The 129886-nt window shown below is 39.1% G+C and overlaps 2 protein-coding genes across 2 annotated transcripts; one reads left to right on the forward strand and one right to left on the reverse strand.

Moving 5' to 3' along the window:
• Window positions 1–695: 695 nt before the first annotated feature.
• Window positions 696–35588, reverse strand: LOC146002174 (odorant receptor coreceptor-like). Its single transcript, XM_083139892.1, has 5 exons — window positions 34549–35588; window positions 30656–30755; window positions 23475–23633; window positions 2421–2576; window positions 696–800 (listed from the first exon to the last, which is right to left on the reverse strand). Exons 1-5 carry the CDS (start codon window positions 35586–35588, stop codon window positions 696–698), a joined length of 1560 nt encoding a protein of 519 aa, XP_082996018.1.
• A 15056-nt stretch (window positions 35589–50644) lies between these two features.
• On the forward strand, window positions 50645–93418 carry LOC146001940 (uncharacterized). Its single transcript, XM_083139660.1, has 3 exons — window positions 50645–50702; window positions 54075–54137; window positions 92350–93418. The coding sequence occupies exons 2-3, from the start codon at window positions 54087–54089 to the stop codon at window positions 93391–93393; spliced, it is 1095 nt and encodes a 364-aa protein (XP_082995786.1). The 5' UTR covers window positions 50645–50702; window positions 54075–54086; the 3' UTR covers window positions 93394–93418.
• Window positions 93419–129886: the final 36468 nt, after the last annotated feature.

Below are 129886 nucleotides of genomic sequence, written 5' to 3' on the forward strand. Positions count from 1 at the left end.
ACGCCATGAAGGCGTATAGGGGGTGTGGGGGTAACGCCCCACACTTTCTTGATCCGGTCGTGAATGGGGGTGATGTGATCAGCATCACGCCCCTGACCGCCTTTACCCCCCAGGGTTTCCCCCAGGTACCCATGTTATTCGACGCTGGGTAGGCGCCGGGGCCGCTTCCACCGTTAGAAAAGTTCCCGGATTTGAACCGGCCGGGGATCGAACCCGGGACCTTGAGCATGGTAGTCAGACGCGTTACCGACTGAGCCACCGCGGCCACGAGACTAACTACAATTTATCAAATTTACAGTATAGAGGAAACAATGTATTTTTAGGAATAAGTCTGACTTTTAAAAAGAGTCAATAAATTCTCGGTAGGTGTCTCCACCTTACTGAAAAGGTTAGAAGTGGAGATATGACGATTTAACTCCCAGCAGAGCTATTCATAGGAGCTTATTTATACAGCATTTTTTGGAGTTATGTTACTCTGTTCTCATACGACAATACGACGGGTAACTTAACTTTGCTATACATATAAATGAGGTCTAACAATGCACATTATTTATAAACAATCCTTTAGTAAAGATACTTCATGTTTCTCAATACATATTGGGCATTATTAGAAAGCACACATTTCCGATAATACGCCATTATATTTTAAAATTGTTCATTGTGTATGTACGTATTTATCCGTTTCACATAATATTTCAATCATCGTGCTGTGTTGTATTATTTTGCGTTGGGCAATTACCTATTGCACTATAATTCAGCTGCACGAGAACTGCGAAGTATGTTAATATAACTCCTATTATCTGTAATAAGAAGATAATTTGTTCATTAAAACACTTAGTGTATAAACAAAACACTAAAACTAATAAGAATTTATTGTGATTGCGAGTAATTGTGTTCAAAACATAGTCTAATATAGAGTGGAAAGAATATTATACAGAATGTCGAATTTGTTACGATAGCATGGATCTGCGATTTGATGTTGAATACGTACAGGATAAAAATGGCCGTTTTCGAGGGCTCGCCATGTCGAAATGAGACCTCAACAATAAAAATATTACTGAGAATAGTTGTGATTGATGACCTGTACACTTTGTAATAGTTTGTCGACGTTGTACTACGCCACCCTGTATATATAGCAAGCTTGAGCTACAAAAGGTAAGAAAGAGCGTGAAGTGTTGACAAAATTTTTCTACAGGAAAAGGAAATTCAAGGACAAAATGCGAGGATGAAATAGAAAAGTTTAGAAATGAAGGTACAATGTAAAGCGAATAATATATAGACCAAAGGAGCTTTCAGACTGAAGGCACAAAGGATAAGCCACATGATCTATAGCCAGTGTGAAAAAGCCCTTACGCGACTACCAGACCGAGCCAACACGAGGCACGCTATTGACAAGACGACCCATTCAGAGTGGCATGCAAGCAACAAGCGGCATGTGTAGCTTGTGTCACTCCAGTACGAACGTTGCATGCCGCTTGCCGCGTGCCGCTTGTAGCTCTGGTCTGAGCGACACATGTCACTTGGAAACAAAACTTAACAAGTAAATTCAATCCTTCGTGCCAGAGTGACATGACAAGCTGGACACGTCGTTTATCACTTGCGTGCAATCCGAATGTGTCGCTTTGTGAATAGCGTGCAAAGTATCGCCTCGGTCTGGTAGTCGCATATGTCAGTGAATGTTTTTAAACATCCCTGTCGCTTATCACTTACCGCCTTTCGTTTGTAAGCTGCCTTACAAGAAAATAATGTGAAATTAGTGAATATGATAAATTCAGGATAGGATTGATTGATTGAATTGATATATTTTACTTCGCTTTTGTGCCCCTTTTGGCTAATTTGCGAAGATGGAGATGAGTGAGGATATAATGAAATTGATGAATGGAAACTCACAAACATCCATGCATAGGCCAGGATTTGAACCCGAACCCCTACCGCGATGTGCTAATCACTCCGCCACGGGGACCGTCCAGTGTAAAGAGATTAAATGGCAAAGAATGTGAAGAAGAAGAAAGAATGTTAGAGAGAGTGAGAGTGAGAGAGAGGAAATGGGGACTGTTCGAGAAGGAAAAATGGTCCGTTAAGAAGGAAGAATACAATTAAACAAATCAGGAAACGAGGACATGTTGAATATAGAAGAGGAAGTGTAAAGAAAGTCACCTATGGTTTCGGGTTCAACTCCTGGCATGAATATTATTGTTTCTTTCTGAATGTCCCGTCATCAATATCATCTAATCATCATGGGCGCGATTTGCATGAAGATGCAGAAAAAGTGACGTAAAATGCGAAAAACACAAATACAGATCAGGAAATTTTGGAATTAGAAGCAAGTGGACAAAATTAGGAGTAAATAGGAGAATAAGAACACACAGAAAAACAAAGAACGAGAGAAAGGTTACAATAACAAAGGACAGAAGACCTACCTTTCCGAAGAGACCCATGGATACAGTAAAAAATCTCCCGCCCGTGATTGACAATGGAACCCTTGTCCTCTGATAAATCGTATTTAGATAGAAACGAATGTTTCCCGTTGTTTCATACCAGGGGGAGTTATATCCTGTGAGGAATATCTCACAACTCTGAAATATACAACAAAATATATTATATGAACATTAAGGTATTATTATATCTGATTTCCTGTATGTTTACCATCCTGATTTTGTAGAATTTTGAGGTACTGAAGAGCTACTTGAAATAGTCACTTTAAAGATTGTTCATGCACTGTTCTACCATGAAGAGAAAACCCCATTGGTACTTTAATCCTGCTCCTCTGTTGCCAAGACGTGAAATCTTTAACATATCAGTTAGTGAAAGCACAAAAAAAGTATTAAAAATTGTTTTTTTTTTGGGAACTTCGGCCACAAGCGAAGGGGAAGCGAGAGGACAAAACAAATGACTGTCCACTTTAATTGGCGAGTTGGTCCTAGTTGTTCTTTTCTTAGTACTACTGCATCATATTCAAAATTATTTTATGTACCAGTTGTTGTTCTCTTGGTACTACTGCAGCATCTTCAAAATTATTATATGTACCAGTTCTTCTTCACTTGGTTCTACTGCATCATCTTCAAAATTATTATATGTACCAGTTCTTCTTCACTTGGTTCTACTGCATCATCTTCAAAATTATTATATGTACCAGTTCTTCTTCACTTGGTTCTACTGCATCATCTTCAAAATTATTATATGTACCAGTTCTTCTTCTCTTCGTTCTACTGCATCATCTTCAAAATTATTATATGTACCAGTTGTTCTTCTTTTGATACTACTGCTTCATCTTCAAAATTATTATATGTACCAGTTGTTCTTCACTTGGTTCTACTGCATCATGTTCAAAATTATTATATGTACCAGTTGTTGTTCACTTGGTACTACTGCAGCATCTTCAAAATTATTATATGTACCAGTTGTTCTTCTCTTGATACTACTGCTTCATCTTCAAAATTATTATATGTATAAGTTGTTCTTCTCTTGATACTACTGCTTCATCTTCAAAATTATTATATGTACCAGTTGTTCTTCACTTGGTTCTACTGCATCATCTTTAAAATTATTATATGTACCAGTTGTTCTTCTCTTGGTTCTACTGCATCATCTTCAAAATTATTATATGTACCAGTTGTTCTTCTCTTGGTACACTCATCGGCGAAAGAAACAGGAGGCGAATTGTCCACCACCATTTTCATTCGGTCCGAATTACACAATGTAATGACAATTAATTCAAATAATGATGTGAATAAGCAGAGAACAATGCCTGCTTAGAACCAACATAGTTTCATTCCTTTAAAACAACACAGTATGTAGAAATAAAAAGGTATGAAAATAGCGGCGGACAATTTCGTGGCGTTTCCTTGTTCGGGTGACGTGTTGGCCTGGGTTTGTCGAATGCGCCTAGCATGAGCGCGTCTGCTGGTGTCCGATGGGACACGTCGATCTTTCTTGATGGTCAGAAACAAGGAACAACTCCTGTAGCTGGCAAAATGCTGTTGTCCGCAATTTGGACAGGTGGATGATATGGGCTGGTCCTTGTTGGGATAGTCGGAGATGCGATGGTTCCCAGTACGCATCGGGGTGTTGCATAGCAGTGGCGTTGCCCATGGCCTATTCGCTGACAGGCATGGCACTGTAGGATCTGTTGAGAATAGTATTTCTCAATCTGTACAGTATACGGCCCAAGTTTCGAAGTTGGAATGGGTCGTCTGGTTGGAGCTGGATCGGGCGGTGTCTGACATCTGCGGTGTTTTGCTGTGGTCGATGTTTTGTAGTGAGGCGGCCGACGGCGTTGATCGGGCAGCGAAGTTGGTCAAGCAGGAGCTGGGGAATCTTATCCAGTGTCTACTTATAGTTGTTGTACGATGATTTTCAAGTTCTCTGCAGCAGCGGAGCCGTATGCGTAGTCGATGCGCTGGTCGTCCAAGTAATCGCGAACGGTGGTGTATCCGACAGCAGTTTCTGCTGAACGTAAAGGTGGCCTTCCCTGATAGGATGGCAGAAATGCGGTCCGCAATAACAGAGCCGGTGTGGTTGAATAGTGATAATTATGCAAGGTGGCTTGCGTGTCGAGCTCGTCTTGGTTTGGGTAATAAACCTTTTCGAGCAAGGCCTCATATCAAGGAAAGTATCAACTCGGGGCAAGCTCCGGCACCTATTAACCTATTGGGTGAGGTGAGTCAAGGCAAATGTATAATAAACCTTTTCCTGCTCCCACAAAAATAGGCAATAGTTAGGCTGGAGTTTTCAATGAACACACCGATCTCTAACTACGCACTGGTAAATTCACCATTACTTCATTTCGAGGTAGGCACAAAACCTATTAACTAAATTATTTTACTGTGGTGTAAATCATTTAAAAAAAACAATCTGGCCATACCTGTGAGTCGAAAACTATTTCACTAGCAGGGAACGATGAGGTGAAATACCTACCAAATACTAATTCATCAAAATATTTATCAAAGTCATTTGTCTTGGGTGGTAGCTTCTTTTGCTAAACTTTTAAAACCACGCCCTCTACCGGTATTCTAAGACATTAATTCTTCTTCATGTCAAATATCGTGAATTAGTGATGAAGAACATAGTTTTCGATTGTTTAAAGTTTTATTAGCTTTGATTAGTTCTTTGATACTCTTAACGTCTTATTATTGAAACGTATTAACGTATTACTGAAAGTTGAAATTCTTGCTTACTGGCAACACTGTAAGAGTGTGGCGTGACCTTGACTGGACTACTTTCCTGGTGTTAGCCGTTAGTTAGTGCAAGGCGTGCCTAGTAAGCAATGTTGTCACATGAATGGAAATAGTCCTAAAGCAGAGCAAAATTCAAACAGAATTTTAGGTTAAAGGGGAAAACAAAGTTTCTATTAAAGTACATAAAAATGCATTGGAGATTTCAAGACATCCAACCCAAGTATTAGTTTCAAGTTCTTATGATGTGAAAGACCTTTTCTATTCCTTTGTCGTGGAATATATCATCTCAAAATGAAGTATAGTTAAATTTCTATTTTAACTTTGGAACAATCACTATTTTTCCTATATCTTCTATCACAATTTTTATAAATATTGTAATAACATAGCTAATGTTTACCAAATAATAACATAACTGTTGTGATAATTTTTGTATTTCTTATATTTATGTGTATACCTACAAGTTGAAACCATCAATTTATTTTTTGTTATTCCTTTAAACATTCCATTAATTGATTCTGGCTTATCTGCAAATTGATGTTTTCTGTGGGATTGTTTTATATAATAATATTAATGTATAAAGTTATATGATCGTAGTTTCAATCTTTTGGAGATGAAGAGAAAATGTTCATCAAGTAAGGATTTTTAAAATCTAGATATGCAAATTGTGACCACTGGATGTGCAACACTGTAGTCATGGGTCTACAGCCAGAATTTCACGAACGAAAAAGAATAATTGAAAATTCATTATAATTTATGGTTATACTACCTGATTGCCCGGTGTTGCTCGGGTATTTATTTATCCCTATCTCCTATTAGACAGAAATGTAATGAATTATAAGTATAGTGTAAAATGAACTTGGAGTTGAACGGCTTTGGTTATGCCGGAACAAACACACACACACATACATCCATTTTTATATCAATAGATTCAAGACCCTACATATCCAAACTTGAAAAGTTTACCAATCTTTCTAATGCATGATACAGGAATTGCTGGTTCGGTGTAATGAGTGAGTTTGAGAGACGAAGACTAATTTTAAAGACTAATTCAATGTTCGTAACAACTGTATTTTACTTGAAGCACGGTTGAAGATTTTATGTTATCATTTATATTACGAGTAATCACATATTATACGTAACGAATGAATAAATTTCTGTTATACTTTCTATCGATATACTGACTTTATTTTCCTTTTTTACTGTTGTGGTTCGTTTGTTATACACTATGTGAAATGTAGTACAGTCCTACATTAAGACATATTTATTGTATTCTTCATTTTTACATCAACTAATATTGGAATAACCTATTTACACTGTATAGAGGTGCAGTGTTAAAAGCCTGACATCTATAGTCACGAGTCTGAGTTAAATATGCTCTAAGTTGTCACCATAGGCATGAGGGGGTGGGGGCAAAGGAGAAAGCAGTTACTTCTCAAAATGCTTTCACTTAGAGTGTAGATAAATCTTATTTCCGTTATTAAACAATATTATTCTCTTAAAAAAATAAAGTATTTTCAAGTCGAGGAAAGTACCCAGCAACTACAGTGGGTTTATTTCCTATATAGGATTGGACTATCTCACTTCGTTCTCCAGCAAATTACTTTTTAGTATGACTCGTGCCTTTTATTAACTATTCACACATTGGAAATGAATAAACTATGTGTAGTTGTTTTGAATCTGCTGTACGAAATCATGTTTATACGTATGTTAATCGGTCTCAACCACACAAAAGGAACATAAAGGGGGAAGGAAGCAGAGAACTTGCACCCCGGAAGCTGGAATTATTCTAATAGAGTGATTTTCGGTAGGTCCGGACACACACTATATACGCAGGGCCGGATTTACCTCCTTGCCGTCCCTAGGCCAAACAAGCTCTGCCGCCCAAATATCGTTTGTCAAGAATTAAAAAATCATTTTTTTCTGTATTACTATTTTTACTATTAACGGAATGCAGTATTAATTAAATGATAATTACATACAACAAATGTAACAAAGGGATATGACATAAATTATATAAATTACATTTTAACATTTACCTTGTTTTTCTGATAAGAGTTTTATTTTTACTTTATTTAAGTGATAGGTACATACCATCATACAAAAAATGTAACAATGCGATATGCCATGGACAGCTACGTAGTCACGAATTCGTTCATCAATTTTCCACAATGCTGGGTCTGTACCTGCTTTTCGTCTTTCTCCGCTTTTCTCTTTTTGTTTTGTGACCCACTGAGTCTTACTCTTTGATCAATCATAATGAGCTTAATGACGTTTTAAACTTACCCCAACAAACGCACGTCGGACACTGACACACGCGAGACGCGACACACCACCTACTTCTTGAATAATATTCTCGTAGAATAGTACAATGCGAAACCCCTTTAATAATGCTTGCGCCGACAGTTTAATTCTCAACAATTCACCGCGAATCACATGCTTTTGATATGCAGCCAATGATGGCAGTAACAAGGAACAGCGTTCTTGGAACGCAGCCAAGCTGGTGTTTTCTTTCAAAAGCAAGTGGCAGGCTCCACGTTCTTGCCGCAATCGCCGACCCTGCTCAGCACAATATTGTACATTCAAAACAACTACTTCGGTAATTAAAACAACAAATTAGTAAAATATTTACAATACAACTATATTAAGTAATTCTATTGGTGTGTCCGGAGAAAAAAGAGGCAATCCGAGAATTAGGTATTCCTTATAAATTTAAAACAAACAATCATGTCGCCCCCACCAAAGTGCCGCTCTAGGCCCGGGCCTATGAGGCTTATTGCGAAATCCGGGCCTGTATATACGCCCCTGTTTATTACCCATCAATAAAATAATAATAATGAGGTTTTTCTATCTCCGACTGAACTTTCATCAAGGATTTTGCCCCTTTTAGTCAGAGGGTCTGCGCACGCCTGTATGGTTGTCAAAGTAAAATTTTTTGTTGATCGCTGTATTTGATTGTAATTATCAATATTTCTATATACCTATTCACGTATCAGTACTCTGTGAATTTTATAGGTGTTTATTTTCTACCATAGGTACAGGGTACACTCTAATAGCGCCCTGTGATTGGTTTTTGTCTTCCGTAGAAACTAAAAGCAGAATTTTAGAAGCGCTCAGCAATTTGAAAGGTTGTCAATGTAATAAAAATAGAGTGTGGTAGCCTTGCTTCTTTCGGTATCACAAAATAATATTCATCTAAGAATTCTGAGAGTAAGGGAAGGGAAACGTTCAGGAAATATTTTCTGACAGCGCAATTTCAGGAGGAGTGGGGAATTTAATCTTATTTTGTACCCTCTTGTATTTTCTTTATTACATTCCTTGTGTTGCATTCTTCGTTTTTAATTGTTTTCTACTGCATTATTGGCAAGGAATCTTTTGTAGGAGCTCTCCGTGAAGCTTAAATACACCCAACACAAAAACATGTTACGGGTCCACATAAATTACAAAATTCAATGTTGTTATAAAAATTAACACTTATGTCATAGTCCCGGTGGAGGCACATAGTGGTTCGGATCCCACATTAAACTGTAGGTCCAGTCCCGATTAGCCTATATGTGCATAAATTAGACTTAAAACAACAAATCAATCAACTTATGTCACAGTATGAAGTCATAATTTGTTTGATGCAAATATGTAGTCTGTTTCAATCGTTATTGACTAACCTTAATATTTCAGTTTTGGATGCTAGGTGATGGCAGATTTCAGTGAATGCGAGAACAACGGATAAAACCTGTTGTATGTTACTGGACTACAGTAGAAACAAATAAAACGTTATGCAAACACAGTAGCAATCTTTGGGCAGCATCCGACCTTATGGCCAGCTTGTAGCCTGTAGAAGCAGGGTCGCAGCATGTTTCCACTGGTAACTCAGCACATTCCCAAAAGTGCCATACAGCGTTATTCGATGGAATGCTTCAATTATTGATTTTGATGTCTAATTTTATATCATAAGAACAGAATGGACAACAGCTTTCAATAAAGCTACAGTGTTTCGAAGAAAATGAAAGATGTTCATCTAAAGTTTGGAACATATGTACCTGAACTCGGTACCCTTGGCTAAAAATAGCACAAATACGCGTTGTGAGCCAATAAAATAAAGAAGAAGTCCAATGTAAGTTAATTTAAAATGAAAGATTGAGTTACTGTACTCAAGCAATATCTTAAAAATTAATAATTCACTTTTATCTCGATAAGATTTTTATTTGTGAGTGCAGTTGTGTCAAATTAAGATCAGTAGAAGTTTTATGGAATCCTGACTGTGTAAAATTAAGATATTGTTTATTTTTTTTTAAAGAAAAACTTAAGTGCTTCCCATGTCTGAGGTGTCCTCATAGTAGGCTGCAAAGTCTCGTGCTCTCCGAGAAGGAGTACGAGTCAGTTTATTTAGTGATAAAGACGGGAAATGCGACAAACAGCAATGCACAGGGTATCTTTGAAAGATGCCATTCTTATGGTCATAATTGTCTCAATCAATTACCCAGTGTGGATTTTAAAATAGCGTAATTTATTTTGTTTATTTACCGTATAAGTAAAAAGAATGCGAGAGCCGCCAGAAACTATTTTCTTGCTGTTGTAGTTGGTTTTGGAAACCTTCTGAATGATTTCTTTGTTTCAAATTTGTGCACAACCCAATCAAGAGTTAGCCTCGCTTAAGACGCTATTATAATGCATGTAAGTTGCTAGTTCTTAACCACAGACTCATCAACGCACAGTCCTAACATATGGACCTGGATACCTCACATTATAGAGATGTGTTCATAGTACGACGAAAGAAGCAACTAAGAAGGGATTTTCCAAAGTCAAATCTCTGAGGGAGGAGAAAGAGATTTTTAACGTTTTTTATTTATTTTGATACGTTTGTAGCCAAAAACCTGGACAGGAACAATTACAATACTTATTTTGCAAAGAAAAGATCCCAATAGATGGCACTGTACCTATTGTATATGGTTTTCTTGTGCTGAGATGTACACATTACCGAACTATTGAATAAGCGTACCATATAAATGTAAAATAATAACTTTCTTACACATAGAGAGCCACTTCCCATCTCGTGTAATGTGTAGCTTACATATACTAGAACATTTAGAACATTCCATTTCTTCCTTCACGATTCCATGTTCCATTAAAGAATCTCGTGGGTCTTCAATATCCGGGAACATTTTCACAACGCAACCTTGACACGTCATCTTGTCAAACTACCGCGTGGTTGCTACACTGACAGAGGGTTACATAACCGAACGCACGGAACATTTGATTCACGTAGTCGACGGCAATGGTGGCACGAGCTATCGTGCAACGGAGATGCATGAATGACGAAAAATACCTTACTGACAGGCCAAATAAGTTGCACGATTCTAAAACAAAACAATTTCCCCGGCTTCAGAAAGTCCACAAGAACTCAATTCCGTAAGTACTTTCTCGTCTTTTCTCCTGTAAATTTCAAGAAATGTGTCTCCGGCTTATCTAATCGTTACCGCATAAATATCATACAACGCAGCCAAGGTCCCGGGAGAGTTACGATTTTATATCAAATATATATTATGTTAAAGTGCCTGTTTTTTTTGTAATAATCTGGTTTTATTTTGCAATACAATAATGATGTATTTGAATTATTCAAGATTTATTGCACTGTAGAGTGGCAATTGTAAAGACCAGTCTCCAACATTAAGTTGCATTAAGTAAAATCCTTATTGTGCCTTATTGAACTTATCTATTTGAACTTATTGAACCTTGTGTGGATTAGAGAGATAATAAACCTTAGAAATGTATGAAATGAGTTATCATATTCATAAACTATGAAATAAAAAACGCTAGATGACTTACTTGCTAACTTACGGCTGTTAGAACGTGCGAAACGACAAGCAGTGGGCGGATGCTCAGAGAAACAGGGACATGTAACAGGCCGAAATGGACAGCAAACGCGTTACGTTCACACCATGGATCAGTCTAGTTCCGGTAATGGTTCACTAAATGGCTCTATCCCCAAAACTAGTTTTTTCCGCGGAAACACAAATAACAGAAGAATTCATCTTACAGACGCTGTCAAGACAGCAACGGGAACAATGAGAAACTTTACTACACTTGTTGATCTCTTTATCATTTTGCTAGAGCATCTTACAAGGATCTTATTCCATTATAACCGACCCAGCAGTACAAGGATGGAGTTATTTTAGAGCCACTAAAACACATATAAGGACTTTATTCTTAAAAGACACAGGTATTAATGAGATTTGCAATCGCATTCAATACTTTCCAGCTAAAATTTGGGCCACTATTGAGAATGCACCCCTAAACGACGTACCCAAGTTATTTCATGTTCTCACCTCCTCTTGTCAAAGTAAAATTCCACATCCCGCACTAATTTCGTTTTAATTTATTGCGAGATCACTTAAAGGTTGTAATCCGAAGAACAAGTAACTATAATTATACTCTAGCTATTCCTGTGAGTAAATTAGGACAATATTATAACATTCCCATGGTAGAGTGTGCTATAAGTTCCACAACTGCTTTAGTAGCTGTTAAAGTACCACTTGTACACAAGTCTGAAAATTATATTGCATATAAATTTAGACCGCTACCTTTCCAACACTGCGACAAGACTTGTATTACACCTCTATCCACTTCTGACGTTATATATGTGACACCAAAGGTAAAACATTATACAAACCTCTTTGTTACTTTTCTCAAGACACCCTCTGTTTCATAACTTCCTTTGGTGATGGGTACACCCCAGAGAATCGATGGATACTTTCAAATATTCAAACCGACGGCCTAATCAAGTACATGGGTCATTCAATATGTAAGTTTCCGTTTGCTGTAAAAGATTTTATTTTTAAGATACATTAGAAAACTATACATACATGTGTAGGAGGATCCTTCCTCACTTCTCCACATAATCCCCATAGAGATTCAGGCATTTTTCCCACCGTTGCACCAATTTGTCCATACCCTTTGCAAGAAATTCAGGGCTCTGGCTATTGAGCACTATTCTCACATTCCGCTTCACTTATTCATCTGTTTCGAAACGGTTACCTTGCAATTCAGACTTTAACACCGGGAAAAGATGGAAATCACTTTGCCCTAAATCGGGGCTGTATGGAGGGTGGGGCAGCCGTTCCCACCCCAATTCTTCAATTTTGTGTAGTGTTTGCACTGCTGAGTGGGGGCGAGCGTTATCGTCAAGAATAATGACACCAGCTGACAGGAGACCTGGTCGCTTATGTCGAATTTGTTTTTCAGTTTATCCAATGTTTTACAATAACGGTCAGCATTAATTGTTCTTCCTCGCTCCAAAAAAGTCCATCAGCAGAACACCCTTAGCATCCATGCTTCTGAACTCCTTATGAGTCAACCATGTGCTTCTTTTTAATGGCATTGCTTTATACAATATTTTATAGCGCAGGGAAACTTATATATTGAACGTCCTTAGTACAAAACTGCACTTTGAAATGCATTCAAACTCCCTGGATTATTTCCCCAATTCTGTTTAATGTTTCCACTTATATTTCATTAATCCCTTCTAATGTTGAAATTAATGTAAAATGTGAGAGTATTCTTTTCAGTTTTCAACGAGAATCTCACTGAAAAAACTTACCAGAAAAACACTGGTGATCCAATTTGGATGTCAGTGAAATCATTGCATCTTGACTCATGTTATGAAGCTCAATTTCCGTGCATACTTCCAAATCCTAAGAAAGTACAAATCTATTTATTGGATAGACCACTCCCAGACTAATGGAATGAACTATGAATGTACCTTAGATATACAAGACACTCTATCTGTAGAATCTCGACTGCCATAGAACTTCCGGAGAGTAACAAATCAGATTCCACATTGTCTATATAATTTGGCTCTCCTTCATAACTTGTGTCTTGTTAAGTCTTATTTTCTGGATTACATATCGCATAAATGTTAGGAAACATAGAACTGTTAATGTTCCAGTTGCCATGAGAGCGGTCCCAGGTTCGAATCCTGCTCGGGCCTGGTTGTTTGTGAATGTCCATTCATCAATTTCATCACTAATCCCCATCTTCGCAAATTAGCCAAGAGGCACAAAACACGAAGTAAAATAAACGAAATCAATCAGTCAATCAAACCATGAGAGCAACTACTATGAGGCCCCGAAAGGCCCACCTATCTACAATTATATTTTGGAATAACTAAGGAAAACCAACTTGCTTGTAGATTCTTCTCAGTTACAGATTCCATCCGCATTCCATTGTTTTGAGTTGGTGATGCTGCCATATTCCGGAGTCGGCCAATCAATGACGCCGTATAGAAAGAATCTACTCTACCAAGTAACACCGACTTCAGTACTAACTTCGGGGACGTGAAATTTTCCATCCAATGCCCCCAGTTGTATCCAGACAACCTCAGATTGACCCAGGCATACTTAAATCCCCCAGAGGCAACCTTCAATTCCGCTGAAATGCACTCCCCAGTTGGAACTTTCCATACAACGATACGCAGAATACAATTTAATGATTTACAAGAATGAGAAAGAATGGACGTTTTCAAGAAATGAGTAAAACAAAGCTCTTTCGTAATCAATGTAATGAATGAAATGAACACTTTTTAACCCTTGTGTGCAATGAAGAAGGAGTAAACACACTTAGATAAAAATTATTACTGTCATGTAAACATACTCAATATTTGTAACAAAAGAAGAAACACTTATGTACAATGTTTAATATGTATTCAATTGGTGTACTGTAATTCTACACAGGCACTGAAGTATTATTCTTAACTATCTAGGTTAAATAATTATAATCTCAGGAACCTGATAGATTAAATTAAACACATTTTCATTACCTAAGTAATAATGATTTTAGAATTTAGTTAGGTTCAATGAGAATCTTCTCATTTTAATTACACAATTAGTTAGGACTTTAGAATTATGGTTAGGAATATGTTTGATTTTTTTTATTTGATTTTAGTTTATTTTACTTCGCGTTTTGTGCCTCTTAGCTAATTTGCGAAGATGGGGATGAGTGATGAAATGATGAAATTGAGGAATGGACATTCACAAACAACCAAGCCCGACCGGGATTCGAACCCGGGACCCTTGGCGTCTCAGCGCGATGTGCTAACCACTCGGCCACAGGGTCGGGCAGGAATATGTAGCCATTTAAGTGATATGCCTTCAATATGATTCATTAGGTTTAATCTTCATGTTCTTTTGCCAGTTAGTTTCTTGACAAATTACTCTTGTCTTTTCCTTTCCTCCTCTCTCTCAACTTTCAGCCTTTACTTGCGTTCTCTCTATTTCTGTGAACGCAAGGGAGGTCACCAGAGCATTTACCCAATCAGGAGTCACTAGAGCTGGGGACGGAACACTAGCAGTCGGTGCTATCTGAATTCTCACCTAGAAGCATTTCTGGCATCGCATTTCACTGTCAAATTCATCCACAACAGTCCGCCATTACACAATACTACTGGTAGTAAAGCAGTCAAGCCCTTAAGCCGAAAGGCTATGGTGCGGAACTTTATTAACCATTAGTTTTTAGCAATGGGCAATACAGTCATGCTACTACCGAAAAACCCGTAATATTATTTGATGTTACGACGAAAGTATGAAATGTGGATTAATAATACGCCAGTCTAAATGTCTTGAGGATCTCTGGATTAGGTGATTCCACGAAAATTCATGGAACGATGTTCTGTCAGCCGGGCATATCGACTTTCAAACTCCAGCCATAAACCGAGACCAAATAGCTGAGCGCCCACTAACATGGCAAGCATTATTCTAATACACTACGAATAGTACAGTCACGAACACATCTGGGTTGTAACGATACCATTAGCTTTCAATGAGATTATTACAACCCAGCTGTGTTCGTGACTGTACAAGATCAAAGTTGCAACACAAGTTAACCCCTCCTTAACATCCACGAGCAAAGTGAATCGTGCATAACTAGATAGCGCGCACTCCAACCTCAATCCCACAAGTTCAACCTTTGCATGGCTACATAGCCCCGAATCACCTCCCACCCATAAGGTCATTTTACAAGACACATGCAGATTTTAAATTTTCGTCCCACACAGAACATATTTTTTACAATTTCACATAATCATTTACCACGTTCGACGCGGTTGAAATAACAGGTACCGGGGTATGTTAAATAACTAATTGTGACTAGCTACATTACCTCTACAAGACTATCTTTCATGGCCAACCAGAGCCGAACGCTACACCCCCACTCACAAAGAATCATTCAAGTCTTTAGCTACATTGCCCAGATCTATCCTGCAAGTTTATTCCAGCCCCGGCCCAACACAAGCTCAACTATAGTGGCTAATTACCATTACAAGATCTACCTTATGCAATTAGCCCCGGCCAATACCTCCAAACTTCGTTCGGCTACTCTGTCCCTGGAAGATCTACGGCTTGAATAGAACCAGGGGTGCTCACAGACGGTTTACGTACACAGGTTGCGTCTACTTTATTTTTTTTTTGGGTGGGGGCGGGGCGATTTTTTATTTGCTTTTGTGATGGGAATTTGACTGAATAAACATTTAATTACTGGACAGATGTTGAACTTCGTTAACTTGCAGTAATCACTTCGTATACTGCTAATATACGTACTTCTAACAAACGGGTAATATATTATTACAGTATTTCTGAGGGGAGAGGAGAGGAGAGTACCCAATTATTACGGTAATATCAACGCTTAATCTTAGATTATCACGGGAGTTCTTCTAGGGGGGTTGAGCATTATATTGGGGGTTTCTTGAGGATGGAATATCCACATGTGAATATCAAAGTTAGGTCTCAGATTCAGATTGGCACAGAATCTCCATAGTAAGGGGGGATGAACTTTTAAATTTTGGGGTGAGGCAATATTTAGCGCTTTGGTATAAAATTCGTATGATTATCATTATTTCGACTATCATATTTCTATACCATTTGGAAGTCGTATGGTATCAAGTAGATCTTACTTTGAATTATTCGCTAAGCGAGGAGGGGGATCCGCTATAGTACACCGTGAGCTGAATTTCGAGCGAAGCGAGAAAGAAAATTTTTCGTATCTAACCATCACTCATCATCATTATCCTAAAGTGACGTAATAAAAATAGTTGCCCGTGGACTTCTTGTTTAGTAGTCGATGCTAATATTTTACATCATTAACTTTTCATGTTACAGTACTCCCGATATGTGCAGAATTTTTGCTCAATTGTTCATTTTTGTGATAGTAGCATGAAGCCTCAAATGTAGTTTAATATCCGTCTTAACATCATTTTAAAGTTTGGATGCATTTAAAATATCCTGTTAGCAATGGGGGAAGTTTTCAAAATGGCTGCCGATTTATTAGTATTCTATATCTTTTGACATAAGCGGTGTAAATGAACTTTTATTGGTCCTGTTTTAAGATTTATCTCTGTTATTGGTCAAGGAAAAGCGAAACTTTCCAGTAAGACCTACGAAATCATTCTAAATGCATTAATAACGAAAAATACCTTGATTGCCTAATTTTAAGGGACGCGTGTTTTCAAAATTGTTTATAAGAGAATGTTGCTGTTCAAACCGATTTAGCTTTGAAGTCTGGAGTGTAATCGTTAACTGTACCGTTCCATAATGCCGTGTTTTGGAGGTGGAGCCCAGCCCCATACATTTTCACTGTGGAACCCGGAAAATGTGATCAATATCTCACCTGACCTCTTTACACTTGAATGCTTGCTCAAGGTAACTCCGGATATGAACACAGGTCTCCTACCTGCAAATTTGTCTCTCAATTTGACTATATTATCCTCGCTATTGAACTGGTTTTCTCTCATTACGATTCATTATTTCCGATTACACGACATAACATTTAGTATTTAAAAAAAAAAACAAAAAAAAAAAATCTTCAAACTACATTTTAAGTTAAGTTCCTCCTCATCCGTTGCAGTTTCCTTTATGAGTCGGCATAGAATTCAAGCCTCTCCATTTTTTTCTGGTCTTTCACCACTCCTCTCTTTCCATGGTGTTCTAATCTTGTCCTCTTTTCCTAACACTCTCTGCTATCTGCTCTTTCCACCGACATCTTGGTATTCCCCTTGGCCTTATTCCCACTCCTTGTGCGTTGTTAGCTCTTACTGGTAGTCTTTCTGCATCCATTCTCTCCATGTGTCCGAACCATCTCATCTGTGCCTGATCTATCCTGTCCTGAAGCTTCACCACACCCACTGTCTGCCGGATCTCCTCATTTCTTACTCTATCCCTTTTAGTCTTCCCCAATATACTCCTTAAAAATGTCATCTCCACTGCCTGCAACTTTCTTTTGTCTCTCTGTCATTGTCCAACTCTGCTCCATACATAATTATTGGTGCATAGCATGTGTTATATATTACCTTCTTGCATTTCATAGGTACATCCTGTTCCATATTAATCTTCGAACACTTTGATATAGTCCACCACCCATTTATCCTCTTCTGTTTACCTCCTCATCTATTCTTCCACCTCTCTCAATTATGCTTCGTAGATATTTGAAGCTCAAAATCCTTACCTTAAAATTAATAAAGGAGCATGGAAAATCCATATTTCTCTCTAATGTTCTTAATCACCATCCAGAATTTATTGTTATCTTGTTTGAAATTTTCCTCTACCTCATTTCCTAACTCTGCCCAAGATGCTTATTTTGCTTCTTTCACAATCTGTTTGGCTTCGTTCTTCTTATTTTTGTAATCTTCATATTTCAGTGGTGTAGATGTTTCTGTGAGGATTTTTTTTATTCCTTCGTAATCTTGTGTAGTAGTAGTTGTGCGTTTGTGTTTCTTCTTGTGTAGTGGTTGTCATGTGTTTGTGTGTCTTGCGCAGTAGTTGTGCTGTGTAGTGTGTTTTGGTTTGTCTTGTGTAGTAGTTGTGGTGTCTAGTGTGTTTGTGTTTGTCTTGTGTAGTAGTGGTGGTGTGCTTGTATGTAGGTATGTCTTGTGTAGTAGTTGTGCTGTCTAATGTGTTTGTGTTTGTCTTGTGTAGTAGTTCCTCCATTCATATTGGGGGTTAGGCGTAGAGCTGACAACTCTGCACTGTAAAAAGACATGTCAAGAAACAGCAATATAAGGCCATGGATGTTCCCAAGGTAAAATATTCCGAAGGTAAAATAGTCCCCCATTCGGATCTCCGGGTGGGGACTACTTTGGGAGGTCCCTGGACTAAGGATAAGATCTACATTAGGAATAAGGATATTAAATTAGGCACCTGGAATGTTCTGAGCCTTTACCGGCCTGGGGCATTTCAGTGTACAGTTAATAAAATAGTTAAGTATAAATTAGATGTAGGAGCTGTCCTGGAAGATAGATGGCCAGGATAAAGGAATTGTAAAACTAAAAATTATACTTTTTTCTGTGGTGGTACTGAAAATCATAATTTTGCAACAGGCTTTTTCATAAATAATAGAATTATCTCGGCTCTTAAAACAGTAGAATTTATTAATGAGAGGATATCATATGCAGTTTTACAGGGTAGGTGGTGTAAAATTATTTTAATAAACATACATGCACCAACGGAAGATAAAGATGATAATACTAAAGATGATTTTTATACAGAGTTAGAACAGGTCTTCGATAAATTTTCTCAGTATGATATAAAAATTCTGTTAGGTGACTGTAATGCACAGATTGGCAAGGAAGAGACATTTAAACCCACGATTGGTAAAGAAAGCCTTCATGAATTAAGTAATGATAATGGTATAAGATTGATTACTTTTGCAACCTCAAAGAATTTTATTGTGAAAAGTACCACTTTCAAACATAAAGATATCCATAAATATAACTGGTCTTCTCCAGATGGTAAAACTCATAATCAGATAGATCATATTCTCATTGATAAGAGAAGGCATACTAGTATAATTGACGTTCGTACACATAGAGGTGCTGACTGTGCAAGTGACCATTATTTAGTAATTGCTAAATTAAGAGAAAGACTCTCAGTGATAAATCATAAGCAACAAAATATAAAAGTTCTAAAATTTGATACAGGAAAGTTTACTGATGAAAGAATTAACAAAGATTACCAAATTAAACTGTCAAATAGATTTGATGTTTTGCAGGATTTAAATGATGATGAAAATATAAATGAAACAGACGTAAATAAGAATTGGGAGCACATACGTAATGCAATAGAATCAGCAGCTGAAGAAAGTATAGGATACCATAAACCGAGAAAAAGTAAGCCATGGTTTGATAATGAATCTCATAATCTAATAGAAATAAGAAATCAGGCTAGACTTAGGTGGTTAAATAACTCTGATGATATAAATCTAAACAATTATAATAGAATAAAGCGAGAAGTTAACCGCACGTTTAGAAGTAAAAAAAGAGATTACTTGAAAAGTAAAATTAACGAAATTGAAACAAACAGCAAAAATAAAAATATCAGAGATTTATATAAAGGTGTAAATGAATTTAGAAAGGGGTGGCAACCTCAAGTAAACTTGATCAAAGATAAAGATGGTGATTTTCTAGCTGACCCAAGCGATATTCTAAATAGATGGAAGAACTACTTTAATGACCTTTTAAATGTCCATGTAGGAGATAAATCAGAAGTAAATGAAGTACACACAGCAGAACCTTTAGTTCCAGAACCTAACTTGACTGAAGTTAAAGATGCTATTAAAAGGCTAAAGAATAACAAAGCACCTGGCATTGATTTAATACCATCTGAGTTAATTAAATATGGTGGAAATTCATTAATATGTCAAATTCATAAATTAATTTCTTTAATATGGAATAAAGAAGAAATCCCTCAACAGTGGAAAGAATCCATAATTGTTCCTGTGTTTTAAAAAGGTGATAAAATGAACTGCAATAATTACCGTGGAATTTCTCTACTCTCAACAACATACAAAATATTGTCTAACATTCTTTTAACAAGACTAACACCATATGCTAATGAAATTATAGGTGATTATTAATGTGGATTTAAACGTAACAGATCAACTACAGATCAATTTTTTCACATCAGACAGACACTTGAAAAAAAGTGGGAATATAATCAAAATGTCCATCAGCTATTCATTGATTTCAAAAAAGCATATGATTCGGTCAAAAGAGATAAATTATATAATATATTAGTAGAGTTTGGAATACCTAAGAAGCTTGTTAGTATGATAAAAATATGCACCAGTGAAACAGAAAGTAAAATTCGTGTGGGTATTAATATGTCTGACAAATTTACAATTCATGATGGGATAAAACAAGGAGATGCATTATCTTCATTGCTCTTTAAATTTGTCTTAGAATATGCTGTTAGGAAGATAAAATAAATTAAAGAAGGACTAAAATTAAATGGTGTGACTCAGTTGTTAGCATATGCAGATGATGTAGACTTACTGGGGGATGATGTGAATACAATTAAGAATAATGCTATAATATTTTTCAAAACTGCTAAAGAGATAGGTTTGGAAGTTAACAAAGAGAAAACTAAATATATGCTTACAGGCCGAAACCAATTGTTATGTAATAATCAAAATCTAATTATTGATAACAACTCGTTTTAACCATTTTCCAAATTCAAATACTTAGGAGTAATATTAACAAATGAAAATTATATTAAAGAGGAAATAAAAAGTAGGCTTAATTCAGGAAATGCATGTTACTTCTCTCTTCATAAACTTTTGTCTTCTCGTTTAATATCTAAGAAACTAAATGTTAAAATATACAAAACCGTAATTTTGCCTGTAGTATTATATGGATGTGAAACTTGGTCCCTTACATTGAAAGAGGAACATAAATTGAGAGTATTTGAAAATAAGATCCTTAGGAAAATCTTTGGACCTAAAAGGGATGAGGAAACAGGCGAGTGGAGAAGGTTACATAATTTAGAACTACATTATTTGTATTCATGTCCAGATATTATTAGAATAATTAAATCAAGAAGACTTAGGTGGGCAGGCCATGTGGCACGAATGGGAGAGGAAAGAGGAGTTTACAGGATTCTTGTTGGGAAACCTGATGGTAAGAGACCTGTAGGAAGGCCAAGACGAAGATGGAGGGACAACGTTGAGATAGACCTAAGGGAAATCGGTAGGGATGGAAAGGAGTATATAGATCTTGCTCAAGATAGGGAAAGATGGAAGGCCTGTGTTGCTGCAGCCATGAACCTTCGGGTTTAAGAAGGCTAGAGAGTTAGTTAGTTAGTTAGGTTTAATCTTCATTTTGTTATTATTTCAGGTATTTTATGTATTACTCATTGAACTATGTTCTACATTATCATTTTTTTTTGTTTTGTTATTTGAGTTTCATTATTATTTTTTAAAATTTTTATTTATTTTATTTTTTGCCATATACGAGGGCAGTTGAATTTTAGGACGTAGCTGACAATAGTTGGAGACTATTTAAGATAAGGTGGGGAGTTATTTAACGGGTAAAAATCTTTATTGTATTGGCAATAGTAGACACCAGTCTCCTACATTAAGTAAACTCCATATTGTGCAGGCTTTCTGCCATACAAGCCACAGAGATAGCGTATCCGATACTGCCTCTAGGAAAAGTTAAAAGGAATGATACGATCTTTTCCTCTTCTTGGTAAACATCACAGTTTTGAACAACAGGATGTGGCCTAGCAAACACAAGTGTAAGTTAATCTGTCATCAAGCGAGAGTAGTGTCCTCAGAGACCCAAGGTCTCCACATGCACATGTGTATACTCATCCCCTCCACGTGCATAAGATAGTGATCGCCCTGGTAGCTTGTCCTCTGAAGGACAAGACAGTAGGAAATGGACCTAGGCGAAAATGGTCACTGGAATAGAGAAGGTTGCTTGAAGGTTACGGCAAGTATCGAAAGACGCTAACTGAAATAGTATAAAAACACTCCCTTTTAGGAAACAGCATCCTGTACTAGAGGAATTACTGCCCAAGGCTCACGGTGTCGCTTCTGCCAATCTAAGGTAAAAAGGACTGTACTATTCTTCTATAGTATGATACCTTAGATCTCCAGTTAGTTACCTTTATGTTTAGTACTTAGAAATTAGAATGTAGAATCATAGAATTTGGTTATTATGATATATGTACCTTATTGAACTTCTGAAGTTATTGAACCTTGTGAGAAAATAGAGATATAATAAACATTAGCAATGTATTAAATGAGTTATCAAGGAAGTTTTTAATTTTTTTAGTACTTCTTAAGTGAATAATTTTCGAAGTATCCATAATTTTATTATATCACAACAGTGTCTTTTTGGAGTTTCACATAAATTACTATTCCATTGAATTGGTGTTTTAAGTCCACTTTATGCACAGTAAGGCTAATCGGGACTGGGCCTACAGTTTAAAGTGGGATCCGAACCACTATGTGGCTCCACCGGGTATCGAACCCGGAGCCCCTTGATTACATGGCGACGACGCTTACTATTCGAGTATAGTTTTATGGTATGGTGTGTGCTGTCAAAAGTGCAGGGCCTAAGAAAAGCCTGCACACAGAACCCAGAACGTCTCACTTGACACATACATGTCAACGCCAATAACACATTAACATGCATAAACTGCAAATGATGCACTTTTTGGTGTGTCATAATACACACAGAAATGCATAAAAGTGTAGGGCTACTTTCATCAACTTATGTACCGTGTGATGCACAAAAATGCATCTATTGGGAAAATCAGACAATATCATTCCAAATATAACAAATTACACATTTATCTGTGTAAATTGATGCATTTAAAGTGAAATGTTGTTATTTTTGAAATTATCTTATCTGATCTTCAAAATTGATGCATTGATGCAAAAATGCCATTTTATGCATTTCTGTGTGTATTTTCATACGTCAAAAAGTGCATCGTTTGTAGTTTATGATGGTTAATTTGTTATTTGAATAAACATATATGTGTCAATTGACACGTTTTGGGTTATGTGTTTCTTGTATTGTGTTGTTGTATGTAACAAGGTAACAATAGTGACGTTAAATAACTCTGAGTATTCTTTAATGATAGAACGCAATAAACTTTAGTAAAAGTAAGGAAATCATATTTTAATTCTTCAGATATCATGTACTGAGAGGGCTCCTTGAAGCCGCAACATAAAGGAGAGTCTCATAACCCTCCGAACATGATGATTGGGCAACTACCGTGACGTGCTAATCAAATGGCTCTAACCAAAAGAAACGTCACGATGGTCGAACCTGTCTCAGTAACAATATGCAAAGCAGTGAGAAGAAGGATCTGAGGTAAATTTGGTATGGCCGGGGAAAATCTCACGACACACGGCAAGATGTTATGAATCTACGACCTTAAGATCAAGCCAACTTTATTATAAAAATCCTCATAATAAATATAGGTACATAACAACGTTAAACAAAGAACAGAAATATTGTTTATACATTACCTCCTCTATCAGCTCAGTTCCATACTTGCAAGCGAGATATGTCCTGTGGAAAGTGACGACGAATGATACAATAAGTGCAAGTATTAGGAACGGGTAAGCTTTGGCACACTTAAGAAGTTGAAATGTCATAACCTCGAGGTGGTTTTCTGGCTTCACAACCTACAAATGAATACAAATAATCAGTAAGTTATTGATATTGTTATCGAATATGACACTACTAAACTACAGAGCGTTTCAAATGTCGCGCAACACTGATTTTGATCGCTTATAACATGAAAATTGGAATATATATTTACACCTTTTTCATTGAGATAAAGCCTCTTGTTTATAGTTTATTTCAAACAGGAAATATTAGACACTATTTAATAACTCAAGACTATTTTTTTTTCAGAATACTAATGGTAACAAATTATCGTATGTTCATAATTTCGTGACTGGAACTATACCATGATCTTGGTTAGCAACACTGGCAGATCAGAATTTTCTTATCAGACACAGGTAACATGTACTCAAATACTGACCGTAACAACCACATTAAAAAATAATAATTCATAAGTTGCCTAATTTTTAGGATTTTCTGTGTGGAGTAAACTGGAAAGAGAAGATATTTAAAAATAACCAAGTGAAGTCTCTCTTTTCATGTTTTAAGTGATTAAGAAACAGTAACTCGACTTTTGAAACACTCTGTAGAAGCACAGAAGATACCATATATATAGGGTGAGGCAGTCAAAGGGGAAGATTTAAAACATTCACAAAAAATATATAGAGCAAATATTAGTTAATTTTTGAACATGAATGTACTGTACATGAGTTGAAATTACACGTGTACATGAAAAATGTTCTTTTTTGAATATGGTGTCAGTAAGATTGAGTCCTTCGTTTTGCACACATTGTCGGAGTCTCAGAGTAAATCCTCCCATCCGAAATTAATCCACACACTCTCCATGAAACGCCCCTCCATTCAGAAAAAGTAACACTGTGGTGTGCATTATCATCTCGTGGAATCATCGGCTCCTACTTTTTCGATAATGACGGTGACGGTAAGCGCTGGACGTTATGCTGACATGTTGGTAACCTTTTTCCTGATGGCTATGACCCAGATGAAGGAACACTCTTCCAGCAAGATGGTGCAACTAGCTATACTGCCAGAGTGTCTATGGATGTGCTTAGACTCGCATTTCATGGTCGTCTCATCAGCACATTCGCGATATTCCGTGGCCTGCCCGTTCACCCGGGACTCCTGACTTTTTCCTTTGGGGTTACCTCAAATCCAAAGTATTCAAGGACAACCCTCCCAAGAACCAGGGATAATTTGAAGGAGCGATTTCGGCAAAAGATATCCACAACATTCCGTTGGAGATGCTACGAAGCGTCATGGGCGGATTTACTCTGAGGCTCCGAGAATGTGTGCAAAACCAAGGACGCCATCTTGCTGGCACCATATTCAAACAATGAACATTTTTTAGGTACACTAGTAATTTCAACTCATGTACAGTACATTCATGTTCAAAAATTAACTAATATTTGCTTTCTCTATTTTTTGTAATTTTTTTTAGATCTTCCCGTTTGACTGCCTGACCCTATACTATAGTTTTTTTTTTAGGATCGACACTTGAACATAGCTTAAGTTACTCACAGCATTAAATTGCTTGCAGCTTATCCTTTTCCTATTGTTCGACGAGGGATACCGAGACGTGACTGTGCTCACTGAATGGGAAATCCAAAATCGTTCTAGTCTCAACATGCAGAACAGTGGACCCATAATGTCGCCATCGAAACAACTGTGTTCCAGTTCTGGTAGGGGCATGGGTGTTTCTTGTGAGTGCCTTTTCATCTATTTCATGTAATAAAATGTATTGTTCTCGTCCTGGCCGTAGAGGAAAGTCTTCTTGAAGACAAGTCTCAATCTTGAAGGGAAAGGTGCAACCCTTTACTTGAAGCGAGCATCCTCCGACAATGGTCTCGCAGTTCGGTCTTGAAGTCGTGGACTGGAAGTGAAAGTCTTTCGAATTGCATTTCGACTGCAGCGCCAAATACGATCAGTAGATAAAACTGAGGACACGTTGTTTTCCCCTTTTTTTAAACACTTGTTTTTCACCACAGAAATAACATAACATTTCAAAATGTTCTCATACATACATTTCCACACATTAGAAGAACATCAACAACCAACTTGCTGGTCTGGGCCTTGAAAGTAAATATTGAACCTGAAGAAAATGTTGATCTTGAAGGAAAGTCTTGATTTCGAAGGGAATATCTCTGTTTCCAAGGTAAATATTGATATTGAATTGACGTATTAGTCTTGAAGAGAAGTCTATGTGTTGAAGGGAAGTCTCTGTCTTAAAGGGAAATCTCTGTGATATTGAATTGATGTATTAGTCTTGATAAGAAGTCTTGTCTTGAAGGGAAATCTCTGTCTTGAAGGTACGTCTTTGTGATATTGAATTGATGTATTAGTCTTGAAAAGAAGCCTCTATCTTGAAGGGGAATCTCCGTTTTGTAGGCAAGTATTGGTCCTGAAAGAAAGTATTGATCTTGAAGGGAAGTCTTCGTTCTAATGAAAGGTTTTGCTCTCTTGTTTGGTTTATTTATTTTGATTGGTTTATTTTTTACTTCGCTTTTTCTGCCACTTTGGCTAATCGTGAGGATGAAGATGACTTATGATACTGATGAATGGATAATCACAAAGAACATCCATGCCCAGGCCGGGATTAAAACCCGGAACCTCTGGTGTCGTAGCGCGCTGTGTTAACTACTACGCCACTGAGGTCGGTTTGCTCTATTGTTGAGTGTCGAAATAAAAGAAACAAAAGTTGATACAAACACGTTACTAAAATGAACTGAAAAAAATTCTTGTAAATTAAAAAAAAATCTGTAATTGTAGGCAGCGTCTCTTGAGTGGGCGTCTGAACTGACTTGTTTCTGCCGCTTAACGAACGACCCTATATTATTAAAGGCAGGAGTTTGTTTCGTAGCAATCAAGACCACGTAAAAACAGTTTTCATGCACGTGAGTTCGCGCCGTACGAATATTAATTCAATCCTATTACATTCGCGGTGCTGTATGCTGTGCCACAAAACACAGAAACGCTTTGACTTTAATGTCTAGCATCTCCCACCAGGTGGTGCTTGATTCAAGTAGAGTTTGCGAGTATCGATTTTGGCTGAAAGGGGCCTGTCTACGCGGACAATACAATATTGTTTGGTGGGCATTATTACCTGATATACTTGGCTGAAGTTGAGGTTATTGCGTCAGTTAATCAGTTAATTTTGTACCTTCGGCATACGTTTAACCTTAGTTCATATATGTTATTTTACCTTTAGAAGTTGGTTGATTCACTAGATCGGTGTCGTCTTTTAGGCACGATAGCAATTGAAGGACGATAAAGAGGATGGGTCTGGGCACTTGTAGTTACTAACAGTCACTACAACTAATTGCTTATATGCTCTAAACCTGGCGCTCCTAACCGAGAGGCGGGTTTAGAGCTCTTAGCAATTAGTTTTAGTGACTGTTAGCAGCTGGATGTGACCCTTGCGGAGATAGGGCTCCACGCATTCTAGTTCTTCTCAGTAGTGGCGATGCTGTGATCAGTACTATGCTCCAGCCTCCTTAAACACAAGCTGCGAATTGATGCTAGACTGGAACAGTCCCGTAGACTTTGTCGGAGAAATTCCTGCCTGAGATAGCTCGCCCAGGAATCGAACCACGGTAAGGTACCCAAGCAGTGGACAATCGCAACTCATAGTCTTTAATACAGCCTTCACTGAGATTTTGTTTGAAGTCCCCTTTATGCACAGAAAGGCTAATCGACACTGGACCTACAGTTTCAAGTGGGATCAATATATCCTTCATAAATGTAATGCAGAGTATTTCCTTTCTGTTCTCTCCCAGGCAGCGGCGTATTTAAGTGCAGTCAATCTAACTTGATTGATTGATTGGGTTTAAAATGTTGGGTGCGTCAGCACTTAGGCTCCTTTGCACCCGTCATATGATATGGGGTCCAGCCCCTTACCTTATCTATAATACAGTATAACTAATCACAACAATAATCGGAGGCTAACATATTCTGACTTGAGTGAAACGTTGAGGCTGTAAAGGGGCACTCAGCACAAACAAGGACAACACAGACACAGTTCTACGAAGATTATACTCGCCGTAGGGGGAGGGGGACTGCCACATATCGCCGTCACTGGAACTGAAATAGCGAAATGTTAACTTAAACTGTTAAAGTGCGCACAATAATTCCTAGCATACACCTACTTTACTTTCATGATGTGGCAAAAGTGCACCCTAAAATGACGTAGTAACTACGCCACTGTATATTCTCCACGCTACTGCCAATTAAAGAGTACAATTCAAGGCTCACTACTTACCCCCTGCATACCATTTTTAAAGTTTCACGTTTCTCAGGACTTACGGATGTAAGGTAAGTACACCACACAAAACTACACTGACGGAGCTATTTAAAACCACCGAGAACAGCAAATAGGTAAAATTAGACATATGAGGTTTTATCCCCTGTATTCTTCAATTGAATCAGCAGTTTGAAGAAGGGAACAAGCGCCAAAAAATCGAAATTCGTTTTTTTTTTGCTCCAAACGTGTCTTAACATATACCCGCATCTAGGACGTTAGAAAAAGGGACCGAAAACCACACGCTTGATGGTGTAATTGCCCTTGCAAATATTCGTACGTTTGAAGAAGGGAATGAATCCAGGTTTTGTTCCCTTCTTCAAACTGATTCATCCGTTTCCTACTAGTGGCACTGAGATCGCACTTGCTAACAGCTGTAACAAGTTGCGATGGTATGCAAGACCTTTATGTGTATATTATTGTACATTTCTGTTGTGTTTACCAAGGTTAACCTGCAATTAGTATCTGAGTTACAATCTGTGATGGTCTAAACGAGTAATCAAAACGATTGTGAAGTGTTTGCAACTTATTGGAATGTCTGCTAGTTCATCGGACAGCGAAGTTGTTCTTACGCCTAAAAAGAAGAGGAAAGGTGTTCAGCGCCCAGAAACGTATAGTTATGTAGTGCAGAAAAACAAAAGACTTCGAGGTGAAGAGTATGTAAGTATTAGAACTGGAAAGACAGTGCCTGCAAAGTCAAATAGAGATGAGGATTGCTCTTGTAAGAAGAAATGTAGTAAGAAATTCAGTGTAAATGACAAGGAACACTGTTTGAATACTTTGCGAGGGTTTCAAACGAAAAATGAGAAAGACACATTTTTAATGGGACTCATTGACCGTAAATCACCAGCACGTAGGCGTTCGAAAAGTGCAGTTCCACTTAAACGTGATAGCATTTTTGTTTACCACGTAATGAAAGGCACTGAACGTGTACCTGTGTGTAAAAAGGAATTTTCAATTGTGTACGGTATCACAAATAAAGCACTGTTTAGGTTAACTTCATTGATTACGTCAGGTAAACTGGCCGTTGATAATAGAGGGAAGCATGGTCACCGAGGAAATGCCATCCCTGATGATGTTCGTGCAATGATCGATGAACATATTAAAGAATTACCTTTACATGAAACACACTACAGTAACAGAACAATAAAATATTTGAGTGCTGACCTAAATATTACAACCTTGTATGAGCTCTTCTGTAAAAAAAACACCCAACTCTGGCCAAGCTAGTAAAATACGATTTTTACAGAAAATATTATAATGAAAATCATGCTTACAGATTTGGACGTCCCCAAATAGATGTGTGTAGCACTTGCGAAGAGCTAACTGCAAAAATTAAAAGTCCGCATCTCAATGATAATGCAAAAACGTGCTGCTGTCGCCGAAGAGATTATTCATCTTCGCAGAGGCAACAAGTTTTATAAGAAACAGCAAGAAGTCAATAATCTATGAGCTAATGACCCTGAGGTTAGAGCGATTGTTTTTGACTTGATTCAAAATCTTCCGTTACCGAAAATACCGGTACAAGAAATGTTTTACCTCCGGAAACTTTGGTTACACGTGTTTTACATTCATGACCTGAAAACTAATGCTGCCGAATTCTATGTGTACCCTGAAGGTGAAGCTAAACGCGGTCCCGATGAAGTTTGTAGTATGTTATGGTTAAAAATACAAAATATGAGCCCTGTAGTCAAAGAACTTCACGTTTGCAGTGATGCCTCGGAGGCCAAAACCGTAATAATACGTTAGTACGGTTTTTCCTGGCATTGGTTGCCACAGGAAGATTTCGTAAGATCTACCAGTACTTCCCTGTGCGGGGTCATTCATTCTTGCAATGTGACCGTAACTTCGGGACTGCCAAGAGAAAAATCAGAAAAAATGGACAGAATTTATGCACCAGAACAGTACATTTAGTTGATTAAAACACCTAAGAAGTCAGGTTTTAACGTTACTCAGATATCTGCCGAAAGTGTAATTGACTTTAAGAACTGGTGCCCGCAGTTCTACAAAAAAACAGCAAAGTCTCTTGACAGGACCACATCATTTATGATATCTAAATACAGGCAAGTGGAATACTCCTTACCGAGAGGTTATTTGACCACATCTGAGTATATCGATGGCCTAGTGAAACACACTTTCCTGCTGCAAAAGCCAAACTCAGCAGTAGCCCAGATTCCAACTGATCTAGCGTATGATGCACACATCCCCATTAATCACAAGAAGATACAGGATGTAGCCAAGATAGTCACGTACATTCCCGATGAATACAAACCATTTTATGAAGAGGTGTTGACAAGGCCAACGACTACGACAATGGAGGATGATGGTCTGAGTGAAGGGGAGCAATAGTTTTCTGTGTACGTTTGGACACTGTATTCAATAGTTCAAGATTCCTCTATGTTGAAATCACAACATAATGTATGCTACTTAACATTTCTATGATATTTTGTGACAAATAAATATTTTTTTTCAATCCAGCATTTATATGAATAATACCTAATGCGCATCTCATCAGTTTGAAGAAGGGACCGAATCCTTACTTTTATAATCCTCATATTCCTTTTTATTAAAGTCCAATACCAAAAATACTACGCACTAGGATAGTAGGTATATGTAACGGATTTCTTATACGATTTTAATTCAGTCATAATGAACAGTAACGAAAATAGGCAGTTTTTTTTAATTTCCCAACAATCAGATTTTTGGATTTGTTCCCTTCTTCAAACTGCTGATTCAATTGGAAACTTGCCTGAGAATGTGTATACTCACCGCAACAGCCATGTAGAACAGCATGCATAGTATGCAGCCTGATGTGAGGATGACTGTAACCATTATATTAGCGAGTCTATCTTCAACGGCATGTGTCAATCTGTAATCCAGAAGAAATAATAAATAGCTTTTTACTCTTTGAGGTCTTCAATCTGATATGATCCATATTTTTATGTGACGTCATCAGTAGAAAATATGTCACTAACATATTTATTTTGTGTAAGAAAGCGTAATTTCCTTTTTATTATATGTAATAATGAACCTTGTTTGTAATGTATATCTTTTGTTTAATGTTTATTGTATTTTATGCTATATTATGAGTAGTTTAATGTATCTTCATGTTTGCGAGAATTTGTATTTCTAAACATGTATAGATGTCAGTTTTGTTGGTAGCATCTCTTTGTAAATAGTGAGTGATTCATCTGTACTTGAATCTGTGTTCTCGAAATAGTATAAAAGCGAGGATGTCGGTTAAGAAATATCACACTTTCGCCACGGATCGACGAAGCTTCTAAACCTAACAAGAACTCCTCGGTGTTGTGCATATATCTTGGTATGGTAGTTCGGGACGCAAGCTAGGCCTTTGCGATCATACGTAGGTATGCCGATGGTCATGTGTTGATTCTATGCACAATACTGCAACCATTATTCGTTAAGAAATAAAGCTAGCCTAACGATTAATTTGGACTAAAAGGCTAAAGAGCAAATATTGGCTCGGTTATTATTGCATATCTCTTGTTGTGGTAGTTCGGGGCGCAAGCTAGTTCTATGTGATCATAGGCTTGCCGATAGCCACGCATTGAGTTTATGCGTTTTAGTTGAGTCAATTAATCGACAAAGCGAAATCCTTGCCTTCGTCTCAAGTATATTCGCATTATAATTGCCATAAATAAAGAATAAAACCTTTTAGTTTATCTACTGCAGCAATGTGGTTTCATTTCTTTGTGCTGTGAATATTTTCTTCGCCTAACATTATCCCTGTACCTGAGAGGAGTCTGTGTACTTCACCGAGTCTCATCGTTCACCGCTGAGTATTATTAAGACATTATTAATAAATATAATAATACGTTTAATAGTATAATAAGTACAGGCTTGTACGTATGAAATCTGTAAATCAGAACAAATAATAAATAGCTCTTTACTCTTTGCCGTCTTCTTTAGACGCTACAATCACTTCAAAAACTGCCTTTTCCTGCATGTATGAAATCATTCAACGTTGCAGCCGATATTAATGTCGGACCACGTACTAAGAATGATAGCTGCTATCATACAATGATACATACCCGGATCGGTGACGAGCGAGTTAGGTCGTCCACTTTCGATTTCGCCTCCAAACTTTCCTGAACAGATCCTGGGTCTGGATATAAGTTTTCCTTGCATCCATTCATCAATTTCATCATCATCAGTCATAACTTTAACTGTGTGCATGCTATTTCCTTCATCAGTTTGTCTTAATGTTAATACAAGACTCTCTTAATTTATGTAGATAACGCAAAGCATTATCTTCACATTGTTTATTTTATCTCGCTTTTCTGGCCACTTTCGGCTAATTGCGAATATGAGGATGAGTGATGATATGATGAAATTGACGAAGGTAGTACAGTCACAAAGAACATCCATGCCTAGGCCAGGATTTGAACCCATGACCTCGGGCGTCGTAGCGGGCTGTGCTAACCAGTCAGGCCAGCGATAGCATGCTTTTTTATGACATAATTTTATTTTTGACTTGTTCATTTCATATCTTCATTGAATATATTTTCACCGTATTATTATAGTTATTCTTTTTATGTATTTGTTGGGAGAGCCAAGAGGCTGATCAATAGATACATTTCTAATCTAATTTATTACAATGCTATTTCATAGTGAATATAGTTTTCAGTATGATGTCTGATAGAAGAAGTAACTGTCCGTGGCAACCATGGATCTGTGCGGAGTGGTTGCATGCATTCAGGATAAAAGGCAGATTTTCTAAAAGCTCTGAGCCGAAACTAGGATTCACTGGGTGATCCGTTTGAGATGTCAGAAAAGTAAACCTTTATGCACAAGAGGTTAATGTACGTATCTGTGAGAAGTTTGTTGTAATATAAGCAGAAAGGAATGTAAGTTTCGAATCAGTGGAGGTTTACTGACTTCAGCTGCGTGGCGGCAGTAGCATGCATGTAATACTCGACATACTGTGTGCGCTGTTGTGACGTGATCACCACCTTTGTTACCATGTACATTAGCGCCGCCATGTGGCTGAAGTCTGTAAACCTCCACTCATTCAAAAATTACATCCTTTCTGCTTATATTACAACAAGCTGCTCACAGATACGTACATTAACCTCTTGTGTATAAAGGTTTACTTTTCTGACATCTCAAACGGATCACCCGGTATATTATTTGGATGTTGATTTCGATTTCATAATTATTATTTAACGTCGCTTTTCTGCTACATTGTCTAATCGCGCTGATGAGGATGAGTGATGGTATGCTAAATTTGATGGAGGGACACTCACAAAGAACAGCAATGCATGGGATTCGAACCCGGCACCCTTGGCATCGTAGCGCACTTTGCTAACCACTCCGCCACGGGGTCGGCTTTTTAAAAATGCACCTCTTTTTGTGTTGTGTGCACACTGGCACAGAACCAACTACAATACAAACAACGACTCCAATTGTGTAATACCTTATGAAAATATGAAAAACGACAAAAATATATGATAGTTTCCTTTTATACAATAAATTTTTGTGTAATTTATGGATTTTTATAATCATGTAAATGCATGCAATTCCACCTGATAAATTATTCAGGGCTTCTGCATTTGCTATGAACAGGCATACTGTGTTCAGTCTTTGCTGCCATAGACTTCACGTAAGGAATAAAAGTAATTAAAGAAAATGCTACCCCAATTCGCCAAATAACAGACACAGAATATGGTCCTAGACTGGTTTAATATTTACTTGAATTTCTGAAGGGACTTTCGTCTCTTATCTCTTGCGATGTTCTCCTACCTCCCCGCTAAACCCACGTCCTTTCACCCTCTAACTCAACATCTTTATCACATCTTAACCCACCACTCTTCTGACGTTATCACTTCCTTCTTTTGCTACTCTTTTCTAGCTGACGGCAATATTAATGTGCCTATATATATTTTGTAATCAAAATTAGCACGCCAAATCGTTTGTGGAATGCATTGCACTTCAACATGGCCAATGAAATTCAAATACAAGAAACCATGAAGAAGTTTGTCGGTACACTACTGCGACTACCTGTTTACGAAGTTAAGGTTGTGAGATAATGGCATCAAGAAACAAATTTGACTATAACAAGATAATAATGAGATTTTAGATATTTAGTCACAGAATACAGGATTGCAAATTAACGAAAACACCGTGACGCCCTACAAAATGTGGAATACACTTCTTAAAATATGAAATTTGAAGTATCAAAAATAATCTTCCAAATCCATTCTCCACCACAATTTCCTTACATACTTGTACTTCAGAACAGACTTAAATAAACCCGTACCTTATCTTCTTCACAATCTTGGCAAGGCGTTAACAGGCGTGCGCCCACCATATTTCCTTTCGATTGTTGCCAATTCTTGCACTTGGACATATGGTGACCATAAATCTCTTCAAGCACAGTCAAAGTTATGGGGATGATATGGTCCGAGTTTATTTAAGTTCGTCCAGAACTATATTTTGCAGTGAGATATTTTCTCTCTTTCACTAATATCGTAAGAGTTTAAGGAACACTGTCCAATTCCAAATATTCGTTGAGTTTTGTACATTACCAAACCTTCAATTATACAGGTTCTAGTTATCAGCAAGCATATTTTAGGATATGGAGTGGAGTGTTTATGTGGAGAACACATCAAATAGCAAGAAAGAGCAAAAATTTGTCTTACCTAATAACTTTCTGATGCTGAATAATCCACTTCTTAAGCGCTCCTTCCAGCCGTGTTGGGGAGGACTCAATCAGAAACAGAGCATCATTTGCAATCTCCGGAGACAAATCTTCATCATGCACTCTGCTCTGAGCAACATTCCATTCTTCTAGGTTCTTGTAGTCTTTATGGACCTCAACAGGTGTCTCTGACAGCACCTCTAGTTCCATTTTGTCATCTTCCAGTACTGTCAGCTCCTGTTCAGCTATTCTGCGCACTTTATCATCACAATCCTTGCTCTTCCTTCCTTCATAGTTCTGATGACCGAGTTCCAGGAGAGCTCTGAAGATCTTTCTCATATGCCGTACTTCTTCCAGAGGATACAGCACCAAAGTACCACATAAGTTGTCAGAAGCCAGAATCAACCAGAAGGAGATATACAGGGACAGGATCTCGAAGGTAAGCATCATTTCGTACAGCGGAGAGGAGATGTTTTCGAACGGATACCAGTAGCTAAGATTGAGAGCCCAGGAGAAGCTGTACTGAGAAGAGTTGAGTCTGGTGTCGCTGGAGCCTCGTGTAGCCAGAGGCTTGTATGTCAACAAGGGATAGGCCCATAGGCTGGCGCATGTCGTCACCAAGATGGACGATACTATCAGTGTCCTTCTGGATCTCTTCACGACCCTCTCCCGAACCATCGCTCTGGACTTCCAGAAGAAGACGCTGTCCTCAAAGTCTTTGCACAGGTCCAGAAGGTCAAACAGGGACTTCCTGTGGACGAGAGTAGATACGAGGTACACGAATCCTTGGACGTAGAACGATACGATCAAACAGTTCACAACGAGTCCCCGGATATCGTGAAACGTGCTGAGGAAGTCGACAATGTTTCCAACTACCTGCGTGCACATCACCACTGTTACCAAAGAGGAATGGAAAACCTTGAAGATGTTCAGCGAATCTCGACAACTCGTAGGCCAACTGAACAACCAGTGGCCAGAGAAGTGTAGAAGGAGTTTTATAGGCCTAATGGCAGTCTCTAGGCTGTGGTCTACATTGAACATAATTTCAATAACGTCACTGCAAAACAAACACGTTACGAAATAAGTGCCTTGAAAATGCAAGGCCTAGACAGGTGACTGACTCTACGTAACTTTAAACCATTAAATACAGATTGTTATCAACAGTCTGTTCAAGAATACTGCAAATAGCATTACTTCCATATTTTGAAGAGATATTTACTAGCAAATACACGCCTCAGAGAAAGAAGCAAGACTCTAAAATATTTAGAATTACAGCAAAACCCCAGTCACATATATTGTAATCTCATAAAATCGAATGTTTCAAAGATAAACGTTGATATATTACATTTAAAGACTTTCGATTTCGATAAATGCGTGTTGACCACAGTGAAATCTAAAACGTCAGAAACTCGAAGCAATTTTTTCCACAGTTCTATCTGTCGAAATTAACTTCTAGTTTTTCCTCTAAACGGAATTTAGGTTAGTGTCACGTATCAAACAAATGCACAGGGAGACATGAATAAATTCTTCTGCGCCCTCTGGTGATAAAAATATAATTATTATTTTATAACATTTCTCAAGCTGGAAATCACATGTCTTCTTGCAAAATTTTAATTAATGCTTTAAAATTATCTTTCAGATGGCAAGGCGTTAGCAAACATGTATTATTCTTTCATATACAGCGTCCACAATGAAGTATTGTTGTAATAATATTGCGTCTCAGGACTTTCGGAATTTAACGTACTGTGTTAAGGAAAATTTCCTGATGTAATGTGACTTACTACCAGAAATGTTGGAAACTATTAATTTTTGCTAATGCTTTAGAAGAAACAATAATGAAGTGGCATAACCCTCACACTAATATAAATAATAATTTTATATCAGCTAACTGTTCTTCACTTCTTGCACACTTGCAGAAAAAACTTTTCACTAAAGCTCAACAGTTAGTAACTTCCTCCATTTTCGACGGAAAAGACACTTGTGCCAGTTTTCTGAAGAAAAGGCATCTTGGAAAACAGATGGAGCACTATCACACAATTTCATGATAATAACGTATCGATATTCATCCTCTTGTGGTTGACCTGCACGAGACTTGAAGGAAGTGTAGAAAGATTTTAAATTTTTCTCCAGGCTTCTGTCTTCTTGTCTCACATCTTGCAGAGTACTGATACAAGTGTAGACGACTTCAATCCCCAATAAATCTATACACACTGTGCAGCAAAACTTTAGTTAGAAACAACAGCACGTGATGTGCAGCAGAGCTTCTCTGATTGGTCAAACCATGCTTGTCCCCCTACCCGACCCATCTGCGCTGGGAGGAGAAGGTTCCAGACAATCAAGTGTTGCCAAATACATGAATTTTTAACTAGATTAGCCAAAGTAAAGGCAACTTTTCTCCAAGATAAAGGTTTTTATATTCTTTCACTTGTCTAATTAGCAACAGTGTATTTTTTTAAGACGCAGAACTTCTTGAAACTTCTCCCATGATAACAACGTAATGCACAAGATTCCCAGTTCATTTCCGAAACGTTTTTCTATTCTCGACCAAAATTTTGTGTTATTTATTACAAGCGCCTTTACTGTGGCAACACATTTGGATATCGTTTACCCAAATTTATAACGGATAATTTCAAAGATAATACAAAACGTTGTTTATTACAACGTTTAAGTTATTAAAGGATGTCACCGCTAAGAGGGTGAGGGTGGGCTAAGTCTGCAGTGAAATAACCCTGGCCCACCTTTTCGCCTTCCCTAATAGCCTACGTAAGTAATTGTTCACAATTATTTACAGTAGAGCCTGGATCGCACACAGAGATATGAAATGAGATAGAAAGAGTGAGAGACAAAATTAAAGAAAAGTGATAGAGATAGGAATGGAGAGAATGAAGATATAGGGAGAAAGAAAGAGAAAACAAGAATGGAGAGCATATAACAAGAAAAGTAGAAAGAGATAGGTGAATAGTGAAGCATAGGAAGAGAAAAGTAGAGAGGCGAATGGAGAGGACAAAGAGATGGATAGAAGATGGATGGAGAAAACAAGAATAGAAAGAGATAGGTCGATAGAGAAAGAAAGAAAATGGAATAAGTATAGACGAAAATCTAGAGAGGGGAGCAGAGAGGATAATGAGTTGCAAAGACAGAAATAATATAAACAAGGGTAAAAAGAGATAAGTAGAAAAAAGGAAGAGAAAGAGATAAGTAGAGAAGGTAAAAGAGAGGATAAAAAAACACAAAGATATGTAGATCAAGCAAGAAGGAACGAGAAAGAGAAACAAGAGCGGAAAGATATAACGTAGATGAAGAAACGAAAGAAGAGAGAGATAAGTAGAAATGAAAGTGCAGAGAAAGGATATAGAGATTCAAAGAATGATATACAAAACAAGAAGGAAAAAGAGAGAGAGAAGAAGATAGATATGTCTACAAATAAATATGTATTTGTTTCAATAAACAATTGTGTACATTAGAAAGAGTAATCAGGAGTGAGACTACAATTTAAAGTACGATTCAAACCTCTATGTGCTTCCATCTAGTATCGAAACAGGGACCCCTTGATTACAAGAACACGACGTTCCCACTTTGCCAGGAGACCCTGCATTAATCGGAGATATAAACCATAAACTATAACTCCATTTTTATTTGTTATTTTTAGTTTGGGCAAGTTTCAAGTAATATGTCCCATTTCGGTTGGTCAACATTCTGCACGTGTAAGTGGGGATATTACTAAAAAGCAGTTGGCAACACTGAGCTACCCCGAAGTGAAAATCCACACCTTGAAACACCTCTCACACATGTTATCTTCTCGAGTATCAGTTAATATACAAACATTGGGACGTATATATGGGATGTATAGCACATATTAAACATGACAGCAAGGTTAAAATCGACCGTCAGCTGCTTCTTTGTTTAACGGTCTCATGTATCTTCTCTCGCCCTGAGCAAAGAGGCGTGTACAATGGAGGGAAACGGAGGCATATGCTCTGAAAGCTATTCATGCTTTGTTGCATGGTACTCTGTTGCGATGGAAAGTGTGTTATACAAACATCTGCAACTTTTCCTTTTTCTTTCTCACAATTTGACGTCAAGAAAACGGTTGCCGTTTCATCAATTCCAAGGAATCATATCCAGAATGTATGCAACCACGCAGAACAGGCTCACATAAGTATTGACTCTGCAACTACTATTAACAAAATATGTAACTTAACTATAAATAACTAGACAGATATCAAGTTGGTATGTGAGATAGTAAAGTTAAACAGATTTAATTATGTGTTTCAAATATCATACCACATTCTGGAAAGTGACAGGGAGTCTCAGACACTACATTCTCCTCTAAGTTAGAGCATCCCCTTGCTGGTGATTTTTTCCTCTACGTGATCACTTCTTTCTGTACACTGTTTTCTCATGTTCTACATTGTTTTTCTTCTTTCCATTGATTTTTTTTATATTTGAAGAATAAACTTGGTAAACGCTGCAAGTGCCACAATGATTCAAACACCGTTTTACACGTTAAACTGTGAAATGTGCCATGCTTTATAATGTGGTAAACGTGAAATGTGGCTGGTAGCCCTCTAAGTAGTTCAAAGGCCGTGTAAAGAGGCACTAGTGTGAACGTTCTTACCGGATGATGTGCTGAACGATGCGATTTCCTAACACTTTCGCTTTTGGCACTTACAACGTTTACCACTTTTCGTCCTCATTTCTTCTCAGCCGATACCAGTTTGAACCGATACTAATATCGATGCCGATATTTTCACCGATTCCTACCGATTCTTCAAATTGTAAAAATTAAAAGTTCCAATTATCGATTAATATTAGTTCAAAATGTTGATTAATATTATTTCAAAATATTCATTAATATTATTTCAGTATGATGGTTAATATTAGTTCAAAATATTGATTAATCTTAGTTCAAAATATTGATTAATATTAGTTCAAAATACTGATTAGTATTTTTTCAAGCTATTGATTAATATTATTTCAATATATTGATTAATATTAGTTCAAAATATTGATAAATATTATTTGAAACTATTGATTAATATTATTTCAATATTGATTAATATTATTTCAATATATTGATTAATATTTTTCAATATATTGATTAATATTAGTTCAAAATATTGATTAATCTTAGTTCAAAATATTGATTAATCTTAGGTCAAAATATTGATTAATATTAGTTTAAGAAATTGATTAATATTACTTCAAAATATTGATTCGTGTTATTTCAAAACTATTGATTAAGATTATTTCAATATATTGATTAATATTAGTTCAAAATATTTTTCATTCAACTTTTTTCACACAAAAAATAGCGCAAAATAAAAAGAGACTTTGAATTTTGCATAATTTCGAAGATAATGAGACTATGCGAAAGACCAAAGTACCGGGATAATATCTGCAGGTATAATACTATGTGTGTGTGTGTGTGTGTGTGTGTGTGTGTGTATAAACACACTTGACACACACACACACACACATTACATATATTTAATTTGATTTAATTTTTGTTAATTAGTTCGGTTTTTATACCACTTTTGGCTAATTGAGATGATGAGGATCAGTGAAGATATGATGAGATTATTGAAGGGATAATAACCATAAACACACATGTTCAGGCAGGATTCGAACCCTGGCGTCGTAGCACGCTGTTCTAACCACTCCGCCACGGACACATAAACACATGCACATATTTTCCTCTTTCTGTCGCTTTTTGATAAAATGAAGTTTTTTGCGTCATTTCTTTGTTTTAATTGAGTAATATAGACTTATTGATGAAACAAAAATTCAAACCACGATTTCTCTAAGAGTTCTGTGATTTTTTTCTATTTGTGAGATCTTACTTGACTTCACATAATGTTGCTTTGAACAATGAAAATCGCAAAAATCAATGATCATTTGGTACTTGGTCGCAAAGAATCTCCGCTGATTCTTTTCCCAGGCTAGCAAGTCTCTGGTGTCTGGATCTATGAAATGTTTAATCCTTTATGAATCTCTTGTTGTGTGCTGACTACATATTGTCTGAGTTGGTGTTTTAAGTCCACTTTATCCACACTATGGCTAGTCGGGACTGGACGTACAGTTTAAAGTGGTATCCGAAGCACAATGTGCCTCCAGCGGGTATCGAACCCCTAGACCCCTTGATTGCATGGCAACGACGCTGCCACTGCGTCAGTCAGGAGAGGCAGTCTTTACTTGGTGTTTTAAGTCCACTTTAAGTAAGGCTAATTGGGACTGGACGTACAGTTTAAAGTGGGATCCGAGCCACCACGTGGCTCCACAGGGAAGTTAGGGAGTCAATTTTGTGTTGTATGCAGTGATGTGCGTCTACGCGTAAACAACGATAGACTACATTCTACACGTAGACTATTTTAAACACGTAGATGACGTAATACATGTAAACAACAACATGGTGAAAAGTGATGACTAAGCAAAGAGCGCTGTAGAAGTAAAACAAAATTACACTACGTACCAGTTGCTAATGTGTGAGAGAAAACTTTCATACTCTTCCTTGCAATTTTAAACAATTTCTCACCTAGGAAAAACTTAACGTAGGGAATAATCTACTGTTTTATGGGGAAAATACTTCTTTTGCCTCACGACTGCCATCTGTTGTTTTTCTTGCATACGATTTTAATTCTTCCATAGTTGAGAGAAGAGAAGAGAAATATTGTAAATAGGATTCTTGTCAGTTCGTTAGGAACAAATATACAAGTAGTTTAAAATGTTACTTTCTTTTCATAAAAGCCTTTAAAATTAATTTGTAGATTACGTGTAGACAACGCATGTAGACGTAAACTTATAGTGTACGGCACATCACTGGTTGTGTGCTGCCCATACATATGTTTTGATTATCCCTTAATCTACTTCATCATCACCATTCATCATCATCGTTGCGATTAGCTAAGAGTGGCAGAAAAGCGACGTAGAATAACACAATTCAATCGATCAATACGCTGATTGCGTGGTTAGCGTCTGTAGGTCATCGCCTCATTCTGTACCACTTCTTTCGTATAGTTAATTTCTTTCCCACAAGAACAATGACGTATTTAGGGGTGTTCCAGGAGGTCCTGACCTACCTGAAAGAACTACCAAGTATTAAAATAAAATAATGACAATGTACTTTTTAGTATACTTTTAGTACTTTTTTCTATATACGTACTTGAAAGACAAGGATTATTACATTGGGATCATACTGTATTGAAGGACACTGCCAAATAAGATTTACACACACCACTACCTATGAAAATATGTGCATAAAATATTAATAAGGAACAGCCTTTTCTTTATTCAATTAATATTCAATTCTTTGTCTACTTGACATTAATATCCTTGTTTTTATATAAATTTGACGATCCTAAGTACACGCGAACTAGATAATAAATATATGTTGTTATATTCATATTCTCATACCATCATTTTAAGTACTCAATTAATAATAGATATGCCATATTAATAAATTTACATATCATAATTAATATTTCATTATAATTTAATTGTTTAAATTTAAACATTATTATATTTATTATTATTTCTGGGACACTTGGTTCGGATCCCCCTCATTATATTTCTAGATACGTGCTTGCATAAGAACACTACTTCTTGAGATTTACCCACCTGGAAAAAAAATCTGCTGGGGAGTTTGCCCCCCAAGACGTTTTTACAATGGCTAACAATAAATCTTCTTCATAGAATCACATGGGAATCATTGTCTTCCATTAATGAAATTAAAGTCATTCAGTCACCTCATCTCGGTTATTTTCTCCAGTGTTTCTTTCGGACGAACCCATGATTGGCATTGAAGTGAAATACAATTACGACAGAAAGCCTTCTTTTCTGAGAAAGAAGTTCACGGGGTCAGCAACAGGTGACGCGCGAGGCGCAATAAAAGCTGATAAGGTACAAACTGGACAGATAAAAGGATTACTTCCTTTCAGGAGACAAACAAGCTAAAATCAATTCAGAGAGTTATAGTACAAGATTACCTCTCAGCCTAATTGACTCTGGGTCAATTTATTTTCCGAGGGTCGGAAGCGCCCAGGGTGGAAAACATCACCTGGCGCCATCACCTCCACAGTTACCTTGTTTGTACACACGCATAATTGTGTAACTTGATTAGAATATCTTCGCCATGTTGCGGAACGAATAACCTGAATTCCCAAGTGTTTCGACTTGTATTTTGCCACGCTGAATGCTGTTCGTAGTACTGGGTGTTACACTCGCTCTCGGCACCTGCTTTTCCTTATAAAAATCAAACTATTGGTCATAATGTAATGAAATTTTCTACGTACATACGTTGGTGTATAAGAAGCATGGTGACGTCACAGCGAGTGTTTCCAGCGACAGTCTACGCAACGACTTCTTTGCCGAGACCAGCAATCTGTTTCTCACTTCCTGCAGTTTTGGACGTCCTCCTTCATGCACACCCAACAATATTCCCAGTTTCTTCACCGAATACTGAATGGAATACTTTGCAGGCAGTTTCCGGACCCCGAAATGTGCAATGAATTGTCTCTGGCCCATGTGCGCCCGCAGGGAGAGGGGGTTAGGGAGGAACTTGCCCCCCTGACATTTCCGGAATGAGTTAATGTAATTCGAATGGTGAAATTGTACAGCTATTTTATAACAAAAAGTATTGTTTCCTGTGACTTACAGGCGTACGTTACAGCAACAATTACCAACTATTATTACTATTATTTGAAATAGGGTTTCATTTAAGCTTGCAGTCTATTTTACACTAAAAAACAGCTTCTTGTCCTAAATGAATTAATGTTAAGTATACAGTTATGCAAATTATACATAGATATACAGAATATGGAATTTACTAATGTATGTAATTAAAAAATCATGCGTAGCAGTAGTATTAATGTAATAATAGTAATAATAATAATAACAACAACAACAATAAAAACAATAGCAATAATAATAGCAATATTAGTAGTAGTAGTGGTAGTAATATAGTTTATGTGACTTCCCCTTCCTTAAAAAAAATCTTCCGGGCGCGCTTGTTTCTGGCCCGCCAATTATGGACTCCGTTTGGACATTTAACGGCAGAAACTCCCAGACGCACGCGCATGCCCACGCAAGGACCAGATGTAAAATATCAGCAATATGTGGGAAACAGGTTGCTGTTGTCTTGGTTCGGTGAGGTTGGTCATTTGCATAAGGTTGCATCTTTAATCCATAAGGCTGAATACGTTCCGGCAGGGAAATCTTGGATGACTGGACACCAATGATTTCTCCATAGTGTATATTACATAGTGAAGAAATGTTATACTATGCTTTCAAATCCATTTTTCTTGAGGGTGAAAAAAATCTTTGTAGGGGGAAGGAATCCAGCTCCCCGTTAATTCGCACACTGCGTTTAACTGCTAAAAATAGCATCTTGCGTCTGTCGTGTTATTTGAAGCGGTTTCAAAGGGTACAATGCTGATTAAAGGATTTAGAGGGGGTACTTTACCCCCTCCCAAATATTTGGCTGGTAATGTGCCCTTCTGCGCTTCACTCTCGTGCCTGTACGACCCTATACCCCATTAATGTCACATACGTTGTATTTAAGTGACAATAGTTTTAAGCAAGGGGCCTCTTGAAGCGTATTTAACTAGCACGTCTCTTTACCTTGTAAGACCCGTGGTGCATAGACAACTCAAGCTACCATGCTATAACACACACGTTACATCAAGACTGGCCCCGTGGACAAAATTTTGCAGATGGCTAGTGATGCTGTTATTGTTACAATTAATACGAACAATTTAAAAACCGTGGATCAAATCAATATATGTACAATAACGCATTTTATATTTATTTTTGCCTTTAAATTTCACTTAAATCTGACAGGTAAACGAAAATACATTTCCAACATGAACTGTTTTCACGTTTTTCTGAATGTACGTTTCGCCTTGAAGTTTTCCTGGCCAGCTCCTCTAACGATAGCGATGCAATAGTATATGGAAGAGTCACGTTACAAATAATTAATGACTCTGTGCTCAGAAAGAAACAATACCATTGTTGAGAAAAAAAACAATAACAATTCCCAGAAAAACAATAACAATACTCAGAAAAAATAACAATGCTTGAAAGAACAATAACAATACTCAGGAAAAACAATAACAATACTAAGAAAATAATAACAATACTCAGAGAAACAACAACAATGCTTGAAAGAACAATAACAATACTCGGAAAAACAATAACAATACTCAGAAAAACAATAACAATGCTTGAGAGAACAATAACAATACTCGGAAAAAACAATGACAATACTCAGAAAAAAACAATACTCAGAAAAAACAATAAATGTGCAGTGAGCCAAAAATAACTCACGTGATGTGCAGCGTAATAATTGATTCTAGCACCGCGTAATTTGCATATGACTGATTCACATAAAATTATTAAAAATAACAATTTTTGATCTAATCCTCAAGAAACATATTGCTTTCAACGTTTATATTATAATGTCGTAATAAACCATCGTGGTCCCAAGGCATTTTTCTTTCAACAGTCACAGCCGATGTGCCAATACAATGGGTATCTGGAGGCAACCTTAGGGGTAAAGACGACCGGAGCGTGCTACTGAACACATCATCTCTACAAATGGCCGTGATTGCGAATGTGTGGATCCCTACATCCCAAACCCCTATGGAATCCATGGCTTGTGAAAGGAAATGTTTTACTGTCAATTGTGTCTCTGGTTAACCAAAGCAACAGAACAAAGGAATGATTACGCTATTAATTATTGTACTATTTCCATGTACAGTAATTTACAGGAAATTACACTAACTTGAAACTAGGTTAATAGAATATCACGTAGTATCAGATATTTTCCACATGGCAGTGGCATGATTCATTCCTAATGACTAAATTAAACATAGGTTGGATTTATAATTGAAAACCAATTTCACGATCAAGGAAAGCTATCGATATTTCAAAACGCACTTAACGTTGGAACTGATTAATTAAAACGCCCAAACCACAATAATTACAGACTACAGCGTCCTTCGTTCAGAACATCTGATATTAGCCTCTTGTATGATGTCCTCATACCTAATTAGTATATCTTTGCGACAAAGCCTAGCCTAGACATGGTGGCGGTGGCAGAACCAATTCTAAGATGCACCCAGGCCCGGATTTCCCAATAGGCCTCATAGGCCCGGGCCTAGAGCGGAACTTTGGTAGGGGCGGCACGATTGTTTGTTTTAAATTGATAAGTAATACCTAATTCTAGGATTGTCTCTTTTCTTCTCCGGACACACGAACGGAACGACTTAATGTAGTTGTATTGTAAATATAAGTTAACGAAGAATATTTCTTAAGAGAGAGAGGCTAGCAGGGCTCGCAACGAGTTTACTAATTTCTTGTTTTAATTATCGACATTGTTGTTTCGAACGTACAGTATTGTGCTGAGCCGGGTCTGCGATTGCGGAAGAACGTGGAGCCTGCCGCTTGCTTTTGAAAGAAAACACCAGCTTGGCTGCGTTCCAGGAACGGCGTTCCTTGTTACTGCCGGAATTGGCCGCATATCAAAAGCATGTGATTCACGTTGAATTGTTGAGAATTAAAATGTCGGCGCAAGCATTATTAAAGGAGTTTCGCATTGTTCTATTCTACTGTTAGTTGCTCGAGAATATTATTCAAGAAGTAGGTGGTGTGTCGCGTCTCTCGTGTGTCAATGTCCGACGTGCGTTTGTTTGGGTAAGTTTAAAACGTCATTACGCTCATTATGAGTGATGTCATATCGCTTTGTTACATTTCATGTATGATGGTATGTACCTATCACTTAAATAAAGTAGGAATAAAAGTCTTCTCTGAAAAACAAGGTAAATGTTAAAATGTAATTTATATAATTGAGGACTAAAAGTGGTAAACGTTGTAAGTGCCGAAAGCGAAAGTGTGGGAAATCGCATCGTTCCGCACATCAGCCCTTAAGAACGTGCACACTAGTGACCTCTTTACACGCCCTTTGAACTACTTACAGGGCTACCAGCTACATTTCACGTTTACCACATTTTAAAGCATAGCCTAGCACATTTCACAGTATAACTTGGAAAACGGTGTTTGAATTATTGTTGCACTTACAGCGTTTTACCAATTTTAGTCTTCAATTTATGTCACATCGCTTTGTTACATTTTTTGTATGTCACTATCATTTAATTAATACAGCATGCCGTTAATAGTAAAAATAGTAATACAGAAAATAATGTGTTTTTCATTCTTGATAAACGGTATGGAGGGTGGCAGAGCTTTTTTGGCCTAGGGGCGGCAAAGAGGTAAATCCGGCCCTGGATGCACCACCAGGTTCCGTTCTTCAAGTGGTCCCTGCATCAAGTATAAATATATTGAGCATCAGTACTTTAACGTGGGAAACTTTGGTAGGTTGTTCCAAACATCTTGAATTAATGCGAACAACTTGTATTATCGACCCAATGCATCAGCCCAGTAACTATACTCTGTCAAGCTTATCTCTGGAGTAGGCGAACGAAAACAAGTCTCTGCGCAAGTAGTAACGCGAGACGGTTCCGCCAATGAACACGTGAGAGGGAATGAGATTGCGTTGAGGGGCGAAGCGACTGCAATTACCAGCCTTGCCAGGAGCGTGTAGTGCTTCGCTCTGCCCATGCGCGGCCTTGCTAGATATAGTTTGAACAGAGTATAGATTGTGAATTGTGGTTTTGCGCTCCCCCTCTCCACACACAAACACTACCAATTATCAATATTTTATCGATATTTTCTTCCTGTGCCATGGTATGTGATACATTTTACAAATTTAGAAATGAGGAAGCAAAGAAAAACACATTAAAAATAACATAGGCTATGTCCTACATAAAGATTTTTGCATTTTTTGATTGTAAAAAGTTTAGCATATTTAAGAATATTTCAGTTTTGTCTTAGCGTCTGAAAAACTCTTTTAAAATATACTATTGCTATTACATTGGAAAATAGGATTCCAGCAGTGTAAAGAAGATGAAAAAAGGCTAATAATAATAATTAATAAAAATAATACAGTGTGCAGTGTGTTCTGAGAAGAAATATTTGAAATTTAAAATTATTCTGCTTGAAAAAAAATAGCATCGTTATAAACCATATGCTACACATTATTATTAGTAAAATTTACAAAATAAATTATAGACAAGTCGACAGATATCTCAGAAAGAAAATAATTATAATTTAAATTTTCTTGCTTTCAATTAGCAAAATCGTCAATTATCCTATCAAAATTAACTATTTTTGCAATTTATTTTTCAAATTGTGGATTATAAGTGTTTTTCCCTCCTACCCTTATACCTGCCAAGCATACATTTCTCTGTCGAATATTCTGACTTTGTTGGTTTAAAACAAGAAATTGAATGCCGTCCTAGGCTTTAGCCCCCTAACCTACCCCTCGCTACGGGCCTGTAAGTCATATTATATGCGCCAGGTTCGTTGGCAATAGAGTCAGTGGCGGCGATTGAGCTCCATAAATGGGAGTACAAGAACAGTTTACTTTCCCTTGATACATAAGGTTTAGCATAGTGCGAAGCGAATGTCGCAAATAGTGGGAGGCAACTGCCCACTCGCCCCGCATAATCGCCGCCACTGAATACAGTAAACATAAAAGTCTAAAACATCAAGCCACAAACACCTTTAAAAATGGTGGATTCAATATGTTAGCTGCTTTTAATGTAAATTCCCATAATTCTTGAAATCATTTCAACAGCTTCGTTGTCACAAGACCCTACTTCACCTTCGAATTGAATAATACGTATTAGCACTTCTACACTATTGTTTGTTTCAAGTGTAGTTTGTTTCACAACAATTTTCAGTTTATTTCAAAACTCACCATTAATTACAACTAAGGTACTTGAATCCAATACGGCCTACCCAAGGTTTGCGATTATTTCTAATAGTGTACAAAGTCAGAAAGGTAAAATTAATCGCAAGATTCAAAAGAGAGAACATTTCTGGACGTTTGCTGAAAATTGGAGCCAGTTCGAAATATTAATATGGCTGCAGGGAAGATTAAAAAGTTACGTTTAGGCCATATTGGGTACATATGTAGATGACATTGTCATATATTTTGTTTTTCGCATCAAAATATGCAACAGAAATTTTAAAGATAGTACAACTATGTTGTTTTAAAAGTTAGATAACTATAATGATACACTTACATTTTATTTACATAATGACTTGTGTGATTTGCACAAAAAATTACTTTCTTTACAAAATGAACAAGAGAGTGACGTGTCATAATTTGTTACAGGAAGACCATGGATTACACATTCACAATCTGGGCAAATGAAAGGTCCTTCATCATCCTTAGTGAGTTCCATACACTCTACGTGAACATAAGAGTAACAAATGTCACGTTTGCGCATGTATTTCACGATATATTCCTACGTAGGCCATATTGAGTGCACCTTACACAGTGTTCTTTTTTCCCTCGTACAAACAGGACTTTAGATTTAAGCCTAAGCTAAATACATTGTTGTAAAGTACAAATTATGAGCTATCAAAATATGGACTTGATATGTAATAAGTAATAACTTGGTTGTGCAATATTAGATCACGTAGAACACATTCACGAATTTCAGCTATTTTGCATCTTTGTCCTCAAGTTACTGCACTACAAGTACAGCCAACAGGTTCAATAACGTCATTCGGACAGTCTAAATGACATACTAACGCCAACTGTTGAATTAACCTTGTAACTACGTGGAAAAAGCAAATAGGCCCTATTGGGTACTAGGCTATTTTGGATTCAGGTACCGTATGTTCGTTGACCATAGAGTCAACATAAAAGTTTAAAACATCTAGCCATAAATACCTTTAAAAATGTTGGATTCAATATGGTGAAAGTCACATGATTCTTGTAATTTCAACAGCTTCGTTGTCCCTTCTAATTGGATAATATTAGCACTTCTACACTGTTATTTGTTTCAAATGTAATTTGTTGTACCACAATTTTCAGTTCAGTTACTATTATAGTATGGGGGCGACACCTATAAATCATATATTTCGCACTTTTTTACATTGCTAACGTACTACGCGTATTTTGGAATGCGGAACATTTCCTAAGGTGAAATAATGCATTTCTAACTAAGATAATGTCTATTTCTTACATTTACGAGTACTTACTGTTACTTGCTATTTCGATTCTACGACACACATTATGGCGACAGTGTACTGGTTCATCGCGCGTTGTGCGAGTGTTTTGTCGATTTATGCAGTATTGTAACCTCGTTCACCGGAAATTACCTACTTTCGTGCCCGGATTTGAAATTATGCTAATACCTCGCAAACCATTGACGTTAGTCCCCCAAACCATTCATGTTAGCCACAAAAACCATTAACGTTAGCCCCAAAAACCATTCACGTAAGGTTAGGTTAAGTTAGGTTAGGCAAGTATAGTTAAAAAAATAAAAATAAATAAAAATACTCGACACGTCATGTTCTAGTGAAAACACGGCGAGTTTGAAACACTGACTACGGGATTACGTCATCTAACACACGGAACATTGTGCTCTCGTGCAGAAAGCAAATGGCGGCAGCAGAGACAGCGTGTCGGACAGAGATTTTTGCAGAAAACAAACTGTATTTTCATTAAAATGGATCAAAACTACATTCACGAACTTCCACAACGCTACAGAAAATTATTTCCGTAAGTACTTTTTCCTGTAAATTTGAAGAAATCCGTCACCCGTATACTATAATGTTACTTCAGTTTATTTCAAAACTCACCATTAATGACAACTAGTGAATATAATTGTAATTTATTCCGTAATATAATTATGAGAGAATCACATTTTTATGCTTTCAAAGTCAAACAGTGCAACAAAAGCACACGTGCTTCCCTCTAGTTACCTACATGTCGTAAAACCACACACGCTTGAATGCTACTCTTTCAGCCTTATATCCCAAACCGGATTTCACAGATCACAAAACTCTTTCATGTGAATGTGTCTGTCCTAGCACACATGAGCAAGTACGTTCAGTCGTAAAACATTATTGATTACGCTGGCTTCCTGAAGATGGCACTAGTGGACACATTCAACTGCGTAATGGCCGGAGGTGGCAGAAATTAGAGGTTTTCGGGAAATTGGACAGAGGTTATAAAAGAGCATTTCAGGTTCTTTGTCAAGAGTCTCTCCTAAGCTGCCAGTTAGTGGGGATTCTTATACCGTAAGTATATACAACACGTTTACATAAAATTATATATTTATGGAATATTTTATTCGCGTTAAGTTAGTGATTTGGAAACAAAGATTATCTCGAATCTAATGCCGTGAAGTATGACGAAAGCTAATACGTATATTCTGGTTATTTATGGAGACAGAATCATAGAAAGACACGAATGATTTGAACAAAAAGAATTGAGAAAATATTTAACATTTCTAATGGAGACAATTTGAATATAAGCCGCCCCCACAAATTCCTTTCTTCTTTTTTAAAATATGGTAGATTCAGCATACTTTCAGATGTTACATTTGATGTGGTAGGTGTAGAAAATTCTCTCAGTGTTCACGGTTTGTGGATTCTGAATATAATATCCACTGAAAGTTTTTTAAGTTTCACCCTGAGTAGTGAAGTTTCAGCTGAAAATCTATCTTCAGTGAGAAACTGTTTTGGTACAGTAAGTGAAGTTTGTGTTTTTTCATAAATAATACATGCAGAGGTGAAATACTAAAAAAAATATATTGCATTATGTACCAGACAGTAATAACAAACTATTGTCAATGTGTGAAACTCCATTTATAGAATAAACGTGATTCATTTCATTTTTGTGTTAAATTTGTTCAATCGTGTCAGTTAAGTGAAGCTGTCCGAGTGAACCATCCCAAGCAAGTGATCTTCTGGCCGTAGTTGAAAAGGAGACTTTCTTCATATTTCTCCTTATCTGTGAAAAGATTTTCAGTTTTACTGAACAGCTGTCAAAGTATTTAGAGACCTCAACACAATTTCGCCTCTGCTCTTTCTTACCCAAGAGACGTCACAGAACTGCTTCAGAGACTTCAAGAGATTTCAAATGAAGAGGTCAGCTAAATATTTCCAACTGCTTCTGAGAAGTGTCGACATTCAATTATGAAATTACCATTCTTAGAATAACAACAACAAAAAAGATAACTATCCTCGTACTATTATAGAGGGGTGACACGCCATTGGCCTTGGGGGATGGGCACCCCTGGCTGAACCCCCAATTTACTTTCTGGATACGCCGCTGAATATAAGATACACCAAGCCATCAAAATGTCTTACAGTGGTTGCGTAGGCACTTTGTTATTGACAACGTAGGCAGACAGAGATGTGGGTGGATGGCGAAAAAGAATTAAGGGATAGAGAAGAACAATTAGAATTGAAGGCTCATTGCGGTCAAGGCGTAGCATCGAAAATATTGAGATAGATTTGACATACTATTGGGCCCTTTATTCCTTATGAGGGAAGAATACAAGTTTTGCAGTGAGTGTACGTGACTATAATTCCCCATCATGTTCTAATTTTATAGATGATCTGTCACCTGTCTCGTATTAACTGGAATATCCTCTTAGTGTATTATCATTACTCTTTGCTTCCAGTTCAAATTTTAAAGTAACTTTGGTAATATTGGTATATGTTACGTAGCTAAAAAATATTGAATAATGCAGCGTGTATCACAATAGAGGAAACAATTTATCAGGTTTATTATTAAAAAAATATCTGAAACACAACAATGAGGTTTGTTGTATAACAATGAGAAAATCTTCAAGTTTTTATTTTCATGCTCAAGACTTTTGTAACCACGGTCACTGTAGCGCTGGTGTAGTGTTAACAAAAATGGCGATTTTCACAGGTGCAGAAAGAGCAGGCTGGGTCTTAAAGTTCCCAGACCTTAGACCCCATGACTTCTGCATTTGGGGCTTTGTGAAAGACAAAGTCTATGCCGCAAAATGTTCAACAGCTAAAGGAGAGATTAAGAAACGGCCTTGCTTTGGTGGACGAGGAGTTCTTGGGCGAAGTGTGGCAAGAACTCGAATTTAGATTGCATGTGTGTCGCATGAATGGTGGAAGCCACATTGAACATTTGTAGCCATTCATAGAAACTTGAACTGTTTCTGATTGATACACAACTAATATGATTGTATTTTAGTCTAAATAAATTCTTAAAGTTGGATACTCTATTATGAAACACCCTGTATAACTTCAAGTGCACTATTGTGACCATGGCGACTAGAGCAACTTTGGAGGCTGTAAGCCAAGCTTGGACAGCTCATTTCGTATTGCATTTGAGTATTATCGGTCAAAGCGTTCCGAGATGAAAAGCTAAAATCGATGTTCCTACTTTTGGAGCATTTGGAGCGCCGTGGCTAGAGCAACAGGTTTGTACAGGGTGGACCAAAAAAAGGTAACCAAAATGTAGAACCGTTGTACATGTGTTCGGTTACCTTTTTGTTTTGCCACCCTGTAGTTAGAATGACAGGTCTGTCGTAGGTTCGATTCCCACCAGCGGCAAAATAAATTTGACCTGAGGACGAGAGAAGACTTCCTCCCTTCAAACGTAGTATTAGAATAAATATGATTTCATGCACCAGACAATGGATAATGTCCAATCAACATTGCATGCGAAATGATACTGCATCGAAGCTTTAGAAAATACACGTGTCGCGGTTTACGCATTGGAGATATACGTTTAAGTTTGAAAAAAGGTTAACTTTGATAGAACAATTAATATTTTTAATTTGAAGTAACAAAAAGATTTGTCTGGTTCTTCTCCTAGGATGCTTCACATACAAAAAAATATTTAAAAACTTTATTTCGAATACTGTTGAAAATGAAACTTGTACAATAATAACTTCAAAATTCTCCATCGAACAGTGCTCAGAAACACGTTGCAGTTCAATCCACTAATGATCACTTCATTTCACTTAAGAAAAATATAGACCAAAAAACTACTTAGTTATTTATTGTTGTTGTAATTCTACAGTCAAGGACAATTCTGGGATGTAACAGCCACATTGAATTGAATCATGGATAACCCAGAAGTGTCAGTGGCGGCGATTTGGTTCCAAATCTGGGGGGTATAGTGCGGGGATAAGTGGAAATGCCCCCTAATGCTGACACTGCTCTAAAGTTAAGGTGCCTCGCCGATGGTTGAGGTAACGTCGTATTCGTGTAAGTAAGGAGTCCCTGGTTCGATAACCGATGCAGGCACATAATTGTTCGGATCCCACTTTAAACTGTAGGTGCAGTCCCGATTAGCCTTACTGTGCATAAAGTGTACCTAAAACAACAATATAAATAAACAAATTCCAAAAAACAGTCTTGAGTTAATCTGACATTTAAGATGAAAGATAAATTAATGAAAAAAAGGCGACATCTATGATTTACCAGGGATTCGAAAGCCGGCCTCTTGATGGCTTAGCAATTTTTAAGGTTAAGGTCATGAAATTCGAAAATTATTGTTATGACATATTAATTGAATTATCACCAATATGTATCTCTCGCACTGTTGCTATCTTACGACCAAATAAATTTAATCTGTACTCAAAATTTGTTACAAATATTGTTTTTCTATTACAGCGATTGGAGAAAATGATCAAGGACTGGCTTCTAATATGCTATTGTGCCCTTCTACTCGATGGAGTAAGTTATATGAATACATTACTCGAGTAAAGTTCCGGACAATGTTAAAGAAACTCAGATCTTAGAGTGCCACACACGTAAATTTGCCGTTGCGTAGAAACGAATTTTCGTTTCGTCTCCCTCTCTCTTAGCATCATGTGTTCTACCCTGCTCGAAAACCTTCGCTATTGTTGCCACATTGTCATTCCATTCCTGGACACACTCGCGCAAACATCATTGAAAACAATTGAATAGCTCTCCAGCTCGCGGTTCCCACCGTTCGGTAGGGACGCTAATGTGGCAATATAGCACGGCGTAGTGCTTGCTTCTTTTATGCAGTGCATGTTCATTGGCTAGCTAGTAACTAGTGTTGCCAACTGTAATAATGAAGCACTATTTCTGTCACGGAAGGGGAAAAGGCAGGTAAAGTGGCGGTGAGTTTTGTTGGATTGGAAGCACCATATTTTTATTTTATACTAAGTATTTGACCGGTTTGACGTTGTGTGCGTGTATTGCGTGTGTGTATGTAAAAGTGTGTGTTTGCTAATGAACGTTAAATTCCATAATGCCTCCAGTTCTGTCGAAGTTGAAATCAAAAACCTTGCATAGCCAAGCTCGGAAAATTCTAAGCAACGTGCACGAGTTCTTGAAGGAGGAAGCCAGTCATGGTGTTAGCATCCCAATAAAGCATTTTGGCAAGAGAGCAGCGAACAGTAGCAACAAATTGTTCATATTTCATAATTTTGGAATTATTCAAAATAAATAAATTATGTGGTTCCAACATCATTTCAACTCTGGCTCCGGCACGTGTTCTTGTAGAAATTGCATAGAGGAGGCTGTCATTTTTGCTGCTTAATGCGATACATATTGTTTTCTGTGTTAAAATTGCCATGCTTTGATGGGTGACCAAGTTCATAGCAGGGCCGGCGGAAGGGGAGGGCGAACCGAGCGGCAAAATTTGAAGAGAAGAAAAAAATAAGCCTATTGAAAACTGTGATCGAGCGAGATATTCTTTTGCGCTGAATAGTATTGAAATAGCATAAGAAGTCTCATTATTTATTTTATATTTTGATGTTTTAGTTAGGAATATATTGATTTTCAATTTTCCGTTGCTGCGTAATGACCGGGGGGTAGGGGGGTCGAAATAGAGCGGCATCTGCCGCCACCTCCCAGGGAGGCAAAATGACTAGCGCCGGCCCTGGTTCATAACAAAAGAAAAAGCCGCGCAGCTTATCGTCTAGTGGCAGTATATGTACTTGTTATTGTTGTCGAAGCCGGCATCCTTTGTAAATGTACGACAAAGGCAACCGACTGTCGCAGATCTCAGAGAGGAAATAATAATACTGTTTGAGGAGGAGTGTTATGGTGCAATTGTAGCGGTTTAACACGTTGGCATGTTATTATCTGCCGTTGCAGTTCCATACCAGTGTATACGGGTTTTGGGAGTGAAAAGTTAGAACGCCACCAGTGCATTAATGCAATGAAAAATAATATATATATTTTTTTATTTTGTTTGAAATCACTCAAATAAGGAATCGTATGAAGAAGTCTTCTTTGCAGCATTTTTGGTAATTTTACTTATGTGTTAGTTCATATTTTGCGAATTTTTAGTCCATATGTATGTAGCTACATACATAGTCACTTGTTAGTACATATTAATCCTAGTCCTGGTATAATGCATGACGTTTAAAACTCAACGTTAGATAGACCTGAATTCTCTAATTTTATTGTTGTACGTAACAGCTGTGCATCGGCGCACCGCAGCGATTTTTCTATCTGCTCCATTAGCAACACTGCTTCTTTAGTTCTGTCGCGCATTGCACGGCAGAATTATCTGCGCTGGACTCTACCTTCTTTACAATCCATAGCCGTGCGCACGAGGGGGCAAGAGGGGACAGTTGACCCCCAAATACTCTAATTTAGAAATTTAGATGAATCTTATGACCGTTATTAAACAATATTATGCTACTGACAAATTTAGTATTTTCAAGCTGACGAAAGTTCCAAGCAACTACGGAGAGGGGGGGATTAGTTCCTATATAATTAAATATCCTACTTCGTTCTCTAGCAAATTTCTTGTTATTAACTCTCCCAATACTTTATTCGTTAGTTGTGTAATCTCTGTGTGCTGGTAGAATAAATTTTTCACACATTGAAAATCAGTAGCAGCGATTGGGTGCAAAACTAAGGGGGGAGGGAGAGGGGGCAAGGACAGTTTTCTTTTTATTGGCAGACAAGGCTTAGCATTAAGAGGAAAAAAAAGTGGCAAGAGATGTTGGGGGCAAGTCATCGCTGACACTGCTGGAAATGAATATATTATAAGCAGTTGTTTTGAATGTGGTGTACGACACCATACTTACATGTAAAATAGTATCTGAACTACAGAAGAGGGGAAATAAAGGATGGGAGGAAAGAACATTCGTGCCACGGAAGTTTTGAATTTTTCTAATACAGTGATTTTCGGCTTTCGAACACACTCTATATACGCCCCTGTTCCATTCTCATCAATACAATAAAACAGTGAGATGAAATGTGGGTTTTCTTTCTCCGATTGAATTTCTTGCCAATGCTCTTGCCACCCCCACCCCCCGCCGCCATAATCAGTCTGCGCATCCCTTTGACACAATCTTCACAAAGCATGCCGCCACCACGTGACCACGTCGGTGCCCTTACAAGAACTGGCAACACTGAAGCTTCTTCACATCTCGTTCCAGTTTATTTAAATTTGTCCGGCAGTTCAGTGGTTCGCAAACTTTTTCGCTTCAAGGCGCCCGTAGTGTTTCAATGTTTTTCCGCGGCGCACAAGTCAGAATATGGGCCTTCAGTTAGTGGTTAGGTTACTTGCCTTAAGTTAAAAAGTAAACACATATTTCAAATTCGAAAACATTTTACATGTACAAATTACTAAATGATCACATATTTGGAACACACTTTGAGAACCACTGCGCTAGTTTATATTTTTAACCTCACATTTCTCATGGTGTGAGAAACGTTTGTGTAGTACAAAGTAAATACGTAATGTAGTATTTTTAAGCTATGGATGACTGCTACCTGTCACCACCCAAGTACAGCCCACCGCTCAGGAGAAGATCCCTGCCGGAAGTCGAGTGACGTAGCGGCAGGCGACTCCACTATTAGGGTTGGGGGAGTGCACCCTGGGTCAGAAACAAGCGCTGTCGTCTCGCTGTAAGCTGTAAGGCTTGAATCTCATCTACTCTCAAGCAACGCTCAAATCACTGTCCACGCTCGGTCAGGGAGTATCCTCATTAGCGGTCAAGGTATAATCATCGTCAATCTGGTGTTGATTTCTTGACAGAGTACTCTGATTTTCTATTATTTTTTTTTTATAAAGAGCCTGCCGATTGTACTAACTACAATGTTTAAGATATTTTCAACGACGGAATTGGCTATTACAGCACTTGCGTTCGAAGAAAATGGTAAAGAAAAAAAAGAATTGCGAAAGCGAGAATGTTTATTTGCACTTACAATGTGCAAAGCTACAAATGCAACAATGGCTGTGTCCGAAAGCTGCAAGACCATACTTGAAGCGAGCATACTTCGAGATCATACTCGCAGTGCGGTCTTGAAGCCTGGAAGCAGAAAGCTTTCGAACTGCACTTTGACTGCAGCGCCAGCACAAGTGAGGATTGCAACAAAAGTTGCTTCGAAACTAAAATTATCAAACATCGACTGTATGTGCCACTCTTGTTTTCCGTGAACAACACACACATGACTCGGCGTGCAGTTTATATAACATAGCACGTTATTAATTATAGAAATATGAAAGAAATTTGCTCTTTCAAATTAATTTTCACACATTCCGCAACATGGTTTACGATCACGGGAAAAGAAATTGTTTTCTCACTTTTAAACACCTTCTCACTATAGAAGAAAGAAACCACGCATATATGAATAAAACCAATAAATAAAATTACATAGTATTTTAAAAACTTGTTTACTTACATTTCCACACAATGGAAGAACTGCAACTACCAGCTGATTGACTTCAGACGTCCATTTTTTTAACAAATGAAAAGCAAGCACAGATCGCAAGTGTGCACCGCTCGTGTGCTGCGTCCTCTGGTCTTGTACACTAGTTTGCTTGGCGCTTTCGAACTGCACTAGCTGACGTCACTTCCGTCAAGACTGTACTTCAAGTATGTACTTTGTACCTTTTGGACACAGCCAATGGTAAACATTACTTTGTCGGTCTAGGTTGGCTATGAAAATTTTCGGGCTGATTGTTTCATATGGACATTGTTGATCATTTCTTTTATTCGAACGTTTCCGACACTACACGGCTGAATAATGTACAGGATAAGCAGTAAAAAAATATGCTGTACACTGAAGATAGAAAAAAAAACAACCAATGAGAAATAAACAAATTCATTAACTCAAAACTTAATAAAGAAAATCAAAATTGGCCAAACTTACTGCATTTATGAAAGAGGTTGTGCCAGATCATCATCCTCCCCATCATCCTCTTCATTGCAGCTTGTGGTGCTTTCTGAAGAACTGTCGCTGTCGCTGTCCTCTGCTCCTCCAAAAGAAATAATTATTCGTTCGACCTCGTCTTCCATCAGTCCGTCCTTTTCCCAGTACTCTTTCTCAAGTTTTTCCACGTGCGCGCAGTACCCCTTCCAGTCCTCTTGGTTGCAAGATGCAATTCCCTGTATATTGAGATCATGTAGTTGAGATACCGACAGCGATCCCGATATATTATGATCCCGCACATATTTTTTAACTTTCGCCCAAGCTAATTCGATGGCGTTCAAATCGCATGCATATGGTGGTAAACGGAGTACTGTATGACCATACTGCTGCAGAGTCTTGTCCACACGGAAGGTTTTCTCTTGTGGCTTATTAGCCTGTATTACTTCGTGCAATTCTACTTTCGTCATGCTTGCGTCGAACGGGATGTTATGATTTGTCAGCCACGTTACCATGTCTGACTTAAGGCTGTAGCTCGAGGGAACCTCCTTATCCACTTGCACAGTATGATAAGGAGCATTATCTATGATGACAACGGACCGATGGGGTATATTCGGGACCAGCTTCTCTGTCAGCCACTTCTCAAAATTTGAGCTGTTCATTTGCCCATGGTAGTCTCCTGTGGAGCAGCCTGCTTTATAGATCAGGCTTGCATTGGGAATGAACCCATTACTTCAACCTGCGTGGACAACAATGAATCGATGTGCAGAACTTGCGTTAGATATCACACCTGAAATATCATTTGACTGCCAACATTTGTTTGATATTAGATTGGTGTCCACAGCCGTTTCGTCAACATACACAAGCGTGCGATTCTCTTCCCGAAATCGTTTTATGGCACGTAAATATCTGCTCCGCCATGTCACAATGTCCGGTCTCTCCATTAAAATTGTCCCTTTGTTCCTGCAGGTCTTCCATTCAAAAACCGGATCTTCTCATCAAACGACGCAAAGAATCCTCCTTCCACGGGAAATTAATTTTTTGTCGTATGACAGACAAAAGTTTACCACAGGTCGGCACACTTTTTTCACTTATGTACATGTCACGAACTGAATTCCTGATTACATTCATATCAAAATCATCGAGAGTCACATTACGGTGAGGTGGCCTTTTCCTAATCTTTCCAGGGGAGACTAGTTTTCTCGTGACCGCTCATTTCGTTCACGCGATTCTTTCCGAATCCTCTTGATTGTCTGCTCCGACAAACCTGTTGCTGCAGACGCACGCTTGGTGCTCTGTGTAATTGGCAGCAAATATTGCTTTTCTTCAGATTCACGATCGCAAAAGTCAATTACTTTGCTGACAATATTACGCGCTTCACTATGCACAGTAGCACCTTTCCTCCTTACACCTGCCATAACTCTTACAACACAACGAACACCACGAAAAATCACAATGAAACACCCACGCAAAAGCACTTCCACAACAACAATGACCGCAGCGGAAGACTTCCTGCTACCCCTAGAATCTGCAAATAGACCGGTCTTCCCCTGACCCTCCGCTCGTCCTCTCCCCTCATTTAGGGATCTTATCGTGAGCGGTGAGCTGTATTTTCCCATATAATTGAGATTTGGACTATACCACTAGTCCCCTACAGTTATATATACTATGGGTTGACGATTTGACTACCTTTACTTATTAAAATATTTAGCAGAATCTGAGGCCTTTGTGGGAAGTACGAAAAGTAAATAGTATATTTAGTAGTTTATTGAGGAAACAACGACTAGAAATTTTAGTCATATATAACATTAGTAACTTTAACAATAGACATTTTCCATCAACAAATTTAGCGTAACATATTATATATATATATGTTTGATTGACATTAATCATTCAACTTACAAATATAACCACATTTCATATAAGCCGAAACAAATGTACCGGAATCAGATTGTGTTTACAATTAGGTATTAGGGTTGGTTCAATGCTCTGTATTATTCTTAAGTGGAAAATATCTTATTAATCAGAAATTTTGAATAGGGAAGTTATACATCTAATTGAATACAAATGAACATGATTAGTGTATATCGGTCAACTCTGAAAGGACCATTTGCGTAATGGTAGAATTAAGCATAACATAAAAAAATAGTGCTCAAATGAAACTAATTAACTAAATCAAGTAATATGGATCTTAGATTATACGTAAATATATTAATTATACTACCAGTACACAGATGATGACTTCAACAGAACGATTCAACTAGTTTAAGATAGAACTGCCAAATGTGAACCCAACCGCTGCCAGAGTAAGAGAGAGAGAGAGAGCTCCGCACTCCACGCGAGAGCCTTCCCTTTCCATCGTCACATGACCTGGTGACGTATTACTTCCCCCCCAAAAGGAAACAAACGAATAACGAATAGCACACAATCTGACTCGTATTCCTTTGCGAGCGAGGAATAGCGTTACAAAATTTCCTCTCCCCATTTAAATACACATAAGAAGCATTTCATCGCTTGCAGAGAAACATATGGTACTTACAAAACATCACACATTCAAATCCACAACTCATTTGTGTCCTGGTACTTTCGGTCTTCAGGTTCATTTATTAATTAATAGTTGACATTTTATCGATCATTTTCATTCCAAAAGAAACCTGTAATATACAAAAATTCCAAGAAACAGTACCTTCATACGTACGTACATAACATTTAAAATTCCAATTTCAACAATATTGGAATAAACTGTTTGATAACACAGGGTACCCATTCTATCAGACATGAAAAGAAAAAAAACAAAAAAATATCAAGTTGACCTTTCTAAGTCTCTTACTCTGGTAATGAATTGCTATTGCTATTTTTACTGGATGGAAGAGTAACAGGCATTTCATAAAACCTCTTTATCTTAGAGACATGCACTCTCTTAAACTTATTTTGATCTGAGCAATGTTTTACTAAAACTGAAACATTAATTAAAAATTTCACAATTGTATATGGCCCTGTATTATCAGTATTATAAGATAATTTACGTGTTACATTCTCAACCTTTTTTGATATAACTTGATTTTGCACCATTACCTTGTCACCTACAGCAAAATTTACAGGACTAAATTTCCTCTTATAAAGTTCCTCTCTCTTTTTCCAAGCTTTCTTTAAGTTTTGAAATGCCTGGTACAACTTCTCTTTCTGCTCATCATCAGAAATAACTTCATTTTAATTTTCTAATTGCCATATCATATCGCTAAAATCTCTACCAAGAAAAAGCTGGGCAGGTGTAAATTTTGAAGCATAACTGATACATGAATTATGTGAATATTGTATTTCTTTTAATTCATTTACCATTTCGTTTGCTCTTTAGCAAACAATGCTCTCAAGCTATATATTTTTCAGCCATATGTGCTTAACTATTGCAAGGACTTATTGTTGTTTGTTTAATGCCAAAATTAAAGAAGAATGGTTCAAAAATTTGCGAAACAAAATATAGAGCATTATCAGAAGTGACCTCACTCACAAATCCATATGTTAAGAATATATTATAAAGTTTCTGTACAATGACCCTTGATGACAACATCTTTAAAGATTCATAAATAACAAATTTTGAAAATTCACAGACTACAACTAATACCAATTTAAATCCTTTTGATGGCACCAGTGGACCGACACAATCAATATGATATTTTTGGCATGGAGCTGAAATAATTTCAGATGACAATGTATTTAGCACTGCAACATTTCTACTTCTACTTTGCTGACAAATATCACGGGCTTGTACCATATCTTTAACATCTCTAGCCATCCTTACCCAAGTTAGATGTTTTGGTATTTTGTTTAGCATCTTCAACCAACCCATGTGAGCACCTTGTATAACATTACTATGAAAATAAGTAATTACAGATTTACGCAAATGTTCAGGAACAACAATTCTATATGGCATAGTATCAGATTTAGTTTTATAGAACAAGACATTTTTTACTAATTTGTAATGTTGTACTACTTCATTAGCTTTCAATCTATCAATGATTTATTTTAGATTTTTATGTTCTAGTTGTTCATCAGATATGGATACTGACAATAAGGGATGAGCCCACATGCTCAAGTTAATACCATCTAATTCACTTACATCTAGTTCTTTAGTATTAAACTCCTTACCATCAAACATTCTAGATGAAGTATCTGCTAACTTATTACTTGTGGTAGGTATATGCTCTATTTGAAACTTGTACATAGATAGCTTTTCTAAATATCTGGCATATTTTGCGTATTTGAACGCTCTTTTTATCATCCATGCAACACCCATATTATGTAGTTGCAATAGAAATGGTTGACATCTCAAATAAGGATCAAATCTCTCTAAAGCTAACATTAAACACTCCAATTCTACCTGATATATGGTTTTATTTTTATCAGCTTCTTTCATTCGCTTTCAATAAAAGAAGACAGGTCTTAAATTCCTATTCTCATCTTCCTGCAATAAAATGGAACCATAGCCTGATAAAGACCCATCTGCTTGAACTATAAATGGTTGATTGATTGATTGATTGATTTGGTGTTTTAAGTCCACTTTATGCACAGTAAGGCTTTTCGGGACTGGACCTACGGTTTAAAGCGGGATCCGAACCACTTGTGCCTCCACCTGGTATCGAACCCGGGACCCCTTGAACTATAAATGGCTTTTCCATATCTGTCAATTTCAATATTACATTTTCTTCAAATGCTAACTTAAATTTATGGTGGGCATTTTGCTGTAAAGGACCCCTATAAAATTTTTGTTTCACAGATTTTATTTAATGGTGAGATAATTTCCTGAAATTCAGAAATAAATCGTGAAAAATAATTTATGAACCCTAGCAATTTAATTTAATCCTCTCAAGGATTTGAGAACTGACAAATTTCTAATTGCTTCGATCCGTGAAGGATCCATACATAGATTTCCATTACTCACTTCAAACCCTAAGAATTTTATTTTGTCTGGCCCATGCATTGTTTGATAGGATATTGTTATTCCACAGTCTCTGAATCTTTCAAACAATATCGTCAGATGATTTATATGAGATTCTTCATCTGATACAATTAAAATATCATCACAAAAGTAAGAAAGAAATGTGCCCCTTAAGAGCCAGTATCAGTGTCACTCGAAGAACGCACCGGACAGATGTCAAATTTTCTTCCTAGTCTTGCCAATATTGATTCCATTTCCCCCTTCGAACGCAAATCCATTGCATGGTAGACCGTTTGAGACTTTACTGGTGGGAGGGTTGCTGTGTCGAAAGAAACAGAAGACAAGGTTCCCTGTCCGCTACTCCCCCCCCCCCGCGGGGAAGGTTAGGCTCTGACCATAATAGACCTTTCTTTTGAGCCCGAACGTTTATAACTCCGAGCCGAGAGGGTTTCTGTGACAGGACAACACATGTTCCGAGTGTCTGAAAGAAGAAAAACACACATTGACGAACTTCGCAATACAACTTACATGTAATAGAGCCAAGGACTATTTAGGGGAGGCGGGGTGGGGTGTCCAGGGAGTCCGAATCTTCCGCGAGAGACTTACTAAAATTAAATTATGTAAATATGCTTGTTTTGTTTAGCATCTGTCGTATAATCGAGATAGGTGTATTTCCGTCAAACTTATTGTAAGGGAAGGATTACATTGGGGTCATACAACTTTGGATGACTGTATCAAAGAAGATTTATACACACCACTACCTAAGTAATATGCTTAAATATTAAATTAAGAGCTTTACTTTTCGTCAAATGGATCTAACATCCTTTTTCGTTATTCAATAAATATTCAATTCCTTATCTGTTTCACAATCACCTTTCCAGGTCAGTTGTTTTTATACAAATTGAAGCGATCTTAACTATTCATGAGCTAGATAATGAATACGTGCTGTTATATTCCTATTCTTATGCCATCTTTTCCCATTCATGTGATAACAATATTAATTAATATTTTAATATTATTAATTTAATATTACTGTTATTTTAACTTGTTTTTATTATTAGAAGAAGGTACCAACATCATAGGCGTGCGCAGACCCTCTGATAAGGGGGGGAGCAAAAACCTTGAAAATTAAGTCAGATCGGCAAAGAAAAACCTCATTTTATCTCACTGTTTTAGTTTTTTGCATTGATGTGATATATACAGGGTGATTCTAAAGGTGTAGTACAAACGAAAACTACAGATACCTCCCATGAAATAGAGACGAAAGTTCCCCTTCCACTTTGTCGAGAGATGCCTCCGTGAGGAGCTAGACAACGCCGAAAACGTGTGAAAATGAACTTCACACCTCTGTACAGCCAGTACCAGTGAAGATAGAAAGGCGGATCAAACGAAGTCAAAAGGAACACCAAAGTCGCCCATCCGAAAAACACTAGGCGGCAGCTGCGCAACGCATGCGCATGGCGTTCCACAAAGGAAATAGGAGTGTCCAGCAAGACAAGTGATGGGAAAGGGTAGCGATCGACAACGGTAGGGAGAAAAGAAGCAATGAAGCATGAAGTAACAATTGCACAGCGGGAAACAAACACCATGACTGAAGCAGTGCAGTCGAGAAAAGTAGTGCGGGGTTGCAGAACCACGGGAGGACGACGTAGGATGTAAAAACACACCGATAATGCAAGCAAAGTGGTCCATGACACTCGACAGGCAACAGACGCATACATGGTTCGGGGCAGAAATGGCGGCGCTGGCGGTGCAGCGCAAGGGGGAGTCCCCAAAACACAGTGGGGAGACACCGCAGCAAGAACAAAGCACGGTGCAACAAAAGAGAAAGAGGACCGGACGGGGAATGGTACCTGCCAAGGAGACAACAAATGCGGGACGAGGGATTCCCCGTATCAGCACCGAGGGGATGTCACACAGAGGTCGTGCGCCAGCAGGACAAACACAGCAACTACGGGCACAGGAGGTTATTGCTAATGAAAGGTGCACGTACAGATAGGACCACGTACCCCTTACTGACGTTGTAACAAACGTCGTGATGGGGCCCAATCAGCCTCTTAGAAATGAAGCCGAAGGCACATCGCTGGGTGGGAGCGGGCGAAAGGTTGCTGGAGTGTCGTACGGACCCCACCACTCCGTACGGTGGACGACACTAATGGTCGAAGTCGGAATGTTTCCATCCCGATCACCAGGTCCACCGTTCCCAGACCTGACGCGGCTGCTTGCTTCCGAGCGCAACCCCAGCCGAACAACTGGAGTCCCTCCTCGGCCGCAGCCTTCCGCTCCGAAACCAAGCGTGGCCTCACACCACCGCAGCCGCACACTGCCGCGTGAGTGTGCGACCGGGCCGAGCAAGGCTGGACAGATAAACTGCGTGGGACATTCGTGTAATGAAGCCACGTGGGGGTATGCACGTCTGTTCAACTGCTGGGTTACCCCACATTGGTGTACACAAACACCACACGATCGTACGTAGTGCTCCCCGTCGGCTCGAGCAAGACGGACGAAGTACGTGTTGTGGGTGAATGGGGCAAGAATGAAGGACGCTACATGTGTTCCACGATGACAAGGCCCCAGAGTACATGGCCCCACCTGACGGCAGTGGTCAGGTAGTGAAGAGCACAGGCACGGGTGGCCCAGGAACGTCAGCTGATTGTACCACAGCTCCGTGCGGACGTGTGGGCTGATTGGAAGTGCAGCGTCAGGGAGCGTGTCAGTGAAAGAGCCGGTGCGGTGGTGGTGTGCTTGACGTACGACAATTGAGTACGTTGTTTCGAAGCCGTTGTGACCAGTGTGTGTGTGTGTGCCACCTGTGCACTGCAGTACAGTATTCCATAATTGGCACTATCCTCACCGTACCATGGAACGCTACACATTTGTAGAACTGAGGGACATGCATTTTGTCTACGGCCTTGCAGATGGCAATGGCCGAGCAGCTGCACGCCTTTATCGCGGACGGTATCCGGAGAGGCGACAACCCGACAGCAGGTTGTTTTCGAACGTGCATCGTACCCTTGGTGAATCGGGTGTGTTACGTGCAGGTCATCATGTCGGTCACCCAAGACATGTGCGCACCGCGGCGGTCGAGGAGGACGTACTTGCTCGCGTGGACGGCACACCATCCACTAGCACCCGTAGCATTGCACGTGCAGTGGGAGTATCACAGTCGACAGTGTGGCGTGTCCTTCATGATGATCTGCTGTATCCCTATCATCCACAGCGAGTCCACGCGTTGCAGGCTGGGGATTACCCACGAGTGTGGAATTCTGTCAACGACTGTTGCAGTTTTGTACCGACGATCCCCGTTTTTTGCGCCATGTGCTTTTCACGGACGAGGCAACATTCACCCGTGAGGACATCTTCAATTGCCGAAACAGCCATGTGTGGGATTATGAAAATCCACATGCAGCAGTCGAGGGGCACCATCAGACCCAGTTTGCAGTGAATATCTGGGCAGGTATCATCGATGAACAGATTATCGGTCCATACCTGCTGCCACCACGCTTAAATGGCCGCCTCTATCGCACCTTTCTTGCATCAGTCCTTCCAGAGCTGCTAGAAGATGTACCCCTCAACGTGCGACATCGTATGTGGTTTCAATTGGATGGAGCGACTGCACATTTTGATGGCACAGTGCGAACCCTTTTGCACCATACCTACCCACAGCGCTGGATCGGCAGAGAGGGCACCGTCCCCTGGCCCGCCCGTTCGCCTGACCTCACACCAATGGATTTCTTCTTGTGGGGCCATGTGAAAACACTCGTCTACGAGACCCCGGTGCCTGACAAGGAAACATTGGTAGCGCGGATACTTGCAGCATCGGCCGAGGTGTGTACCATGCCAGGGATTTTTGATAAGGTTCGCCAGAATTTTCTGCGACGCTGCAATGCCTGCATTGAATGTGGTGGTCGTCAATTTGAGCAACTTTTGTAACAACGTCAGTCCGGGGTACGACTACGTACTACGTACTATTCCTATCTGTAAGTGCACCTTTGCGTGGCAATAAACCTCTTGTGCCCGTAGTTGCTGTGTTTGTCCTGCTGGCGCACGACCTCTGTGTGACATCCCCTCGGTGCTGATACGGGGAATCCCTCGTCCCGCATTTGTTGTCTCCTTGACAGGTACTATTCCCCGTCCGGTCCTCTTTCTCTTTTGTTGAACCGTGCTTTGTTCTTGCTGCGGTGTCTCCCCACTGTGTTTGGGGACTCCCCACGCGCTGCATGTGTTTGTTTCCCGCTGTGCAATTGTTACTTCATGCTTCATTGCTTCTTTTCTCCCTACCGTTGTCGATCGCTACCCTTTCCCTTCACTTGTCTTGCGGGACACTCCTATTTCCTTTGTGGAACGCCATGCGCATGCGTTGCGCAGCTGCCGCCTAGTGTTTTTCGGATGGGCGACTTTGGTGTTCCTTTTGACTTCGTTTGATCCGCCTTTCTATCTTCACTGGTACTGGCTGTACAGAGGTGTGAAGTTCATTTTCACACGTTTTCGGCGTTGTCTAGCTCCTCACGGAGGCATCTCTCGACAAAGTGGAAGGGGAACTTTCGTCTCTATTTCATGGGAGGTATCTGTGGTTTTCGTTTGTACTACACCTTTAGAATCACCCTGTATATGTGTGTGTGTTTGCGCGCGCGAGTGTGTATATTATATATATATATATATATATATATATATACCTAGGTATTAACATATTATTTAAATACATTACGTAATCTATTCATCCGCCCCTTAACAAACCAACAGCAAAATTTATATAGATTGTCTCTGAAATGTGAGTGCTCGTTTTCCTCCAAACCAAACTGTTATAGCAGCAACTGTATGAATTACTTATTCGTTCTTACTTTCTTTCTGGTAATTTACAATGTATTGGAGAAAAGGAACTGCGAGCGAAGCGAGAAGGAAAATTTTTCGATCCAAATTTTTGAAAGTTGAAAACAGTATTGATTTAATAGGGCGCAAAAAAATTCATGGGACGGCATGGCATTCTTTTTTACAATTTTTCTCAATCAGATTGTTCTGCGCCCAGTGCCAACTCCCGCTACTTCCTAGCTACGGCTCGGAAGTTGACAAGACTGCAAGTAAAGCAGGTACCCCGAGCGAAGCGAGAAAGAAAATTTTAAGAAATGTATTTTTATTTGTATAAAATTTAAAGTCGAGGGGACAATTGTCCCTCTGTAACCCTCTGCAAGTGATCCTGACCGTCTGGAAGAAATAATGAAGATGGACGTGAAAACTAATTCCGTCTTGAGTATCGTTTTGTCCTGCTACAAGTAGATTCTGCTAGTCTTGCTTTCTTTTAATTCAATGATTTCCGTCCAAGGTTGGAAAAAGGCATAAGCAATGCCCCCTGTCCCCACACCCCCTATACGCCTTCATGGCGTGGTGCTATGCACAGGGGAACACTTTACCTTTTTTTACCCATTGTGGTTGCGCCATTTCCTTTTAGAGTATAATATTGTTTAATAACATCGACAATATTGCTCTCCACTAAATTTCTAGGTGAAAGTATAATAATATAGGGGCATGGAACGTCTGGAAGGGGGGCAAGGATGACCACACCTTGAAAACGAAGGTCAACCTAAAAGTATATATTTCACAAGTATAATTGGATTTCAGTCATAGTAATTTACATTAATTATTATGTAATGGGGACGCAGGAATGCGATAATTTCAAATTCAAGTGGTGTTTTTTGAGAGGACAGTACTAGTATCGGGGTAATATGCCCAATGAAAAAATACCTTTCTTGTCCCTTTGTGGAAAAATCTGCGAACGTCCGTGATTAGGGGGCAATCAACCCCCCCCCCCCCGCCCGTGCGCACGCCTCTGACCAACATATATGGAATAGTTTATAACATCGAGTAGCAGGATATCTCTCCTGTATGGTGCTGTAAACTAGGGAAATAATGACGATGTTTTGTAGTAGTGCATAGCTATTCACCCTGTTGCGACACATGTGCAGAACAAGCGGAAGACATTCTATTGTGTTTTCTGCAGTTGGTGAATTATCCTAAGTGAGATGATTTTGATGTTCTTTCTTTTCTTAACGTAATAAAAACGTGTCTTACAACCTAAGGCGTCATGCTTTGTGCTCCGCCTGAGGATGAATTGTATGATGAAACTGATGAACGGACACTCACAAAGAGCATCCATGCCGGGATTCGAACTCCCGGATGTGCTAACCACTTCACCACGGAGGCCAGTGCTAATGCACATGAATATCAATCCAAGTTAGCCATTTGGGATCATTGGGAAAGTCGTGTAGTTAGTAAAATGTGTACTTTTAGCATTTTTGATACAATTAAAACTATTTACAGCCAATGCATATTACTCATATTGAACCGGAACGACGAATTTGTGAATTTACTACAGGACTTTTCAAACATCCGCAGATAAGGCTAATACAGTTTCTTGTTCATATCTATCATAGTTATCCTGAAATACACGTATGTCAGTTTTCACGCAGCTTACTAGTTTCCAGATATGCTTGATTCTGTTAACTGTACACTCCTCTTAGTCATAGTTGCGAACTATCTCTCCGGATCCGAGCATGCATGTGAAAAAGAACTGAATCACTCCGCCACGGGGGGCAGCTTTTCTGATTGTAGTTTGTCATTCGAGTATTTGCAATGAACATAATTGTCAGCGATGTTTTCTCAATCCTTTCATCGTTACATCGTTATTGAAAACATCCGAGAGGCAAAAATACGACATTAAGGAATTAAAAGACTAAAGAAACTAACTAACTCTTAAATGTTAATAATTAGAAAGATTATAAGTGAACCTTCCCGCCTCGGTTAGAGGTAATAATGATGCTTTGTAATCGACGGGTCACGAGTTCGATCCACGGTTAGGGACATTTAATTAAGTGGCTCGGATTCCACTATAGGCTGTAGGTTTTGTCCCGATTAGCCTCTGTGCAACTAAACATTGCAATTTAGTGCAAAAATCAGCAAGCTTGGGCAGTTTTATTCCTTGTAAGCCTAGGTCTTCATGTTAATAAATTATTATTTATGACGTTGGAAAATAATTTATGCCGAGTGGCCAATTTCTATTCCATGGAGAAGAATCAGATGTGAAACATATATAAAACTATTGGTAGTTATTTTCACTACTAATCACATCTGCCCAGTGCGAGAGCTGCAACTGTATCCATTGATTTATGTCAATGATATTGATAGTCAATGCTTTTGTCTCCTAGTGTAGGTGAATTTGCACTGAAAATATGTTTGTTCTCTCAGTGTTACCTTCACAATACAATTGGTAACATCCTCCAACTTATAAAAATTAATTTTTAACACTCGCTCCAAAAATAGTGACATGATTTACATAGGATAATAATTGTTATCATTTAACTTCGTAGGCATCGTATTATCATCGTTTGACCCTCCAACAACCAAACAGCAATCCCACAGCCTCTGAACACATCCACCTACCAGATAGGCAGCAGAGCATCTGTAAACTTTTTTGGCAAGTTTGGAGACTTGTGATTTAACAATTACTTAGTACGTATTAAATAATCAATGTCCGTTGTTGATCCATGCAGATCTGCAGCTGCCACCTCCAACCACGATTTTACGTACAACACGTTGCAATAATCTTGCGATCTTATAAAAGCAGGAAATGTACTTGAACATAGCAATGGCCTTGCCCTAAGGGAAGTTTTATAATGGAAAATATTACTTAAGATAGCTTCTACTTCTTTAATTTTCGATCGAAAGGCGTCTACCGTACTATAAAAATCTGGGGGCTACAGGGAGCTTAGATATGTTGTTGGGGTTTCATCCCTCCTGACCTCCTTGTAGCTCCGTCCCTGGCTGTATGTATTTCGTCCAATGAGTACAAGCTAGCAAAACAGTGAATTTCAACAAGTTTGTAGGTAATTCTGCAGCTGTTCATAAAAACAGACGTATATTATTAGTTTCTTGCTGTGGTTCACTTTCCCATTTTCAGCAAAAAAGTATTCACACTCTTTGCATACGGTGAGTAAATGGGGGGGAAGGGAGAAGTTGCCCCTTAATAGCCTCACTTAGAAATTTAGTGCAGAAGAATCTAATAACAGTTCTTAAACAACATTATGCTTTTATAGAAATAAAAGTAAATACTATTTTCAAACCTACGAAAGTTCCAAGTAACTACGTAAGGAAAGGGTAGTGTATTACTTCCTATGTAATTGGACTCTCCCACTAGCAAATTTCTTATTAACACCTCCACATATTTTATTCTTTAGTTGTATTATCTGTATGTGTCTGCAGAATAAATTGCCCATATATTGCACATGAATAAATTAGTAGTCCAATCAGCCCGGTTGAACGACCTCTTGTGGTGAGCTGAAGTGGTGAGCAGTGTTGCCAACTCCTCACTCGAAAAAATCACCAAGGTTTTTGTTTTTGGGTCTAACCTAACCTAAAGCAAGGAGCTGGCAACCTTGCTTGAGGTATTTTCTCGCAGTGTTGCCAACTCCTCACTCGAAAAAATCACCAAGGTTTTTTTTTTTGGGTCTAACCTAGCCTAAAAGCAAGGAGCTGTCAACCTTGCTTGAGGCTTGCCTTACAGTGCAGAAAGCAAGGTTGCCAACCCACTGGTATTTTTGCCATAGCCTTTTACAAGAAAAAAAAAAGAGAAAGGGAAGAGTTAAACAACCGACAGCTTACCCACAGCCTTTTTTGCTCTAACCTAACCTAAAGCAAGGAGCTGGCAACTTTGCTTGTGCAATCAACCCGGTTGACCGCCCTCAAGTGGAGATCAGTGTTGCCAACTCCTCACTCGAAAAAAAATCACCAAGGTTTTTTTGCTCTAACCTAACCTAAAGCAAGGAGCTGACAATTTTGCTTGTGCAATCAACCCGGTTGACTGCCCTCAAGTAAAAATCAGCGTTGCCAACTCCTTACTCGAAAAAAAAATCACCATGGTTTTTTTGGTCTAACCTAGCCTAAAGCAAGGAGCTGACAACTTTGCTTGAGGCTTGCCTTACAGCGCATAAAGCAATTTTTGCCAACCTGCACACACTAAACAAGGAGAGCCGGCAACAAATATGTACTGCCGTAAAAGAAAGAGAGATGGGTGGATGGTAATATAGTATGTGTGTGCGTGTGCGCGTATAATATGTAGCATTATTAACTAGAGTGTGTTGGCAATTTACTTACAACTAAAAAAAAAATAGAGATGCCAACTTTGCTGTAAGATGAAAAAAGAGAGAGAGATTTATGGCTGGCAAGAGTAATGAGCGAATGCGCCATATCGTAATTTTCCAACTCCGTATATCGTGACCTTTGTAAACCTCTCTCGGGGGGAATATTGTAACACAAACAAACAAACAAACAAATAATAATTGTTGTTTTTTAGAATGCCTGGCCCCTATAACCTCGCCAGGGTGCGTGGTGCCCAACCAAAAATGTAAAAGTTTTCTAACGGCTGCGGTTATAGATTACCGCACCTCTGTAGAGTTTCACGTGTTTTTTTTTTCCCCCAAACTTCCATGAAACCCTACAGAGGACCTCCGTAATGCATGCAACGTGTACTAACGACTCTAGTGTTATTTGATGTTGTGATATTTTTGGATATAGAGTTTTATTGTGAGATATAGATAAAAATAATTATGTTTATTATAATATTTTCTTGATGAAGATGGAGAATATGTGTGTGTTACAAATAAAGTTGCATGCTTTTTTCTAGTGTGTGTATGTGTTTTTGATGTTTCGACAGCATCTGAAACGATAAAAAAAAAATTTATTGTTAATTTTCACGTGTAAAAAACAACAACAAATTTTTTTGTGCAAATTTTCTGATTGTCTCGTGCTATAGTGCAAAAAAGATATTGTAGCTGATAGCTAATGAAATTGATATTTGTAACTGATCTGAACTAGTGAAATTCGTATTGTGCCATTGCAACTGATTGTGCTAGTGCAGAAAATTTCTTATTTTGCAAGAAAATAGATGATAAAAAACTTGTTAAAACTGCTCTGTGACCCTCTCGTTCTTCACGTCGTAGGCGAAGGACTTCTCTGCAATCAGGATGACACTGCATAGGGTATCCTCGGGCAAGGCATCGTGGAACTCGCAGACGACCTTGATGTTGGTTCGATCGTTGACCACAACCTTCTTTCTCTTAGATGTGTTGATGACGGTCATGGGTCTCCGTGCTTTGAACTCGCTGGGCGTGTAGTACATGTCCACGTTTCCCTCGGTCACGCGTTTGTAAGCCGAAAATGCTTCGTAAAGTTTGAGGTAATCGTTTTTGGTCACGTCGAGGTTGTAATTCTCGCGCGGGAACACTTCGTTGAGTCCATTCTTCAGATAAACGTTCTTGATCTTGCAGTCGTCGAACTTGCTGGAATCTTTTTCCTGATTCTTGTCCCTCCCGGTCTGAAAGAGCACTACGACGAAATCTGGCATATCGAACTGTATGTTGTTGAACTGCGTCGTCACGTCGAATTCCATGTGACTTCCCGACGCCATCTTCTGCACGCACTGGTAAGCGTGAAAGTGAATGAACACCTGCGGACTTTTCAAGATCTCCGCTTTGTACTTGAGGGCGTAGTTCGTTTCGTATTCCACCACCGGCATTCTCAATTCCATGCTCCGGATGACGCATTTCGCTGCTTCGGGTAAAGTGTTGGGCAGCGACGTGGTGCCGTCCGGACCTAAAGTAGCGTATCGCATCAGTGCGTCGTTGTCGTTGGCCGCTCTTCGAAACGTGATCCTCAGTCCTCCCTTCCACATGATCTCCTTGTAGTCCGAGAAGAAACCAGGCAGCAGACGCATGGGAAAGAGCACCGTGTGACTTTTTGTCGATATTTTGGTTCCTGCTTCGAATCCTCCCGCCTGGTAGTACGCTGCGTCCGTTTTGGATAATTTCAACGTTCCCACTGCCGTCGACGTGATGCCTGGATAGTCTATTCTGTCGATGACGGTGTTGTGTTTCCTCACCTCCACCTGCGAGAACAGGTGAGGCACGAAGTTGTCCACGAGTATCAAGTTTGCTGCTGCGGGAAACGCATCTCCGCTTTCCTTCTTTACCACGTCAAATTGAAGGTAGAGGTCCGCTCTGTGAGGATGAACGAACCCATCCCCTACGTCCACATCGTATTCGATCTCCCTGTTCGCCTCGTTAAGATTGGCGAACGTGCGACGGTTGGGAGGGAAAGATTGCAATTCGTAACTTTCGATTTGCTCCATTTTACATGTATGGTTATTTATTATACGTTGATCTCCACGATGGCAGTAGTTGTTGCACCTGCGAAATCCACCACGTCTCCTTTCTCGTTCGTCACCACCAACTCTATGTCGTCTATGCGGTTGCGACATACTGGAAAATAGATCGGCGAAGAGGGCGTGTAGATGATCGGTTCCATGAACTCGGAACTGGGTTTGAACGTGGCGATGATTCCCGTCTGCTTGTGACTTCCCAGTAATCCGTCCGAGGATTTCGTGATCATGCCTTCCGCCACGTTACAGTGTACGTTCAGAGTCTCTATGGCCAAGAATTTAGGAATGTTGGTTGCTACGTGCTTGATGCCAGCTTCGAGTTTGGTGTCGTTCTCGAAACCTAAAAGTTCTCCCATGGTGCCCAGGTCCACGGTCTCCGTCGCGGATAGGATTTCCACTCTGTGCGTGACCGAATTTTGAGAAAGGTACGTGCCTTTGGGTAATTGAGCTTGCAAAGTGGAAAGATTGTATTGTCCTGGCGTGACGACGATGTGTTCGCTTCCGACGCTAATTTTGTTGTTGTGCTGCGTGACGTTAGGTATGAGGTACATGCTGTAGAATGCACGCAGAGCCACGGATTTAGGATAGACGATGTCATCGTGCAGCGTGAGTTTCAAGATTGAAGATTCGCTCGTGAGATGGAACACACCCATCCTAGTGATGCTGTTTGAGGTTCCACAATGCTTTCTGGAAATCCTCGATCGTAGGGTTATTTATTTTAGAGAGAAACGCGAGCAGGGATAGGCAGAGATGGCCGCAGTTCACGTCTCCGAAATTTTGAATGCGTTCGTCGTTGTAGTATATAGAGGTTTTGTTCGTTTTCAGATAATGAATTAAATTTGTAGGTGGAACACCTCCGAAAGAATCGAAAACGAATGCTTTATCATCATTTTTGTGGTAACATATCCAATGCGTGCCTGGATTTTCTTGACCGTCCAAGTTGACTACTCCGCATTCTCTTCTTTTCACGCTTGAAGGTAACGAGTCGGACATAAAAACTCCTCTGAAGTGTTTGATTTGTAACGGTCCGATCAGAGATTCAATATCTCGGTTGGTGAGTGCTTCTGTTTCTTTTTTTTTAAACTTTCTCATCACGCCCTTCCCCCCTTTCTTCTCCATGGCCAGGTTGTGACGTTTCTGTTCTTCCAATTCCGCTTTGTTCTTCTTCGAGTCGATGACGGTTTTCGCGATGGCGGCACTTCCGCCGGCCAAACTTCCAACGGCCCCCAATGCTGCCAGGATGGCGGGGATGCTGAATATGAAACCTCCGATCTTTTGCTGTTTCCGCGAACGCTGCAATCTTTTCAATTGAGGTGTGCTGAGCAGCAATTTCATTCCGTGTCCTTTCGACAAGCAAGAACGTTTCTTCTCGCGTTGTTTCTTGGTGAGTAACCCATCGAGGGCACCTAGATTTTTTAGATTGGAGTATGGTATCTGGTACACGACACCCTTGGGCTTCATGTTGATGCTCTACGTGTTATTTTCACGGTATGTTATTTATATATATATTCTGAGATTTTTCTTGTGTAGTTTTTTTTACGGTATGTTATTTATATATAAATGTTCCGAGATTTTTTTTCACGGCCTCGCAGTTGTTACACAAATTCTATTACGTGCTTCGTTTTCTTGCCAAGAAGTTCCTTTGTCCCCTTGTACACGATTCGAGTTTTGTTCTCGATTAAAATAGATAGCTTCTCGTCGGATAACATGTTAGCGTATCGATCTGGTAAAAATAGACTGTATTGTGCGTTGAGCAACAGGCGTACCTTGGGACCATACTGGGTAGAAACGATTGAACCGGAAGTTATCGTGTAAGGTTTGTCGACTTCCAATTCCTGAATTTTTACATACTCGACTGACAAATTTAGCATTTGTTTTAATGCTTGGAGATCACTTATTTTTTCGGTCGTCATATCAAAAAAAATTTCAGAGTGTTAGAGAGAAATTTAATTGCTTTTTTTTTTTTTCACGATGTGTGTTATTTATATATACCGAAGATTATTTTTTTTTCACGATGTGTGTTATTTATATATCAAGTTTTTTTTTGACACGTATATATATTATTATTTTTTAACAGAGGAAGAAAGTTCGTGCTTCGGAAAACGCGAGGATGTGCGTAGTGATATCTTTCCTCTCCTGCATAGACTTGTACCAATCATCAGTATACTGTCTTCTTCCCTGCATCGCCTCGTACAGTTCGTCCGACCTATCGTCCAATTTTTGCCCTGCAGCCGAAAGCAGAATGTTGAGATCACCGCACCTCAGGCCGCTGATCTCCCGAAGAAGGTCCTTGAGAACCATTTCACAAGGGATGCGAAATTCCGGCATTGTTTTTGCCATGCTTACAAGTTTATTAACATCTCCGTTAACTACTTTCTTGAATATTTTAGATAGTAGCTCGTGCGGCAAATCAGTTATGCAAGCCATGTTGTTTTTTTTTTTACTGTATGTTATTTATATACCCCACCCCAATTTTTGTTTTGTGTTCATGGCGATGGTGGTGCCTAGTGCGGCGACCCGTTCACCCAGCGATGCGTCTCTGCTCACGAACCTTTCGAAAGCTGCATGCTCTAACTTTCTGTCTGCTTCGTGACGTGCGTCCAGATCCGTCTGCGTGGTGTTGTAGGCGATGTCGTGATCTTTGCATGCCGCGTCCAACGGATTCACACCCTTGTCTCCTCTCTCCAATCTTTTCTCGAGTTTGGTGCCCGGTCCGCAGTACTGGTAGCCAGGTAGATGCATCTCGAAAGGTAACTTGTTGATGATGTCGTTCACGAGTCCCTTTCCTTCGGCCACGTTCCAAAATTTCGGAGGCAGCGTGTTGATGATTTTGATCAGGTAACCTATGCCCTTGTCGTCGTTCAAGATGAAGTTGGAAAGTTTCGTGCTGATCATGTCCACGATGCCAACCTTCTCGTTGTAGAAATTACGATTGCCTGCATTCTCTTCGCCGGCTATCACCAACAATCGGTCCACGAGTTTCCTAACGTCGTCCACCCAAACGAATTCTTTGGGTAACGTGTTGTAGCGTTTGACGCCGCTGCCTGTTTTGACCTGGTTCCAAATCGGTTTGATGAGATTCCTGTACTTCTCGCCGCTGCTCGATTTCACCCTATTCTGCGAGGCGTCGTTGTTCTGGTACAAGGCATCCGTCATGATCAGAATTTCCTTGTAACTTTGGTAATCTTCGTCGGTGTTATCTTTCGGCTGCTTTTTGGCAACGAGTTCCCACAGTCCCACCGTACCCGGATACCTGTTCCAACTATCCTTGTCGCCTAAATTGACTTTAATGTCGTTGCCTTCGAAGGTCACCTTCGATTTCCCAATCTTCCACACCACACCGCCGCCTTCGCTGGTTTCCATGCTGGGATACAATCCGAACACTTCATCCTTGTCGAATTTCCCCGTGCTCAGGTAGTCTCGTGCCAAAGGCCCCAACTCGATTTTATCCGAAGACGACGACGTGCTGCCTATGGCTCGACGTCGTGCCGGTGCATCCTTCAGTTCGAACGGCGTCGAAGGAATGCTCGAAATAGGCGTGGGTACGGCGTAACTTTTAGCTGCGAGCGGTACGAGTTCATTAATCAAATTTTTATTTTGTTCCGTGACACTTTTAATTTCTTTACCTAGACTGCTGATGGCATCGATCACAGGTTGATCCTGACGTTTCTTCTCTTCGTAGAATCCGCGATTCTCGGATTTCCAACCTTTGAAGCGTTTCGCGAGGTAATCGCGAAGCTTGAGATTTTCGTCTTCGATTTTTCGTTTCGTCATGACGTTATTTATATACGTCGTTTCTCACAACGTTGCAACGTTTAGAAAGTCGTTGATTTTGTTTCTGTATTTTCCATCGTTGGGTTTTCTCGTCATGTCGATCGTCACAAATCCGAAATCGTCACCGTTCCAGCAAGTAGAGCAGCCTTCCGAAAATTGATTGTAGTTCATGTCTCCGCCTACGTAGTCATCGTACGCGTGCTTGAGGTTGGTGTGATCTTGACGAAACAAACATATGAAATTGGCGTTGTCGCGCACTAACTGTTTTGGAATTTTGGAAAACGTTTGAGCTAGGTAAAAACAATCCATTCCTTTGTGACGACCTTGCGTGAAAAAGTTGCGAATTTCATTTTGATTTTCCAGGATGGCGTCGTCGAACACAACGACTGAATTTTCACGACAATCGTCGAGCGGTTTTATTTCCGAGGCGAATGTTGCAATGTCCAGACCATCGTACAGTTTTATCAGTTGCTGGTATTTGGATTGCTCCAAACTTTTCGAGAACACGTACAGGTGCCTGTTCTTCCAATTTAACCAATTCGGTGCGAGGAGAAAATTGTCCACGAGCAGTGTCGTTTTCCCACACCCCGAAGGACCTACGATCAGACAGCGGATGCTGTCGGGAAGCAACTCGCCGTTCTTTTTCCTCGTTTGACTTTCCGGATCCGGTAGACGCTTCACCACGTTCCACGTACTCACAAGATCACTTCGTCCGCGTCGATCCAACTTTTTTCTGGAAGTCCCAGCCATTTGACAAACAGTTTGTCACCTTTCCTACGCAATACTTTCTCGATGAGGTACGTGTCGGGGTGTTTTGTTTTAGAGAGTTCCTTTTCGTAAAATCTACCTTTCAAAATCTCGCCGCTACTATCTTTTATTATATACGTGTGTTGGTTTCCGGGTAGAACTCGAACCACCGTAAAAAGTTCCGTGCTCCAATTTTTTGTGAATCCCTTCTCGAAGGTGCGTTTGAATTTGCTGATCCTCACCTGGTCTCCAATTTTGTATTTAGCTTTTTTTGTCGTGGGAGTGTACTTTGGACAGTAAACGGTAGAAATTAAACGCTGCTCGTCAGATTTGGTAACGTCAACTGGCTTCATGCCTATTGTTCTGTGTACTGTATCATTATAGGTGTCGACGAGTTCCGGCAGGATGTCGACCCATTTGTAATTTCCCCGAAGCGTGAATCGTTTCCACATGTGTGTTTTCAAGGTTCGATTAAATCTTTCCACGATGCTGGCTTTGATGTGACTGAAGCTCGAATAATGTCGAATGCCATGTTTTTGAATAAATTTTTGGAATACGGCGTTGTAAAATTCTTTACCGTTGTCCGTTTGCAGAAACCGTGGTCGTCTGCCACCGCTTTCGCGAAAAATTAATTTGAATGCTTCCGTGACGCAGGTTCCTGTTTTCGCCTTCAAAGGTAGAGCCCATGCGAATTTCGAAAACGTGTCTATGACGGTGAGGAGGTACTTGTTGCCCTTGTTCAATTTATGCACGTTTTTCAAATTGCCGCTACTCATCTCCACGAGGTCACTTTGCCAGAGGTCGTCGATGCCCTTGGTTACCACAGCCAAACGTTCGTAGTTGCGGCGTGCAGGTTTATGCAATTCTTCGACGATGGCCTGCCTAGACATTTTTTTGTTTAGAGATTACGTTTCAAGAGAAGCACCAGCGTGATGGGATTCAAAGAGGGTGGTACTTCACTCGTGTTTTGAATGATCAGCTTATCGCCGGCACTCACGTCGAAAACGGTGAGATCTTCGTCTTCGTGTATTTCATATATGTTGCGCGTTTCGTTCCAACGTGCCAGAGGAATGTTTCCTGCTTTCTGGACACCACGATTCGATATCAAGGTCATGGTGGGAACGCTAGCTTTTCTACCGTGAGACCAGTACGAAAATTCGTTTATCTGAATCGTACCGTCGAGGAGAAACTTGTAGTACGGATGATAAGGATGCAACATGTACAGTTTGTTACCTTCGACGAACGTGGAGATTCTCTGTTGATTGGGTATGCTGTTGATTTCGATGGCTTGCAGAAAATGCAGTTTAGCGAATTTAGTGTCGACGCCGAGCAGATTACTGTGAACTTGTCCGAGTTTATTTTCGATGGGCAGCAAATGCTCGACTATGGTATCCGTTACGGTAGAAAACGACGGTTTGATTTTCACTTCCACGTTCAACTGCTTGTAGTTTTCGTTGAGTTCTTGCAACTTGGCACCGAAAGAGGCCAGCGTCGATTCCTGCGTGGATTCCAGCACTCCAACTTGATCTCTGATGTTGACGACGATGTTCTGAAGGTTCTCGACTTGATTCAATTTCGAGCTCTTCTCGGTAAGATCGTTCACGATGCTTCGCATCTCTGTAAACTGCGTGTGAAGGTCGGCGACGCTCTGCGAAGTGGGCAGCGTCGACACCAGCGAACTAATTTCGTCTCGAATCTGTTCCACGTTCGCCGTTTCCGTTTCTAGTCGTTTCAGCATTCGAGATATGTTTCTTTTCAAAGCGTGCAATTCTTTGGAGGTGGGGAGATTGGCCACCCTACTCTCGAGATCGCTCAATGAACTTTTGATGTCGCTCGAATCGGATAGTGCCGTCACCGCCGTTTTCAATTTTTCCAAATCTTCGCTCGAAGGCACGCTCGTCCGTAACGATTCCAAGTCACCCTGTATGTTGTCGAGTACGTGATGAAAATGAGCGAGATTCGTTTCGACGTTCAAATTTTCTAAATATTCGATTTTATGCTGAACCGTGCTCAACGTGTCTTGAATGCTCGTCAACGCTCTCGCTTCAGCGTGAATATTTTTAATTTCTTCGTTGATCAATTCCAAGGACGCCTGAAGCGTAGCGATGGTGGTTTGAATGTGTTCGAAATCTTGATAGGCCTCCAATTGAATTTTTATGTTCGCGACGCTTTTACCGATGACCTGCAGTTCGTCCGACGATGGTAGGTTCGTCATTGTATCTTCCAAAGTCTGCAACTTGGATTTAATTTCTTCCAACGTGCTGGTGAATTCTTCTTGTAATTTGGAAACAACAACATGCAAGCGTTCTGCGTCTATATCGTTCACCACGGTTTGAAGTTCGGAGAAATTTTTTTCTATTGCGGAAGTTCGTTCTTCGATTTCGAGTTTCAATTTTTCCAAATCTTCATTTTTCGATTGAAATTGCTGTAATTTGGCCAAATCATTTTGAAGCGAATCCACGCTCAACTGTATATTTTGAACGCTGTCGTAAGAAGGTACGTCGACATAATTTTTTATGAGCGTTTTCAGTTCGGAATCGATTTTCAGAATGGGGTCGAGACATTGCGTTTGCAGCGTAGCGATTTCCGACTCTAAACTTTTGTTTAAGGTTTCCTGCAAAGCGATCAAATCGGTCCTCAACTTCTTAACTCGAATGTCCAACATGAGAATCTCTTCTGCGTGGTCTACACGCTTGGTGTTGCCGAAAATGTCGTTAGGCATTTTTGGTTAACGGTTATTTATAATAGGATAGACGATTCGTAATTCTACGAAGAGAGGAATGAGTTTGTCGTAATCTCCGAGGAGTTCCATGTAAAAATAATCTCCTGCAGACACATCGTACGTAATGTTAGAAAGCATCTTGTCGTGCTTGATTCGAAAAATGTTCTTGCCGGTAGAAATTTTGATTTCGCCTGCGTTTTCCGGATTCACGGTGATTTGAAGTTTCCCGTCGATCGGAATTTCGTAGAAATGTAAATTGTTATTAAAAACATAAAACATCTTGCCCACATCGTCATTCAGTTTCGTCCAAATGCTGTTGAGGTGAATGATCAACAGACCGTTGAGTTTAGGTAACACGGAAGGTAAGAGGTTATTGGAATTTGGTGGTGCAGTCTCCATGTTGATCTGTTTGCGGAAGCCAAAAAGATTCATTGTTTTTGTTAGTTATTTAAGAATACGGTCAAAGTGTTTTTTGTAATGACACGCAAAGTTTTTTTTTTTGTAATAACTAACAACATGATTTTTTTTTTGTTTTGTTTTGTTTTTATGAATCTTCTGTTGAAGATGGACATATGTTGCAGGTTTTGCTTTCTGCTAAGCGATAGTGCCCCCACGGCAATGTGTGAATACCACACTCGAGAACGCACCTCTTGTCGTCGTTGGGATCCAGGGCAATTTTTCTAACTTTGTTTGTGGTGATGATATGGTCGACGCTCTGGATGCGCTGCTCTTCTCTTAGAACCGACGACCTGGTCTTGAGGCAATCAACAAAGTCCTCGAATGCGAGATGCTCCCGAACCACCTGTCTGCCGACACCCTTGGCCTTCTTGGTAACGCTGCCCTCGGCTTTGATGGCATAGGCCTTGGCGCGAAGACCTGCAAACTCGAGAATTACATCACCGTCCTTCTCGTCTTTGAGTTTGCCAGGCACTTTTTTGTTTCGGGGCAGGATGCCGTACTGGTTCGGCTGGGTATAGCCCGAGGTGTCGAAGAGGTTAACCAAAGATGGAGCTGTGGCTATATCCCCGTACGCATCGTCCGTGCGAACGTGGAACACCAAGCTGTCCGTGTCCGTGTAGAGTAGGCTAATATTGTCGTTATAGTGCTGGCGTAGTATCCCATAATATGTTTGAAACATGTGCAGCTTGCTCAGGTCTAATACTGAGGCACCAACATAAATTGGCTTGTCGAGCCTCACCTCACTCTTCCTCATATGCACCAGAGCAAGCTGTTCGTTATAAATGGTCCTCGATTTGAATAACGGGTTTGCTACGAGCCTGCGACATTGTGCTTTCCTCGTTACCAATTTTATGTCCATGCGATTCCGTACATTCTCCATAGTTTTGCCAAACACCGCATTGTTCATAAGCTTGAAGAAATCCTTATCAAGCTCGGACGTGGCTGCAGTGCGGTGTTTGGTGTTGACTTCAATATATGGCTTCAACCATGGAGAATGCTCGAACTTGAGGATGTGGTGAACTGCGCAGACCGTGACCCCTCGCTGCATCAACCACCGGAGATTCTGGTAGTGCAGGACATAACGCTCTTTGGGCTCGAAGTCCATGACGAGCTTCTTCTGGTTGGAATCGGGTGGACACTTGAACTCGGGTGCAGGGGGAAGATCGCAGAACAAATCCTGCAGCTTCTCGGAGAACTCAAGGTCCACCTCGGCGAAGAACCCATGTTCCGAATCGTCGAAGCTTTCGACGTCGAAGTTGGAAGGGTCAGCCCACTCGAAGCCTCTAAAAGGGAGTGGCTGCATCATGGAGTGTCCGTAGAGGTTATTGACGTCCGTGTACATGATGTAGCTGGACGGTTGTGAGGGGTCGTAGCCGGTGGCCATGTGGTGATTGTTGGCGCGCGAGTGTCGCTGCGACACCTGGACCATTCCACCCCGCACGGCGCGTTCCACAAACAGCATCATGTCCACGTTCGAAAGAAGCTCCAGCTTGATCTTCGTCACCAGAAACATGGCTGACCACGCCAGTCCGGGGAGACTGTAGAAGTAGGCAGGGTCCAGCTGGTAGATCTTCATGGCGGTCGCACGGAACGTCTGGAACACGTCGGCGAGGAGCGTCACATCAAGTCTGAGGTAGGCGTCGTGGTAGTCCCCGAGAGTTCGACAGCCCAGCTCGTGCCACATGTACTGGGCATGGTGATATTCTTCGTCGGTGATGTTCGAGCCGCGTAGCTGACTGTAGAACTTCGCCTGGGGAGGTAGCGACGTCTCCGCGAACTTGGAAGGGTCTGTGATGTATTCGTAGGGATAGACCCCCTTACGCTTGAAGAGGCCGGCGTCCAAGTTCGGAAAGTTTCCGGAGGTAATGAACATTTGCTCGTCGCTAAGCTTCCCTGCAAGAGCATCGAGGCTGGCCGGGAGGAACCTCAGGGAGTCGAGGAAGCGAAGCTCGACGGTAGAGTGTGATCCTGAAATTCGCACCCACTTGCTCAAGCTAATGTAACGCTCCTCGTTCTGCGCCAGGACGTTGATTCGCATGTCGTCGTACCCAAGATGCTTGACGAGGTGGTGGAAGTCGTATCCCGAGCCATTGTGAAAAAACACAGGGATAAATCGCGGGTCCCGGGCCATGAGGTTGCATCCGTTGCACCATGGACCAACATACCTACCGTTAAAGTGATCATGGTGTTGGACTTTACGGTTGTTGGCGGTGTACTCCTTGGCGCAGACAGGGCAAGCGATGGCCTCGTCGTGTCTACGCTGATCGTCGGGAGACAGTGGGAGCATAGACTTGGGGGCCAACAGTACCTTCCCTATCTCGTTGGCCTCGACAACCATCCTCTCGAGGAAGTGTTTGGCTGCGTCGGGACCACGGTACACGTAGGGCTCGGAGGCGATGTGCTGGTCACGTCGCACCACAACGTAGGCATAACTCGAGGCCTCGTGGAGTTGGTAAGAGGTGGTGGAAGAAACTTCAGGGTCAGGATCGCAAGTGGACAGGGGTTTGAGGAAGGCCTCGAAATCCGCGATGATGATAGCGGGGTGCTCCACCATAGCACCGTGCATGTGGAAACACTCCACGGTGCCAGGTTTGGGCAAGACTGCCACACCTGGCTCGTTGTCATTGCAGTAGATCTTGTGGCTGGCAAGCTTCTCTGCAGCGATGTTGGAGCCTCGAACATGTTGGTAATTGTGTTGATCCCGTCCGTCGAACATTGACAAGCACCTGCGACACACCTCGACGTGGTGACTATCACTGCTCCGCTGGCTCGAAACAAGTCTAGAGAGGGAGCGAATAAGGGTGTAGTGGTGATGGGTCTCGTCCTTGATAAGTAGGAGATGGATTTCTCGAGCATCATTGTTGTTTACGTCACTCACCCGGATGGGGTACACCGCATTTTCGTCAGTGAGACCGTAAACATTGATGGCCAACCGAGGGTTGTGTGTACGGGCCTCAAACTTTCGAATATCCGGGACCTCTACCGGGTAGTCGATCCCAGCCATCGCAACTTCCAGCTCTGCCTCATAGGGTAGGTAGTGGCCAACACGTTTTGGACTATTTTTTGGCTCAACTGGGTGCAACGCTGCCAGAACACACCATACGAAGCACTTGGCGTCACTGTTCTGAATGTTCAGGACAGCCCTTTTTGCCGCAATAGTAGGTGGTAAGGGGACATAGCTGGAGGCGGAGAGAGGTATGAACTTGCAAAGTTTGACGCACAGTTCGTGAGGCTCGCCACACAGCGAACCCCCCGAGCCTTTATCTTGATGTTCCTCCTGTTTCGCCACCAGCTCATCGGCAAACTGGTTGTAGATGACCTCGAGGTTGTCGACATCCGCCAGATGCAGCGTCTTCGCCTTGGTGTTGTGGCAGAAGCTGTAAATTTCGTCAGACGGCTTCTTGTACTGGCAACGTAGCGATGCGTAGAATTTAGTAGAGTGCGTTGCAAGCGCATCGCCGAGGATGGAAATGATTTTGGCTTGCACGTTCTCCAAAAAGCTACGCACGTCGCATGAGCCCTCCGAAGTGATGACAAAGTCCTCTAACAACCGCTCGAAAGCAGTCTGGTTCGCTTTCGCCACAGGCTTGACGCGTTTGGCAGGTGGTGCATTGATGGAGGCTGCTTCTGCCTTCCTCTTGGTCGAGCTGGTCGACGGTTGGGGGACAGGTGCTTCGACGACAACTTTGCATGATGTTATATGCCTCTTCAAATTATTAATGGTAATAGGTATACCGCACCTGGGACATGGTTTTTTAGCGGTTACACGCTTACCAGGTGTGCAGGTACGACAATGTCTTGCAAAATGTGCGCTTGATATGGTTATCTTGCACACAGGACAACTTTTCTCAGATTGCATTTTTTTGGGGGGTATGTTTATTTATATGTGATCTGTTGGTGGTAGAGTGTTTACAAAAAAATATCTTACGAGAAAAATTTTGTAGGTTAATTCTAATTAGTGTTAGTTTGAGGGGTTTATTTATATATGGGTGGCGTTGTTTTCCTCAAATATGTATTTTAATAAACCCTGTAAAAAAATTTAAAAAAATATATAAGAAGTTTGAGAAAAAAAACACGTGAAACTCTACAGAGGTGCGGTAATCTATAACCGCAGCCGTTAGAAAACTTTTACATTTTTGGTTGGGCACCACGCACCCTGGCGAGGTTATAGGGGCCAGGCATTCTAAAAAACAACAATTATTATTTGTTTGTTTGTTTGTTTGTGTTACAATATTCCCCCCGAGAGAGGTTTACAAAGGTCACGATATACGGAGTTGGAAAATTACGATATGGCGCATTCGCTCATTACTCTTGCCAGCCATAAATCTCTCTCTCTTTTTTCATCTTACAGCAAAGTTGGCATCTCTATTTTTTTTTTAGTTGTAAGTAAATTGCCAACACACTCTAGTTAATAATGCTACATATTATACGCGCACACGCACACACATACTATATTACCATCCACCCATCTCTCTTTCTTTTACGGCAGTACATATTTGTTGCCGGCTCTCCTTGTTTAGTGTGTGCAGGTTGGCAAAAATTGCTTTATGCGCTGTAAGGCAAGCCTCAAGCAAAGTTGTCAGCTCCTTGCTTTAGGCTAGGTTAGACCAAAAAAACCATGGTGATTTTTTTTTTCGAGTAAGGAGTTGGCAACGCTGATTTTTACTTGAGGGCAGTCAACCGGGTTGATTGCACAAGCAAAATTGTCAGCTCCTTGCTTTAGGTTAGGTTAGAGCAAAAAAACCTTGGTGATTTTTTTTCGAGTGAGGAGTTGGCAACACTGATCTCCACTTGAGGGCGGTCAACCGGGTTGATTGCACAAGCAAAGTTGCCAGCTCCTTGCTTTAGGTTAGGTTAGAGCAAAAAAGGCTGTGGGTAAGTTGTCGGTTGTTTAACTCTTCCCTTTCTCTTTTTTTTTTCTTGTAAAAGGCTATGGCAAAAATACCAGTGGGTTGGCAACCTTGCTTTCTGCACTGTAAGGCAAGCCTCAAGCAAGGTTGACAGCTCCTTGCTTTTAGGCTAGGTTAGACCCAAAAAAAAAAACCTTGGTGATTTTTTCGAGTGAGGAGTTGGCAACACTGCGAGAAAATACCTCAAGCAAGGTTGCCAGCTCCTTGCTTTAGGTTAGGTTAGACCCAAAAACAAAAACCTTGGTGATTTTTTCGAGTGAGGAGTTGGCAACACTGCTCACCACTTCAGCTCACCACAAGAGGTCGTTCAACCGGGCTGATTGGACTACTTAAATTATGTGTAGTTCTTTTGAATTTGCGGTACTAAACCACGTTTGTACGTACAATAGTCTTTGAACGGCAGAGATGGAAAATAAAGCGCCAGCAGAGAACAATGGTGCCACTGAAGTTGAAATTCATCTAATAAAGTGATTTTAGGTGCGTCGGGACACACACGACCCTGTTTTGTTCCCATCAATGTAATAAAAACAGTGAGATGGAATGAAGGCTTTATTTCGTCAGCTGAACTCTTATCAAGGCCCTTGCTCCCCATAATCGGAGGATCTGAGCACGCCTAAAATTCCTTATACAGAAATAGTGTTATTTGTCGTATATCCAGAAAGTTGATTGATTTGCTTTATTTTACTTCGCTTTTTGTGCCACTTTTAGCCAATTTGCGAAGAAGGGAATAAGTGATGATATGATGAAATTGATGAATGGACACTCACAAACATCCGCGGCCAAGCCGGAATTCGAACCCGGGACCCCTGGCGTCGTAGCGCGATGTGCTAACCACTCCCCCACGGTGGCCGGCCGCAGAAAGTTGAAAGTGAATGAAATTTCTATGGTGTGTTTTGTATGGTCATTATCAATAGTAAGTCTGTCATATTATTCAACTAAATAATGTCTTTGGAAAAGAAAAAAACAACATATAATTAATGTATTTTATTTTACATAAGACCTATGCCTAAAAGTATTTTTGTATATGATGACACAGAACTATCTTATGTTGTGACTTCTTTGGGTCTGACTGTAATATATATATATATATATATATATATATATATATATATATATATATATATATATATATTGTTGCCCTGACACGGGGGCAGGGTAACAGATTAACAATATATATATGTAATTGGTGATAAAATAACGCAGTAAAGTATTAAATAAATATATTTTATCCCCCTACTTACAAATCATGAAAGGAGCCAAATTCGAAATTAAGTTGAACGGACGTTCAAAATGTTTAAAAATAGCACTATTTCCATCAAGTATTTTTTACCATTGACCCTCAGAAATATCTCAAACTGACAATGAACGTTCATTGAACTTATTTATGATCGACAGCTAAAAAGTCATTCATTTGCGTGACTGGTTGATAATCCACCACCAGATAGAATTTACACAATATTTACCTAAAAACTTTGAGTAAAGTCACCTTTCCCTAAAAAAATCCCTTGGTAATGGACTTTCGTGTTCTCACAAAAAAAAAGTTATAATTTGGCACAATTTTTCTTTTGCAGGCAAACCTTTTGTAAAGGTGTACTTGAGTCTGTGCAACCAGCCCTTCCCATTTGTGAACAATATACTGGAGAAATCCCCCGTTCTTCACTGTTGTCATTGCACTACAACCCCATCGTGATTTAGTATTAGGATATAGCGTAGTGAAGAACTGTTTACAAGCATCGCCCAAACCATTGATTCTTCCCCAAAACCTTTCCCTGAATTCTTTTTTTCTTTTCCTAGCTTTCAGCATGCGGTTTTCTTGGAAGACCGGCCGATTGTGAAAGAAAAAAGGGCCGTGGAGGGGGGGGGGGGGGGGGGCGGAGTTGAGCGCGAGCGGTACAGAGGGGGAAACGGCTAGCGCGACCAGCTTAGAAACGTCAAAGTTAAAACTTACATACATTGCTCTGTACGTCGACGAACTACAGACATTCTAAAGAAAATTATGTAAGATCAGTTTCATTTCTTTTCTGTAGAAGAACAGTTGAAGCTTTCTTGCGCTTTAAAATGTTGATTTAAGTTATTACATACAATTAGCGAGCAAGTGAATTTTACGAAATTGAGATAAGGAAAACTACGTAATAAATAATATATTTAAAAAAAGGCTGCGCGACATAACTAACTTCATATTTGATCTTTAACTCAGTAAAATTTAAATGCCACACACTTGACTGTTCGAGCACAGAACGTCGACGCAAGAACCTATTTTTTAGGTATCGTCACCAGCGTTGATACGGGCTCTTAAATCTCCTAAGACCATGTTAAGATAGGACTGCCAAATGTGAACCCAACCGCTGCCAGAGTAAGAGAGAGAGAGAGAACTCCGCACGCCACGCGAGAGCCTTCCCTTTCCATGGTCACATGACCTGGTGACAAACGAATAACGAATAGCACACAATCTGACTCGTATTCCTTTGCGAGCGAGGAATAACGTTACATACCTGCTCGGCTTAGGACATTAGCACAGCATGAGAGGGTTCTTTATAATGCACATATATAGAAAGGAAACAACGTGAATAACTTATAATGGAGATAAAGACAATACCAAAGACAAAAGACCAGAATCAAAATCGGATCTCAACCTCCTTTGATTTTTTATACATATCGTCAGTGTACTTCTCACCTAACTTTCACATTTTCTCTTTTCTTATAATTCACTGTTACACAATCAACTTATTCAATCACTCATTGTAATTATCTAGCTTTTCATCTTTGATTTAATCATTCTTTACACCTTTCTACTTTATTAAAATTAGTTTTATCCTTTCTTACTGGTGATGCCATCTGTTATTGTCTAAGTCAAACATTTTCCTTTTATCGCTCCTATGGACACGTAACATAACATTATGATAAACGTGTAAATTAAACCGCATTGATAATATCTAAATAAAATTTGCCCATAAAAAGATTCGGGAGTGTTGTTTTATATATCTCTAAGCTAGATAATTATGTAAGTAAGTGGTAAATTGTGTGTACAGGAATTTACGTGTAAGAATAGATCCTTAGTGAAGCACCTAATAACTAATTCATTAGATGAAATCAAATCAAAAGGATTTTATAAATATTAATAATATCTACCATCAATAGTACATCATGGCAGGCCTCCCCGATGGCGCAGTGGTAGCGTCGTCGCCTTGTAACCAAGGGGTCCCGGGTTCGATTCCTGGTGGAGGCACATAGTGGTTCGGATCCCACTTTAAACTGTAGGTCCAGTCCCAATTAGCCTTACTGTGCATAAAGTGGACTTAAAACAACAATTCAACCAATACATCATGGCAAAAAAATGAAATTATGTTATAAAATTAAATTTCGTTATTATTTTATATATTATGTAAGGTTTAACAGAATTTTCTAGTAATATTATTGGACTTATACAGTAGAGTCGATTGGGTGCCAAAACTGGGCAAGGACAGCTTACTTTCTCTTGGCAGACAAGGCTTAGAATCAAGACGCTATAATGCAGGGGCAAAAAGTGGTAAAAAAAATAGGCCCCTCCTAATCGCCACTACTGTTTTAATAAGCTGAAACGAGATGTTACCAAGTGACATTCGTAAGAAAATGACATTAGTTTATGCAGTATTTATTTTACTTGCCAGACTTGCTGGAGAGGACTAGTCTTATAGATCAACCCTAATATTATGTATGCAAGATATTAAATATTTATGCAAATAAACTAATTAAATTTGTTATTATCTTCACACGTATATTTGTTTATTAAAAAGAGCATTCTCCAAAAATAAAATGACTGCTAAAAAATGGGAGTATTGCAATCCGCAGCCAAAAGTAAAATAGTGTTGATATCCGAGAGGCAGCGCCATCTCTGATCGTAATAAAGAGTTAGCAGTGAGTGGAATATGCCCTGCTTGCCCCACATGATTACACAAAATACGAGTACAAAATAATTAATTATTTTAGCATGTAAGAGAGGCATATCCCACTCTTACCCGAACTGGTCTTACGCGTGTTTTGATAGGTATTTATTTGTTTCGTGTCTCCACAAATAGGAGGAATCCTACCGGCAGGTGACGTAGTACAGGCATCATGGCTGACGTTGTTGTGGGAAGTAATCCTGTGGTGAAACTGAAGAAAATGGAAAGGAAAGGCCAAGAAACATAAAGGAATGGAATGACAATAAACGGAAATATGAGAAAGCAGTACATATCACACAAAGGAGTAACAGTGTAATGTAAAGTGGATGAACAATAAAATTTCTACGTGCACATATGAAAAAAATGTTCGAAAATACTGGTGTTGCAGAATACCACATAGTAAATTTATACCTCTATTTTAATCAAATCATCACTATGCAAGAACCAAGAAAAAAGATTGATCTTGAGAACTCAAGGGCACATAGCTTGAGAGCAGTAAGGAACTGGTTATAGAATGTCTTTATTTTCATATATGTGGGGCCTGTGGAAGAAAAACAAATAGCTGTCAAGGAGAAATGTTTATTATAGCTTGTCAAATTTGGCTTATTTGCTCCGTGCTTGTCATGGAAAGCACAAACAGATGTCAGTGATCTATCAATATTCATTTTCAACGTTAATTTAACATGTTTAAATACAATCAATCAATTTTTTTATTTTGGATCTGACATTTGCCCCGCTTTCGCTTTGCTTATCCCACATGTGGAACCAGCGCAATTCTGCCCAGTCGCCTATTTTCATGGCCTTGCCTTTAGGTAAGACTATTTGGAACAAAAAATGAAACATTTTCCCTTTACAATTGCATGTTACATTTTCTTAAAGAATGTTAACAAATTGCATCCCATTCGAACATCTGGATTGGCCACCAAACTTATCAAGTGTATCACCAATAGGAGGATATAACAATGATCATACGTTTCCATGGTATGGAGTTACTTTTGTTGCTTAACAGTAGAGCCAAGTCACCCAGGCAACCTCATGTAACATTTGCTACTTGTGGCACATGCCTTTTTTTTCAGTAGTTTCTCAAATGATAAAAATGTTAATTCTAAATTATTTTCTTGTTTCTAGACAAACCATGTTGAAGGTATAAGAGTTCCAAGGGCGGATGAGTGCCCACAGGAAGTTGAGTCATCTCCCGAAGATCTGATTCTCTCAGATGCCGTCACTGTGATTGGCTACACCTACTACTGGACGCTTCATGCTGCAGCCAATAGCTCGAGGACTTCCAAAGGTTCCAGCGTCGAGATTGGAGATGTTGAGATCAATCTCCAAGCATTTTTGGGTGGGTTTTTCTCCGGAATATCAACATCGGCAGCTACAAAGAACGTTACGATCGACGACTTGGAAATAGTTGTCGGTGAGAGCGTGAAAGTCAGTCGTAAGCTCCAGGTGGTGCTGGAAGCGGCTTTTATGTCAGATGAGCTGACGGGAGGGCTTGTCCATGAGCTCTTTGAGTCTCTGGACGACCTGATCCTTGAGCTCATGGGCCACAAAGGGCTCGCAGATGGGCTCATTGAGCTCTTTCTGGGCAAACGCCTTGAGGATGTTCAATCCGATGCTCCCAGCAACGCTAGAGGTCTTTTAGGGGATCTTTTACAGTACATTATGGACCTTATGGTCATCGAGCGAAACCACGTGACGGACAAGACTGTATACACCGAAGATGTCCTTGAGGCGTTTCTGTGCGGGTTCACAGAGGGTCTGATTGGTGGCGTCACCGGCTACGTCAGAGACAAGGGAATTGTGGGACAGCTCGTTGAAGGGTTCCTCAACCTCCTACACATCAATGGCGACAAGCTGAAGACTCTTCTCCACAATGTTGAGTCTTTTCTGAGGGACCTAGCGAACCAGATCAACTACTTTGCCAAGCTGGTGGGTGTCAGGTTACATCTGAATGATTACCTCGCCTGTCCTCCATCAGCAGAGAGCTTCTCCGTCCTGTCTCAGGTGGAAAGCGTAGTAGACGCTCTCATTCTTGATGTACCTCTGACCAGATCTCTCAAGACTCAAGTAAAGTTCCTTCTAGCTGGCACCAGAAACAACGAGAGCCCGATCTACAAACTGCTTTCTGGGATACCAGCGTTGCCAGAATATCAGCAAAACCAATATTGATGCAGTGTTGGCAGATATATAGTAATTATCATCTTACTGGTTAAAAATATAACAAAAACTAAAAAATATACCAAATGTTAGATTATTTCTTAGTTTTCCTAACATATCGGAAATGTAGCATTCGAAAATAACAAAGATATAATATCTATCATCTATCTTTCGTTTTATTTTAAGACGACAATAATTTCATATCTAAGGACCTATCTTTATGTAAAGTAAATAATGATAAAAATTATGTACATCTTTTCCTAGGGTTCGATTCCCTGCCTGGGCATGGATGTTCTTTGTGAGATACCTTCATCAACTTCATCATATCATCACTCATCCTCATCTTCACGATAAACCAAAGCAGGCAGAAATGCGAAGTAAAGTAAACCAAATCAATCAATCAACCAATCAATTCTCTTTCTAGGCGTTCTCTCCTTTGACGACTTACGTTAATCGCATCGAGGGCTGACGCCCCTGCTCGACAATTCTACCCTATTACCGCTACCCCATCAACAAACTAAAGTACACTAATAAAAGCTCTTTGGGTCCAAATTAACATTTCAATGGAATTTGACGATATATTAAATGCGATTTTGCTAGAAAATATTTACATATTTCTCAGGTAGTGTCGCCCATCTGCCAATTTTGCTAATAGAGACGATCCCGATAAAAGATGATTAAGTGAAATTGATAAAGGAACAAGCCCCGATAGCTTAATGGTAACGTCGTTCCCTTGTAATCAAAGGGTCCAGAGTTCGATATACGGTGGAGACACAAGTGATTTCAGATTATGACATTCCCACGTAGTTTGCCTCTATATAGGAAGCAAAATATGTGCAAATTGGGCCCCCATTTTCCTAGAGCCATACAAGTACGTACCTAGCAGTGAGAGCATTAGACCATATCAAATACTTATAAATTACAAGCAAATGTATCTTTTCAATTTCATGTTCATCACAATTAAAGCATTAGCAATAAATACTAATAACTAGAATTCTAACACCATTAACGTTTATATAAATAACCAGTAAATAACCTTCACTTCTTGGCGCCTAAATTGAGTATGCAGGAAATCTATTATTAGTTCTAGTAGGCTGTGATCTATTCCTGAACGTTTGTGCACTATTCTGAAAATGATTAATTTGGAGTTCATTCATTTTAATTTCCAAATCTTTTAATTGATCTTGTGTTACAAAGTTTTTTCTGTTTGCAGTTGACTGTTTATTTCCTGTTGATTATTTGAGCTAGTTTGAGGGTCTTTTATGGGAGGTTGGGTTACTATGTTTTGCAATCCTATCTGATTTGTTGATGCAACTAGACCTTGAGTATATTTAAGCGCCGCTAATTCCCTAGCTTCTCTGTACGCTTGCTCTTCCAAAAGGGTTTGCTTTCTTTGCAAGTTGTTGATGAACCGTAGAAGTTCATCCACCGAATTAAAATTCTTGTCGGAAGCTACTTGAAGGTACTGGGTACGTAGTCCCCTCACAATGTAATAAATTACATGATCCACGGATGCTTGGGGAAGATATTTCTGAATCAAGGCATGCTTACGCAAGATGTAAGCTTGCGGGGTTTCCTGAATTTGTTGGACTTGTTCCTTTAAGAAATCTTCAACCAGGAGAGGTTGACCAATTTCCCTAAAAGTGTTGGTAATTTCTGTTTTGAGCGTTTGATACTCCTTATTTGCATAATCTGGTTGAGATTTTATTCCCGTTATTAAATCTAAAGCGATTCCAGTGAGGAATAAAGACAAGAAATCTTTCCTTTTTGCAGGGGTCCAAGTTAATGCTTCCGCCATATTTTCAAGAGTTGTGAAAAATTGATCAACTTCTAAGGGTTTTGCCCCTGAAAACTTTTCAGGTTGAATAAAATTTGGTATGCTCAATGCCATGACTTCAGTATTCTTGACAACGGTGGAAGGAATAATGGCAACACAGTCCGTGGAATGTGCAGTGTTGGTGGGAAACTGCTGTATGTATCGCGACCTTGCCCTGGTGACTGGACGAGACGGTGAAACCGGAACCATTTGTTCCGCCAGCTGTTGAATCCTCGTTAAAGATAACTCTAATTCGTGTTCATTTTTCCTTAGCATTCCTAACCCGCGTTTTGAAGCACATATTTCCTATAAGGAACTCGCACCTACAACTAAATGTTACAAAAAAGGCCCGTACCTCCAACCATGTTCGCTCCTTCCCTTATTTCATTATTTTATTACCGGGGTGTAAGTAAGAAAAGATACTAGCGAGAGGTTCAGTAACAAGGCTCAGACCATTCTATGTTCGGAGTGACGCTTCCGTCCTCCAGGTACATACCTGCGCTGTCTTCCTCGATGTTCACACACCAAAACCAAATCCAATCCTGATCCCGAAATTCCCTTCCGATCTTCTCAGATCGGTTCGGTTCCTTCGCTATACAAATTCCAATACCTGTCGATTCATATCCGTCTGTCAGGCTGGTACCTTTCCACGGACGAGGCAAGTAATGGAATTTGTAAGGTCTGCATTCCAAACCGAAGAGAACATCCTGTCTCCGTAATGTTTCGTTTTCAAGTGCACCTTCTAATATTTTACCTACAAGTCAACAGTATATGTCAAAATAGGACGATATTAATTGTTTACATTAAGACACGTAATATTATAAAAATAAGCTATGGAAATTTACTAATTTTTTTTAAAAAATAAAAAATAACCCCCCATTTTAAGTATGTTAATTTTAGCCCTAATGGCCGATAAGTATACTAACTCGGATTAAGTTATTGATTAATTCATAGTTGAATTGAAACACTTAACTGCAGTAGAAATTTCCCCAGTGTCTGCAGGTCCAGATCAGATTAGCTTCCCGTTGATTAAGTGCACTTAAAACTCAATCAAAAGGAACCCAAAATGTAATGAAGGAAGAAGCATGGCCAGGCCGGGACTCGAAACAAGAACCCATAAACCAAGCATGAAACAACATTTAAAATACGCAATATGGTGTACAAAATTACATATATATCTAAAGAAGCATATTACTACGAGACATTACAAACACGTAATTATTTTGCTAACGATAATTTCATTTAATATTTCTGTTTCTTTCAAATGTCTCATTCCAAATTTCACTAAAGTTCCACTCAGTTATATGAACCAATCAAATTATTACCGTATTTATAAATAGAAATGTACAAAATAATGCGAATAAATAAATGCAGTGATGCGTTATTGACATTTAAAATGAATTGCAAGGCGCCCAATTTTCTCAAGTGACTGCAAACACAGCACCATTTCCAGAAACTGACACACTAATTGAATGACTTCTGAAATGAAGATGGGTTATTATCGGGAATTGCTACTCGCTTTCAAGTTCCTCTATAAGTTTCGTTAAAATAGATGAAATGGTTCGTCCAAGTTTCCTGCGAAAGCGTCTTCAGGAACTTTATTTCCTCTTGAAGGCTTCCCATCAATTTCTCTCGCTCTGTTGGTTTCATGACGCTCTCCAGTCTTGCGAGCAAGAAGCATATCGATCAGAGTTTGAGAGTGGTAGCGATGTTGACGTCCGAGATGGATTTATAGCAAGTCATAGTCCTGCTTTCCTGTAGTATGTAAAGCCTATTGATCAGGTGAAAAATATACGGAGGCGAAGTGTGAACATGTCAGATAAGTTGTAACGTTACGTTTCTTGTTTATTCACTAAATCCTTCGAAAATTCAACGTTTCATTCCACAACTCCACTTTCTTAGTTCATGAATAATTTATTGTAACACTGGGCTAGTCTTTTTGCAGAAAAGTTAATAATTCAGATCAAATCTGACTTAAGATAGAAAATACACTTGATTTATTACATTTTGCCTTAAAATTACAATCCATAACTCACATTTAGACATATGAATAGCAAGCATATAGTGTAGTATAATATGTCTGGCAATAGATGGAACTACTCGACTTAAGTTTCTAAATGCGCTTCAAAACTACGTAACTTTCCTCAGAAACCAATTTATTTTTAGAGACTAATGAAGAACATTTCGATGATAATTCTCAGTATATTAAATAATTATTACGCCGAATATAGAAGCAACAAAGATATTGTCAGAACCAAGCCCTTATTGAGGAGTGCATCAGAACTTATTAACATTAAGCGAATGTAGACAGATTAAATTGTCAATAGCTATTGAGGATTATATAGTACTTAATTGTAATTGGCAAAGAGAAGACTTAATTTGCGAAAAGCAAACTAGTAGAAGAGGAAGACAAAAATGAACGAGTCAAAAATAATAACCCAGAATGCATTTCGATCAGTGATATTTACATGCATAATTGTTGGTTCATGGTTATCAAGAAGCGCAACGCTGAAGAAATTCAAGCTGAGGACAATTGCAGTTACACTCTTTAAATTGTCGTACTATGTCCTTGTGAACATATTCTCTATTACTGTCCTAGTCTCAGCATTTGTAGACTTGTCCACAAAATTGAACCATTTCCAAGAGGCTGTGTATAACTGTATTTCGACCCTGTACTTGCTGCAAGCAAATGCAAGAGTTTTTATCCTTTTTCTGAAAAGAAGGCAGCTGAGGAAAGTGCTGACATCTTGCCATGCTGTTGGAAACTCCAGAATACTCCTTGAGTATCAGAAGGACAAGTGGAGTGGGTTTTCTTCACGGTATCGCACAATGACGGTTGTTTATGTTACAATAACGGTACTGTCCCTTTCCACATGGCAAGTTGTACCGTTTGTAACACAGTCCATTAATGTCAAAGAGGAAAGTGGCCGAAACGTGTCACATATCAAAATAATGGGACTGTCCACGTGGTATCCGTTTGACACCAGAACCTCGCCAGCTTATGAACTTTCCCTATTCTTCCAGTTCCTCGCCTCTATTCATATGAACATTACAACGATATCTTGTGATCTGCTGTGGTTCGGCCTCTTGATACTTCTCACGGAAGAGTTAAAGGTGCTCGTGAAATATATACAGAAGCTAATGAAGGCACACTTGAAAACTGATGCTGAGTGCTGGTCTATTTCGCATCCACACTGCCATTGGTCAACTGGTTTCAGTGGTAGAATTGGCCACAGTAGCGACAGGGTGGTCCATGGTCGCCTGTTCGAGGTGGTGCATGAGTGGATAAATGTTCATCAAAGAATTAGAAGGTAAGTGTTTCGAATATACTTATTGTAATTACAATTCTTGATCCTCTCTCTCATTGTAAACCTCTTAATTTTTGCAAGAATATCTGAGCACACTCACTTTCAACACTGACTGAAACGTGACTTCTATCTAGACTTTGTATCATTGTTTTGTACTTCGTAAATAATCCAGTCACCGAATTTCGTGATAGGTAAAGTGATTCAGTGTTACCAACGTGGAATCCGCGAAGTCTCTAAATTCACCACAGCTGTAGCAGCTGGTATAGCCAAGGTTTTTTTTTTCGGGAGGGGCTGCAATTGTAAAAGTTGTTAGTCCTTTGCTTCTTGGGGAGGGGGCAGGATACACAATAAAATATTTTGCATTTTCAGTTTTTTCTTTAAGTTCACTTCATGCACGAATAGGCAAATCGTGCCTATTCAGTTTAAAGTGGGATCCAAACGACAATGTGCCTTAGAGCATTTTCACTGTATTAAAATTGTTCTCGAAGGCAAAAATGGTAATGTGGGGTCATTTTACGGTAGATTGCGGTTAATATATTCCCCAAGTTTTGAGTTCGTACCTTATTTCGGTTTTCAAATTTTGATTTTCTCAAAATTTCGGGAAGGGCTGCAGTTCCGTCAGCTCCTATCTGCGCACCCCAGTGGCTACAACACTGATGAATTACTTTCCATCAACCAGCATCTAAACCCTCATTATATTTAAAGTATTTTTTACTAAAGTTTAATCTAAAAATTGCCGTGAGCTTAGATTGCTCAACTTTATAAATCGACTCTATGCTTGCAGACAAGTTAACATTGCAACAGTACTTTATGTATTAATCCGCTAGAGAAGGTCAAAGGTCAGTCGTACCTGAACCACCAAACCATGAGTACCACAGTGGGATGAAATTGGCAGTGTTTCCAACCAGACAACACTCATAGCCGTATATGCATGCTAAGTGGAAAGTATTATTTTTTCCTTTAGTGTTTCATGGAGCCCATATTTTTAGAGTTTCATTGCATAAAATAATGATAGTTTCATTTAAGCGCAAGAAATCTTCGAAACGTAGGTGTGTTTCTGTATCAGATCCAAACCGAAAAAATAGGGCATCGAAAGAGAGAAAGAAAATAAATTGCAAAAGGGTAAAGAACGCAGCATCCCGTGAAAGTATTGCCGCCCTATATACTTCATACGCAAATGTGTGCAGGGACGTTGTGGAAATCTGACAGGATCAAATTATAAAATAATGATTGATTGATTGGTTGGTTGATTGGTGGTTGGTTGGTTGGTTGGTTGGTTAGTTGGTTGTTTGAATAATTGGTTGGTTGATTGATTGATTGGTTGGTTGATTTTGATTGATTGGTTGATTGATTGATTTTACTTCGCTTTTTGTGCCACTCTTGGCTAATTTGCGAAGATGGGGATGAGAGAGGTATGATGAAATTGATGAATGGACACTCACAAATATCCATGCCCAGGCCGGGATTCGAACCCGGGACTCTAGGCGTCGTAGCGTAATATGGTAACCACTCAGCCACGGGGAGGATGCTTGATGGCTAGATGAAGTTGCTGAAGTGACATTCACAGAAGTACATTCATGCCCGTGGAGGCAACGTTCTCGACCGACGAGGTGGCTTGAAAGATTTGCGATTGTGAATATACTACATTTGTTTTCAGAATTAATGTCAATAATAAAATATGATACTTCATTCTGGATTACACACACAAACATACGTATATGCGTACATGAATCCCACTTTAAACTGTAGGTCCAGTTCCGATTAGCCTAATGTGGACTTAAAACACAAAATCAATCAATTAACATATACGTATTTATTAGTGATGGAGAAATCCGGATATATTTTACTATCCAGATTCAAGATAGTGAAACCGGAGAATTCAGATTGCGGATACAATCCGGATTTCCTTTTGTCTGCACAAGCACTGACCCCACGGGTCAAAATCAAATTAGAAAAAGAATGGGACTATTCGTGCTCCCAACAAATACAGGGTGATTATAAAGTCTCTATACATTTTAGTGATAACGTGAATAAATAAATTTATTTTGCTTCTTTATGTGAAGCAATGCGAACCGTAGAAGAAAGAACAGCCGTTGTTTGTGATCATCTGCGTGGAATGAGGTGTGAACAGGTGCGGACAGACTTTGTACGGAAATTCAGAAACCCAGGCCCTACAGGCTGGCTCTCAAGAATGTGGTCAACAAATTCAAGCGAACTGGTGGTGTTGTGAATGAAGGATGTCCAGCCATCACACCTCAAATTGCGCACAGTGTACAGGATGCGATAACATGTAGCACCATTGCATCGACCAGGAGGCTATGTATCCATAAATCCATCATTTACCAACTGTGGCTTGCACGGTGGATTGGGGAACACCAAGCTCGCTACTGTGTACCGACAGGATGAGGCACCACCTCATTTGCCATAAACGTTCGTGATCACCTAAACGAACTTTTCCCCACTAGATAAAGTAAATTGGTCTGTCTCGGAACGATGAGTTGCCTCGCTCGCCCTCGACCTGACCTCCTTACACATTTTCATCTGTGGGTTTACTGTATTAAGTCTAAGGAGAGTTGAAGATCCACAGCGCTGCCCAATTTGAAACAACGCATTACACCAGCTATGTTAGAGAAGGTGTTTTGGGCTGTGGTGGATCGCTGACATCTCTGTCTAGACTTGACGGTGGTCTCATTGACTTACACTGATCTTGTGTCCTATTGTTAGACATGTTTCAGTGCATACTGTATATTGTGCAATAAATCCTGTTTACGCAGAAATGTATAGTGACTTTATAATCACCCTGTACAAAATAACATGCACAAATCAGAAAAAAACATTCTTAATTTCAAAACTTGAATCTACCCCGAGCTATTCTAGTGTTTACTCTTCGAATACGTACCAGTCACATAATAATGCAGTTCATATTCAGTGCCTACAACTACCTGTCAGTGTGGAGAACCTACACAATCAATCTCACATTTGTTTCTACAATACCCACTTCGGCAACAACATCGCATTACTCTCTAAAATCAATTACAACCAATGGCGTAACCACAAGGGGGGGGGCAGGGAGGCATTGCGCCCCACAACCTTAGGCGGAAACTATTTCTTACTTGGGAGGGCGGATTCTATTCTCGTGTTGACCGTAGACATTTGTAGTTATCGCTTTGGTGTGAGAATTTGTGTATTTTGAGTTACATATCCATATTCGTGATGGAGGCAAATCGGAAAAGTAGGCCAACTGTATCAAACCAATCAACAATGTTTAAATTCCAAAGTATGTACTCAATTTTATGTTTTCTCTGTCGGTTGTTAAAATTTACGTTTCTGTGTAGCAGTCGGTATTATATCACTGCTTGCAAGTACACCGTGTCCCAAAAGTCCGGTAACACTTTTATTAATTCATTATAAAAAAACTACAAGTGATATAGCTTTCGTGTATATGTCATATGAAAGAGTATCTCAAATGTTTGTTTTTTTAATGTATGAGTTTACAATGCCTCGATATGGGAACCATGTGTAACACGACATATGTCTACACGTTAATAAAATTCTTGCCATACTGTTTGGAGCATATCCTCAGAGACAGTAAACGTTTTCTGCGCAGTGTCAGCACGGAAACTTTACGGACCATTTTTCTTCGCAGAAAACACTGTAACTGGCCATACGTACCTGGATATGTTAAAGCAGTGGTTGTTCCCACAAATGTAAGAAGATTCTGACAAATTCCTGTTCCAGCAGGACGGGGCCAAACCCCATTATCATCACGACGTTCGTAAATTCCTGAACAATGAGTTACCTCAACGCTGGATAGGGCGAGCAGGGCAAAATGATCAGTGTTTCGACACGTGGCCTCCAAGATCTCCGGATCTAACTACCTGTGACTTCTTCTTATGGGGATACATAAAAGATAGTGTGTATGTGCCACCTTTACCACAAAATGTAGAAGAACTCAAGCACAGGATTGAAGAAGTTGTGAACTCATACATTAAAAAAACAAAAAAACATTTGAGATACTCTTTCATATGACATATACACGAAAGCTATATCACTTATAGATTTTGTATAATGAATTAATAAAAGTGTTACCGGACTTTTGGGACACGGTGTATTTGTACCACTTTTAATTCTTTGTGGTTCCACTATTGATATATACTTTGAAGTGAGCGACACTTTACAGATCTGAGCTTCTCCATTTTAATAACGAATTTTAGACCTATGAACTTCATTTTCTAGGATATTCGATGTAGCTTTCTTGTATTATAGGTCTTTTCAGTTCTTAGGGCGAGCGCTCTACAAGCTGGCAAGGGAAATGAGGAGCGGTGAATTCTACGCAGACCAACCAGACAACAGCGGTGGCGCCGACAGATACGACGTGGTCGAAATAAGTACATCGTGAATCTCGTTCTGCAGGCTGCTGCGTTTCTTATCGTGCTGGATTGGCCGCTTCCCCGCTACCCACTTCCCTTGCCAGCTTCTAGAGTGCCCGCCGTAAAAACTGAAAAGACCTATAACAATTAATAAAGTAAATACCTACCCACATGACTGTATTATTTACAATGTTTCAATTAAGTAAAAAAAAGGAAAGTTGCTTCCCTGTGCTATCCACCACGCCATGAAGGCGTATAGGGTGTGTGGGGTTAGGGCCCCACACTTTATTGATCACAGCCGATGGTGGGGGTGATGTGATCAGCACCACGCTCCTGGCCTCCTTTACCCACCAGAGTTTCCTCCAGGTACCCACTTTATACGACGCTGGGTGGGTGTCAAAGCTGCTTGAACAGGTGGAAAAAATCCCGGTTCACCCCCGCCGGGGATCGAACCCGGATCTCTCGCATGGTAGTCAGACGCCTAACGACTTTTTTTCCTTAATATAAAGGAAAGTCCCTAAGCGAAGCTTCCCCCATCACACCTCATTCATTCATATCATTTTCACTCAAATTTCTACTTCAGGACTTTTCAAGACAGACAATCACAAACATCCACGTCCGAGCCGGGAGTCGAACCTGGAACCTCTGGCATTGTAGCGCAGTGTGCTAACCGCTCTGCCACGGAGCCCAACAAGGACTGAGCTACCGCCGCTACATTTCAATTAAGTTCATGAAGAAATATGAACATAATGAGAAATAATAAGAAATAATTATGTTCTTATTATACAGGGTGGCTCATAAGTCACTTAACACCCCCAGTGCTACGCCACTGCGGCATGGAACGTGAAAATGGCGATGACCAATCGTTATCAGGCCAAGAGGGAACCACATTGACGTCACCCGCATGGTAGGTAGCCATCTTGATGTCCGCCATCTTGAATTCAACTTCAGAAATTCAAATGGGAAGGGGGTTGTGCGACATATCAAAATGGGCTAGAATTTCACCAGAAAAACAACTGTGACATTTGTTTTCACCTAACTTTAATTGTTGCAGAGTTAACAATACCACAAAGTTATGGCTCAATAAGTCATTTAACACCCCCAGTACAAGGCCACTGCGGCATGGAACGTGAAAATGGCGATGACCAATCGTTGTCTGGCCAAGGGGGAACCACATTGACGTCACCCGCATGGTCGGCAGCCATCTTGATGTCCGCCATCTTGAATTCAACTTCAGAAATTTAAATGGGAAGGTGGTCGTGCGACATATTAAAATGGTCTAGAATTTCAGCAGGAAAACAACTATGACATTTGTTTTCACCTAACTTTAATTGTTGCAGAGTTAACAATACCAAAAGGTATGGCTCAATAAGTCACTTAACACCCCCAGTACAAGGCCACTGCGGCATGGAACGTGAAAATGGCGATGACCAATCGTTGCCTGGCCAAGGGGGACCCACACTGACGTCACCCGCATGGTCGGCAGCCATCTTGATGCCCGCCGCCATCTTGAATTCAACTTAAGAAATTTAAATGGGAAGGGTGTCGTGCGACATATCAAAATGGGCTAGAATTTCACCAGGAAAACAACTGTGACATTTGTTTTCACCTAACTTTAAATTTAAGGGCGATTTCCGCATGGGAGAGTGACACGTCCTTTCCTTTTTGCTTAAATGTTTATTGTTCAAATAATCGTTAGTATGTGATTATGTGGTATTTATTGTTAGACCAATCACTGAAAATGTCCGGATATTGACTTACCGGTATGTACATATCTTGTAGTATTGGTTGGCATGGGAATTACGATTGTGTTTTGTCTTTACATAAAAGTTTAAAAGAGTGATGATGTGAATTGATCGTGTCAAGAGTAGCATATTTCCTTTTTCACTGTTCTGAACGAAAATGCCACTAACACGAGAGGAACGGATTGCCATCATATTGACGTCAGGGGAGAGAAGCACGCGTGACATTGCCGCAGACTTCAATAACCGCAATCCTGCAAGACAACCGGTGTCACATGTGGCCGTCAGCCAGTTGCTTACAAAGTTCCAAGATACTGGATCTGTGGATGACAAGCCGCGACAGGGACGTCCGAAAACAGCCACGGATGAGGGTACTGCTGTAGCGGTGTTGGCATCATTTGCAAAGTCCCCAACCCGGAACTCACGGAGACTGGCGCTGGAAAGCGGTGTCAGCAGGGGTTCAATTCAAAGGATTGTACGTGACCAGCACTGGCATCCGTATAAGACACAGCTGCAGCAGCACCTTAGTGAGGACGATCCAGACAGGCGTTTGCAGTTTTGTGAGTGGGCTATAGCACAACTGCAACGTGACCCTGCCGTCGGTAGCAAGATTCTGTTCAGTGATGAGGCTAATTTTTATGTGTCGGGAGAGGTGAATAAGCAAAATCTGCGGTACTGGTCACCCGAAAATCCACATTGGACAGATCCCAGCAAGGTGACGGGAGGCGGGAAGCTAATGGTGTGGTGTGGTACTTGGGGTTCCCGACTTGTTGGTCCATTTTTCATTGAGGACAACTTAAATGCAGAGGGCTACTTGCTTCTGCTACGGGAGCAGATCTTACCATCCTTACTGTCCGAGGATGGGAGCTATCCTGAATGGTTCCAGCAAGATGGTGCTCCACCGCACTATGGGATGATAGTCCGTCAGTACCTGGATCAACAATTCCCTCACCACTGGATTGGTCGCCGAGGGACTGTGGAATGGCCTGCACGCTCACCTGACCTGACACCATTGGACTTTTACCTCTGGGGACACCTGAAAGCCATGGTGTATGCTACGAAAATCAGGGATCTGGCCCACTTGCGCACACGCATTGTGGATGCCTGTACTGCAATAACTCCTGAGGTTCTCCAGAATGTGGTAAGGTCATGTGAGAGACGATTACACGTGTGTGTTGCGCAAGAGGGACGTCATATTGAGCATGTGTTATAACTCTGTGGTATTGTTAACTCTGCAACAATTAAAGTTACGTGAAAACAAATGTCACAGTTGTTTTCCTGGTGAAATTCTAGCCCATTTTGATATGTCGCACGACCCCCTTCCCATTTAAATTTCTGAAGTTGAATTCAAGATGGCGGACATCAAGATGGCTGCCGACCATGCGGGTGACGTCAGTGTGGTTCCCCTTGGCCAGGCAACGATTGGTCATCGCCATTTTCACGTTCCATGCCGCAGTGGCCTTGTACTGGGGGTGTTAAGTGACTTATTGAGCCACCCTGTAGCTATAATAAATAATATAATCATTTATATGAAATATAATAACAAATAAGCAGAAAATATGTCCATACATAGTTCGTGATGCGTAAATGAATGAGCCTACAAAAAACTGCTTGCACTAACACTGAAAATAAACAAATATGTGGGTGCCATTGTGCAAATTATATGAGGATTCCACAATACTGTTTGCTTGGCATATGGAAAAAGATGATTACTCAATAAATATTTGAAGAAACAAGACCAATAATGGTCAAGAATTTTCAGAGGTAATTTCTCGAAGTGGCTTTTAACGTGGGTAACAAGCATGCAATTTCTATTGGAAATGGAAGAGAAGGGGCGACATAAGCACATGAATCGAACAGTAGATGGGGTTGTATCGAACACATTACTTGATAATACGAACATTATGTGAAGTGTTATTTTCTCCTGCTATAATTTGAGAAAAGAAATACGTATGCCTCACGTGCAGGCAGTGTACCCTTGTTCGTTCTAATCCTGGGACATATGTAAAATCGTGTGTGCTACTCTGCGCAAATCCTAAAGGAAAATGAATTAAATTTGCTCAAATTCAAGTTAACATTGCAATGAATAGTCTAAAGAACTATGTAAATGGGAAATATCTAGGAAATCATCATCGGGTTCTATATCGAGTCTAGAGTAAATGCTTCATAACCTATCTATATCGTGTTTTTCTTCAAGACTACGCACGATATTGAAACCATCTGATTAGGTTGCCTTTGTTCTCGAATACGAGGGAAGCACACAAATATGGAAACCACGTGAAGAAGTTATGCCTTGACTTATCTCCGGATATAATGCAATTTACGCTTGAAATTCTAATTTAATTATAGTGTAGGCTATACTTGCCGTGTGCACAAAAAGTGATAAAAAAATTACTAAAAGAGACCAATGAAATATTGTGTATCAGTGTTCCTTGAACGTATATAAAGGTAGATTCTTTTCGTAACAAATCTGACCTCACGAGTCTAATCAGCGAGCCTACTACCAGTGGACAGCGTGAGCTAGAAGGTTGGCGATAGGTGCTGAGTTGAGATGACGTCATCGGTTCAGGTATTGATTGGATAATTCTGAAGTTACGACGAGTTGCTAATCCGTGTATGGTACGAAAAAATACTCCGTACATATTTATAAGCTTATTTAGATAAGAGTAAGAATACTTGTTAAAGAGATGAGGAAAATGAATGTTCATGTTAAAATATACAATTTATAGACTAGTTCATATATTAGCGTAGATTTTGAGAAAATGCTTGATTAAAATTTCTATATGACATTGGGAACTTAAGTCTATTACTCTTCACAAGAGAATATCGTTTGTAGAAAGTGTCAATTTAGGAGCGAGCGCTATCTGGTAGACAGAAATTCAATCCGAAGAGCGTTAAGAAAGTTAGACAAGATACGAACTTCAGCCCGTTAAGAATCTTACTCTAAGGATACTATTATGCGCTATACAATTATAGATTCAACACAATTAATAAGCAATAGAATGGATGTTAGTAGGCTGAAAACAAAGAGAGCTTTTCGACCCATAATTTGGATGTCTGTCATTTCTGGATTCTGGTTTCCAAGAAATTTGACGCTAAAGAAAATGTGCTCGAGGAAAATGGCATCAAACTTCATCAAATTGTCCTACTACCTTCTGGTCAATCTATTCTCTATTACAGTCCTATTGTCAGCCTTTGTTGATCTCTACAAGAATATTCACAAGTTTCAGCAGGCAATTTACAACTGCATTTCGACTCTCTATTTACTCCAATCCAATGTTAGAGTTTTATTGTTTATGTTCAAGATAAAACAATTGAGGAAGCTATTGTTGACTTGCCATGCTGTTGGTCAGTCAACAATGTTAGTTGGGTATGAAGGAGATAAGTGGCGTGCATTTTCATCAAAGTTCAAAAAGTTGACTGCTGTGTATCTTACGATAAGTTGCCTTTCTGTAACAACGTGGCAGTTGGTACCGTTTCTGACTTCTAATATTAACGTCTTACAAGAAAACCATCTCAACATTTCCAATATTAAAATAATGGGGGTGCCAACATGGTACCCGTTCGACACTGAAAACTCACCACTCTATGAACTGGCAATACTGTTTCAGTTCTTCGCCGCACTGCACATGAATATTAGAATCATATCATGTGATCTTCTGTCTTTCGGGCTCTTCATCCTTGTCATCGAAGAACTTCGTGTTCTTTCCCGACAAATGGAGAAAATTGTGAGTGATAATGTTGGCCATCTTAAACCGACTAGAGTGTGGACACCTGTGTCGACAGGTCAAGGTTTATTGTCGACTACCACCAGTGTTGCCAAGCCCAATTCAGAAATGACGCCAACGTTCCATCTTGGTCGCCTGTTGACTCATGTACATGAATGGATACGCGTCCATCAAAATCTCAGAAGGTAGGTACTTCTAATCGAGTTATATTGGATATTAATTGTGTTAGTAATGTTTTACATGGTATAGTTTTAGAGTGCGCGTCAAATCTCCTGCATATGGCAATAGCCAATAGCAGCGCACTGCAGCGGTGCCATGTCGAAATCTCACACGGAAAAGAGAGAGCGTGGTTGAGCGAAACGCCTTGTCACGGAACTAGGCAACGCCGCACGTCTGTGATTCGCTGGTGCTGTTCAGCCGTTCAAGGCCAAATGCAAGAGATTTGACGCGCTCTCTAGAAATAATTATTGTAGATTTTAATGTTTTTCCTATACTAATCGACTAAAATCCAAAACGTTCCACATGTTTGTTAATGAAACAGTTTTGTTCTAAGTTAAATTTATTAGAGTTAACATAGTGTATCTTTGCGGGTGACCTTGCATATTACACGAAAAGAGAGAGAGAGAGAGAGAGAGAGAGAGAGAGAGAAAGAGAGAGATGGAAAAAGAGAGAGGGAAAGAGAGAGATGAAGGCAGAGATGGGGAGATAGAGAGGGGAGCGAGGGAGAGAGGGGAGAGAAAGAGGGGGAAAGTGGAAGAGGGCGAGAGAGAAAGAGAGTGATGGAGGGAGGGAGGGAGGGAGGGAGAAAGGTAGAGAGAGAAAAGAGAGAGAAAAGAGAGAGAAAGAGAGAGAGAGAGAAAGAGAGAGAGAAAGAGAGAGATGGAGGGAGAGAGGGGAGAGAAAGAGGGTGAGAGAGAGAAAGAGAGAGATGGAGGGAGAGAGGGGATACAGAAAGGAGAGGGAGGGAAAGAGGGGAGGGAGAGATGGGAGAGAAAGAGGGAGAAAAAGAAAGAGAAAGATATAGAGAAAGGGAGAGTTGGAGGGAGAGAGGGGGATACAGAGAGGGGGAGAGGGGAGAAAGAGAGGGAGAGAGAGACTCGGGGAAGAGTCATTTCCGTATTTGTCACCTACTCACCGTTCAGGTGGTCGACAACGAGAATGACTCGCATTGGCTCAAGGCAGACTGTAACTCCTTTCCCTGCTACTGTACAGGCAGACTAGATTATGGTTCACAATTACAAGATACAGCTCGTCAACTCTAGGAGATACATTTATCAAAACGTCACCAACAGTTTAAAGTGGTTCCCAAACCACTCCAAGTACTTCCCTCGTGCAATCGCTTCTGGACTGATTACACCACAACGAAAGGGGAGGTCAAGAACTTCAGTCCTTGTTAGCAATCTGCTCCTCTTAGCATCCCTTCAAAGCAAACAAGTATATCCTCCCCAAGTGTATGCGTGTATTAAATATGACTGCCTTTAGAAAATATTCCCGCCGTATTTCTCCATCCAATCAGTGGCGGTTGGTGGTCTGGGTCTAAGGGTGTGCACCTCAGCCTCGCGCCCAGAAGAAGTGTTGTCACCCCCATCCAATTATTCACACCCGTTTTTGTTAATTGTATTGGCAATCCAAGTTATGGCGTATCTTTCAATGATAATGAGACAATAGCACAGTTATATTTCATGAAAATTTATAAAAATAATGTTTATTACAAATTGAAAATACCCCAGTGATTTCTTCAATCGATAAGGAGATATGTGTTGTTTGGTATATCATATAGAAACGCTGAACTAAGGAAGTATATATGGCCCGGGAATGGCTAGAAGAAATGGTGTTCAATGAATAAATGTAATAACAATTCATTGCATTACACATTTATTTGGGCGTGCACGTGCAAGTGTGCGCATAGGCAGCAGTCGCTACTGCCTCCAACTTTTTCTGAGGTCATCACTGATCAGGCTAACCTTGAATAGAAGGAAATTGCTTTAATAAATACATTACCATAGGCTCATGGTTGAAATTCGCCCGGAACATTTTAGTCATATTGTTAATTCTTCACAGCTTTCTTCATCTCGTGCCATGACAACGGTGCTGCCATCTATTATCGAAACCTTACCACAAAATTGCTTTTTGTGCAGTCTAAAGCATGTTCATTGCCGCTGTCTGATTTTTTGAAATAAGAAATTGCACATCTAAAATTATGGCCTAAAATGTCCAAATATCAAAAGAATAAACATGTAATTTTAGATATCAGCATGTAATCGTGCATACATTTAGTGTTTCCTTTAAATTGGGAAACGTAATGGTAAGCATACATTATGCATATTGCTTCAGAGAATGTGTCAATCAGATGTCACTTTTCCCAAGTAAATATAATCAACTTTATGTTCCTCTGGCTTGAGGTGTGTTTGGAAAGGAATCAATTCAAATGAATACAGTTTTGACAAGATTTTTATTAAAATTTGTAAAGTACCTACGAGAAATCTTTGTTAAGAAAAACTTTCAAAAATATTAAACTATTTCATCACAAGATCTTTACTACACTATGATAATTTAATGGTGGAAGTATTTATTTGGATTTGAATTGTAACTTCGACTCAGAGCAGTCACATTATTGACAGTAGCTATACATTGTGTTCTGTATTAATCTAGTAGCCTGTGTCTTACACGAGCCAATATTACAAATGAAGCAATTTCTGGATCAAATATTGTGATACTTTGAAGAAACTTACCATAGCTAGGCTTGTCAAGAAATTTTGTTTAGGTCAATCAATCATCTAGAAAAGTTAGATGCAGTTGTAATGTGGAAATGTTTCTAATTGAACATTGTGTTCTGTATTAATCTAGTAGCCTGTGTCTTACACGAGCCAATATTGCAATTGAAGCAATTTCTGGATCAAATATTGTGATACTTTGAAGAAACTTACCATAGCTAGGCTTGTCAAGAAATTTTGTTTAGGTCAATCAATCATCTAGAAAAATTAGATGCAGTTGTAATGTGGAAATGTTTCTAATTGAACATTTATTTATTGTTTATTGTATGTCTACACTATAATTTGTCGCACCTTTAATAACAAATATATTACATAAGTAGTGTAATACATGGTTATGTGAAAGGATAAAAGATTAGTAAAGGCAATAATGCATATTTTAAAAAAAGATAAATGATACTTACTTAATAACTGATGATGCACTACAAAGATGGCTTGTGCTGTAGAAGAAATAGAAACGTGAGAATAAAGTGATTTACATTGAACAATACAAGAAGAAGCTGTAAACATTTTGTGTCTATGTGCATAATGTGTTAACAGAACAATGTGCATTGCAATTTACCTTGAAAAAAGTGACGTAAACATCAATAATAAATGGAGAAATAGTGTTAAAGGTAAGAAAAAGTTTCAGCAAGAATATCTTGTATAAAATTGGCAGAAAGACGCAACAATCAATGTGAGTGCGAATGCGCTGGTTGAGTAGACGAGTCTAATCACAAAATAGGGGTGGCGCGGATAAGGGAATCAGATTCCGTGAAAATAGTTAGCTGCTGAAACAAAAATGAGGTTTCTCACATTGTCTCTGAACACTAAAGTGTTGTTTGGTGCATATTTCTACCTACTTTCGAGGTAGTCTCATCTTTGGAAAATAAAACTTACACATTGTTTGAGTTGAATTTATGAGGAACATATAAGTTAAGGAATGTGTGCAGTATCTTAACGACAAATTGGATTCACGTAACTTGAATAATAAGAAGTAAATGCAGTAGTAATGAGAGAACGTTACTTAATGAAAAGGTAAAGAACTCTGAAAATAAGGAATTGGAATGAAAGGTTGAGATGGAAACCTGCAAAAGCAAGGATTAAAGAAATTGCAAACAGCGAAGACACAAATATTAGGATCAGGATGAATAAAACTAAGAGGGAAGTAGAGAAAACATTCAATCCGTTAGTCACAATACTTGTTGGAAGTGGAACGTGGAGTCCGACGAATGACGTAGCGAGAAAACAGCCAATCAGAACACTCCTGAATGCTTTCAGATGGTCCTACTATCTCTTTGTCAACTGTTTCTTTGCGATGCTGTTGTTGTCCGACATAACTGATCTGTTCATGAAGATGGATCGTTTTCACGATGCCATGTTCAATTGTTTAACAACTTTATACACACTTACGAATAATCTAAGGGCTCTCGTATTCTTTGTGAACAGGAAAAAGATCATAAAGATACTGACGTCGTGTTACACGATAGGAATCTCTCAATTACTTGACATGGAAGGTAATAATAGAAGAGGCTATCTTATAAGGTATAAGAAGACGGCAGCACTGTACGTTACGATCTTCATATCGAGCCTTTCTCTATGGATAATTGTACCGCATGTGGCACCACTGTATAAGGTTGGGGATCAATATAATGGGAACAGTTCTCTCGTCACTACAATGTTTATGCCGATGTGGTATCCATTCGACCCGTCGGTGTCGCCTGGTTATGAATGTTCCCTTGTGATATACGTACTTGGATGTATCTATACGAATTGCAGGAATTGTTCTTGTGACCTCTTCTGTTTAAGCATCTTTCTCTTGATCTCCGAGAAGCTGCAGATACTCTCGATGGCTTTGAGGCAGATTATAGAGGAATTGTCTCCGAGAGTTGTGATGTACAGCCAAAAATTGTGTTCTTCTTGCTATGACAACAGATTTAGAAGATCATCTTTCTTACGAGGCTCTGTCGATTCTAAAATCTCATCTAACGAAATGTTTCGGGAGTGGATTCTCGTGCACCAGACCCTACGAAGGTGAGTACATTGTTTCATTTACAATTTTAAATCAGGTTTAGAACATGTTATTAATGTCTGATCCACTTACCCTCATCAGCCAATAAGAGTTCGAAAACTATTAACAGAGTTACTCGTATAAACAGGGCCAGGAATTTGATGAGCTATAAATATCTGAGACACGACTATCAATAAAATAACTTTAAAATTTTGTCTTTTTTTCTGGGTTATTATTTTCAGTTATTATGGCACATTTCTTACTTCTCAAATTACAATTGTATGTGAATCTTAGGTATAAAAATATTACCTTATTCAGTCATACAGTCAGAATGCGAATATGACGAGCTGTCATAAGGCATTCTGGTTATTTGAGTTTCGTGCGTGTTTGCTGGGGTAAAGTAGCCCAACTCACGTCCAAAGACGATGCACTCTTCTAGTGTGGAGAATTCACGACAGGTGGAATGTCAATGCAGTATTAAAACTTTGTTGCTTCCGTGGTTACGCGAAGAGTCGCTAGATGGCTCTGACCGATGTACATATTTAACTTGTAAATGCTCGATTTACGCCTCAACTAATTGTCAGTTGCCTAACAAAGTAAATTCTATTGTTGATTAAACTACATGGCACTTAATTTGGTTTTGGAATTATTATACTTGTCATTCCTTTGTTTGATATCCGATTTGCTTGCGGTTTGCTTATGCACAGGGACATTTTGAAGTGCCGGCCACTGCACGCATGTACAATTTGCAGTTATGGCGGAAAATTATAAAATTTACAGCGTTTTGATCTAAGTGCCATCGTATAGTTAAATGCAAAAAGTTTATTTCAATATGTATTACAATAGGATTCTTAACACATACGCATGCATGTTAACGTGTGGTTTCTTAAACAAGTAAATTGTTGATTTGGCAAAGACAATCGTGCTGTGCACAAAGGGACAGTGAAACGAGTACTGGAAGAAAAGAAAGAAAAGGAAAGAGAGCGAGGACTCCCGTGTAATGGACGCTGAAAAAACGGCATTGCAATGATGATATGGTGACAAAAATCTGCGGATTTCAGCGTGCAGGCTTTCGCTGCACGATGATGTTACATTGCCTTAGGGCTAGGAACGTTCAATGAGTGATTCAACAAGCACGGATCGTTGGTGATGACAGCTGGATTTTGATTGCTGATGAAAAATTAAGGTAGGATGAGGAACTGATATTTGCCTCGTCACAGCACAATGGAGGTAAGCTGCATTTCTACTATTTACGTTGCATGAGCTCATGTAAAGACATTCGTTGGTAGATCTACCCGTTTGTCATCGCATTTCATAGCATGCTAGCGTGTGATCCGCGTGATACTTAAGAAAAGGAATAAATCATTGTTTGTACCGCATGGTCGAGCGCGATGGTGGTGGACGCCATTGGTGTTTGAAAATTGAATTTTTAATATCTCGAGCGTAACACGAGTGAGATTCGATTATAAAGTTGTAATGTGGATGCAATAAATATCAGACGGTAATATCACCACAAATTTGTACTGCATGATGTACATTTTATGTTCATAAATTCTCGAAGGTCACATGACCATATTTGGTATTGCTCATGAGCAGCCGATTCACAGCTGTGTTAACAAAATCGTCGAGATACAGTTAACCTCAAGTCTAAGCATTGCTCTCGGCTCACAGAGAATTATGTAACGTTGTCTTTGTGAATTACACGTAATTAAGTTGCCAAAAGAAGGAATAAGAGAAAAATAAGATTTAATATTCATCTAGTTTATAGTGTGAATATTGACTATGTAAAAGTTGGTTTGCATACAGTATACTATGCGTGTGGAAGTATGGTGATTTTTGCATAAATATATCTTCTAGCTCAATAATGAGATACAATTCTCGGAACTAAAATATTATATGTGCAACGATCCTGTGAGATCGCCACAAGTTACGCATTTGTTCTTTTGTCATTGTTGAATAGCATTGTATAATCTTATCTATTGGGTTATCGCTTCTGCATAGGATTTCACTGCTATGCTTTGTAGATAACGTAGTTCTACCATATCTCACTAGGGAGCGTTATTGTTATAATAGTTAATTGTTAACCTATATAGATGGCACCTCATGTTAAGCAGCGCTCTCGTAGTTCACGAGAATCCACTAGAGCCGCTGGCGCGGCGGTCGGAATTGTATATAAGCAGCGACGGTGCCCCGGCCAGTTAGTCCACAGATTAATAAGATCGCTTACTTCCTATCTCTCCTTTGTAATCTGTGCGTATACCAAACCGGGCATGTGGAGCCACCCTACGGCTGTTTCGAAACGTAAAGCGTTGTCATAGCAACCTCTCCGCCAATCATATCTTACTCTTGGCAGTGACAGCTGAATGCGTCTCAGCGCAATGATCCGCTCACCCCACCCTTCCATTCCTGCTTTTATTTTATGCTAATAATTCGGGACATATCTCGTAAGGTCGAATTAATTATTTTATTTAAGTGCATAAAAATGTTCTACAAGGATAAATACCATTGTTCAGTTAATGCATATTATGTATGAATGATTTCTACATCTACGGTAAGTTACGAGATATACAGAATTAGTAGCCCAGAAGCACAACATAGGAAAATAATTTCAAGTTCCTGAAATTCCAACACGTAAATCATTCCGTTGTGCATGAAAAATGGTCCGTGTATTATCTGTGGTAATAAGTATTTTTATTTCGTATTCTCCCTATTATGCGTTACTTTTCTGACATTTTGATCAAATCGCGATTTTATCTACGGCGATTACTTTGTTCGTAGATCAATGCGTTTTACCCCTCCCTCGTCGTTGTTTATTTAGCGTCGCATTTTTCCAATTTTAGGCTAATCACGACGATGCTATGAAAAATTGATGACACAAAGAAAGCTCTAACAGGGATTCGAACCCAGGACCCCTGCATTAACTGAACAATGGTATTTATCCTTGTAGAACATTTATATGCACTTAAATAAAATAATTAATTCGACCTTACGAGATATGTCCCTAATTATTAGCAGAAAATAAAAGCAGGAATGGAAGGGTGGGGTGAGTGGATCATTGCGCTACCAAAAGTGTTCTAAAGGGTGCTCAAGCCATGTTGCAACATTTCCCAAATTGTCTCTTTCTCTTCATAACAATTGCTGCACAGTTTAACGTGGGTGACAATCTGCAGGATACAGCACACTTAATATCAGCAATTGTTTCTGGTGCCGTCACTGTAATTTTCTCTCTTGTGTAGGCCTACCATATTCAATCGCAAGATGTAGACACATCTGATTTACCAACGTATGAAATTCAATTTATCTGTCTATGGCCTCATAAAACGAAAGACAAATGCATCCACTTTCTCCGCAATTGATATCAGTGGAGTACCCTGAGAGGGGGGAGATTTGATGCTGAAAATGCCAGGGATACAAAAGACAGGATTCGAAGGTTTTTGTCTCAGGAAATACGAATAAATCATAAAACGTATATTAAAAACTACTGATGGAACATTAGCGCTATTCATCTAACGAAACCATTACAAATCGGCTGGCGGCTTGTAGGTATGAAATACTGGAATAAAAGATATATACATATAGTCAGTCAGTACTTGTTTTCCAAACTTAACCACCATCCTAAGAAAATTGGGGATCTACAAGTGAGTAGCGTAACCCAGTCTGGGAAATCTCCTATAACATCTGAGGGTTCGATGTGCTGACCCCACGTCACCCCATTACTGGTTGAAGATCTCCACACCTCTAGGTAGGGTTGTGGGAGGCAGACTGGCAGTCAGTTGATAGGCCAAGGCCCTTCCAGGGCTGTAGAGCAGTGGATCTCAACCTTTTTCAGTCGGGGACCCACCTTGAAGGATATTACACTTCATGGGAACATAAGATGGGAACCAGCGGAATTACTTTGTAGGGGTGTGCACCTAGTCTATAATCATATATTTGCTCTTTTACAACAACACGGCCTGAATTTCAATTGTTAGAACAATATATCTAAGTAATTTAAGGTAATAGGTTTTTAAGACCCAGTTAACAAAGTTTCGAGCCCAACTTCCCGACCCACCAAATGTCCCCTCAGGACCCAGGAGTGGGTCGCACCCTATTTGTTGAGAAACTATTCTGTAGAACCATGGGTTATGTTATGCTGTAGATGAAAGTAAATATTTTACACTACAGTTAATTTCTATCACAACGTACATTCAGTGTTCTGTAGATGAAATAATATTTTGGAAAATACAACATAGAAAGTAATTCAGTGCCATCTACCATGAGAGAATAGAATAAAATAATAGCTATGAGTGACACAGCTCATTGGGGAAGTTATCAAACAGAATAATTTCTGGAATAAAATTGTAATTGTTTTAATTCTATCAGTCTATTTCTCTGTAAAAACTACAGGGTGGCTCAATAAGTCACTTAACACCCTCAGTACAAGGCCACTGCGGCATGGAATGTGAAAATGGCGATGACCAATCATTGCCTGGCCAAGGGGGAACCACATTGACGCCACCCACACGGTCGGCGGCCATCTTGATGTCCGCCATCTTGAATTCAACTTCAGAATTTTAAATAGGAAGGGGGTCGTGCGACATATCAAAATGGGCTAGAATTTTACGAGAAATGCAATGGTGAAGGTTTTGTCGACGTATCTTTAACCAGTAAAAAGGTATGACTGAATTCTTGTACCAATTTGCTCCTTTTTTTTAGTGTTAGAAAAATGCCTTAAAATTTGTTTAGCGCATCGGTAATGCATCGAGATCAAAGTGACGTCTAGGGAGAGACGTTCGCATGCCATTTTCACATTCCATGCCGCAGTGGCCTTGTACTGAGGGTGTTAAGTGACTTATTGAGCCACCCTGTACTATGATGATGATAATGAATAGTTATGGGAAAATAGAGTAAGAACAGGTCACACCTTACACAAGTTAACCTAGAATGCCTATATAGCAACCACCTCATCTCGAAGTTGTACCTATATGGAGACGCATAGTTGTTCGGATCCCACTTTAAACTGTAGGTCCAGTCCCAATTGGCCTTACTGTGAATAAAGTTGACATAAAACACCAAATCAATCAATCAATCGAAGTTGTATGAAATTTAACTTTTCCGGTTTGCATGAGAGTAATATCAACCCATTTCTAAAAACGTGTGGATGTTTGTAAGATATATTATTAACTAATCACTGCATGCTTATTCATTTTAGTATTTGTCAAACATCCCTAATTTTTAATCTAGAATGGGAGTAGGAGTATGTCATGCAAGCGAGTTTTGTTCGAAGTTACTTACTGGAACCACTCTACATATTGACTACAATTTCATCATATGGCATTACATATTTCATAGTTATACAAAAAACTGGACTCGAAATATGAATGTCTTAGAATACAAAACAAATCAGTCATGGAGTATGTACGATCAAACTAGATAAGCACACTCCCAGCCCCCCACTCCTAAACACACACACAATGGAATTATAAATACACAAATGAAAGATCTTATCCTGCACAGATATGTATTTTATATATTCATATACTGAAGATGATACAATCCATGCAGAATAAATATTCCACATGAATTTTAAAGTTAATTAAAAAACAAAGAAATGTGCAAATTTCCAGCTGATGACAAAGAAACCAACAGTATTTTTTTGCAATTTAGAGAGATTTCACACCAAAGTGACATGTGACATATGTCACTTGGAAATGAACGAATGAACAGCAACGTTTCACCCATAGTGGATGCCATATTGACAAAATCCCTGCTACTCATTATCAGCTTCTAAATAATGTCACACATGTTTCTAGTCAGTCTAAAAGAAAGTGAACATAAAGAATTAATAAATAATCATTCTTTCAAGCTTCACACTATCAGTTTGATCATTGGTGCATTTCTCATACCATCCCTTCCATCAAGAAGTAAATTTAACTTGGCTTCATATCGAACATAGGTGTCTCACTCATGATGATTTGCTGTAAGGGCTAGACCATCCAAAGTGTCATGTCTAAATGTTAAGTGATTGGCTTATTCCTACCTAATGTATAGATTATACTTTCCTTAAACTTTTGATTTTACCAATTATTGACCAGGTTGGGAGATAATGACAGCATTTAATAAATGTCATTACCTTTTTGAGAAGAGCGGGGCTCTTATACTGTCTCTGAGGAAGTTCGTAGTTTTGTGTATATCCTTTGCAAATCTTTATAACATTTCACTTTCAACCTTTCTCAAGGGGCTCTTCACACCCATTTTTTAACTCAGGTATGGGTTCGATACCTGGTGGAGACCCATAGTGTTTCGGATCCCACTTTAAACTGTAGGCTCAACCTAATTAGCCTTTCTGTGCATAAAGTAGACCTAAAAGAACACAGTTCAAACTCAAGTAAGGATATTAGATATGAGGATTCTTCCTCACACCACGTAACGAACCTTAAAGTTCGTGGGATCTTAAAAGTATCTAGCAGGTTAACCAGTTAGCTGATGGGGTGATGTAAACTACTCATCATTCATCCTCTTGATGAGACCACTCGTCATTGACATGACGAGTTATTGCTTGGCATGCGAAAGGTACAAATAAACACAAAGGAATTAAACTACTGAAAAGACAATGGCAAATCGTTGGATTTTGTGAACCGTTGAACCTGTATCATGGCTGGGTGTAGGATAATTACCTGTCTAACTGAAATCTCTGAGCTGAATCGAAAATAGCGAAGTCCTCTGTGAGCTTCTCTCTAAGTGTTGACCAAAGCGTGCTTCCACTATCGACCTCCTGTCTTGCTGACCTCCTCTCTCTACCAACTCAATTCCCAAAGTCCAGTCTTTCTGCCTGGTAATAGACTGCCTGCGGATGTCCGTCATGAAAAATGCCCATGGATGGTGTAGGCATTGCTTGTCCATGGTGCTCCGTATAGACAGGTTAGGTTAAAAGGAAAAATTATGACAAAGAAAGGAAATTGCAATAGGATGGGTATATATAATTCAAGTATGCATGTACACAAAACCAACTAATTTCCACTGCCTTTTCTTTACAATTAAATTAAATTGTCTCATCAAAATAAAATAAATTAAATAAATAAATAAAATAATTGCCATAACTCTTTGAAAATAAATAAGGAAAATTTAAATAAAATATCCAACCGTAATTAAAATATTAATGTCCATGATTAATGTGTTGCCTTAACCTATTAATTATTACTGCGCTGCTCTGAATTAATCTGTTTCGCAAGCTGATGATGCTTATAAAAATAATATCCTAGGGTTGCGGTTAATAACACATTCCAAATAACAAAAACTAATATAAACATGGGCAATGGGTTTAAAACTAATTCTTTAAATGAAATGTTCTTACTAATTGATTGATTAAGTTGCTTTAAAGCAAGTTGAAGCGAAGTCCATTGGGGAATAGTGAAATCAGATAAATTCTTGGGAATATTAGGTAATAACTCAATTTCCTGCATTTTGACTTGTTCGAAAGCTAAAATTCTTGTGTGTAAAATTTGTTGATCCACAATAATTTGCGAAAATTCCTGATAATTAAAAAATAAAGATTCCCCTTCGTTAAGCTGAACTGATCTGTGCGTGTTCAAATTATTATTCAAATTCTGAATCACAATAAATTGACCTGAACCTGATATTAAAATACCATTACGTGTCCTAATAAACTGGAATAATTTATTGTCAGTAATAGACTTCACTTCAAAACTACAAAATGTAAAATTAATAAACAAAAATAAGTGTTGCAAGCATGTTCTAAATTCTGTTTCTGAGTTTCGTTGAAACTCCAGGTGGTAACAAATATAGCATCAGGGAATTAAAAAAAGTGATATTCAAATTTGAAACACAATAAAAATAATGAAAAACTTTCTCAATTTCAAATTTCCTTTAAACAAAAGAAATGTATCCACTCAAAACTTCTTGAGTCCGCCGTATACCTCAAATCACATAAGGATAGTCAAAGGACTTGTTCAACAGATAAATAAAATTAGAAGCTTTTACGTGTGGAAGTAATCCGTTTAAAATAACTAAAATCGCAATGATTTTCATGTTGCTTAGGCAATCAAAACAAACAGTTCTTCAAAGCTAACACGTACTTTAAGCCTGCCTAGTTTAATTAGTAGATAGTTTAACTCAACTTTTAATTTTTTCTAACTCTAGGCTCAATTTATCTGCATAATGTATTTATTTATTTATTCTCTAAATTTATTAGCACTGTTTAACTTATGTTATTTTAAATTTTACTGCAAACTTCTCTTATCTACTTTCAGGTGTTAACGTTATGTTTAAATACTTAAAATTAATTGAACCGTACTAAGGTACAAGGTAAGAAAAAATTGAGACTGATTTACTACTGACTACCTGAAAAAATAATAATTATTATTTATGCGATCTTTAAATGCATTAAAATACTAACATCACTAAAACTTGAAGAATCTTTAATTCTCTCTACTCATTCTAAAATATGCTTAGCATATTATTGTGGCAAAGCTTTAAACTTAAACCGTTGTGGTTTAATCATAATCATTCTGCGATGGCAGAATGGATTTCCAGGATTTTGGTCATGATCCAATATCCGAAGGAAAATACTTGTAACTGGAGCGCAATAAATCTTGACGTCGACGTCTACATATTCATATAATATAAATATTCTCATAACTGGCGCTAAAAAATAAACTTTGCTAATATAATCATATACCTTCTTCTGAAGAGTAACTATAAAATTCCAGTGATGTATTCGCTGAGCTAGTATTATTACATACTGCAAAAAACTTTTGTGCGTAAAGCACATTATTTTTAATTGTTAATATTATCAGTGCTATTTTATTATAACTTATTATTATGTCACGCGAGTGGATTTAAAATATTAGACCTGTTTCACTTTAATAAATGCCGTAACTCAGAGCAAACTTGCAATATTTATATTTAAGATTTTAAAACAATCTGCATTTTAAAGTTTTTAACGTTCGAAGCTACAACGTGCTAAGGATAAATATTCAACTGTCAAACGAAACATTGTTTCGGACAGGAGAAAAAAATATAAATATATACTAACAAAAAAAATCTCGTTAATATGTGAGAAACGTCCACGCCGTGTGATGCTCTCCTAATTCTCTTCTAGTTATTCAAAATAAGTTGGCTGTGCCTAACTTTGCTTAAAGCATATAAGTATATGTATATCTGTGTACGGATTCATTCTCGTCACTACTGCTTACCTGTGAACGGACATCTCTCGTCACTGCAGCCTATTTATACATCTATTACTTCTCAACTAGAACTTTTAATTAATCGGGCGGTTTATACCCTAAATCACGGTACGCCACTCTAACTATATACGCTTGGCGTAATAGCGGACATAATTGTACAGCGTGTCGAGGAATATAATTAGCGTTTCCTTTCTTTACATATTAACATGAATTAAAAATTTTCAGGCAATGTATGCGTAAGTTAAGGTAACGTAAGGCAAGTGACTATCTCGTATAAACTTGACTATCTCCTTAATCTAAGCTCCCTTCATGAGGTGCTAGGAGACTACAGTCATTAAGAATATAAATGAGTGGTCCTCGGGGCCTTATTCGTTCCCAAAACTATATATGTATAAAAAGTAATATCCTCGTTGCAAAAGTCTTAGCAGTCATAGTTCAAGCATTCTAAATCCTTTACAAGTTACGGTCAGTTTTAAACCAAATTTAAATTAAACTTTTAAGAAATTTCAATTAATAATAATAACAAAATATTGACTCAAACAAGCATACTCTCTGCCATGACTCGTTAAACTGCACCATAGTGCCGATTGACTCTGACTCGGTGGCACTAATTTATTTTCCTCATTCATAAATAACTTTAAAATCCACTTTTAATCCACATTATTAATTAATTAAAATGTTAAAAGTAAAATCGTTTACTGTTCACTGTAGCTTACTGCATCCTCATAACCAACGTTGTAATAATTTTCGTATTCAAGATTATGTAAAAAAAATTCTAAAATCACTGTCAATGCAAGAAATCATCAAATCTAAATGCCTTTCCCTTATTCCTTATTTAAAATTCTGGATGGTAAAAATTTTCTCAGGTGGGAATTTGTCGTAACCATGGTACCGGGTTCGTGAGTGAACCACAGAGCTACCAGGAGCAGATTGATAGGGAATCGTCCACGGACGTCCCTGGCCGACCGCATTTTTGGCAAAATGTGGCTGCCTGAAACCCGACATCGAACCTTCCGCCACGCGGACTGCCGGACGCTCCTGATACCAAAGCGCCAGCCCGACGCGGGTAACCGCGACGGAGCTAGGGCGCAGTTCCTCCGCATTCTTACATTTCGCTGATTATCGACCCAGACTCGAGGTCGATAAATTTAATCGAATTCATCCTCATGTTAGACTAAACATCTATCATGGCATATATAAATTCTTCTCCCCCCATAAATGCAAAAAACTTTAAGCCCTATGTATTTTCAAAACTAATTTTGGCAAGGACATACTAAAAAAAACTAAACAAGTGAGCAAAATGTTTGGGTGGGTAATGAACTAGCACTCCACTACGTGTCAAAATTTAGGGTGGGGAATAATTCTAAACTGGTTAACAAACTTTTTTTTCTCATCGCATTTCCGAAAAAATGCATGAGAAGCCCTAGCAAATCTACCACGAGTCAAAATTTAGCTAGGGGGTTAAATTTAAACTGGTTATCATTAACTGCAATTCTTTTCATTTCCGAAAAATGAAAAGGCCTCAAGCACTCCACCACGTGTCATTCTTTAGAATGAAGGGATCTGAACCAATTAACTGATGGGGTGATGTAAACTACTCATCATTCATCCTCTTGATGAGACCACTCGTCATTGACATGACGAGTTATTGCTTGGCATGCGAAAGGTACAAATTACACAAAGGAATTAAACTACTGAAAAGACAATGGCAACTCGTTGTGTTTTGTGAACCGTTGAACCTGTATCATGGCTGGGTGTAGGATAATTACCTGTCTAACTGAAGTCTCTGAGCTGAATGAAAATAGCGAAGTCCTCTGTGAGCTTCTCTCTAAGTGTTCACCAAAGAGTGCTTCCACTATCGACCTCCTGTCTTGCTGACCTCCTCTCTCTACCAACTCCATTCCCAAAGTCCAGTCACTTCCCAGCTTGTCTCACCTCTATATTCCCTGGCCATCGAGCTCTTCCTCGATGCCGAATCGCCGAATCGTGTTTATTATAATTGCTACCATGCAAACCGCTGACACCAAACCCAGAAGTGTTACCTGTTTCCTGAATGCTCAGGAGGCTTGCATGGCACAACACAATGCATTGTAAACATGCCTAAGAGGCTTGAGACAGCTGAGAGAAAAACAAGTGAATGCCCTGGTCAACATGAAGCGTTCAGAGAGACTTAATAAAATAAACATACAATCCTATGGATTGATACGATTGAATGGCCCAATATGGTCATTATGCCTACAAGTCCCAAAATCTATTTCAAGCATCTTACTTCCAATTACATATATAAATTATATTGTTAGCATTAAACATATGGAATATAGAGTAAAGACTATAAGAAATCCTTAAAACCCTACATAAATTAATTTCCACTGTATTGAATATTATCATAATATTGTTAATGAAATTCCATTAGACAAACCATTGATAGTCATACTGATAGGTTTCTTGGTCGGACACTCACTATGGTGACATGTTATACTTCACCAAGAATGAATTTACATGTTGAAATAGTCCAGAAGAAGAGAACAGTTTCAGAGTAAGTACATTACTCTTAATGATTTAGTACTCATATTGTGGAAATGTAAAACATTATATTCTATTGCTAATAACAAATGTAAGGGAAAATAAACACATTGTTATTCAGGTATATATATTTATTGAATCACTAGTAATTAATATATTTTGCATAAGGTATGATAATCTCTTTGAGGTCCTACAGACGTTCACTGGAATAAAAGTTACTGAAATTATTAAAGCATCATTAACACACTCAACAAACATTTCCATAGTAGGTTCACATATATACAGTCTCAAACAGAAAAATGTGTGCATTTTATTTCCTTTAATCAAACTGTTCAAATATTTTACAGGACTGTTTAGCTGAAAATCATATATTTTTTATCCACCCTGCTTGGAATATTTAGTGAAACATTAAATACATTTGTTTCTAACATCCTCAAGCAATGTATTGTGTCGTTAGGTACTTTAAGCAAAATTTTTCTCTAAAGCATATATTTTTTTTAATGCAGAAAAGGGAAAATACAATTTCTTATGCATGATCCACATAACTGATGACAATGTTATTTAATAAGAAATGCAATATACTTACTTGGTTCTACATCTGGGTATGCATCATGCACTAACTTATTTCTATTAGAATTCATAAACATTTTCTCTGAAAAATTGTCTTCACAAACTCTGTAACTTTTGTATGTTTTGTGCCTCAAGTCCTTTCGCCATATTTTCTCCAACCATATCTCAGCTCTACGAGAAAAATAAAAGATGAAAACTTATTTAGAAACATATAACTATGCAAGACAAAGCATTCTGCATTTTATGTCACTCAAAAAATATAAATTCCATTATGCAAGAGTTGTTTGTGAGCTAAGGTCAAAGCGTGTCAACACAAAGAAAAGTTACTAAAAATGAATATGCATTAGATCACTATCTGTATCTGTTGAATAAAGTAGTGTCAAATGTATAAGGGTCCATTCTATGATAGCTCCTTCAACAATTGCGCAAAATCTTATGAGCTTGTCACCATTCAATTGATTTATTTTTACTCAATTTTCACATTATTTCTCATCGTAACTAATTCTTATGGCACCATACATTGTGTGGCAATACAAATAAAAAAAATATTATAGATATTGCACTAAACTTCCTAACATATGAAGCAAAGTTTTACCACATTATCTTTTAGAAAGAGTCCCTGAAGCTTACTGCCTAAACTACAACTGGCTAACAACGCAATTTTTCTCATTGAATGGATCATGGAATCTACTCCCGGGAGTGCTTTCAAGAAAAATGTTATGACACAAAATATTTCTGAAGAAGATACCAGGACAGGAAATATGTCAACAAATCAAAATCACCCATACCATCTAGTAGATCAAAGCCCATGACCAGCAACAAGAGCTATTACACCAATAATATTAACTACAGGTATAATTAGATGATTCCATCAACATAATATATTATTATATTATTATTAATAATAGGAGCAACATCCATAATTCTGTAGGGTTGGATTAAAGCACATAGATTAAAATGCGATTTGAAACACAAAATCTTCCTCCCGTGGCACCAGTTAGAAAGGATTGTTTTTACAGTAACACATGTGTAAATGTTTGTAAAATATTTTGCATATATTGCACATGTAGGTTAGTTACACTCATTTCGTTTCCAAAACTAGTGATTACTTATGATTTGGTTCAATGTGTGCTTTCGTAGTTAGGTTAGGCAGGCCAGGTTTGGTTCTCTTAGCATTATAAATAAATTCCCTAAATTCATTTTACTAAGGTTTGAATTTACTTCTACATTAATTCCCACTAGTCTACGATACTTAGTCCCTTGTCAATGGAAAATACATTGTCCTTGGGAAGCGTGCAAGCTTGCATAAGGTAATTTTTAAGTTGTTTTTTCAACATAAATATTTTTTTAAAAAAATCCATAGAGTGCTAATTACTTTAAGAAAGGTTCAAATTTCGTGGGACAATGATTGCTAAAATTCTACGATAATTAGTCTTCCTGCTAAGAGATTTTTTTAAAAAAATCATAGAACGATAGGAACCTTAGGTTTCATCGCTTTAATATTTACATGCTATTTTTCATCTCCTGTACATGTTGACAAAGTTTTATATGCTAGAAGAAATAAACTTCATGCAGAAGCGAATAGGAGAGCGATAACTTGCAACTTTCTGCATTATAACATGCACAAATTAGCTTTTCTGAACTTCAAACAAACTTCAAGTCATTCCTACTATTCTCGTTGGCTTCATATCCTCCTGTGTAAGTTATAAATAGCATTAAGTTACAAAATCGAACCTTTACCCTTTCAGACATTTTTTTTAACACATGGCCTTTTACTTAAATGAAGGAAAATACAGAATACGAAGACATGCTAGGAATTATTCTCCGTGGAAACTAACTTTATAGAAATTATTTTTACATGAAGAGCGAACAGAATTCATAAATAACTAACCTTTCAGGATACGACGGAACACGAAAAAAAGACAGCTCTGGATTCCTCTTCTGACAGTTTTTACAATAAAAAGCTGCACAATAAGCCATTGTTTTTATTTTTGTTCTTCTACATCCTTATTAAAATAGTTAGTGTACGTCCATGACAGATCATATGGAACGATGTTACGTCATGTAGAAGTATTGACTTTAAAAATACGATTTTTCTTATACATGTTTAAGAAGGGAAAGGCATTTAATAAAATACAAAATCACGTACAAGTGATCATCATTGATTAATAGATACATAAACTAAATTTTTAATGAGAAAATTACGATTTAACATCGATGGTGGTGCCGACTGGTAGCTGGTTAATTCATGCACGAACAAATGAATTCCGAAATTAACCTTGTTCGGATTTTTGCAGCAGTGCGGGAGGCCTGGTTAGTCTGTGTTGACTCTTCGGCGACTCATGGTTGAGCTCTGCTCCCGCAAATAGCCCAGCATTGCAAGCACACGGGTGCTTAGGGATACAACAGGGCTTCTTACAGTGTGGCCTACTCTGGTAGATTATACGAGAGGTAGCAATAATTCTCGGCCTACCGGGTAGAATATACGCATTGTTTCAAGCTCAACCTCCTACAGTGTGGCCTGCCTGTAGAACAGAAACGTACTCCTTGTGCGGCCTACAGGTAGATTATACGCATTGTATTGGGTTACGGTTTAGCTCGTGGACATATTTACTGTTGGGAGACGGCCTACTAGTAGATTATACGAAGGGTATCCGTATTCTTTGGCCTACTAGTAGATTATACATTCCACAACAGTCGATGCAGAAATGACGTCATCTTTTGGCCTACTGTGGTAGATTATACGAGCGATAGCAATATTTCTTGGCCTACCAGGTAGATTATACGAAGGGTGATGTTCATCGTTAGTTAATTTTTCATTAAGGGAAAATGAGCAGTGTTTTATTACTGCCTTCAGCTTAGCATTATTCAAGTAATTAATTAAAGTAAATAAAGTTTAACTAAGCATTATCCTTTGTAAGCTTATAGTAAATTTCCGTTGCTTTGTTGTTATTACTCTTTACTAGGAAATCAGATTTAAATGTTCCTTGAGTCATTTAATTAATGCCCTATTGTCCCCACGTCAGCACAGAGGCGATCCAATGCCCTAAAAGAAAAATAAGGTCCTTTATTCCCCACTGGAGAGAAATTGAATGGTCCCTGTCCTCCCTCTCCAAGACTTCTGCAGAGGAGATTCGAACCTGGAACTTCAAGAACGACAAAAGTGCAGTGAAATCTTATCAGGAGATATTGTGACTTTGTTTTATGCGGTTATCTAATTTCACCTCAGTGTAATAAACTGGTTACGTCGACGCAAACTTTCATTATATATATATACCCGAACCCTGAGTGTATAAGAAGAGCATATCTCCGGCTAGAAAAGAGCTAACATAATGGGTAAAACTGAATAATGTTCCCCGTCACAACGTCGAACCCGGTACGTTGCAGTCAAGCACTATTCTGAGATACCGGAACTGCAACGTTGTGCCGAGGGCGTGTGTGAGGTCGAACGCGAGAGGCGTTTCAGTTATTTGGCGTCCATAACGTGGGGCCCGAAGAGTGAGTCTGTGCCCGATCAGTTATTGGTGAAACTTAGTGTTTATGGTCCGAGGATTGTTGGCGCTCGTTGTGTCCGAAAGACTTAGAACTGTATTAGAACTTGGTGTGCAGAACGGTGGAACTTTAGTGTCGTGTCTGAGAGACTTAAAACTTGACATGTGAAGTATTCACGCGGGTGTAATGAACAGTGAGTTTAGTGGGAGAGTTCTGAGAAGGAAATCGAAGAAAATCATGGACTCACAAAAGATGTACAGTTGTTGTGACGTACGGGGTGAAGAAATAAATCACTTCCAGTGTTGCCGATGTTCGTTACACTGGCGCTTTAGCTGTGATGAACAAGATATGGCCACGATGAAAGGTGACGTCATGTGTAAGGCATGCAGGTCTGCATCCAAACTTGAAGCAGAACTTATTACTACCAGCACGCCCACTATCGGTGATGTGATGAAATTGATTCTGTTACTAATAAAGAAACTCGAAGATGGAGAAAAGAAACGAGAAAGGAGAAACAATCTCTGCTTGCCAATGAGCAGAAGAAAGAAAAAGATGAGGAGAGAAAGCAGAAGGCAGAAGAAGAAGATAGACGAATGAAAGAGGAACAAGATGATGGAAATAAACGAAAGAGAGAGAAAGAAGAAGAAGATACTCTGCTTCATCGTCTAGCTGATGAAGGAAGAAGAGAGAAAGATGAGGAAGATAGACTCAAGAATGAAGAAGATGAACAGAAAGCGGAAGAAGAAAGACAGAAGAAAAGAAAATTGAAGGATGAAATATCCTGGCTGAAATCAAGAATTCGATTCGGAGAAGTCCATCGTGAGTACAGGTTTGAATCTGCTAAAAGACGAATAAAATGTAGAGAAGATATAATAAAAGTTATTGAAAGAAACATTCTCTGTGCAGAAACAGATGTTAGAGAAGCAATAGAAAAAGAGTACAGCGATAAAGTTATCCTTCGGAGAAGGGAAAGAGTAGAAAGTAAAACAAGGGAATATGAAGAAAGTCTA

The sequence above is a fragment of the Lepisma saccharinum genome, chromosome 18 (genome assembly GCF_977018435.1).
Source record: "Lepisma saccharinum chromosome 18, izLepSacc3.1, whole genome shotgun sequence".
In the NCBI taxonomy this organism is placed as follows: Eukaryota; Metazoa; Arthropoda; class Insecta; order Zygentoma; family Lepismatidae; genus Lepisma; species Lepisma saccharinum.

What these genes read in the sequence shown, in the direction of transcription:
- LOC146002174 (XM_083139892.1), bottom strand. Translation starts at nt 35,588, where the DNA reads ATGTTCAATGTAGACCACAGCCTAGAGACTGCCATTAGGCCTATAAAA. An exon ending in CAGCATCAGAAAGTTATTAG is followed by an intron (nt 30,756 to 34,548) that starts GTAAGACAAATT and finishes TCTGGATTACAG; the next exon opens with ATTGACACATGCCGTTGAAG. An exon ending in CCATGGGTCTCTTCGGAAAG is followed by an intron (nt 801 to 2,420) that starts GTAGGTCTTCTG and finishes TTCTTATTACAG; the next exon opens with ATAATAGGAGTTATATTAAC.
- LOC146001940 (XM_083139660.1), top strand. Translation starts at nt 54,087, where the DNA reads ATGATCAAGGACTGGCTTCTAATATGCTATTGTGCCCTTCTACTCGAT. An exon ending in GTGCCCTTCTACTCGATGGA is followed by an intron (nt 54,138 to 92,349) that starts GTAAGTTATATG and finishes TCTTGTTTCTAG; the next exon opens with ACAAACCATGTTGAAGGTAT.